This window comes from Meles meles, chromosome 13, assembly GCF_922984935.1.
Source record: "Meles meles chromosome 13, mMelMel3.1 paternal haplotype, whole genome shotgun sequence".
Taxonomy (NCBI): Eukaryota; Metazoa; Chordata; class Mammalia; order Carnivora; family Mustelidae; genus Meles; species Meles meles.
In genome coordinates this window covers 42,640,386-42,781,854 of record NC_060078.1, presented here as the reverse complement: position 1 = coordinate 42,781,854, position 141,469 = coordinate 42,640,386, and the positions used below count along the sequence as shown (strand labels likewise).

At 46.4% G+C, this 141,469-nt stretch overlaps 5 protein-coding genes and 1 long non-coding RNA gene across 8 annotated transcripts; 2 read left to right on the top strand and 4 right to left on the bottom strand.

Annotated features, from left to right (window-relative positions):
• Window positions 1-901: 901 nt before the first annotated feature.
• On the bottom strand, window positions 902-11,787 carry RGR (retinal G protein coupled receptor). 2 transcript variants are annotated; one of them, XM_046026238.1, is made up of 8 exons: window positions 11,679-11,787; window positions 9,905-10,061; window positions 9,647-9,751; window positions 8,581-8,702; window positions 5,730-5,883; window positions 4,144-4,261; window positions 1,975-2,088; window positions 902-1,539 (listed from the first exon to the last, which is right to left on the bottom strand). In XM_046026238.1, exons 1-8 carry the CDS (start codon window positions 11,755-11,757, stop codon window positions 1,408-1,410), a joined length of 981 nt encoding a protein of 326 aa, XP_045882194.1. In that variant the 5' UTR covers window positions 11,758-11,787; the 3' UTR covers window positions 902-1,407. The 2 variants fall into 2 exon arrangements, with proteins under 2 accessions (XP_045882194.1, XP_045882195.1); XM_046026239.1 differs by lacking the exon at window positions 9,647-9,751.
• A 6,831-nt stretch (window positions 11,788-18,618) lies between these two features.
• Window positions 18,619-25,328, top strand: LRIT1 (leucine rich repeat, Ig-like and transmembrane domains 1). The gene is made up of 3 exons (XM_046026588.1): window positions 18,619-19,108; window positions 22,719-23,024; window positions 24,060-25,328. The coding sequence occupies exons 1-3, from the start codon at window positions 18,619-18,621 to the stop codon at window positions 25,028-25,030; spliced, it is 1,767 nt and encodes a 588-aa protein (XP_045882544.1). The 3' UTR covers window positions 25,031-25,328.
• A 5,533-nt stretch (window positions 25,329-30,861) lies between these two features.
• LRIT2 (leucine rich repeat, Ig-like and transmembrane domains 2) lies at window positions 30,862-34,984 on the top strand. The gene is made up of 3 exons (XM_046026587.1): window positions 30,862-30,971; window positions 31,483-32,264; window positions 34,239-34,984. Exons 1-3 carry the CDS (start codon window positions 30,862-30,864, stop codon window positions 34,982-34,984), a joined length of 1,638 nt encoding a protein of 545 aa, XP_045882543.1.
• Window positions 34,985-40,202: 5,218 nt separating this feature from the next.
• CDHR1 (cadherin related family member 1) lies at window positions 40,203-62,565 on the bottom strand. The gene is made up of 17 exons (XM_046026267.1): window positions 62,338-62,565; window positions 61,662-61,757; window positions 60,554-60,699; window positions 59,498-59,548; window positions 58,234-58,323; window positions 56,977-57,063; window positions 55,654-55,770; window positions 54,468-54,611; window positions 52,677-52,755; window positions 50,875-50,975; window positions 48,033-48,236; window positions 47,384-47,536; window positions 45,488-45,652; window positions 44,911-44,978; window positions 44,198-44,426; window positions 43,281-43,538; window positions 40,203-42,592 (listed from the first exon to the last, which is right to left on the bottom strand). Exons 1-17 carry the CDS (start codon window positions 62,390-62,392, stop codon window positions 42,056-42,058), a joined length of 2,580 nt encoding a protein of 859 aa, XP_045882223.1. The 5' UTR covers window positions 62,393-62,565; the 3' UTR covers window positions 40,203-42,055.
• Window positions 62,566-68,625: 6,060 nt separating this feature from the next.
• Window positions 68,626-79,482, bottom strand: LOC123955359. The gene is made up of 3 exons (XR_006821252.1): window positions 79,303-79,482; window positions 77,536-77,625; window positions 68,626-71,786 (listed from the first exon to the last, which is right to left on the bottom strand). It is a non-coding gene; the product is annotated as an uncharacterized LOC123955359 (long non-coding RNA).
• Window positions 79,483-89,112: 9,630 nt separating this feature from the next.
• On the bottom strand, window positions 89,113-106,815 carry GHITM (growth hormone inducible transmembrane protein). Of its 2 annotated transcripts, none has more exons than XM_046027292.1 (9): window positions 106,684-106,815; window positions 105,138-105,301; window positions 104,009-104,108; window positions 102,605-102,716; window positions 102,096-102,237; window positions 98,826-98,934; window positions 92,424-92,612; window positions 91,816-91,987; window positions 89,113-90,558 (listed from the first exon to the last, which is right to left on the bottom strand). In XM_046027292.1, exons 2-9 carry the CDS (start codon window positions 105,264-105,266, stop codon window positions 90,474-90,476), a joined length of 1,038 nt encoding a protein of 345 aa, XP_045883248.1. In that variant the 5' UTR covers window positions 105,267-105,301; window positions 106,684-106,815; the 3' UTR covers window positions 89,113-90,473. The 2 variants fall into 2 exon arrangements, with proteins under 2 accessions (XP_045883248.1, XP_045883249.1); XM_046027293.1 differs by lacking the exon at window positions 106,684-106,815 and adding an exon at window positions 106,426-106,627.
• Window positions 106,816-141,469: the final 34,654 nt, after the last annotated feature.

Below are 141,469 nucleotides of genomic sequence, written 5' to 3'. Positions count from 1 at the left end.
GCCTGTGACTAGGAATCTGACTGATCACTGGATTGAGGCTGCATGGCTTCCTGTCTCTACAGCCTGCAGCTCAGGGCATGGTCTAGGAAACAGGGCTGTAGGACAGCGGCTTCCCTCTCCATTTCACCTGGTTTTGCAAAAAGACTGAGCCAGCCTCTGTGGAGTGCAGACTTCTTATGAGTCATGCTTATGTGACCTGATTTTCCGCATCTGCAAAGCTGAGAGGCAGGTGCTGGCACACAGGGCGCCCTGATGCTGTTCTCGTGACCACCCTATCCTGTTTCTTCCCTGCTCAGCATCTGGGGGTTGAACTTTCATTTTCCCTGCATCCTGGGTGCCTGGCGCAGCCGGCTCTCCATCATCAGACCTTCTGCAGAACCCACCACCTCCCTGCCAACCACCTCCATGTCCCTCTGGGACAGCACCCACCCCCCCGCACCATGTCTGTGCACCTGCCACACATTGCCCCTGAAACGCTGACTTTGCTGGAGGTGCAGATGTCCATCCAGGAATGGGGACCCCACCACTGTCACAAACCCAGATGCCTACAGGCTCTGCAGGGAACATACCAGCTGTCACTGATGGAAGGGGACAAGCCCCGGGCAAAGGGCAGGGCTGCCCTGAGTTCTACAGACTGTCACCATGGAGCCTCCCCCAGGCTGGTGGGACCTTATCCTTAGACATCTGGGCTTTTAAATGCATTATCTTGATTTTTTAATGCTGGCAACTAAGCAGCATGCAGCTGGCTGTCACTGGCTGGCGGGTGCTGGTGACTAACTGTCAGTGAGCACTTAATGCACCACATGATGTTCTGGTCCCTTCTGCACGGTGAAGTCACCATGCTGGTCACCACCCCTCCCAAGCGGGGAAACAGATGCACACACAGACGTGGTCGCTTGCACCAGATTTCAATTTAATAAGCGGCATTGGAACACTGACTGCCTGGGTGGCCCTCCCACAAGAAACCAGGGGCTTTCATGCCTTTCTATGTAAGACTCGGAACCCTGACAGCTGTTTTAATGAAGTTCCCTGTACATGGTAAGTAGGCATTATCTTGCTTAAACCTCACGGCAGCCCAGTGGAGACCTTATGTTACAGGTCAGGAAGCTCAGTTCAGAGCGAGTGACTTTCCCAAGGTCTCTCAGCCTCTGCTTGGAGGGCTGTGATGGAAACTCAGGTCTGTCTGGCTCCAAAGTCCCAGGTCCTCCCATCTTGTCTGGGTGCTCTCTGAATCCCCCATGTCTGACCGAGGGCCAGACCCAACAGGGCCATCCCGGGGGGTTGTGAACAAGTGTCTGGAGCTTGGCTTCTGAGACTGCTGGGCAGGACTCTGGGGCATCCTCCTAGCATGGGGCTCAGTCCAGGGTGTCGGGGTGGGCCTGGGTCTGAGCAGCCCCCCAGAGAACCTCACCGGGCTCGGTCCCGCTCACTTCTCTGGGGTGAGAGGCACTGCCAAATGCCCTTGTGGACCATCTCACTGCCCAGGGCATAGCTGATGGCATTAATCGTGGGCACTGTTTTGGCAATGAGGGCAGGCACCTGTTGGGACAGAAAAGTTCAGGGAAGAAGCCTCACAGCCTCAGCTCCTCTCCCTGGTCCCACTTGGTGACCTCAGTCCCACCCTCACCCCGCATGCCACAGGCACCAGTTATCATATCTTCTGGGCTGGATTCTGCAACTCCCAAGGCCTCCGTGACCAGTTGGCAGATGAAGCACGGAAGCACCCCCCATCCTGAGCACCAGTCTCAGCTTTGGTCCCAGAGTGTGGCCGTCCCTGTCCTCTCATGTGAGGCAATGTCAAGCAGCAGCCCCGTGTGGCCCCCAAGAGAAGCAAATTCCCACTGCAATATGGGTGTTCTAAGGAAAAAGGAAAAGACTATCGGGAGGCCAGAAAGCAGGAAAGAGAGATGGTGCAAGACAGGGAGACACAGAGATGGTGAGAGTTCTGACTCTGCATCCGGGAGGGCTTCGTACCATCTGCAGCTTGGGGGAGATGGAGCTCACATCCACGATCGTTGCAGAGAGATACAGGAGGGCGTAGGGGCCCCAGCCGAACAGCAGCGTCCTGGCCGGCAGAGTGGTGTTCACCTGCGGAGAGATGGTCGAGGGAGAGAGGCACTGACTTGCTCTAGCTGGCCACAGCCCCCCATGGGGAGGGACCAGGTGGGCACTCACAGGGCGGGGCAGTGTGACCCAGCTGTGGGAAGGCACTGAGCCTGCAGAGGAGCTCGGGGCCGGACGGACCTCTCTGGCAGGTAAACTGTGTGACCCTAAACCTGTCATTTAACCTCACTTGACCTCAGTTGTCTTGTTTGCAAAAATGGTTTGATAATGCTTCACTTACCTGGAGGCAGGGACTAGAGGGTGGATAATGAGTTCCCTTCGTGGTCCACGCTCTTTCTGAGGAACTCGGGGCTCCGTGAGTGTGGCTGGGTGAGCGAGGCTCCCCAGGCTGAGCTGCCTTCACAGCTCAGTCCCAGAACCCGCTCGCCATCAGCCTGCAGCAGCTGCACCCCCTGGTGGATCTACCTGTCTCCGGTTCAAAGTGGCTTTGCAAGGTGTGAGACAACCCAGGGAGCGAGCCCTGTGGTGCCGTCTCTGGCCACAGGGAGGCGTACGACTTGCAATCTATTCTCAGGGTGGAAGCTGCGGTTCCACCGCACATTCACATGTTAAAATGCTGAAGCTGGAAATCAGTACCTATTTTCTCCTTGCTTCTCCCTTTAACGAAGAAGGTGACTTAAATAGAAAGAGGGCACATTTCTTTCATGAAATAAAAATATGTTAGTTGGGAGACATTTATTCTCTTGAATTGCCCCTCCCTCATTCCAAAAGAGAAGAGAAGAGAAGAAAAGAAAAGAAAAAAGAAAAGAAAAAGTGCCTCTCACTGACAGAGGGGCTCCGGGCTGAGCTGAGGCCGGAGGAGCACTGAGGCCTCAGCACCCCCGGAAGCCGGCCTGCCCTTGACCGAGGCCCCTGGCCCGCGCGCCGCGACCTCTGCTGATGCTGCGGGAACTGATGGTTTCACGACAGGCCGGGGAGGGGAAAAAAGCACACCGGTGTGGCAGCCCTGTCTCCTGGCCGATTGAATTTCCAGTAAACGTGGCGACTTTGAGAACCCAGGTAGTGCTTGGGCGAGCAGCGCGGAGGACAGCCCGGAGGCGGTGAGGGGCAGGGTAGCAGGAGCCCAGAGCCACGCATGATTCCTGTCTCGGCCCAGCTCTCGTCCTCCCGCTGACTCTGAGCAACCTGGATCTCCGGCTAAAATCGATTTGTACAGTCATTTTCCAATTCACAGGGGGAAAAAAAATAATGTGGCAGATTAAGTGTCTCAACAAAGATTGAGTGTTTCTTTTATGCACTATGACCACTTGGGTCATGGAGTCCCAGACCTGGGTTTGATCCAATTCTGTTATTACTAGCTTCCCGGCTTGTAGCTGGTTACTTAACAAGCCCTTATTATAGCCTCCATTTTCTAGCCTGTGGCAAAGTGATAACAAAACCTTCTTTAGAGAGTAGTTGCAAAGATGGAATGTCATCATACACAGAAAAGTAGTATTAGTATCTGATTTTTTTTTTTTTTTTTTTTGGAAACTTAGGTGCTTGTTATGGCTCATCTGCTAGAGATTGTCGAGGGGACAAAAGAAAATTGTGGAAAGGGACTATTAATGCAGAAATTAAGGAATGGCCAGGAAGGCTTTATCTTTTTTTCTTGAAGGATTGTTTTTCTTGGACAAATGTGCTTGCAGGTGTGATTTTATGTTCTGGATAACAGTCTGTGATTAAACGAAACATCTTGGAGCAATTTAAAAGGAATATTTGAAAAGTATGTCATTTGGGGCCTACCCCCAAGTCCTTGGGAAGAATGAAATGCGACAGCATGAATGGGGTCTGGCAGGGTGCCCCGACTCTCAAGGTTCTGGGGTCCGGTAAGTCTGAGCAGTCCTGCCCCTTCCTCCCAGGTCTTGGCAATGCCCAGCAATGGGGAGGGGACATTCCTGACCCAAAAGCCCAAGTTCTGTGAATGCTGAATTTTTTCCTGATCACTGAAAACACAGAAAACCCCTAACTACCGTCTCTCCCATCAATCATGTTCCTTGAAAGGGACAGAGGGATTTCTTCCTCTCTGGCACTGATCCTCACCTGGAGGTGGCCCGTCTTCCTGAGTTTCTGCTCCATGAGCCGATATGATATGACTGTGATGAAGAGAGGCAGGAAGAAGTTGAAAAAGGCCATGGTGAAGAGGAAGCTGATGAAGTTTCTGCAGGCAGAGGGGGTAGAGGAGTCAGCGTCATCTCTGGGGATGGGGGGAGGTCAGCTGCCCTTGAAGGCATATTAGCCTTCGCTCGAGACAGCCACATATGAGGAACTGTTCTCATCAGACAAAAGCTCTGAGTGCGGTGGCCCCCAGATCCCACACAAACTCGCCTTAGAGACAGGGAGCCACTAGATCCTTCTTGAACTTGCCTTTAAGAGCCAGAGGGCTGAGATGAGAGGGAGTCCTCCTTCAACTTTCTGTTGGGCAGTTCAGGTACTCAGGTCTGCTTTCTGTATATGCCCCGAGCATGGAGAACGGGACACTTCAGTTTGGAAAACACATTTACCAAGGGGAAGATAGGTCAATGGACCAAGAGGAAGGATCATTCAAGGAATGCTCCTGGCACAGGGACTTGAAAGGGGTCTGGAGATGAAAAAGAGACTGGACAGTGTCACTGAAGAAATCACTGAAAGGACCACAGGAGAGTCTGGGGTCCCAGGAAGGGTCATGGGAAAGTGGGAGGGCTGATCAGGAACAGGTGGCAGTTCCAGGAAGGCAGACTCCCATTCTGTGAAGGGAAGACTGTGTTACCTTGGTGCTGCCCAGTAGGGAAGGTTAGGAGGAAAGGCTGCCAGAGGACTGGACACTGGCCAGGAGGACACCTGTAAGGAGTGCCCTGGAAGGACACTTTTACCAGACTTGGGGTCTCAAGCAGGTTTCACCTGGAAAGCCTGTCATCAGGGGCAGATAGGTCATGAGTAGACATGTAAAGCAGATGAGTGCAACATGGCTCTAGTAGAAGCAAGAGTGGGGCTGGAGCCTATGTGGCCCCTCCTCAGGGTGTCCCCTAAAGGGTCTCTCTAGGCCCTGGTGTCTCCAGAGCCGCAGGGATGAGGCAGTACTGGACACATGCTCCATGATGGTGGGGGCCATCATGCATCAATCTTGTCTCTCTAGGGCTTGGCCCAGGGGTTGGCTTGCAGCAGGTGCTCAGGAAACTCAAGAACTAAACTCTATGCCAGGGAGGTCCCTCCCAATGCAAAGACCTTAACATTCTTTGTATTGAACAAAGGACACAACTCCCTTAAGAAACTGGTCAAGTCTGAGCTGGAACAGCCTGGCTGCACTGAAGATGGCAAAGGGGTCGTGGGTCTCAGTGACTGCTGACTGTGACTCAGTGACTCACACAGGCCAACAGCTCACTGGGTAATATTCCTTTTGGGGCACAACTTTATATTTGTTATTATTTAATTATTTGCATCACATGCCCATCACTTGTCCGACTTGCAGAATGGGCATTCCCTCATCCCACTGTCAGCTTGCAAGTGGGTATCATGACCAAGGAGTTGAGATTATCTGGCATTTGTTGACATTTCCCCATGTGGATTTTCAGCTGTGACACTGTTGTTATAAGAACTCAAAGCAAAGATTCCCAAGGAAGGGAGCCTTGAAGCTGCTCCTCCCTCCTCACCTGTCTGCCCGGGAATAGTCCAGGGTGCAGCACGTTCCCAGAGGCTCGTAGTCATAGCGGCCCCAGCCCAGGAGGGGCAGTGCTGCCCAGAAGGCCGAAGACAGCCACACACAGATCACCAAGGAGATGGCAGTGTTCCATGCCAGCTGGCTGCCTGCATGGGAGAGTGGAGGAGGAGGAGGGTGGAGAGGAGGTACTTGCTTGGCGGTGTGCCAAAGAATGGACTTCATGGTCACACAGAATGCTCCTAAATCCTGGCTCTGATGTTCCTAGCTCAGTGCCTCGGGCAAGTTGAAAGTTTCTCTGAGCCTCCATTTTCTCCTCCACAAAATGGGAATGATCATCCAGGTCTCAGAGGATGGTTATGAAGAATAAAAGAGATCATGGGTGGCGAACGTCTCCTGGGAGACATTCTATACCACCTTCTTTAGAGCACAGAGAAGGAGGGAACAGCAAAAAACCAGGTATGCCTCCCCAAGTCAACTAGGGAAGAAGCATGGGCTGTGTAGTTCAGGTAAGGGTCACACGGAGGGAGGCAGAAGTCTGGACTTATCACAGTCCTTGGCTGTGGCTCAGACACAGGCCACTGTCCCGCTTCCAGGATACCTTCTGAGGACCTGGGGTGCCATCTCAGTGCTGATGTCAGGGGTTTGGTCCCAACATCATCTTTTCATGTGACCCATCCCACTGACCTGACCTCCTCCGTGTCCTCTCCTCCCATGCCCCTCTCTGTAGCAGCCTCCTCCAGCCCTTCCCATCTGGTGGTTCCTCCTGGTCCTGGCTTCGGAAAGCTTTTCCCTTGCACCTCATCTGTCTGTGGTTTATTTATCATGTTCTTTTGTGGACAAGACCCCAGGGCAGAGGGCAGGTCTCCAAGTAGGGTTTGATCCACAGAGAAGAGCAGATCTACACCTTCCTGCATCCGGACACTACTTCCCCAACAAAAGCCCTGGAGGCAGTTTGCTTGAATGTGCCCTCCTGCTATGGACTCAGTGTTTAAGCCTTGACCAAACTCCTGTGTGGAAGCCCTCCCACTCCTTGCCCCATGTGGTGGGGGGAAGAGAGAGCCTTTGGGAGGTAATTAGGTCACAAGGGTGGAGCTCCCATGATTTGATTAGTGCCCTTCTGTGAGAAGACACAAGAGATATGAACTCTCTTCTCCATGAGGGGACACAGCAGGAAGGCAGCTGACCACAAGCAAGGAAGATGGCTCTTGCCAGAAGCCAGCCATGCTGGAACCCTGATCTCAGACTTCCAGCACCAAGAAATTGGGAGAAATGCATCTCTGTTGTTTCAGCATCCGCATATGGCATTTTGTTATGGCAGCCCAAGCTGATGGAGACACCCCTCCCCCTGACTATGGACACATGATTAATAATTACCATGACCCATGAATTGCTCTTTTGGCTTTGAAAACAGATGACCACGGTAATATGTCCAGGGTCACCCAGTAGGGAGTGGATAAGCTCAGACTCTCTCCTTCCCCCTCCCCTGTTTTCATATTGTTCCACGGTGCCCTCCAGCTCAGGAAAGGCTTTCCTCTAGGGACCCCAGAATAGGGCTCAACTGCTCTATACTGAGGGAGAGAAGCGTGTTGCTGTCCGAGGAGGTGTGCATTGTGTATGTGCATGTCTGTGAGTGTGTATGTGTGTATATGTGTGTACACGGTGGTCTGAGGGAGGCTTGGGGGCCAGACTGGGATAGGAGTGGCAGGAGAGGAGCTCTGAGGTCAGGTGAGGCAGGTGGGACTCACCTACCTCTAGAAATGATAATCTTATCATTTCTATCAACTTTCTGGCCTGGGGAGAGGTGTGGGGGGGTGTGGGCTGTGTATGTGGGGGGGCGCGGGGTGAGAGCAGAACTGCAGATTCTAAAGGGGCCTTGCCCAGGGCTTCAGGCAATGCTGGCCACAGCCACCACAGCAGGCTCCATGCCAAGAAAGCCACAGGCTGGGATGTGGGGCCCAGGAGACAAAAGTTGTGACTGACAAGGGAGGCATCCTGGCCATGCCCAGTGCCTGCTCTGCCTCTCCTAGCTGGGTGACCTTGGGGAAGGGCTTAACTTCTCTGAGTCCCCGCTTCCCAGTCTGCAAGTTGGGGTTGGTGATAAGGGTTAGCAGAGTCACAGCTCCCCGAGGTCTGTTCACATATCCCTGGTGGGGAGCAGAATTCTAGATGGACAGTGGGTGAACATGTTTTTAAATTTTAATGTGTACTAAAATTGTAAGGACATTAAAGTTGTGATTTCAGACATTGTTTAGGATGAGACTAGAGCACGTGTTTGTGTTTTTTTAAATGAATCGCTTTTAAGGAAAAAAAATCAAGTAAATAACAGAGCGGGTCGTACAGTGACATAGCCAGTTATGAAGGTGGCATTTGACAGTGCAGCCTGGGAGATCTGGGGCTGGACTGGTCTTCATGAAGCCCTGAGATGGTGGAGGCCCCACGGAAGTGTGAGGTGCAGGGATACACGCCCACTACGCACACACACACACACACACACACACACACAGTCTCTCTGCCCCCCAACGGGGCCCGTCTGCAAGGCCATTTTCTGTATCTACGACCTTAGCTGATTTTCAGAATAAAACTGGGAGGTTGCTTATAAAAATCTGCTCTTAGAGGAGACAGAGGTTCAGAGAGGACTCCTGACTTGCTCGATGCTACATTGACGTTCCAGCATGGCCCTGGTGCACCTTTCCTGTCCGCTCTCCCCACCTCCTTCCTTTCTACATACTCACGGACACTCAGGCCCACCTAGTCTCCCCTGGACTGGCAAACACGGAGCAGACCTTTGCCCTGCTCACCCTCACCACACAGACGTCCCTCCCTCTGGGAGCACCAAGACTTACGCGTGCAGTAGTGGTGATAGCGCCCCCAGGCGACGGCCGCGGTGCCACAGATGCTGGCCAGCGCCGTCACAAAGCCCTGGAAACCGTGAGCCTGGCAGCCGTCAGAGCCATAGGGCCAGCTCCTGTGGGAGACACCAGGGCCGGCGACCCCTTCCCTCTGTCCCTGCCCTTCTCCCACACCTGCCCCTCAGGAGCTTGGAGGGCACCCTCCTGAATGTTGGCCCGGGTCCCCAGAAGAGGGCTTCATTGTCTGTTTTTCCTACAAGGAAACAGGGGCCCCAGAAGTCTTGTCCCTGGGCTGAACAAGTGAAACCCAATGCAAACTGCCTGGGCTCAGTGTCTTTCTCTGCAGCTCAGACCAAAGGGTCTTTCTGTGTGGTCAGAAGCCTCCGGCACAGGAAATGGGACATTCCTGGGAGAGAGCCCATGCCTTTATTCTACAGAGAGGGAAAATTCTACAGAGAGGAAAATTCGGCTCAGAGAAGAAGAGGCACTGAGCCTCTTCTTTTCGCCTTCAAAAACGCGAGTGTCTACTGGGAGGACAGGGTGTGGAAGAGCATTCAAGACAAGGGGAACAGCATGTGCAGGTCAGACAGCAGATGAAGGCAAGGTCAGAGGGGAGACCCCAGGGTTCCCCGCTCTCAGCCCCATGGGCCAAGCAAGTGTAAAAGCTTCTACTGCCTCCTCCCGGAACCTGGAAGGGGCAGGAGGAGATCAGGACAGGAAATCCTCACGGATCCCATCCCCACAGACTGGTCAGCCCTGAGCACACACACTCAGGTGGGTTCCAGCCTTCATTTGAGTGCCTGGAACCAGAGCAGGTTCACTTAAGAAAACAATCTGTAAACACCCGACACCATCTTGAAAGATCCTGGTTTGCACCTAAGGAGGTTTTAGACACTTGTGTTTGTAAAAGCCAACCGCATTTTGACGTCTGTTGGGCTTCCTGCGCGCCATGCATCATTTTCACTTATTTCCACCTAGTATCAAGTGAATACTTCCAGCCACCCTATGAGCTGGAGAATATTCAACTTATGGCAGAAACCAAGAGATAGCCAGCACTCACATCGAGGCAGCCTGTTTGCGGGGCCTGTGCCCTTCATCCTTATAGTCTGCCAGGTCTGCACGCGGGGTTTGAGCAGCTCCTGTGCTCCAGAAATCAGCCGTGGGTCTTCAGGGATAGTGTGGAATTCGGATTTAGCCGCGTACTGCCTGCCCACCCTGCCCGCTATGGTTTTCTATAGGAGGGGAAAATGCCTCTGGCTTGGCTGCCCAGTGCCCAGTGCCCAGCAGTCAGGCCCCAGGGGGTGGGGGGAGCTGGTACCGGCAGAGGCTGGCTGTGGCTGCAACGAGGGCATTCAGGCTGATCCCAGAGTCTGCCAGAGCCAGGCTCAGCACCAGCAGGTGGGTGGGGGTCCGCAGCTCTGGCATCTTGCAGAAAGAGAGGATGGTGAGACTATTGAGGCAGAGGCCGGTGAGAGCTGGAAAGAAGGGGGAGGTAGGTGTCAGGGCTGGAGAGGCCGACTGGGGTCAGAACCAAGGTCCTGGGGTGGACGGAGCCTCAGCCTCCTGCCTCTTCATGCTCAGCAACCTTGTTGGTGCAGCTTGTCAAACTTTATCTGAGAAGCCCTGGATCTCAGATACCATCGGTCATAAGACGCGTATCCTGCCTCCTCCTGACTCAAAAGTAAGGAAGAAAGCAATAAGGTGCAGCACGGTTCACCGCGCAGTCACCGACAGCTGCTGACACTTATCTGCGCAGGGGACCGAGAACTTTCTGTGGGTTCTCCCGCTCCATCTTCACCTGGGTGCTGTCCTCTCCATGTGCAGCTGGGAAACAGGCTTAGAGTGACTAGTTGGCTTGCCCTAAGCACACAGCTGGTGAGTGTGGCAGAGCTGGGACTAAGACTCACATCTGTTTAATTCCAAAATGCCACTCCGAGGGCCATTCAGCAACATTAGGGAGAGCTGGGAGAAGGGTCTGAGTTTTGAGCTGGGGGCCGCCTGGGACAGCAGGTGGTGACGTGGGCTGGAGGGGGCAACCTTAGGCAGCAGACAGACCAGACCTGGAGCTTTAGCTCAGTCTCTCACTTGCTGCTCTTTTAGGTCTCTGAACCCTGGCTTCCCCATCAAAGGGGAGGAATGGGGAGGGATCCTGCCTTCAAAAACGCAAGTGTTTACTGGGAGGACAGAGTGCGGAAGAGCATTCAAGACAAGGGGAACAGCATTTGCAGAGACTTAAAGTGGTAAAGTTTCAAGGTATGACTGAGGACTGAGAGGGTTGCTGGATTGTAGGATTCCTAGAAGAGAGGAAGAGGGGCAGGGCCCCCAGGCAATGGTGTCCAGGGTCTTCGGGATGAGCCTAGTGGCTGCCACTCCCTCCCCAATGTCAGTTCTTCTTGGGGGAGGAAACGGGCTGACGATCTCTCTGGTTCAGGTGTGAACAGGGCTGCATTCCTGATTAACAGTTGTGAACTGACCCAGCACCAGGTCTCCAGGGTCAACTCTGGCCTCGGGGAGCATCTGAGGGATTCTGGGCTAAGACAGGCCCCTCAGGAAGTTAGGCAGCCCCTGGAATGGAAATGCTTAGAGCTGGGGAATGGAGATGATAGGATGGGGGCAAATGAGATTCAATCCTGAGTGTCTGTCGAGGCTAGACCTTCGCACCCATGACCCCTCCTAACCTTCATGATCACCCACGGGGGGGTCCAAGAACCTGGCTGACTTGGTTATAGTCACGCGGACAGCAGGTGACAGAGCTGTCTGTCTCCAGAGCCTGACAGAGGCCTGAGCTTACATGAGATTCTTAGCAGGATTTTCAGGGAGTCGGTTAAACTTTAACCCCGCTGGAGGGACAAGAAAAGGCCTGAGCCTGGTTCTTGGTTGTGCTCTGGGCAGATTCTCCCAGCCTTGCTGGTTTCTCTCAGCTTCCAGTCTGCATCCTACAGGTGCACCCATCAGAAGCCCCATGGGTGTAGGTGTAGGGTTTGGGGACAGAGGAGTAGGGTTTGGGGACCTCTGCTCGTCAGCTCCATAGCTGTGGCCTGAATCTGAGAGCCCACTGGGTCCCCTCTCCACCCCGGCCCTTCCTTGCTCACCTTCTACGAGCAGCACTGTCCCCACGGCCAACACCTCCAGCTCCCCAAAGCCGGTGGGCAGGGACCCAGATTCTGCCATGCTGGGCCCTCGTCCCTGCCGCCCAGTTCTTCTCTGGCTCTCTAAGCCAGGCCCCACCTTTTAAAGGGCCATTCCACGTGCTGGCACATGCAGGTGATTATGCTAGGCCTTGGGCTCCTGCTTGCTGCTAAACTGTGCTTTTGGCCCAAGGAGAAGGAACACATTCATCAGTTGGACAGTACAGCCTTTGTGAAGCTGGAATGGAACACTTTTTCATTCATTTCAGCCCAATCGGGCAGGATTAAGTTCCCAGAATCCAAACGGTTGTGGCTGAGCGCCAAATTAGAAAAAAGAGTTGCATAACCAAGGGAGGGGTGGGGAGCAGAAAGAGGGATTTGAGCGGCAGCTGTGCCTGAGAATTGGTTCCAGGCCGACCCCTCCCCCCATGTGTGTTCTCACAAGCCAAAGGTAAAGGATGATAATTGGCAAGCCAGTGTTGTCATAGAAAGAATCCCAATGGGGACCAGTGACGGAGTTTGTGGTTCAGAACCTGCCATTAACCAGCTAGGTGCGCTGGGGTGGGACCCCTGGGTCTTCTCAGTTTCCTCCTTTGCAAGGTAAACAAACATGTTTGGGGTGCCTGGGTGGCTCAGTAGGTTAAGCCTCTGCCTTGGGCTCAGGTTGTGATCCCAGGGTCCTGGGATCGAGCCCTGCACTGGGATCTCTGCTCAGTGGGGAGCCTGCTCCTCTCTCTCTTGCCTGCCTCTCTGCCTACTTGTGATCTCTGTCTGTCAAATAAATAAATAAAATCTTAAAACAAACAAATAAACATGTTTTCCTGTGGCCTGCATAAGTCTTGGTTGGAAGAATAGGGCATGCATATAGCCTCTGGGCTGCAGCTCCCAACTCCCACGAGGCATTTACTCTACACAAGCATAAAAATCTCCCAAGGCACGAGCTTGGCACAAGGGGCCTGCTGTCTTAGCGACCTCTCAACCCGCTAAGAGCCTTGGCTCTTACAAATGAGAAGTTATGTGTTGGCCAATGGTGAAATTGACATGGGGGAAATACTGATCTAGAGTGATTTCACTCATTTTCAGACAAAGAAACCAAGACCTGGAGCTCTATCAACAATATAGCCAATGTTGAGGCCCTGCTAAGAGCCAGACTCTGGGCTAATTGATCTGAGGATGATTCCTACAGCAACTCCATGAATTAGAGACAATCATCCTTTGCATTTCCTGTGAGAAGCAGGTTCAAAGCAGTTCAGAATTGACCTGAGGTCAGGCAGTGATTTGTGAATGAAGCTGAAACAAAGCCCCATCTCCTGTCCCCGGACTCTGGGTCAAGCAGCTCATTCTATCCCACAGATGTTCATTTCCCATGCTTTTCCTGCTGTCAGTCCCCACTTAATCAAACCCAACCACCCCACAGGGCTGAGCAGACCACCCATATCCTCCTGGAAAACTTTCTTTGATAACCCAGTTACCCCCCCCTTCCTAATTTCTATCTTGCATTACTGGTTCATACATATGTCAGGTTTTTTTCATGCCTACAAGATCACAGAAGACTTCAAGGGACAGGGGAAAGCAGGACATGGACAGGAATCAAGGGCTGAGCTCTGTTAGGCCAGAGAGAGAAGGGAAGACATCCCCAGCTGAAGGCGGAAAAGGCAGAGATGTGGGAATAGTAAGGAGTGCTCTTCTTGGTTTTGGGAGGAGGAGAGACAGGTGGGAAGCAGTGAGAAAATCATATTGGCTAGTTGGAAAAGAGGAAGAGAGGGAAACCAACATTTCCTGGATGCCAAGATTGTCAAAAACAGACCTGGCACAGAGCTAGGCATTTCATGTGTGCGCTAGGGTCCTAGGTATCTGCTTGGTCATACCTCACTGGTCTAAGGCTGCCTAGGCCTATAGGTTGGAGGAACTGGGGGATCTTCTGGAAAACCTGAGGGAACCAGGAAGGCCATGCCAGACCAAAGAGCAGAGTTTGGGGTCACAAGTGAAGAACGAAGGAGCGAAGGGTGATGTCTGTGATGCGACAAGGTGGGAGGCAGGCACCAAGCAGCAAAAACTCAAAGTGATTTCTCTAAGAAGTCCTGAGTTCCTGCTCTGGGACTTTGCTCAGAGTATGATAACCAGAGGAGAGGGATGCTCTCTGCCTTCATGCAGAGACACCTCACACCTTTGGCATTGATGATGATGGCCCCAAGGACTTGGCTTGGACAGTGTGTTCTGAGACTGAATGTCCAGGGGACATTCAGGGAGCCAGCTGCTTGCTCAGCAGAGTGGGAAAGTTCACGAGGCCATGGGACATGCCTCTGCAGTTTCCCCCAAGATCTCTGATTTCTAATACCTCTAGGAGCAAGTGCTTGTAAGTACTAGTGAAACTGAGTACTTACAACTTAGGAAGGGGCTTCTATTCCCACAGGCCATTAAAATCTGGGAAACGTAGGGTGTTGATTATTCACAAACAGGCGGGGTAGAGTAATACTACTTCCCTTTTTCAGATGATGAAGAGATGATGTAACTTATCCTAGTAAATGGGTAGATCTGGGATTTGAACCCTCACCCTTGAGCTGTCACAGGAGACAATTTCCAGTGGCCCTTATCAGAAGCCAGGTCCGTCTTCATCTTCTCTGAGCCCAGGTACCCAGGCAGGGATTTGTAGCCCACAGCCTGGCTGGCAGGGGGTGACCTTGCAGGTGGGCAGCCAAGCTGGCCAGTCCAGGAGGCACTTGCCCCTGAGTTGCTGGCCACCCGCCCCACCTTGCCACTCCCTGGCCTCTCTGGGCCTGGGGCTGTTGCTACCGAAGAGGATCTCTGCCCCTCACCCTCGGGACTGGGTGATTCCAGGAGCTATAAGCCGCTAAGTGCTGTGGCCAGGGCTCCCCTCCCTAATCCCTGGTCTGTCCCTGTTTATCCGATGGACTCAGGAGGGGTGTGGAGGGGGCTGATGAGCCAGTGGGCAGCTGCTGGGCTTCCTGGGCCAAGACGACAGAGCAGTGCAGGGACAGGCCCCTGCCCCGGCTACAGAGGAGCCGGGAGCCATGAGGGTGGCAGTGGGCATGCTCTGGCTCCTGGCCCTCTGGGGGCACCCCCAAGCCCAGGGCTCCTGCCCCTCTCAATGCAGCTGCAGCCTCCACATCCTGGGTGATGGCAGCAAGGCCAGGTATGGCATCAGGTGTGGGAGATGGGTAGCCTCCCCCCTCCCCGGGTCCCTGTAGCATCTCAGCTGGGTTGGGAGGCCTGGATGCAGGGTCCCCAGAGCATGGCTGGGTGAGATCTCCATCTTTGGGCCCTTGAGACCCAGGTGTCCAAGGGGGCTGGTCTGTTCTGCATTGTCCTCCAGCCAGCAAGGCATGGGAAGTACCAAGTCTCTTTACGCATGGGAGTGGGGGTGGGGCACCAGTGTACCCACTCCAGGAAATCCTTCCTGAGTCCTCTTCCAGGATCTTCATGGTGAGGAACCCTCTGAAGGGCGGGATGTCTCCCCCTTACCTCTTTCTTTTCCTCTCCTTCCTTTCTTCTTCCCATTCCACCATCCTCCCTATATCTCCCAGCTCTGTTTCTCCCAGGCCTCTTCCATTCTCTTGCCTCGGCTCCTGGGGGTACACAATCACATCCCAGCTATTTCATACCACCCCGCCCATAATGTGACCACCTGCCTTCTCCTGCTTTCTTCACTTTGGGCTCCTCTGGCCTAGCCCCCAGGAGCCTTGGCCTCAACCCATTTCTTTGGGCTCTCTGAAAGGCCAGGAATCCTCATTCCATACAGACAAGCACCCCTCCATTCTCAGCCTTTTCTTTCACTTCCCTAAGCCCCACCTGAGCCCTGAGAGTACCTCCATCCTCTCCTCCTCCGCTTCCATGGGATGTTCGAAAGCCCCTGTGATCTGTGAACCCTTGCTCTTCCACCATGGGCCACTCTCCTTTTTTTCTCTGGCAGTCTTTACACCATCTTTTCTCTGATATCTTCAATTTACCCACTAATGACCATTGCATTTCCCAACTTGCTCAGGGATTTTAGCTCCTGGCACAGGGTCTTTCCTAACATCTTTTCAATATCTTGGAATTGTATTCTCCTTTTATCCCTTGTTTTAGGTGGCTGCTGGGAGCCACTGAGGTTTCTGATCAGAGCAGCAAGCTATCAGTGTGACCCTTACAATGATCCTGGCAATGCATGTTGGGTTGATTGGGTGTGAGGGGATGGAGTGAATGGAGAGGCATTCCCATGAAAGGATATCCATGTGGTCTGAAGAACAAGAAAAGCTCCATTCTTGACCCAATTCTCTGATGTTCCAACCCACATGGATCATTAGATGTAAGGATCCTCTCCCCAAGGAAAAGCAGAGCAGAGCCCTGAGCAGGCCAAGAGATAGCCCACAGTGCAGGACAGTGTGACCAGGGTGATGAAGAGCCTCCCCTGCCCACCGAACCCCAAAGAAAGCACAGGGCTCAAAGTCACAGGGCATCGGTGACAGACCTGGTCTTAGAACTCAGGGCTTTAGTTTCATCTCCAGATCTCTTCTCATCTGATGATGCTGTCATGGGCAGGGATGAGGGGAGAGCACCCCCAGATTAACCTAGGATTGAAAATAAAATTCCAAGGTCACTTTCCAGGGCCCTCAATGTCAGCCAGTGGCCATCCCTCCTCTGAAGCTGGAGCTCTTACCATCTGTTGTACCTGCCTGACAGTTCCATGACTGATACGTGTGAAACCACCTGCCTATTTTGTCCTAGGAGGGCAATGATACTGTGAAAGGCTCTAGGGGCCCTGAGGTCCTCAGTGGCCATAGGCACGGATAGCGCAGTCAGAAGGAGGCTCCTCTTGTGTCCCAGATGTCTTCTTCAGCTTTCCTCCAACCAGTGCCTGTCAGAAGCGTCAGTCTTTATACCTGAGCTGCCCATACTCCCTGCCCATCCTCCATGCTCCCACTTTATGAACATGGTGTGTGCACTCTTGGTACTCTTGGCTACTGCAGTTTCCTAGGGGAGCCCGGTCTGGGCATCTGGACAGAGGGTGTCACCATGTTCTTTAGGCCCAGTTTGCCCCATTAGATGTGCTACTGGCCTGTGCTGGCTTCATAGGGATTTCTTTGATTCTTCCCTTGATGACATGTTTTCATGTTTTCCCACCTTTCAAGACAGGTTTTCTCACCACACCTTCCTCCCACCTACAACAAGACCTTCTTCCTTGCAGCAACCAAATCTCCATTATCATTGAAAATACCACGGCCTCCACTGTTCTTTCTTCCTTAGCTGGATTATAGGCTATATGGGGACAGGGACAGAGCATCAGTGAGTTGGCTATTCTCATGAATCTCTACAGCACCCATCACTCAGGAGGGGGTCCATGTATAGCTCAGGAATGTGAGTGGGTGGGAGTCACTGTGCCTTTTGTGGACACCACTGTGACCAAAAAAAGCCAACCAAGTCTAGCCAGTGGACTTTGAGCGTTCAAGCTGAGCTGATGGATGCTGGCAGAGGGTGCTACCCCAGGAAGGCCACAACGAACAATGTGTTGTGACATTATTACAATAAGAGAACCAACTCACCTAGCAAAGCAAACCGTGACTCCTGTCCCGGCCTCCTCCCCTGTGAGCCGAGAGGCCCTCCAGATGGAACAGGCTGGAGAAGGGCAGAGTCCCTCAAGGAGTTTTATCTCCTTGAGAAGCTTCCCTCTTTACCTTATGTGACTGTGCTGCTCTCCAGGATAGCATGCAACACAGCCTTGAATGGCAGGCTCTCGGAGGGCAAGCCCTGCTTCCTTCTCTCTCTCTAGCCTCTGCTTTAGTGTTAAATTTAAAAGAACAAGGTTTAGGACGTCACTCTCTGGGCAGAGGGATGGTTGCAAGGAGCTTGCTGTGCTGGGATGCCGAACTTCATGATAGCGTCAATAGATAGCATGGCACTCTGGCAGGTGACAGATACGCAGAGTGGGTACACAATGTGACCTCATTTGATCCCTGAAACCACCCTGAGAGGTGGAGTCTGTTACTGAAAACTGAGGAAATAGAAGTTATACGATGGACTCAAGGACACATAGCCCCAAGCAGATAGCCCAGATATGAATCCAATTGCAGGGCCTCAAAGTCCTAGCCCTTAGAGGCCTTCATCATCTTGTGGTCCCTGAGTCAGGGCAGTCCTGAGGGACCCAGTGTATAGCTTCCATTTCTGACGCCCACTGAGATAAATTTTATTATATATATATTATATAAAATATATAAATATATCTTATATTCATGTATTTAATATAATATATATAATTTATATTTATGTATTTTTAATGAAGATAAGCCAAAGCGGTCACCAAAACTGAGATATAATTTAACAAAGGAACACTTTTTTTTTTTTAAGATTTTATTTATTTATTTGATAGACAGAGATTACAAGTAGTCAGAGAGGCAGGCAGGGAGAGAGGAAGCAGGCTCCCCGCTGAGCAGAGAACCCAATGTGGGGCTCGGTCCCAGGACCCCGAGACCATGACCTGAGCCGAAGGCAGAGGCTTTAACCCACTGAGCCACCCAGGCGCCCCAACAAAGGAACACTTTTAATACCTACGTGCCATGCTGCAGTGCACAAAATGATCTAAGGTTTATGGATACTACTCATTCTTAGTGCCGGCAGGCGGTTTGAGCTGCAGTGAGAGAGGACAGTTTAAGCTTGAGGTCCTTCAGGCCAGTGACGAGACCAAGGGGGCCTTGTGCGAGGGACTGAAAGCAAGAACCACCCCTCCCATCCCCGCCCCGCGAAGGGAAATCAGGAGGCTGCTTGTTTCCTGGCCCATGCCCAGGGCCCACTGCAGCTCAGAGCCTGGGTTCGGGGGTCCGGTGTTCGGTGCAGACCAGAAGACACCTCGTGAAAGGAGGTCCGGGAGGGAGTGGGAGAGGGTATCGGATCCGACAGGACCGTCGCTCAAATGTCCCCCATTTCTGTGACCAGGACGGTGGTGTGCAGCGACCCCGACATGACCCTGCCCCCCGCGTCGCTCCCTCCGGACACCTCCAGACTGCGCCTGGAGCGGACGGCCATTCGCAGGGTGCCCGGGGAGGTCTTCAAGCCGCTGGGCCGCCTTGAGCAGCTGTGGCTGCCCTACAACGCCCTCAGCGAGCTCAGCGCCCTGATGCTGCGGGGCCTGCGCCGCCTGCGCGAGCTGCGCCTGCCGGGAAACCGCCTGGCCGCCTTCCCCTGGGCAGCGCTCAAGGACGCCCCCCAGCTGCGGCTTCTGGACCTGCAAGCCAACCGGCTCGCCGCCGTGCCGCCTGAGGCTGCGCGCTTCCTGGGGAACCTCACCTTCCTCGACCTCTCCAACAACCAGCTGTTGAGGCTCCCGCAGGAGTTGCTGGCCACCTGGGCTCACCCGCAGACCGGGCCTGTCCTTCCCGGGCACCGTACCAGGCTGGTTCTAGGTAAGAGGCGGCATTCTTCTTTTGGAGCCACCTTGGTGTGGGGCTAGGGGGTGGGGGGTGGGAGGAGGTGTCTTAACCAAATTATTAAGCCTCTTTGAGTCTGTGTTCCTTACCTGAAAAACAGAAATCACGCCTGCCTTGTGGGTTCGAGGGAAGATTGGGTAAGAGGCACACACTGGCCTTTCCACTGGACGCTTTGGAACTCAAGCTGCTGCCAGTGGAAAGCCCAGCGCTGCCTCTTACTAGCTGTGTGTCCCTGGGGAAATTGCTTAGCTTCTCTGTGCATTGGTTCCCCTCCGTAAAGAGAGAATGATAATAATTTCTCTCTCAAAAGGTTGTGTTGCAGGTGAAAAGACTGTCCTTAGCACATGGTAGGTACATGTGGCAGGCACAGTGATGTCCCACCCAGCTCTCTGACCAAGTAGGACTGGCTGCCCCACGTTTCCAGGGGCTGTCAGCAGCAGCCTTCAGCTGTCAGCTCTGTCAGGGACAGCTTTCACAGCAGAATAGCCTTGACCAAGGCCATGCACCCTTTCTGGAAACAGCCTCCATCGCAAGACCTGTCAGGTGGGAGTCTAAGGGCCCAGCCACTTGGCATAACTAAGATGGACTATTTCAGCTCCAGAACCCCCCAGGGGTTCACCAGACCCCCATTCATCTCAGCTCCATGTCTCCCTCCTGCTCCCTTCCTTCCTCTCCTCCTTAATGAACATGCTGCGTGCTAATCTTCATCTCGAAGTCCGCTTCCCGGAAACCCAACCTCTGACAATCTTCAAGGCTTGTGAACACCCCATCCCCTTGAGAGTCTCCTTGGAGCACTAAGTATGCATACATGGCAGGAAGGTGGTCCTAGCTCTTTGCTAACTGGTCAGTTCTTACAGGCCATGTAGCATTAGTGTGGCCCTGAAGCTTTCCTAATTTCTCGCCCTCTCACAGAACTTGACCCTTGCCACATCCCAGGGTAGATAGCACAAGTACAAGGCCCTTTGTTTTATAAAACAAACACAACCTAGGGATTAGTAAGCAGTGGTTTGAGCCTAAGGCTCATGTCAGATAGACTGGTTCTCTTTCCTCTGTCCTGTGAGGGGATGGGAACCTTGATGGCATCGTGGCAAAGGGTGGGTGGTAGGGAGTGGATGGGTAGTAGCAGGAGAGAGACCTCCTAGCAGGATGTGCCTGGAGCAGGCTCCTATGGGGTTCAGCACGAGGGGCTGGGGCCATCTTAGAATGGCTTGGGGCAGCTCCTGCCCTAAGGCCCAGAAGAGTCTCAGGAGGAGGGAATATTTATAAGCCCTACTGACTAGAAGCAGGGCAGGGAACAGCAAGCCCCATTCCAGCTCCATCCACCGGGCAGACTTTCTCACCCGATAAAGGATAGTGTATAGGATAGTACTTACATGGAAAAAATTATTTATTTGAAAATAAAATTAAGGGACACCTGGGTGGCTCTGTTGGTTAAGCAGCTGCTTTCAGCTCAGGTCATGATCCCAGAGTCCCAGAATCGCGTCCCGAATCGGTCTCCTTGCTCAGTGGGAAGCCTGCTTCTCCCTCTGCCTGCTCTGCCTGCCACTCACTCTGCTTGTGCTCTCTCTCTCTGACAAATAAATAAAGAAAAATAATTTAAAAAAAAAAGAAAATAAAATTTAACTAAGTGCCCTTTAAATTATATATTCATATATATGTGTGTGTGTGTATATATATATATATATATATATATGCTTTACAGAAAAAGCTAAAGACTTTTGTTCCTTCTTCTGATTCTAATTCCTACTCCCCCTTCTGACAGGTAGCCACTGTTACATTTGCATGCTCCCTATCTTTTAGAATGCATTTACTTGCATATATATGTATATATATGCACATAGAAATTCTTTGTGTGTTTTACATAAAATTTTATACTGTACAGACCATATTGTATATATCAACCAGCACTAACTTTTTCACTCAACAGTATGTCTAGGAGATCTAGTTACTACAAATGGATCCATTTCGTTTTTTATAAACTGCACAATTTTCCATAGTAGACTTACACACAGTTAATTTAGCCATTCTCCCTTTAATGGACCTTTAGATTCTTTCCATTATTTTACTAAAACCTAAGATGACACAGAGAACATTCTTGACATTGCCTCCTTGTGCATGCAAATGTTTCTCCAGGATAGGAACTGAAAAGGGGAATCCTAGGTCATGGAGTGTGCACATTAGGCATTTTGATACTAGTCTGATAGTCTCCAAGTGGCTGGGCCATTTCTCCCCCACGCCCACCAGTAATGCATGAGACCACCCATGCAGATGTTCACAGTCTGAAAGTTTATTGCCCATCAATGTGGGGTCTTAGTTCTCGGTGCTGGGGATATAGCAGAAAAGAAGATAGACGAAAATCTCTTCCCTGATGAGGCTAATAATGAAAATGGTTGGAACATTTAACTTTTGCCGATCTGAGGGGTATTCCCTGTCATTTAACTTTCCTGTTTGGATTAATTCTTTGGGGACTCTCTTACAACAGGTGAAAGCCAGCTAGCTCACCACCACAGTGGGGCAGGGACAACTCTCGGGGTGCATTTAACCAGTGACACAGGGTAGCAGCTGCCAGAGGGATGGGGTGAGGAGGTGTGGGGGAAGGAACTGGTATCCTCCCAGCAAGTGTTCAGAAGGACCTCAGAGTCATGGATGTACAAGCGGATGCAGTCAAATGCTCTGCCCCTGAGCTATACCCCCCTGTACAAGAGATGAATGTAATCCCCCACCTCCTGTTGTTTCCGCTTCCAACCATATCGAATATATGTATGTAAATAAATCATGTGCCATTGACTCTCCCACACACTATCAAATTTAGTAACAATCTTTGGAAAATAAAAAGATACCACATTAAGTGCATTCATTTCATATTTTAGAAATGCAAACATATAAAAAGGAACGGTGACTTAGAAGTGAGGACACATGATACCCCTCTATCTGTAGAAGGTTCTGGGGCAGGCTGGGTACAGATGTGTACTTTCATCTCTATAAAGAAGTTCAATTTTAAAGTAAAGAAGTCTGTGGATATGACATAGGATTTGATTTCCTGGACTCCTCACTCCTCCCCCTTTTGAGCTTGTGCTAAAGGGGTCATGGCTCAGAACAGTCACCTTCATTGCTAGCATGTTGCTGAAAGTGCCACGTAAGCCGGGAGGACAGAGGTCAAGGGTCAAGGGTCATGAAAAAACCTTGGGGAAATTTTGAATTTGAGAATTTTGGAAAAATGGATTTTGGCATTTGGCAGGTGTTGCTGAAATACTCACTGCCTGACCAGTAGCCTGAAAGGCTCAGTCCAAGGATGGCAGCAGGAATTGCCAATTTTGTCACCATGCTGCATGACTTACCCAAAAGCTTACTATGATGTATATTTGTTTATGCTTGTAGCAGCTCTGAAAGGGAAGTACTGCTATCATAAAATTAAGAACCAGCCTTAAGTTTCCACAGCTAGCGAGGCAAGGAGCTGGACCTGGAGGCCAGTTCTGCTGACTCTGAGCTCAGGACTTGCCTTGTCCTCCCTGAGGGGGAAGAGGAGCAGGGTGTGGGGATCTAAATATAGAGGGCTCACCACTTGCCTCCCTTCTCACCCCTGCAGGGCTGCAGGACAACCCCTGGGCCTGCGACTGCCGCCTCTATGACCTGGCCCTTTTCCTGGAAGGCTGGGCCCCACATCTGGCCTTCATAGAGGCCAGGCTGAAGTGTGCCAGCCCACGCAGCCTGGCCGGAGTGGCCTTCAGCCAGCTGGAACTGAGGAAGTGCCAGAGTCCGGGGCTCCGTCCAGGGGCGGCCAGCGTCAAGTCTCCGCTGGGCAGTGCAGTATTGCTACGTTGTGGGGCGACCGGCGTCCCTGGGCCAGAGATGAGCTGGAGGAGAGCCAACGGGCACCCACTCAAAGGCACAGGTGTGTGGGCTACAGAGACTGTGCAGACTCTGTCGGGGGAGGTCGGGGGACAGTGGCTCTCAACCTGTCCTACGTGTTCCAGGAGCCACTCGATCTGGGCCCACCTGGGAGGAACAACACTCTGCCATTTTGGTGGAAGATACTCTTAGTATATTTAATATTTGGAGTAAGTGTCCAGCTGTAATTATCACGAGGAGTAATTAACCACGTGAGTTACCATCTCTTGAACGCCTCACATTTAAGCGTGTTATGCACACAATGTCACTGAACTTTAAAGAATAACCTGATTATCCTTCTTGTTTTGTATGTAAACAGACTCTGAGAGGCTGAGCACTTGGCTTACAGCACACAGCCTGTGTTCTTTCTGCTGTGTAGACAGAGATGGTTCATCTCTGGTCTGGGGTGGTGGAGTTTGCAGGAGTCATGGCCCACCTATGTGCAGAAAGGGGGTCGAGGAGCGATCATTTTTTAGCACCTGACCAGAAAACCTTATGTCTCTGCCACTTTCTTTGGTGTCTCCTTCAATTAGGTTGGCAAGTGTTTCTCTAAGACTGTGAGTTTGAAATCAGTTTACAAGCAAAACTGATCAGGATCTCCGTTATGTAAAACAGAGTTGGAAATGCTGGTGTTGGGGTGGTAGTGGGTCTGGACAGGGTGGCCAAGCACTTCCAGCTGGGCCTCTGTCTCATGTTCACCTGACCCACCTATCCCCCGGAGCGCTGCCTGCTGCCCCAAGGAGTCTGTTCTATAGGACTCTGGAGCCCTGGAGAACATTGCTTGAATACCGCAGATTTTGGAAGGCAGATCATCTTTAGACTTGGCCTGAGCTAGGTCTCCCCACTCTGAACCCCGGTGATCTTGATCCCCTTGGCTAGTCTAAGGAAAGTTGAACGACTTCCAGTGTCTTCTCGGGATGACAAGGTCTGCTGTGTGTACAAGAGTATGCACAGCCCAGGGGGCATGAACTTGGCCCTGGCGAGAAGCTGGGGGCTGATGAGCCCATTCATTTTCCCCCTCATGCTTCTTTCCCCACAGTGCACCAGGAAGTCTCCAGCGATGGCACGAGCTGGACGCTGCTGGGCCTGCCTGCTGTGTCTCTCCTCGACTCTGGAGACTACATCTGCCAGGCCAAGAACTTTCTGGGAGTCTCTGAGACTGTCATCTCCCTGTCCATCACGGAGCCTCAGACTTCCACAGAATGGAGTGGGAGCCCAGGGGCACTGTGGACAAGGACAGGTGATGGGGTGGAAGCTGCTGCGTACAACAAGATGGTGGCCAGGCACGTCCCTGACATCCCTGGACCTGCTGTTCCGGCCACTGGGTCCCCTGTGCCCAACACGAAGGGGGAGTTGACCCTCCAGCACTCCCAGGTGGGGACTCCGGGAGAGCGATCGAATGGGCAGGCAGGACGCCAAGAGGCCCGAATGGTGAGGTCTCTCAAGGTGGTGGGAGACACTTACCAGAGCGTGACCTTGGTGTGGAAGGCCCCCCAGGCTGGGAACACAACCACCTTCAGTGTCCTGTACGCAGTCTTTGGGCAGCACAACATGTGGCGGGTGGTGGTGCCGCCTGGGAAGACCAGCGTCACCATCCGTGGGCTGACGCCCAAGACCAAGTACATAGCGTGTGTCTGTGTGCGGGACCTGATGCCCCAGAAGGAGCAGTGTGTCATCTTCTCCACGGACGGGGTGGTGGATGCCGAGGCCACTCAGCGGCTCATCAACGTGGTGGTGATCAGTGTGGCTGTTGTCATCGCCCTGCCCCTCACCCTGCTCGTGTGCTGCGGAGCTGTGCAGCGGCGCTGCCGCAGGTGCCACACGGGGGGCTCTGCCGAGGCCACGGGGGCCTACGTCAACCTGGAGAGGCTGGGCCACAGCGAGGACGGCTCCGAGCTGTCCCAGCACAGCCTCAGTGAGGCCGACAGGCTCCTCTCTGCCCGGTCCAGCCTCGACTCTCAGGTCCTGGGCTCCAGGGGGAGCAGGCGGATCAACGAGTACTTTTGCTGAGGGGGGGCACTCCCCTCCATTTGCCCACACACCTGCTCCCTTCCATTTTCCTTCTGTCCCTCCCACCTGCTTACCCTGACACCTGGGCCCACACTCACCCACTCTTTCCCGCTCAGGTACCCACTTCCTCAGACCTTTACCCACAGTGACAACCGGTAACGCTTATTAAGCGCTTCTGGTATGCCAGGAAGTGTTCTAAGTGCTTTATGTACATTAACTTAATTCATTCTCGTCACAGCCCTTTGCACCACGCGCTAGTGTTCCCCCCATTTTCCTGGAGAAGAAACCGGGGGATTAACTAACTTGCCTGTATCAGTCAATATTTTTTTCTGTGTAACAAATAAAGCAAAACCTCAGTGGCAAGCACTTATTTTCATGCAATGACAGGTCTGCGGGTTGACCCAGGTAGTTCTGCCCCGCGAGTTTTCTTTGGGGTCCCGGATGGAGAGTCAGTGGCTGCCTGGGTCAGGCAGCTTTCCTGGAGGGGTAGGATGATATCAGAAGCATGAGGAGAAATAGGCGACGTCTCTTGAGTTCTCAACTTTAGAACTGGCTCGCTGCCTTTGCCGCCCATATCCTACCTGCCAAAGCAAGTCCCAGGGCTGAAGCCAACTTTCAAAGAGCGGCCATATCCCTGCCATATTCTCGCAGGGATATGATGGTGGGGCAGGAAATGGCTTGCTGAGCAGTAATCTGATCCGCTGCCTTGCCCATGAGGTTCACAGCGAGCAAATGACAGCTCTGGAATCTGGACCAGGAATTGGTTCCACAGCTGACAGTCCTTACCACTCCCCTCACTGGCATCTTGATTACATTTATGCTAACTCACATGCCGGGGTCCAGCCTCAGCTGGGCCGGGTGTCCCCGAAGGAGGAGTGGTGTTGGCAAGATGAAAGGGAGAGCCACACAGCGAGTTCTGGTCAGTAGTCAGGCATCTCCATCTTTATTCTGATTATCAAGCTTCTTATATAGGCAGTTTAATTTGGGTAGGGACTTACAAGCGCTTATCAGATAATTTCCTCTTTGTTCATCACATATTATTTTAGTTAAACCATAATGGTACAGACTGCACCAGGGATGGGGGACAGGGTCTTGCTTCTTGAGTAATCATGTCCCTCAGAAAACCATGGGAGGTAGCACAAATATGTGCTTTTTGGTAACTTATTCTGGGGTCTGCAGGAAAACAAGATATAGGTTAATAGAAAATGAAGAGCTTTAGGGATAAACTAGATAATAAAGAACTGTAGGAAAACAAGAGATAGGTTAATGGAAAACGAGAAGCTTTCTGAAGAAACTAAGTATATAGGAGGGAAGTACAAACAAGAAGGCGTTACCTTTGCAGGAGGCAGGGTGTATTTTAATGGCTCAGTTTGGGAAAGCTTTGGACAAACATCAACTTAGGTAGGAAACCGTCTATTGTGGTACACATTTAAAGTTCTCCATTGTCCTAGGTACAGAATAATTTATCTCCTTGGAGTTGCTCTGGCCCATAAGCCTGAGAGATGTTTCTGGCAGATTAGCAAAGGGCTCTTTGAGAGAGATACAGGGATCAGAGGAAAAGGCAAGAGACTAACAGACCTTGCTTATCTGTGGGGCTATCCCGCCCTCAGCAGTCACCTGCAGTGGCAATCCCATGCCAGCAGGGTTAGGCCAGTATTAGTTCAAACCTTAACCTAGTGGGGCAATGCCCTCAACCAGGCCTCGTGGCTCCCCACACTCACGGACATGCACACACACAGTCTCTTTATGCATTAGCCACAATCGTTCAGCCCCACACACGCAGGGATGCATGCTGTGTCCTCGCTGTCTACACTTAGGGATTCTAACATTTTTGTCTCTGGGTGCCATTCTTCCTAGACCATCACTTGATTTTTAGTAAATTCTAGAGGTTTAGATGATGCTGAAGAGACTCCTGTTCATTTACTCTCAGGCTGGAGGAATGTGAGTCTGAGAGAGCATTCACGATGGGTGGCACGGTGCATTCAACACACAGCTCACCTCTGTCCCCATAGAGTGGCTTTTGTTATTTGACTAAACTTCCCTGGGTGCCTGAGGGTGTTTCAGGGCCTTCCCAGTTATTCAGGAAACCATTTCAAAGTGGGATTCCTGTTCAGTTTGCTTAAAACTGGGGAACCGCTGAGAGGTTGTCTCTGCACACAAGTGAGAGTGAGTGTTCCCAGCAAAAGGGTCAATGTTGTGTCTTGTCTGCAGGACTGAGCTCTAACAAAGGGGGCATCCAGGGTGTTTGGTGCCAAGGCCTTTAACTAACAAACTGAGGAAATTTGGGGATAGCAAGAGGTTCAAGGAAACTATTTTGCTGCTATCAACTAAGAGACTCGGTATTGTGTTGAACCATTGCCAAATATGAAACACTGTGATGTAGTGATTTCTTTTCTTTCTTGAAGATTTTATTTATTTATGAAAAATAGAGAAGAGGGAGGAGGAGAGAGAGAGTGAGCGGGGGTGGGGGGGAGGAGCAGAGGGAGAGGGACGAGCAGACTCCATCCTGAGTGCAGGGCTTAATCCCAGGACCTTGGGATCATGACCTGAGCTGAAACCAAGTGTCAGACACTCAACCAACTGAGCCACTCAGGTGTCCCAGTGCAGTGATTTCTAAAGTTTCTGTACTCCCTCTCATATTTACAAAAGACCTTACAACATATTTTCCTATTCTCTTCCATTTGATCTTTACATCAACCCGTTATGGAGGCTAAGCTACTTGATTTTACAGATGAAAACACTGAAGTCCAGTGAGTCGAATAATTCATAGAGGGTAGCAATCAGTTTTTCCTGGAGGGTCTAAGCCTTTGATAACGTTCTGCCAGGCTGAGGGTTTTTATTCAGTGTTGATCTCTGCAATGCAATCTACAGCAAGTTCAGTATGGAAATGGATTTTTTTTTCAAGTCACTGAAAACCATAAGAACCATAAGACCACCAGTATACATGTGCGTGGTATTTCCATATATGGATATTTTCTGGCCATCATCTGGAGGATACATCTGAACATACCTTAAGGGCCATAGCCATTGGTAAGAAAGTATTTGGTTGGGAGATGACAAGACCGCAGTCTACATCATGGGTCAACAAACATATTCTGTAAAGAAAATCAGATAGCAAATAGTTAGGCTCTGTCACTACTACTTAGCTCCTCTGATGGAATGTGAAAGCAGCCATAGACACTATGTAGGTTAATGGGCATGGATGTATTCCAATAAAATCTTATTCACTAAAACAGGTGGCAAGCTGGATTTGGCTTCCAGGCTGTAGTTTTCTAACCCCTGATGTAAATTTATCAAGGTATTTCTGCTGTTGAGACCCAAGACTCAATTCTGATTGTTTGATATATAAGATTGACAGGCTCTCCCCAAATTAGCACAAATATAAATGAAATAGATGAAAGCAGCCACCTATTGAAATAGTGAGGAAATTTCCTCTAAATGATTGACAGAACCAATCAAGATTGAGCAATTATTGGCCCAAAGACAAGTAACATCCAATTAGTTCTATTAAATCTTGTTTGATGAATATTCAGGAATTGAAAGCAAGAATTTGTTAGTGTTTATCCAATATTATGTGGATGTGTGTGTGAGAGAGAGACAGAGAGAGAATTCAAACTTTTCAATGATTCATTAAGACCTGCTTGGGTGGGTCTGGATGGAATGACCCCCAAGATGCTTTCAATTCCCCTTGTTGTTATATCTCTTGAGTTTAGGGACACCACTTAGTTATTTGAGGTAAATGACATAGCCCAGATTTAATTGTCCCAATCTCTTGCCTTAGTTGATAACACAGCTACACATCTGTGCCCATAGGCCAAATAAGAAAATCAGAAGATGAGGGAGGTCAAGAGAGAAGGAGCAATGCAGAAGTGGCCTGCATAATTCCAAAGATGATGTGCCAGCGGTTGTTCTTTTCAGGCTTTCAGCACACCAATGGAAGGTTAGGTTCAGCTGGATTCAATGGAAGAGGGTAGCCTGGGATGAACATAGAAGAAATTGTGGGGGATGGAGATATCTTTAGTTCCTTATATTTGGAGGTGAGAAAATGATTCACTAGTGGGTTGTGATGCAATGAATTAAATCAAATTTTTCCAAAAAGAAAGCTTGATAAAATCTTGGCCAACCTGGTGCAAACTGCTGGAGTGAGATCAGAGTGCCCCCCCGCCATTAGACCAAACTCGCTGGGCCCTTGGGATCTCTTCACCCTCGGTTGCTGTATATGGGTTGCTTTGCGAAGGGCATGATCTCATGCAAGCAATCTTTGCAGCTTTGCATGAACCCATTCCTTGAAGGGGGTCTAGGCCACACATCTCCATGTCTAGCACAAGCTTTGCACCCACTGCACTTTCTTTGTTTTGATTTTTATCTTAAGAGGACTTCAGATATCTAGCCATATTGTAGAGCTAGATAAGAAACTGGAACAAATATATCTGGCTTTGATGGAAAGCCTGGAATGTAATCAGCTTAGTTGGTGACCCATTTCCCTCGTCACTGGTTAACTACTAAGAGGATTTTCTTCCTTGAGGCCTTTTGTACAGTATAATGTATATCCTGAGTCTTAGGGGAACTCATGGAATGTCAATATTTACCAGGAAGTACCTTGTAATCTCTTGTAGACAGCATATGGATGGGTCATCCTTTAAAATTTTTTTTTCTTTATTTAAGAGAGAGAAAGAGAAAGAACAAGGAGGGGGAGCAGCAGTTAGAGGAAGAGGGAGAAGCAGTCTCGCTGCTGAGAAGAGAGACCGATGTGGAGCTTGATCCTAGGACTGTGGGATCAGCTGCTCTTCAAGGGTCTGTTGGTGTAGGAAGGGAAATAACATAATTACTGTATGCTAGATACCTTATTTTACATAACCTCAAAGTTTCCTAGAAACACAGTAAAATATTTATTAATTTCCTCACTTTGTAGAGGAGAAACTGAGACTCCTGGAGGTTAAGTGATCTTCCAAAGATCTCAAGACAAGGAAGCATCAACTAGAGAGAAGACTGCATGGTGTAGGGTCTAAAAAGCTTTGCCCATCTGTGGATTCCTTGCACCTAGAAAGTGTGTGAAGATGGCCAATAAATAGTTGTTGAATTATTAAGGAGTGGAAGAGCAAGTACCCCAAATCACATACATCTCACCTTAAAACATAAGTCTCATGTTTATCATGTGAAATACCCAGCATTCAGGGCAAGTTGTGAGATCCAGGATAAAAAACACACATTTCCTTAATCAGAAAATGCAGTCTTGTGGTTTAACCTCTGCACTGTGATGCTTCTCTGATTCTGCTCATCCATGTGGCAGAGACAGCTGTCTTCATGCAGTATAAGAATGAATCCATCACATGAGATGTGGGGAGAAAACCAGGGAAGGCAGTGGTCCCATCTTTGTTACCCACCATCTGCATTCACTTCTAGAGAGTGGTTGAAAATTTGAGCTTTCAGGAGCCAATTGTGATAGATGAAGTATTAGATGGATTCTGGCCCAATAACCAGAACCACAGTGCTCAGGATAGGATTACCTGCTTGTTTCTCAGATCATTTTGTAAGAAACTGAGGGAAGGCAGTATCTGTGCTGAATAGGACAATTGGTTTAGAGTTTGCTTTGCAGACTGAAGAACCAGACAAAGGGTGAATTCTGTGATCTTAGTTAAGGGGCATAGCTTCCTCTTCATGGGTTCTTATTGATCTTGGGATCTGGGCCATAACAGACCTATGAGCATCCAGGGGCTTTGCCACTGCTGTGCTGACCTACATCACCATGGATTACCAATAATAGGATCTGCCACTCGGAAGCTTGGGCTATACTTATTCAAAACCTGCAAGGTGGTTTCTTACAGAAGAATATGGCTTCAGTTTCCCATTATTTCCTGCTAGTTCTGGTCTTTCTGGATTCACATGCAGCTCAACCACCCTGTCTGCCAGGATGTACCTGCTCAGAGGACAGTTTCGGCAGGTGGGCTATGCTGGCAAGATGCCAGGAGGTTGTAGGGGGTGGGCTTTCTTTAGAGATGAAGTGGAGTGGGAACAGACCTATATTTGTCAGGAAATCAGCCAAATCTCTAGTTGGTGCTGAACTTTGGAGAACTGTGCACTTTTACCAAAATGGTTCTCTTTTATTTCAAGTGAATAACACCTATTTTTTCTTTAAATTCATATGCCTAATGCCAGAATAAACCTGATCTCACTTGCCTGATGTTCTTCTTTCTTAAAGATATATGTACTTATTTTAGAGAGAGACAGAGAGTAAGAGAATGTGCATGAGTTGGGGGAGGGGCAGAAGGAGAGAGAGAGGGAGGTAAATTAGACTTCCCGCTGAGCTGGGAGCTCAATTCAGGGCTTGATCTCAGGACACTGAGATCATGATCTGCATGTAACCAAGAGTTAGTCGCTTAACTGACTGAGCCACCCAGGAGACCCCCCACCCCCCAATATTCACCTTAAAGCTTTTGTGGTTTCTTGTACAGGGCTCTGCAGTGCATATCTATCTCTTTAGGAAAGATCCCAAGGAACCATCCTGAACAGTTAAAGTTGTTGAGAATTGAAAATTCACCCTTATTTGAACTGCTTCGAGGGTCCTTCATCAACATGAGCACGTTGGAATACCTTTGGCTTAATTTTAACAACATCTCTGTGATACACCCGGGAGCCCTAGAGCACCTGTCAGAACTGAAAGAGCTGAGACTGGAGGGGAACAAACTCCGTTCAGTACCATGGACAGCATTCCAAGCCACGCCTCTCCTGAGGGTCTTGGATCTCAAACACAACAGGATTGATGTGCTCCCTGAGCTAGCCCTTCAGTTCTTGATTAACCTGACCTACCTTGACTTATCCTCCAATAGGCTTACAGTTGTATCTAAGAGTGTCTTCTTGAACTGGCTAGTCTACCAGAAACACCTGCAGCCTGGCTGTGGAGTCAAGGTTCTCTCCAGCATGGTGCTAGCACTGCACAACAACCCCTGGGTATGTGACTGTCGCTTGAGGGGACTTGTCCAGTTTGTAAAGTCCATCAGCATCCCGGTCATCTTGGTGAATTCCTACCTGATGTGCCAACGCCCTCTCTCTAAGGCAGGGCAACTTTTTCATGAAACTGAGCTCAGTGCTTGCATGAAGCCACAGGTCTCAACCCCCAGTGCCAATGTCACCATCCAGATGGGACAGAATGTGACCCTGAGATGCCAGGCACAGGCCAGCCCTTCACCAACCATTGCATGGACTTACCCCCTGAGCATGTGGAGGGAATTCGATGGTAAGCCACAGACATCCCCTCAATATATCTGGGGGAATAGTGAAGTCTTACAGCAACCCAGTCCTCAGTAGGGATGTTTTATACTGGATCAATCGCAAAGTAAGGGTGCCGGTAAGATTGGGGTGGGCCTGAATTATACCCACCACAACAGAAAGTTTCCAAGACAGTGTTCCACTACTGGCATGATTTCAAATGGTTGCATGCAGATCTCTATGGGATATATATGTGTGTGTGTGTGTGTATATATATATATATATATATATATATATATATATACACTTGACATATTGTATAAATAATATAAAATTATATATGAACAAATATGTTCTTTGAGAGTCTTCTAGATGCAAAATATTATGCTGTGCATTTTTAAATCACAGAATTTCTGACTAGGACTGATTCTAGAGATTATCTATTAATTATTTCCTAAAATTTCTGGAGCAGACTCATCTGGGGTACTTGTTAGAAATAAGATTTCCAGGCCCTGCCCTGGAGATTCAGATTCCTTGTGTCTAGGGAAGGGTCTGAGGTTAATGTATATTGACTAGGGTTCCTCTTCTCCACTCCTCCTTTCCCAAGTAATTCTTACCCTTGGGCAAGGTTGGGAATTCCTAGATACTGGCTGAATTTTATACTTCTCACCACTGTGTTATTCAGATCTTGTTGGTTTGAAGTTGTAATACTGGGACCCTGGGTGAGGAAATGACCCCCATGGGCCCCAACATTGGGATTCAAGCCTACCTCTCATGTCCTGAAACTCTATGCTCTCTTTTCATACCTCAGCTGCAATCACCTTTATTGCTACCCTACAGGGTTGGGACACAGCACAAGGCCAAGGATGGCATCCCTGGTGTCATCTTAATGCTGTCTAGACAACAACTAGAAATATATGAGTAAAACTTGAGAAATACGTCAGTTACCCATATATTTGTTGTGCGTAGGGACAAACTGCTGGAAGATTAAAAAATACCCAACAAAATGAGCTGTTGACTTTTCCCTATCATTTTAATCACATCTTATTGGGTTGAGATTAAATACCAGTGAAGAAGAAATGTAGGATTTATTTTTGTAGCATCTTGAAGAACAGTGAGATGCATGCACATGTCTTTTTTAGTGTTCTGTAGTCAGTTTCTTTGGTACCATGTTATATGTATCCTCTCAGTAATAACACAGCTCACACTGAGCACTTACTATCAAACTTAGGGATTGAGTACTATTATCATCCCCTTTTACCGATGAGGAAATTGAGGCCAAAAGTATCTAAGCAACAGGTCCAAAACCATATACTTAGTAAGGGATGGAATCTAGGCATTTGGATCCAGACTCTGAGCCTCTCCAAATCTGGGAAGTAAAAAGGCAATTCTTTAAAATGTTTTTTAAGATTTATTTATTTATTTTAGAAAGAGAGAGAGCACTAAGTGGGGGGAGGGACAGAGGGAGGTGGAGAGAGAGGGAGAAAAGCGACTCCCCAATGAGCATGGAGCCTAACACAGGACTCGATCTCATGACCCTGAGATCATGGCTTGAGCTGAAACCAAGAGTTGGATGCTTAGCTGACAGAGCCACCCAGGTGCCCCAAAAAGGCAATTTTTGAAGCTCACAATATCACATCGTTGCAAGAGATCTCCCCAAAACCATGCTGTTAGCTCAGCAACACTTCCGGTGGTTTGCTACAAACAGCTAGTGAAGTTGGAAGTGTGGTTTTTATAGGCAGTAGAACGAGGTTCCTGATTAGTCACTACCTCTGAACATCTCTCCCTGCGGGCAAGTTGCTTATTCACGCCTATCCTCAGTTTCTTATGTGTAAAACTGCAGTACTTACCTTACAGGGGGGCTAAGAGGCAAATACACAGCACCAAACATTGCTTAATAAATGATCACCTCCAGCTTAAAAAGAAATAACTGGCATTGCTGAACTGTCCAGCTTTCTGTCAGAGATGTGTCTGTCGAGCTGCTTTGCTCTCTCTCCCCCAGTGTTGACTTCGTCTACTGCAGAAGACACTGTTCTGTCGGAACTGGTCATACCTGCTGCCCATCTGGTAGACAGAGGCAATTACACCTGTGTGGCCTCCAACTTCCTGGGCAGGAGCACCCTTGTCATCTTCCTCCGCGTCCAGCCCCAGGCCCTGCCTCCCTCTTTCCCTTCACAGGACAATGCCTATGTTGACCTGCGGGTCGTCAAGCAGACGGTGCACGGGATTTTGCTGGAGTGGTTGGCAGTGGCAGATGCCCCCGAGGAGAAATGGTTCACCCTCTACCTTACATCAGATGAAACGCTCAAGAAGGAAGTGGTGCACCTTGGCCCCGGAATCAACACGTACGCTGTGGAGGACCTCCTTCCTGGCACGAAATATGAGGCGTGCCTCAGCCTGGAGGGCCAGCCCGCACACCGGGGCCGGTGTGTGGTCTTCGTGACAGGCAGAGACCACCGTGAGCTAGAGGGCCGGGAGCGCCGGCTGCACATCGCAGTGGTCCTCTGTGCTGTGCTGCTTGTGGTGCCCGTGGGTGCCTACGTCTGGGCAGCCCAGGCTCCCTGCAGCTGCGGGGAAGGGACGCTGCACTGCTGTCCTCAGCGCAGCAAGGCCCCCAGGTGCCCACGTGCGGTGCCACAGCAGTGGGACTCCTCCTACAGAGAACCTATAGCAATCTGTGAGGATGGCCTCGGCCCCAGAGATGCTGAAGGGCATGAGGAGAAAGACAGAGAGGAAGACTGGGGCTGAACAGCTCAGGCTGGGCATGGCAGTCATGGGGGGAAGGCGTTGTGGCAGGGAACATGGGGCATTAGTCCCCAAACCCACCCTCTGTGGCAACTCAGCTTGCCTTGACCCATTTATTCAACACTATTTATTGAGCACTTACTCTGTTCCAGGCACTGAACTTGACACAATGATCAGGAAGACACAATTGTTCATGGAAGGGATGCTGGTGGAGCTTTGACCTGTCCAATTAATTATCTTACTATACATGATGGCTAGAAGTCAACACATGTTACTCTTTCCATAGATATAGCCCTGTAACAATTACATAGTACATGCTGCATGTGCTATCCTGTTGGAGAAAGGTAGAATTCCACCCCTTTCTAGAGGTGAATGAGCAGAAGCCCAGCAAGTTATGGTGGCTTGTGCAACATCACCCATCTAACCAGCTGGCAGGGGCACAGCTCGAGGGGCTCTCATTCCATTGTTTCCCCTAAATGTCTGCTCTGCCACATTCTTATGTCTCCTTCAGAAAGCATTCTTCTTCCTCTTACTGCAAACTCCCAATGAAATCACATAAATTTGAGGCTCCAAAAAGCTCCCCTACGGGGCAATGAGAATATGATGGGTGGTGTGACTCTCTGTTTGTGGGTGTCTGTGTCCCCATGAGCAGTCTTTGGGGCCATGGAGAGCCTGGAGCCATTAGGACGGAGGAACAGGAGACTGGTTGCAACCAAGGGCTCGTGCTCCAGGGATTGTTAGAAAGTAGAGTTGAGGGGAGCCTGGGTGGCTCAGTGAATTAGGGCCTCTGCCTTCGGCTTGGGTCATGATCCCGGGGTCCGGGGATCGAGCCCCACATTGGGCTCTCTGCTTAGGGGGGAGCCTGCTTCCTCCTCTCTCTCTCTCTGCCTGCCTCTCTGTGTACTTCTGATTTCTGTCTGTTAAATAAACAAACAAAATCTTTAAAAAAAATAAATAAAGAAAAGAAACTAGAGTTGAAAGGGTCATACCCAGAAGGAACAGAATCTATATAGAATCAAATGACCCTATAATCATTATTATTGTCACCTACAAATGGGAGGGGGACTACAGAACCCTGATTGCCATCCAGTCTCATGAGATTCTGAGCTTCAGGCTTCTTTTTCCAGCCCCATGTCCCTAGTGTCTCAGCTCTGAGGACAAGTGTTTATTACACGAATGAGGGTATAATCTCCCCTCCCTCCCCCTATTAAATGTTTCAAGTTCTCCTATTAAACCCCTGAGAGGTAATTGTCTCCTCCTATCTGGGTGCACATGGAGTGTACCCATGAACCCCAGAGAACCTCATTGTCCCTCTAGGCAGCCCTGATGGTTGGTGATCTTTCTCAGGATTTAAACCCACATCTGCCTTTCTGCAGCTTCTCATGGGCCACAGGAAAATCCCCTGAAGACTGTTGATTATAAACTGGTCTCCCTGTGACATTCCAAGAAATATTTTCTCCCTCCTTCCCACTTTCTTCACCAGTTCCTAGTCTCCTTCCAGGCTCATTTCATGTATCATGGTCTCCTAGGCTTAAAAAAAACATAGCTACAGAGACATGATCACACCTAAGAACATATATTTTAAAGTCATATATACATATGTATAGTTATAGGTATATAAACAAACACATACATGCATGCAATGTGGTAGAGAATTTGCTCATGAGTAATTTCCCATGATACATTTTGAAGACGTGTGGTCAGAGCAAAGCAAGAACTTGCACTTCTAGTAGCCTCTGTGTCTTTCCCGCCATAGAATCGGAGTCCGTCTACGGGTCATGCAGGTACAGCAATTCTGAAGTGACCTGGGGCTACCAGGAAGGGAAGAGTGGATGTTCTGGCCTCCACTTCCAGCAAAGAAAGCTTCATGGTGGGTGTGGGGCAGAAGGGACGGGATGAGGGAAGGGCCCTGGAGGACACGTGTAATATAGCATTGGGAGTCAGGAGTCTGTCAGTGAGTGGGGGCAGCATTCAGGTGCTTCTACGGACACGGAACCTCAGGGAGAGGATTCAAGGTCTGGAGAGGATTCCTAATTATTTCGAGACCCTTAGATTGTCCTTAAAAAAAAAAAAATTCTAGGGTAGAGATGCACATTCTCCAGCTCGATTAGGCAATGTGATGACAGCAGGGTTAAGAGCATAAGCTCTGGGTGCCTGGGTGGCTCAGTGGGTTAAGCCTCTGTCTTTGGCTCAGGTCATGATCTCAGGGTCCTGGGATCCAGCCCCGCATCAGGCTCTCTGCTCAGCGGGGAGCCTGCTTCCCCCTCTCTCTCTGCCTGCCTCTCTGCCTACTTGTGATCTCTCTCTCTGTCAAACAAATAAACAAAATCTTAAAAAAAGAAAGAAAGGAAGAAAGGAAGGAAGAAAGAAAGAAAAGAAAGAAAGAGAGCATAGGCTCTGAGACCCAGGAACCCAGGAACTCCATTTCCTGGGCTTAAGTTCTCGCTTTGCTTCCTACCTGACGATTAATGAGTTTTCACATGTAAAGCTCTCAGAACAATGCCTGGCACATAGTAAGCCCTCAATAAATGTCATCACAGTAAACGTTAACACCATTAAGAGTATCTCAATCTGTGTTTTTCTTGACTGTGAGTCAATATATAGATTAGGCCATTTGGAACACCAGATCTTACTAGGACTACATGTTTGTGTATGTATAGATGTATGTGTGATAATGTGGTAACTATGCCAATACCCTTCACATTCTGTTTAATTAATGTTTAAAAGCTACTGTAATTTCAGGGGCCCCTGGGTGGCTCAGTCACTTGATTTTGGCTCAGATGGTGATCTCAGAGTCATGAGACCCAAACCTGCATCGGGCTCTGGGCTCAACAAGGAGTCTGCTTGTCTCCTTCCTCTGCTCTGCCCTTTCCCCCACCCCAAATAAATAAATAACTCTTATTTTTAAGACAAGTTGCTATAGTTTCAGGTTCAGTTGTCATACTTTTGGGAATCTTATCTCTTAGAGTTTAGACCAAATGATTTTAAGGTGAGTGCCTTTGGTTCAGGAGACATTTGTAAGCAGAGTTACTTGCTTTTGGAATGAAGCCTTTGCTGGCCCCATGCATCTGCTATTGTCAACCTGAGGGAAGGATTTTGTCCTTTTTCTTTTTTCTTCCTTTCTTCTGGCTTGTTGGAGCCTGTAGATTTAACACCTGGAAGAGGGTCTGGCAGAGTACGCTCAGCATATGTGTTATTAAAAGAATGATTGACTATGTTATTGATTAATAAATAAATGACAGAACCTCATTCAGTTAAAAGCATGCATTTGCACAATTTCCTAATGTCCTATCCCAACATCACCAGCCTGTTGCTGCAAAATAAAGTCGCTTACTTTATGGATCAATTTACGGTGGGTTTACACCACCACCGCTTCATCCTGGAAACTACATCAAACCTCACGACACCACCCCCCACCCCACCCACGTTATTTCTGTGACTCTTCTAAGGGACCCTCCTTGTGTCCACATGGACTGTGGCAGCCTCACATGACATTCTCTCCATTCTCCCTGTCCTTCCCCCCTGTGGCCAGGGCTCTTGGGGACCATCAGAGGGCATTACTGTTGCCAACAGATGACAACACCCATGCTAGACGGGCTGAGCCTGGCTTCTCTGGAAGCCACCAGTCCTCAGAGTAGCAGTGTTGCAGAAGACCTCAGAGAAGCAGGAGGCTCCAGCTGTACCCAGGTTTTGCCACGTTTTGCTTGTTGGCCTCTGAAGGCAGCTGCTCCATACCGAGTCCCACAGGTTTTCTTAGGGACAGTCTCCTCAGTTCTTAACTCCTGCAGGATGCAGGCTTCAGGGCTGCACAGGGCCAGAGCTGTGGCCTCTGCCCTGCTCTCGTCCACCTCCCTCCGAGGCCCCTCTCCTCTCCTCTCCTCACCTCTCCTCTCCTCATACAGAGGAGAGGCTCCCAGGCTTCTCAGTGGATGGCAAAATCCAGGAGGTCAGCACGAGCAGGAGTCCTCGCCTCCAGGATATGGTGCTCCAGCCTGCGGACATCCTCAAATGTCCTCTCGTCCACCTGAGAATAGCAACTGTCACCTGAGCTTGTATCAGCAGATACAGAGCTGCTGCTAGGATCTTTACATAGAATAGCTCTCGGCACCTTCATAGCAATGATTTTGTGTTGTTGTTGTTTTTTACACCACGTATTGATGTGGGAAGTGAGGGCCAGGGAGACTTAGTCTCTTGCACAAAGTCACACGTAAACAGCAGAACCAGGATTCAGACCCAGGGCTGTCAGACTGGAAAGTACCATGTTATTTCACACAGTCAGAAAGTCTGACCTCAACCGTAGGGAGAAACACACAATGCCCAGCAGGTTTTCTGGAGACACATCTGGAAACACATCTGTTAATTACTCATCCATTTTTTAGGGCCCAGAAATGGGAGAGCCCTCCCTAAGCTGAAACCCTGTCTCCCAGCTCTGTAGCTAGAGGCTTAAAATTATGCCAGCTTAGAGGCCGGGCCCATCCCAGCGTGATTGGGCAGACAGCCCCTGGGCCCTCACCATTCCTTCATGCAGTAGAACTTGGCCCAGCCTCACTTCCACTGGATGGGGGTCACTTGCAGTATCTCCACATTTGCTGGAACCCTAGGTTTGGCTGTACCTCTTATTCTTTCTCAGTATGGCTCTTGCCAGCAAGTGGGTACTTTCCCCATATTTCTCAGTGCAGGAGGCTGCCCCACAGGCCCAGTTTCTCACATCACCTCTACCCTGGTTCAAGTTCTGGATTTGTCCCAGAGCTCACGCCCCTCCCAGGGCCTGGATGCTGGCCTGAGCCTCTATCCCAGAGGCTCTCATGACCACTGTCCCAGAGACTGCACGGCTGCCCAGGCTTTTGTGTCCATGTCGGGTGTCCCAATCCCTGCCTTCAACGGGCTGGGCTGGGGGTTAATTAGTTCTAGCTCCAGAGTCCATTCCCTCCCAAGCAACCCTGTTGGGGCTTGTCCTGCTCAGGAGAAAAGCCCAGTCCAGGCCCCTGAGGGGCACGACCAGATAGACAAGCCCTGCAAATATTATCACTAGAGGTATATGCATAGCCCTTCGCACAAAGGTTTGCAGCCTCCCACGGAGTCAGATCTGGGGGCTGGGGGATAAATCCACCTGCTGAAGGAGCCAGGAGGCAGGCAGAGCCTGGATGTCTGGGAGACTGATCCCTGTGAGTCAGCTAACACACACGTAAGGAGGGAACAGGAGGTCATCTTGGCCCTTGCTTAACAGATTTTATTGACCATTTACAAAAGAGGTTGATCGCATGCAAATTGGAAGGATGTTGCATTTCCCATGCAGAACTAACATAGTCCAGCGCAGTCCCCTCCTGAAATATATGCTGCAAAATGCCTCTTTGTTCAGTCCGGGATCCCAGCTTGTTAGTTTCACTTCTTAATACACTCTGGGGTGGGGACTGCAGAAACGCCAGCCAGGAGCTTACACATCGGCATATCTGAGTAACACCTTGAAACACAGACTCAGAGATCAAGAAAAGTGCATGTGCATATAATCGGTTTAAATAAAATCACCGACAATACTCCAGAGCAGTTATTAATGAGGGGAGCAAGATGCAAAGAACCGTTCTACTTCCCCCTCCCTACACATGGCCAGACTCCTCATAAAGCAGGGTTCCTTGAAGTTGGGCAGAACTTCCTTGTGCTAAGCATAGAGGCCTGTGCGTCTTCTCTCCTGCAGCAGGTTGTCACAAGCTGACGATGTGTGCCCAGCCAGGGGAAAACATAGAGAACCCAGGATCCTCTGACCAGGTCTATGCTACCAACCTGCTGTGTGGCCTCTAGCAATCACTCCTCCCTTGGAAACCCATTTGTCTTCTTGGCAAAACGGAGGCTTGGGCTTCATGTGCTGCCCAGCTTTGGTCCTTTCTGACGGTGGCTGGCCAGGGCTGCATGGGGGATGTGGTGGGGGAGAATGGAACTGGGGGATCCTCAGTCAAGGCCAGTGACATAGTCCAGCTCTGGCCACCATCGATCAGGGGCTGCACTCAAACCCAGCACAGGCCCTCCTGGGGGTGCTTGGCAGAACAGCTTGAAAGGCTCCTAATACTTTCTGGAAGAGTTTACCCCAGAGAATTGGCCTGCAGAAAAATACTCTGCATTTGTGGTGCTTTGCACTTGGCTAAAGCCCTTGTTATCACATTTACTTCAGTCTTCACCTTGGCCCTGCGAGTGAGGCAGTGAGGACTGATTGACTTCATTTTACAAATGAGGAAGTGAATGTTCAGGGAATTTTAACAGAATTCCCAAGGTTATATCATGTGAGAAGGATAAAAACAGATCTCTCTAAAATTCAGCCCTGCCCTGTCTCTTCCAGGACTCCTGGTGGGGCAGCGCCTTAGGGAGGGGCTCGCGGCTCTTTCAGGTGTCTCTAGGACCACTGCAGGGCTCCAGCTTGGACATTTCTGGGCCCACCTGGGACAGCCCTGGCTGGGGTCATCTCATACCTCTGTCCTCTGGTCCCGTATCGGTACAGCAGGGGCCCACAAACTCTGCCCAGCACCACCTCCCATCTTTCCAATAGCTCTGAGGATCAGCCCCACAGTCAGTGTTAGTTTTCAGTGCATTATGGCCCTGCCCTGATGCACTCACTCTCCTCCAGCCTGCAGGGGTCACTGACCACAACCTTAGCCAGGGCTGACTCCTTTTCCTGCTCCTGCTCTTAGCTGGAGGCTTCAGGATCCAGGTCCCCCTTGGCCTGGCCACATGTAGCCAGGGCCCTGGTCCTCAACTGAGGATGCTGAGGGTCCAAGAGGACTTGAGGGACTCTGTGAGGTCTGAGGTTGGTGAGCACAAGACACCCAGAGCTGGCTCTTTGTGGATTCCCAGCCTCTGTGGAATGAGGAGCGTCAGAGCTGTGCCAACGACTGGGTGATGAGGAAGTATTTTCCAGTTGCATCCCATAAACAGAGAAATCCCTCATCCAAGGCGTATCCAGAGCCATGGATATGGGGCTTACATCATGGTTCAAAACAGAGATGACCCTAAGAAGTGGGTGGCGGGGAGCATGGTCCAAGTGGTAGGACAACTGGGCTGGGGAAATGAGGATCCACAGGACACATGCTAGAAGTAAGCCTTATTACCTACATTCTTCTTCTCAAACTTCTGCCTGAGCTCAGAGACCAGAGCTGATTGGACAGGGCTTCCCACCTTGGGTTTTGGTGACCGTTGGGATTGATGAGGGGTGAGTGAGCCAGAGACTGTAGGCACAGTCCAGGGGGCCACGCCCATCTTGGGCGCCATTGTGGGTGGTGGAGGGGGAGCTGGGGCTTTGGGGGGCAGTGTGCTTCCTAGGCTGTTGTTGTTGCAGTTCTCATTGGAAGGATCCTCTTTGAGCACAAACTTGGCAGCAGCCTTGGTCCTTCTGAACTTGAGCCATTCGACGCGCACGGCTCGAGGCGCCGGGGTGGGCCGCTTACGGAGCACGCGCCGCACAGGAAGGACCTTGTTGGACTTCTTATTGCGCCAGAAGGTGGCGGTGGAGATGAGGACGGTTATGGCCACTATGATGGCCATGATGCCAGCCAGGACACCCACAGCCTTCATGGGGTTGTCTTTGGTCTGCATCAGGAAGGCGGCCATGGGGCTTCGGGACAGCATCTGGAAGAGAGAGCCCTCCCCTTGCCTTCCGTGGCTCCTGCCCGGTCCCTGGAGGACGGAGCAGGGCTCATGAGCTCCCTGAAGCCTGATGGTTTAAAAAACAATCTTTCTGGGGTCAAGCATCCCTGGAGAATCTGATGAGCACTATGGGCTTCGGTCCAGAAAAAATGCACACAGAGAAAATGTGACGCATACAGCTCTCCAGAAAAATGCACAGCAAGAGAGCATAATGCAAACAACATTTTTCAGATTAAGAACTCCCACATTAGCTGGACTCTTTCCTTGAGAGATTAGGGGATTGCTTACCTTGGTTATGGAGGGCCTCTTCTGTCCAAGTGAATCAGGACCCCCCTAAGTGATAATTTTCTGCCAGATACTGAGCTGATAACTATGTACCATGATTTTACTTCTGCCTTTTAACACCCATGCGAAAGAGCCATCACTATTCCCAGTTTACAGGAAAGGAAGAAGAGGCCGGGCAAAGCCCCAAATCACACTGTTAAAAGGTGTTGAAACTAGGATTTCTACTTGATTCCAAAGCCTATGTGTCTGATGGCAGAAGCAACCTTTGCTAGCATTGAGTGTCTTTTGGAGGAAGGCTGGGGATGGTCTTTGTTCCTCTGACGACACTGCAGCAAGGCCTCAGCTGGCCCTCTGACCCTCTCCCCGACGCAGACTTGGTACCCACCTCAGTGTCTGTGATGTCAATCTTGAGTAAGGCTGTGGTGCTGAAGGATGGGGAGCCACGGTCCTTGGCCTGCACCTCTAGGGACCATGTGAAGTCCCCGCCAGGGGTAATGTTGTGCAGGGCATCAAGGGAGCGGATGGAGTTCTTGAGCCGGATTTCCCCTGTGTGTGCATCGATGTCAAACACGTTGGCTGGCTTGACGTGGGTGATGGAATAGTCCACCAGATTGTTGGGCTCTTCTGCATCCTGGTCCGTGGCCTGTGTGTGGGGAGGGTCGGACAGAGCTGGGCTTCAAGGATGACACTTGTGAACCCTGGCTAAACCAAGAAATCATATGTGGCTTGCTGGGTTGAAGGGAAATGATCCTAACCCTACCTGGAGTGGACTGGAGTTGGGAGAAGTATTAAATGAGCCAGGGTCTGTGCCAGCCCCCCTATGTGTATTATACCATTCCATCCTCAGAACAAGTCTGGGTGGTAGGTATTGTTTAAAACAAAACAAAACAAAACAAAAACTTGGATAAGTGACTTGTCTAAGGATGGATATAGAGAAGGAGGGGAGATGGGATTCAAAGTCAAGTCTCTTGGGTTTCAGAGTTCATGCTTCATCCACATTAGGAAGACAGTTTTGCTTAGCACTGCTCTGAAAACAGGCAGACCACTGTGTGAACAAAAGCAACCCAAATACTTAAGCTACCCAAGCCTCAACTGCTTCTTTTGTAAAGTGACAATAATAGTTTCTCTCTTAGAGTTTATTTCTGGGTTGAGTTGGGGATGGGATGTATAATGAACCTTAAAATCCTCTGCTCATATTGGGAAGCCACTAGTTTTATTTTAAAATAAATTCTTCTGCTATGGTGCCTCTTGGAGCAGCTAGAACGAGGCTTTTAGGGAAGATTTGTTGCCTTCAAAGCTCACCTCAATTTTCACCGGGGTCCCCAGCACCATTGTCTTCTCCTGGATACTCTTTCCAAACTGCGGGTAGTGGTCATTGACATCCAGGAGAGTGACAAAGACCTCGGCCAGGCTGTATTTGCCCTCCATATCCTCTGCCTTCACGTAGAAGTTGTACCTGGCTGTGGCCTCAGCATCCAGGCTGGCCCAGGGCTGGGTGTAGATGATCCCAGTGGACGGGTGGATCAGGAAGCTGCCAGGCACAGGGAGCTCAGGCTTGGGTGTGCACAAGCACAGGTGCGTGCATACAGGCACGAGCGTGTGCGCACACACACACACACACACCTGCAGGAGTGACCTACCTCTAATGCATTATGCAGCTTCTCCAAAGTAGCTCACCTGATCCTTTCCCCAATCCTGCAGTCTGATGGAGGTAGGCCCACCCATCTACTCACCCACCTCTTAACCCTGAACTTACCCAGACTCAGACTCACAGCCCTTCCCTTTCCACCCAAAGCCTACCCCTCCCTAACTCCAGGCCATGACAGTGACCCTTCTTCTCTTAGATCCCTGAACCTCTGCTTCAGGCTCTCTACTGTTTTCCTTTCCCCCACTGGGCTTGTATTCATTTCTCCAACCCGGTCTAGGTCCCTCCTGCTTTCCGCCCAGATCCCCTCTGCCCCCTGCCTCCCAAATCCCTTGCCCAAGGCTCTTTCCAGAATTCTGGATCTACTTACGGGTCTGCCCCGGACCCATAGATGGAGTATTTGACTTCGCCCCACGGACCTGTGTCTGGATCTACAGCCTGGAAGAGAGAAAGCTCTTAGCAGTCCCTGTCCTTTGCTGGGGCATGTTGGCAGCCCAACATGTGTGTCGTGTGTCTGAGAGCTGCTTTCCCTGGCAACACAAGGGGATTTGGGGTTTACCCAACTGGGCAGAAACTTATCTGAAGGCCTGCTCCAGAGCCCTAGCTTTCTACCCAGGAGGTCTCAACTGTTGGAAGAACCAAAAGGTTTAGATCTAGAAGGTATATATCCCTCCTTTGTAAAAGAGAAAGGAAAAGGAGATGAGTCCTGTGCCCTGACTTCGGGGTTTTTGCCTACGTCCTCCTTAGAGTCCTGAGAGGTATTGTTATCCCCATTGTACAGAAGAAGAAACTGAGCCTCAGAGAGGTCAGGTAGCTTGTCCAAGGACACAGTTAATGCATTTGGGCTTTGTGGTTCAAACTGGAACCCAGGTCTCTCTGATTTACCAAGCCTCCTTCGTGGGGGTTCCTAACCACAACCCTAGTCCCTGGGCTAGTCCTCAACCCACTGTGACAGCCACCACGTTGGAGCCTCCTGGAGAATTCTCAGGGATTCTGGCAATGTAGTAGTGGGAGGTGAACTTGGGGACATTGTCATTGGTGTCCAGGAGCTGGATCAAAACATCTGCTGTGGAGCTGAACTTCTCTGGAGTGTTCACTTCAATGGCCAGTAGCTGAGGAAGGAAAGAAAATAAGGACTTATCTGGGTGGTGGTCACCAGGCAGAAAGCCTTCCCACTGTCCCAGCATGGTCGGGCGGACACCTGCCCTGTCCTGCTTCAGTCTCCAACATCAGCCTGTGATGCCTGCCGCCACCTGCAGGGGGCACCTCTAAGGCCCACTGTCTCGAAAGGCCTGCTTATGGTTGTATTTGGCCCAATTTCTTTTGTCCCATTGATTTGCTTACTCCTTTTTAGTTTCACTTTGAAAAATTATTTTGCTATATAATATAATTTAATATTTGTTAGGGAAGTTCTTGCCTCATATTCTTTCTGTTTTCCTATTCTTACAGGTTTATTCCTCCAGATAAAAATCAGTGTAATGTTAACCCTCCTCCCCATCCCCAAAGGAAATTCTACATCAGACTTAATCGAAATGATACTGGATTCTTTATTCATCTGATGAGACTTTGCATTTTTTAAACAAAGTACGCCTTTACATTTCTTGCTTTCTTTATATCCCTTTGTTAAATTCTTGTGTTTTTTTTTTTTTGTTATTTAGATGTTGTATATTCCTTATTATCCTAATGACTAGGAATTTTATCTTTTAGTTGTTATTATAAAAGAGGATCTTTTATTCCATTATTCTCTTTGCTATTTTTCTTATTCAGGAACACTCAAATTTTGTGTATTAAGTTTATAATCAATCATGTTAGCAGCTTTGCTGTGTTTGTTTTTCCAACGTTTCTTAGATTTGTCTAAGCAAACAATAACACCACCTACAAATAATGATAATTTTGTCCCTTCCTTTCTAAGGTTCATACTTCTTATTTCCTTTCTTTATGCAGGAATAACATTACTCCAGGAATAGTGCTAACTAACAGTGGTGATAGCAGGCACCAACAATTTTTTTCTGACTTCATACGAAGCTTTTTTTAATTTATTTTTATTAAAGATTTTATTTATTTATCAGAGAGAGAGAGAGAGAGAGTGAGCACAGGCAGACAGAGTGGCAGGCAGAGACAGAGAGAGAAGCAGGCTCCCTGCCGAGCACGGAGCCCGATGTGGGACTTGATCCCAGGATGCTGGGATCATGACCTGAGCTGAAGGCAGCCGTTTAACCAACTGAGCCACCCAGGCATCCCTCATACAAAGCTTTTAGATTCTCACTTCTAAGCATGATGTTTGTTGTGGTGGTATATGTAGGTATAATTATAAATAATTATAACAGTTTAAATAATATTAGTGAAGTATGTTTTTCCTTTTTATTAATATATAGTATTTATGTATATATCTAATATTCGTTATTTACATTGTTCATAATTTTAAAAAATCACAGATACAAAGGAGTATTTTTTCTTAACTTCTGCTAAAGTTTTTATCAGAATCGATGATAGATGTCAAATGCCTATGAGAAATACATTTATCTTGATAATCAAATAGTTTTTCTGTCTTAGTCTATTAACATGGCACCTTGAATGCCAGTGCTTTCCTGGGACAATGGTAATTTAGGAACAGAGGCTTAGTGAGGCTGTGTGAGCAGCGGGAGCAGGCCCTTGTACCCTCCCCTTCTTCCCTCCCCGCCCCCATTCCTGTTCCCCCAGTCAGCAGGAGGGGCAGAGGAACCGAGAGGGAAAAAGGAGGGCCAGAAGGGGCAGGAGGCGACAGAGACCCCTCAGGAATGAATCCAGGAGCTGCTATGAGCTCCTAGGACCCCCCATTCAAGGCGGTGCAAAGCATCACCTACCTTAAAGGTTAGCACTTTGAACTTTTCAAAGTCAATGGCGGCTGAGTTTTCCACAATGATGGTGACTTGGGCTTCATTCAGGACTGTCAGTGGGACCACTCGGAAGATGCCCCCAGGTCCCACCAGCCGCAGGTTGAATTTAGCATTGGCTCCCTGGACCACAGAGTTTGGAGGGAGGCAATGGGAAGATGAGTGAGAATAGAAACTCATTAGATGGTCATGCTAAGTGAGGAGCCTTCCTTATGCCCTTAACCCTGGCAGGTGAGTATTATTATTTCCTTCTGTCAGCCAGGCCATGGAGGATCAGAAAGACTTAGCAGGCTATGGAGACTAAGCCAGGTAACAAACAAACACAGCCTAGCCCTCTGCCGGGCGGAGGAGGTGATGGGAAGTGGTCACAAAAACTCCCCGGGGGATCTAATACAGGGAGGCTTCTGTTTGGCTGGCTTTACTTTTTAACTGATTGTGAATGTCCTTAGGCTAAGCAGAGAGTCTGTGGTTAGCTACTGTCCCCCATCTCTCTCTTGGTTACACCTTCTTGTTTCATTCATTTTGTGACCTGCCAGGCCCTTGGGACATAGGCAGTGAAGGTTGGTGAGCTCTCAGCTCAAGTCCCTTGGAAGACAAGGTGGAGGGCAGGACCACACACCTGGTCTGAGTCGTTGACGGTGATCTTGAGGCCCCGCAGGATCTCTCCCTGAGGTGGGTGCTCATACATGGACAGCTCAAATCTGTTCTGGGGTCCACTCTCACCATAGAACGTAGGCGGATGGTTGTTGAGGTCCACGATCCTGATGGTGACTGGGACCATGGCCTGGGCAGCTGGGATCCCGGCAGAGCTGACCTCAGTCACCTGGGGTGGGGGCAGGTGGCTATTGCTGTGTGGTAGGAGACTCCAAGATGGCCCCATGGATCCCCGCCTCCACATGTTCATCCTCATGTATAATCCCCTCTCTTTAAGTGTGGCCTGCCCTAGCAACTGACTTCGGATAGCACGTGGCAAAGGTGATGGCATATACTTAGTGATTTAGACGACAAGGATTATAACGTCTGTATTCCAGCAGACTGTCTCTCTTGCTGGCGCTGATGAGATGAGTAGCTATGTTGGAGAGGCTCATGTCTCAAGGAGCTAATGGGGATCTCTAGCCAACAGGACACTAGGAACTAAATTCTGCCCATAATCATGCGAGCCTGGAAGCCGATCCTTCCACAGTCAAGTCTTCAGATGAGAACCCAGTCCCGGCCAACAATGCGATGGCAGCTACATGAGAGACCTCAAATCTGTGGACCTGGCTTACCAGGAATCCTGGCCCACAGAAACTGCGAGATACAAATGTGAGCTGTTTTAAGACCCTAAGCTTGTGGAAATGTTACAACAGCCACAGGCAACAATATGGTGCTAGTACTGATCCCGTTTCTCAGATGAGGCACAGAGGGGTGAAGTAGTCACCTGGGGGTCACACAGCTAGTGAGTGGCAGAGCCGGAACAGGAAGAACACACAATTAGGTGTGTCTGATTCCTTCGCCAGTGCTTTCTCCATCTCCCCACACTGGCCCCTCTTTGCATCCAGAGACATACGGGATTGAATCCCAGCTCTGCCACATTCTGTCCTGGTGTCCATTTGGCCACGGGGAGGCTGTAGGGAGTGGAGGTGCGCCGACACAGCAACAGATAACTAACACGGGCAGCAAAGCCAGGGCTGAGAATCCACAGGCTCCATGTGAACCACTCCCTGTGACAGATACTATCAAGGACCTCCCTGCCCTTGTTCTTTAAGCATGCTCTGTCTTACCTATCCTAAAACTCTGCTCCCGGGACACCACTCCGTCACACCCTAGCTGCTATCCTGGATCCCTTCTCAGAAGCCTACACCTCCATTTCCTAATTCCTCCTCCGCTCTCAGCCCATCCCCAACGGAGACCTTCACACCAATTTCCATGCTGCGTGCACCACTGTCACCTCCTTTGCCTTCCTGAGTGTCCTCTGCTAATGTGACCCTGCTCTCTGCAGGCTCCTCTCTAGCTCTCTGATTGCTCCTGGGTTTCCCTCACCTGCCCACCCCCCCCCTCAATCCTCACTCAGCCTCCAGGGCCCCCACAGCTGCATTCTCAACCAGTGCTCCTCTGTCCCCACGGCCACTCTCTGGGTGATCCCATTCCCCAAAACCATCCTTCCACAGCCACCTGTAGGCTGACACTGTCTCCCCAGGTTCCAAACCTGTATATCCAAGTTGTGTGTTTCAACCTGAATGTTCCTGAGACAGAGAAGCTTTCCATGCCTGTCCTCCCTAACCGGCCTCATCTCCTGTGCTCCTGATGGTGTGACACCACCTCAAATGCCCCATCCCTGTCCCTTCCCTCACCCCTCACAGCCACATTCTGTGGAGTCGGCCTCCTTCATATTTTGCAATTTGTCTATTTATGCTATTCCACCTCCCTCCATCCCTAAGAGCCTTCTTCATTTATCGCCTTAACTAATGGCTTTGCCTCCCTGCCTCTCATCCAGTTTCCTCCAAACTCAAGGTGGGACCAGTGTTCTCAAACCTTAGGCTGGAACTGGTGCCAGAGTCACTTGGGAGATTAGAACATGCAGAGTCCTGGGTTTCTTCCAGACACACAAACTTCCTGTTGCCAGGACTAGGTCCTGGAAATCTTTGTCTGCCAAACTCTCTGAATCTGAGACCTGCCATACCCCTTCCCTGCCGCCCCTGGTCTAAAGCAGACAGATGAGCCTTTTAACAAGACTCTAATCATGCTCAAGACCCTTCAATGTCTCTTTACTCCTCTTGGAGAGAAACAGCTACATAATTTGCAGACTCAGTGAAAAATGGAAATATTTCCTAACAAAATTTTTTAAAAAAATTGTTTAAAAATCTTGTTAAAAAATTATTAAGGATTTTGAGACAGCAAGAGCAGAGCATTACGCCCAGCATGGGACCCTTCTGACGGTGATCCCTATGTAATTACATAGACCACACGCCCACAAAGCTGGCCCTGATCCAGGAAAAAAACTGTATCTCATATTCAGGACCTTCATTCCTCTGGCCCCAGCCTGGATCCAACCATTTCTCTGTCCACATGCTGCCCATGAACTCTTGGCTCTAGCTCACGACTCCTTGCTGCTTCGCTAGTCCATCATGTGCTCTCACCTCCTTGCCTCACATGGCTCTCCTAGCCCATGGTGCCTCCAGCCCACCCTCATCCCCACCAGTGATGCCCTTCACCGATCTCCAGTTGCTGGGTCCTCCCCATGTTCAAGACCTCACTGCTTCAGTCCTACCTCCTTGTGAATTCACGTCTCCCCTTGCCAGGGGCTTTGTGTGTCTGCTCCAACATTCACCCAGGCTACGTGATGTAGGTGCTCTTTGGAGCAGCAGCCAGCTCCCTCCCTGGGTGGAAGGTGGGGTGCTGGAGGTGGGCTGGGTCTCATCAACTTTGGAATCTCCCAGGGCCGGAGGGTAGGAGGAAGGGCCAAGCTAGAGGGAGGGTACCTGTACATGCAGCTCATACACCTCTCTCCTAAGCTGGGCAGGGCTCTGCATGACTGAGATGACTCCAGATGTCTCATTAATTTCGAAGGCTCCGTCACTCCCTGTCAAGGGGGAAAGACATGCCCTGCAGTTCCACACATGGCCAGGCAGCCTGCCCCATGCTCCTCCCTCATTGAGGTCCCTATAAAATGTAATTCCACACATGGCCAGGCAGGCTGCCCCATGCTCCTCCCTCACTGAGGTCTCTATAAAATGTAATTCTATCGGGGCGGCACCTGGGTGGCCCAGTGGGTTAAAGCCTCTGCCTTCGGCTCAGGTCGTGATCCCAGGTTCTGGGATTGAGCCCCACGTCAGGCTCTCTGCTCAGCGGGGAACCTGCTTCCCTCCCTCTCTCTGCCTGCCTCTCTGCCTACCATCTGGATCTTGCCAATGAGGAAACTGAGTTTCAGAAGGGCTAAGTCATCTGTCTAAGATTTCACAGCACGTGTAGAGCATAGAGCTGGGACTTAAACTCACTTCTGAGTCTGGCTTTCAGGTTTCATGGAACTGGCTTCTCTTACTGACGTATGTATGCATGTGTGTGTGCGTGCACACGCGTGTGTGTGACGGCAACAGAAAAGGAGAAACAGACACAGAGATAAGGAGACAAGGAGGGAGAGAGAGAGGAGAGAAAGGAAAAGAGGGAAGAAAGAGGCCAGAGGCTGCGAAAGGAGGACCGAGGAGGGAGAGGAAAGAAGACATGAGAATGGCAGGTGCTGGGTAATTGTGGGAAGGCTGCAGAGGTGGAGGGCAGGGACGGGGAGCAATGGGGTGGGGGGTGTCTGGGAGGGGAGTGTCTGTGTGCCTGAGGAAAGGAGCCCACAAGTGATGGGGGCACATTCACGCATACGTGAGCTGTTGGAGGGAGAGTGTGCACCAGGCATATCCCAGGGATTAGGTCGGGGAGGGGAAGGGGTCTGAGTGAGAGCACAGAGACATGTGCATATCTGTGATCAGGCACCAAGCATGACCATTCCATTGAGGGGCCTGGGCCTGTGGGGACTGGCCTGTGGGGCCACAGAACCCACCCACCCGGGGCCACCATGACCTGCTCAGTTGCTGCTCAGTTATGCAAAGAAGAGTCTTGGAAACAGGAGACTTAGGTTCAAATCAAATGGGAATGTGGGATGCTCCTTTAGCTTCTCTGAGCCTCAATTTTCTTGTCCATATTTGGGCTAATGGTAGGAAATGTCCTATCATCGTTGCATTTAATTCTCTTAATTCAACTATATGCTCTAGGCCAGAAATGTAAAAGAATGAGAGGGGTGACTGGGTGGCTCGGTCAGTTAAGCATCTGACTCTTGGTTTTGGCTCAGGTCATCTCAGGGTCATGGGATCAAGGCTCATGTCAGGCTCTGTGCTGGGAGTAGAGCCTGCTTAGGATTATCTCTCTCCTTCTGCCCCTCCCCTTTCTAAAAAAAAAAAAGGAGGAGGGAAAAAACCAGTAATTTTTAAAAGTGTAAGAAATGTGGCCACTCCCTCTTGTTAATCAGCGTGTGCCCAGGGTGAAGGGACAAGTTGGAGCCGCCCACATTGCTTTCAGTGCCCCCCCCCCCCATGCTTCTCTCGCTGTTGCTGGACATAGTGACAAACAGGAGCACATGCCCAAGAGACTTGTCACCTCCTGGAGGGACCCAGACCCCCCACCCAATATATCTTGTACTTCTGGCTTTACAAATGAGGAAACTGGGACCCAGAGAGACCTGGGCAGGTCACTCTGGTCACCCAGTGATGGGCCTGTCCTCAAAGTCGCCCAGACTTACCATTCAAGAGGCTGTAGACAATTTGGTTGGGTTTGCCTCGATCTCCATCCATGGCAACCACCATCAGTACCTCTGAGCCCTTTGGGGGAACAGAAGTAGCTGCCTGAGGACAACCGGTATGGCTGGGGCTCTCCCCTCCCCTCAAATACTTTCCCCCCTCAGAGGGAGGTGCTCCTGCCACCCAAGAAAAGGGCCAGGCCTCTGTGTGGCCCCACACCAGTTCTACAGGGAGATCGGAGCACACACTGGCTCCCAGGGCTGGAGGGACAGCCTGAGCCCTGCTTCTCCTCACCACATAGGTTAGCACATGGCCACCCAGGGACACTCAGGCCCCTCAAGTAGGCCTCCTCCTCACACCCCTCCTTTCCCACACACACACTCAGCTCTGGCCTCTACTATCCAGCCCTCAAGCCTCACCCTTGCTGCCTCATCCACCTTTTGCCTTTGGAGGTAGACGGAGGGAGAGTCAGAGACAGGTGAGAGAGGGGCTGGCCACAGTAGGGTCCGATGCAAAGTCCAGGTACTAGGATGTTTTCCTGGGCCCCGGCTGGGGCCTGTTCGAAGGGTTTGATCATGGATGGCACAACTAACAAGCATGCTCCACCTCAGCCTGCCTCCCCCTTCTAAGCCCTCTGCTCAGGCCCTTCTCCTCCGCCTGTCCACACTCATGGCTGCCTCTTGACTGTCCCCATGCTGCCTGCTCTCCCTCAGCAATGCTTTAGCTCCTGGCAGGACAGCTGGCCTCCCCCGGCCCTGCCTTTGGCCCCCACCAGAGGAGCCTGCCATTTCTCCCTCACTCTGTGCTCATCTCTATCACTCAGCTGCCAGCTTCTGGACAAGTGGTACCTTAGCTTGGGCCCAGCATGTGAGCAGTCCTCAGAAAGTGTTTTCATTATCTCCTCAAGTCTAGAATCATCAGACCAGGGAAAGGGAAAGTGACAATGCAGTTCAGTTCTACAGAGTCTTTGGGAAGTTTGGCTCCAGCCTGGTCTCTGCCTCCAGGGAGCTCTCAGTCTGTCCGAGATGAGGGGACATGTAAATACATGGCTGTATCCCAAGGTGGGATGGGCAGAGTGTGGGAGCGGAGAAGAGAGCTCCCATCTCAGCCGAAGATGTCAAGGAAAAGAGTGCCTGGGCTGACCTGAGAAGGGCAAGGAGCCTCAGGCCTGGGGGCATGTTTTAGGCAGAGGCTAAAGGCACAGCAGGGAGATTGGCTGGGTGCTTGGAGGCTGAGGACTCAGGGGTAGAGAGGAGGCCGGGCCTTAGATGCCAGGGTTGGGGGCAGGACCTTCCCTGAGAGGCTTGAAGACAAGCATAGTCACCAAAACACCAGGGGCAAAGACTGCATTGAGGGGAAGGAAGCTGAGGCTGGCCTTGAAACTGGGCCTTCAGGACAAACATTGGTCTGAGTGACCCCAGGCTATGGAGCTAGGGAGGCATAAAGGAATCTCACCTCCCTTGCCCACACATGGTGTAGAAAAGGCCCCACCCAAACCAAAGCAATGGGCCACCTGCCAGGCTCTCTTCTCAGCCCTTTTGAGGGGTTGAACATTAGCAGCTGGATTAGAGTAAGTTGGAATGAGGGAAGAAATGCCTGTCACAGTCTTGGCACCCAGCAGGCGCTCCACACACCAGCACCTGCTTCCTCTCCCTTCCACTCCCACTGGCAAAAGGACATGCACCTGGGCTGAGCCTGAGCCCATCCAGAGCCAGCCATGTGAGCCAAGCCACAGGGGATCCCGGGGCAGTGCTGTCTGGAGGGGACACTGGGCTGAGGGGCCAGCCACCCACCGGAAGGGTGTCCTCATACACATAGCCGTAGTAGGGTGTGCCCACGAAGACAGGGGGCATGTCCTGCACGTCCTCCACATTGACTGTGACTGTGGTGGTGGTGGAGAATACCACGTCGGCCCCTCGCAGCCTCCCTCCGCCATCCTGGGAGAGAACCAGAGAGTGAAGAGAGGTTGGGTCCTGGATGGCCCCCGGTGGCATCTGGCTTCTGCCACTTCCTGGCCTCAAGACCAGCTTCCCTCTCTGATTTCTGTCTGCTCCCCTGTCACCTGGAGATCAATTCCTCCTTGGCAGAGGTTACTGAAATGAGCTGATGCATGGAGGTCTTTAGTCAGCGCCTTGTAGGCCCTAGGCACTCAAGTGTTCCTTTGGGAAAAAAAGTGAGTTCATTCTCCTGGGAAATTATGTTGGACAAATGTCAGAGGAGGGGTCAGTGCCAAACTCCCCTTCCTGCCAGAAGCCAAGCCTCCAACTCCTGAGAACCTACTAAGAGCACGACAGGGGGCTGTATGATGCAGGTGTGTGCCCAGGAGGCCCAGCCCTCACAGAGTTTTGGGCAAGTGCTACGGGCTGCAGAGGGATGGCCTGCAGCCATACGTGACCAGCAAGGGCCATCCTATTCCTGGAAGAGACAATGTTGAGCCCAGAGGGGACAGAGCGCCACCTTGGGGGAGCACCAGCTGACTTGCGGCTCTGCTCCCTGCCCTTTAGAAATCTGAGGAACTGCTTTGCCTCGGGATGGGCAGATAAGAAACCCGAGGCACAGAGAGGGTCACTGATCACCCAGAGAGGGTGAGGTGAGCAAGCCCAGGTGGAGAAAGGGAAGTGCCTAGAGACCAGGCTGTGGGGGATGGGAGGGACCCGGGCCTCCAGGCCATGGTCACCTGGTTCTCAGGAGGGGAACCTGGCCTGTCACGGGACGTACACTATCGTCCAGAACCGAATATACCCTCTCCAGCCCCCACACTCCAGCCTCCCTGGAGACTACGTCCATGTCCGAGCGGGGTCCACATCAACATAGGTTCTGAGCAGCCTCACCCCCCCACCCCCGCTGCCATCATACCTTCAGCCCTCCAAAGCGCCCCCACTCCCTTACAGAACCAAACTCTGTTCCAGTCCCCAGGCTGCTTCCCTTGGCAAAGGCTGAAGAAAGACTGGAGGCTCTCAGTGCCTCCCTCTCAGTTACCTTGGCAACCACGGTGACAAAATGGGCCCGGGCCTTCTCGTAGTCCAGGGTGGCCCCAGCCCGGAGGCACAGCACGCCGCTGTGGTGGTCCAGGGTGAATTTGGTGGCGTGCACATTCTGTAAGAATGAGGGGCATGCTAGTCCTCGGAGGGGGACCCAGGCTGGCCCAGGAATGGCTGCTTTGCTTCTGATAGGGTCTTCACTGTCCTCTGTCACAGGAATGCTGGCCTTGCTGGCCCCGAAGGTCCCCCTCCCATCCCTCAACGTGCTCCCGGCAGGGCCCTAGGCTTCTCACTGCCCAGCTTCCAGGTCAGCTCTGGCCTGGACTTTCCAGCAGGTAGACGTGGCAGCAGAGTGCTCTAACCTAGAGGGCGTCGGGGCTCAGAAGCCACAGTGGTGGAGACAAGCTTCAGGATCATGAACCTCAACCAGGAAGGGCCTAGGGGCCAGTCACAGGCAGCCTGGGGGGTGGTGGAGGGTGGGTGGGGACAGAAGGTGATCCTCAAGCTGGAAAAAGGGTACTGTGTGTCACGAGCTGTTATCGGAGCTGCACGTGTATTTAATCCCCACAAGAACCTGTGAAGATGGGCTTGTGCCTTTCCGGTTCTGCACATGAGGAGGGAGAGCTGGGAGAGCTAGATGAGGGGGTGAAGGTCCCCCCAAGAGGGGGCGGCATCTTTCCGGTACAGGTGGAGCCCGGGGGATTTCTCCAGGAGCCTTGTCATCAACCACCAGGCTGTACTGCCTTGACAGTTGTGAGAGCCAGGGACTAACCCTGGGGGGAATTGAGGAGTGGCCCCAGGAACAGCAGCTGTGAGAGGTGTGGCTGATTCCTGCAGAGCCCAGGGAGGAGGACAGGGAGGAGGACGAGGTACGGGAAGGGGTCTCTGCCTTTGACAGGGTTGGGGGAATGGAACGGGGTGGGGGACAGATCCCCTTTTTGCCCTTTTGCCTCTCCTCAGTTCTAGGCCAGGCAGTTTTTTTTTTTTCCCCCACCCTGTGTGGGTGTAATGTGCCCAGACCTCTCCTGGGGAAGGGGTTGGGGTTAGAGAGCTGAGGGTCCTGGAGATCCAGGGAGAGGGTGGCGGGGAACGCAGACGGAGCCAGGGTGGGCCGGTCCGGGGAAGACGGCTTCCACCCACACTCCTCTCATCTCCCCACCAGCGCAGCCCCAGCCCCCGGAAGCTGACGTGACATCTCTGACTATCTCTGGGAAGAGTGGACATGCTGACTCAGAGCCTTGGCGATGGAGCTGGGGTGGTGGCCATCCAGGTGTCCCTTCTAACCCGGGCCTCTGGTAATGACCAGTATGCCCCTCCTTACCTGCAAGAAGTAGGTGACACTCCCTCCAGAGCCTGTGTCCTTGTCCACTGCATGCACCTTCATGATACTGCTCCCAGTAGGTAAGTCCTGAGGGGTCACAGCCATGGGGTGGGGGAGGGGTCAGTCCCAGGGCAGTGAGAGAACGCTCAGGGGACTGGGGGTAAAGGGAGCCATAGAAAGATGGAGTCAGGGAGTGAAGGGCTGAATAGAGGTGAAGAGGGGAGGATTACCCAGGGAACCCTGCTGGAGAAGAGGCAGCCAAAGTCAGAGTAGGTGAGTGGGTGCAGGGAAGAAGGAAGGGGAAAGAAAGGAGTGAACAGACATCCTCTCAAAATAAGACTCCAGTTAGACAAAGCGTTTAAACATGAAGTGCGGAAATAGTTAATAGACATATTTCACATTACCAGGGATCGCGTACATACCATTTAGAGCCCAAACGAAGTATCTTCCTCCTACTGAATTAGCAAACATTAAAAAATTCGAGAATCCCCAATGTTGGGGAAGGATGGGGAGACACACCCGAGGGGAGAGAGCCAGCTCGTCCCCCTCTGGTAACTCATGCTTTCAACCTCAGCACTTCACATCTTGGACCATTTCTTAAGGAAATGATTCTAATTAGCTATATGGAAGTTTTATGTTGATGTTTAATGTTCAGGATTTGATGTTTTTTATGACAGCAAAAATCTAAAGCATCTTAAACATCCAAATGTAAAGGACTCATCCAGTCAATGGTGGACTATGCACTAAGTGGAAACTATTAAGACGACAGTTACCTAAACTTCACAATTACTGAGGAAATGCTTATGTTGTGAAATTAAGTGAAAAATAGCATACAGAAAGCATATGTTTAGTATTGTCACAGTCATGTAAATAAAACAAACAAAATAAATCCAGTAATCCCAAAATGACTAGAAAGAATACCACCAAAATTTGACAATATTGTCTCAGGCTGGAGAAATTTGTTTTTTTCTACTTTTCTATATATTTCAAATTTCCACAATAAACATATATTATAACAGAAAACGGGAAATGGACATTCCTGTGGATAAAAACGAATGTGTGAGGGGATGGCAACAGAGGTGAGGGGAGGACATGAAGTGGGGGCTCTCCGGAGGGTAGAGGGCAGTTAGGATGAGGAGGTGTTCATCACTCAGGGGCTGGTCCCCAGGGGGACAGGTCACAGGGCAGCCCAGGGGTAAGGCTGGGCTGAGTCTGGGTCGGGAGTGCATCGGCTCTGCCTAGAGGCCTCTTGCTCACCTCAGGAACCTGGACAACGTAGGGTTCCTGGATGAAACTGGGGGCCTCATCATTGGCATCGGTCACCAGGATCGTGACTTTTTCTTTCACCTGAGAAGGAGCAAAGGGGACAGGAGTTGGGGCAGTGAGACTTTCTGGGCAATAAAGGGACAGTGGCCTCTAATAGCCCAGGTGTATGTCTCTGCCTGATGTCTCTCCTTCTTCATCCTCTCCTTCCCTCTCTCCCTTCCTTCCCTTCTTCCTTCCTTTCTTTTTTTCTTCATTCATGCAACAAATACTACGAAGCAACCACTAGATGTGAACACTGCCCTCCATCCCAGAGACAGAAGACACAGTCTGATGGTGCCTGTTTTGCAAAATGGGATGGCAGGGCAAGATCCCCGTAAAAAAGAAAGGTGGTGATCTCACGCAGGGTGCTAACAGTGGCAGGCCAGGCACTGTGGACAGCCCCCTGTGCTATCTGACTCTGGGGCATGATGGCCTAGGTAAACACACCCCTTGGGTTTGTGGGCACATGGTCTAAGAGGCTGTCTCCAGAGGCCCCGAGAGGAGGCACCTAGTCCAGCCAGTGGTGGGGACTGCAGGGAGGCTTCACAGAGGAGTGAGATTTAAGCTCCTCAGCAGGTGAGAGGGAAAGAGGTGGAAAGGTATGCCTGGAAGAAGGAACAGCACATGCAAAGGCAAGAGGAGTGGCATGTATGATGAGTTCAGAGAACATAAGCAGATTTGGGGCTAGATGTTCGGGAAGCTGAACATGAGAGGGAAGGAGGGCGAGGCAGATAGTGCTGGATGGGGAGGCTCTGAGGGCCAGACTGGGGCTTGGACCGCATCCTGAGGACAGTGGGGACCTGCCGTGAGTGTTTCTGCAGCCGGGCTATGGCCAAGCCTAACGTTTCACGGTGATGGCTCTGGCTGAACTTCAGAGATGGACTGGGGTCAGGTAGCCTGGAAGCTGGGGAGCCCCTGTGATCACCCCGGCAAGCTCTGATGAGGGCCGGGTGGGAATGGTGTCTGTGGGGGAGGAGGTTAAGGAGCAGCTAGGTCTGGGGCCCCAGGCGTTCATCTTGGGTGACTGGGCGGGAGCTGGTTGGAGGAGGCAGATGGGAACACATCCCCACTGGCCTCCTTTGGTGCAGCCCTGTCCTGTGAGCACACTGGAGGGCCTCAGCTTGGATTTACCAGAGAGCCCCTAGGAGGGAGGAGAAACTGTGGGCAAGCCTAGGGAGCAGGTGCTGCCAGGGGGCTGGCTCAGGGCCACACTTACCAGATTCACGCCATCGGAAATGCTGATGATGGCTTCGATCTCATCCTCCCTCTGTAAAGCATAAGGCTCCAGTGAGTGTCTGGGAGTCTGATGTACCTGGGGACCCTGAGGCGGGGGGAGGTTCTCCCTGCCCCCACTGAGCCCACCAGAGTAGACATGGGCATGTCAAGGGAGCCCTGGTGCAAGGCAGGGCGACCAAAATCTGCCTCTGGCCATGCTTGAGACCTTGTTTCGGGTCTTGGGACATCAGGCGTTCTCATAAACCCGCAGTAGTACTGAGGCAAAGAGAGAATGTTCCCCTGCTAGAATGAGGACAGACGCTAACCAGTATGCTGGACATCCCAGCAAGCTGGAGTCTTCCCTTTTTTCTTCTTTCCCCTCTCTTCCTCCGCATCCTCCCCATCTCTCCCACACCTCTCTGTGTTCCATGGTCCAGGTCTGCAGTGTCTCAAGCACTCCCTAGCCCATGGTGGGATCCCAGCGAGGAAGGGTATTGAGGTCAGCAGGCTCCCAGGGGTGCTGAGGAGGGGTGCATGGTGATAGGTCCCCCTCGTGGTCCCTACAGCAGCCTCTGAGACCCAACTTTCCTTTCTCAACCCTGGCCTACAGCAGGGTAAGTTGACTGTCGGACCAGAGCTGGCAGTAAGCCCACAGTGTAGGTCCAGTTATGGGGTCCACAAGGCCCAACATCCTGGTGTGAGGCTCAAAAAAGAAATGTAGCCCAGGTCCCAGCACCCATAGGTTCAGAAAGGTGCAGAGGAATAGAGGTGTGGAGGTTTACCAAACTCAGACCCACTCTTTAAACCACTCTTTCCCAGGCTGCCTCAGTCAGTAGAACATGCGACTCTTGATCCTGGGGTTATGAGTTCGGGTCCTGTGTTGGGCATAGAGGTTACATATAGAAAAAAAAAAAAAAAGTACTCTTTCCAGTCCTGATCTGCTGTCAGTTTTCTGTGGCTTACAGGACCTCTCCAGGAATGACCTCTAGGGAAACTTCCAGCCCACAGAGGTTTGTCTGCACACCTGAGAGATAGTACTTCTCACATCTCTCCATACCTCTCTGTCCAGCTCTTCAACCAAGGTGATGTTTCCAAAATTGGGATCAACAGAAAAGACACTTCTAGCACTGGGGTCAAAGCTGATGTGGTAGGAGACAGGGCCTCCCTCGGGATCTGTCCCATTTAGAGTATAAACATGAGAACCTGGAAAGAGACACAGAAGGGAGACTAGAATCTGGGACCCCAATTTCCTAAAAGTGGCATCTATTCAGACGAAGGATCCAGCTGTTTCTAAGGCAGGTATTCAATCCAGAGCTAAAGGTCCTGAGCCGAAGTGAGCACTGGCTACCGGCTCATCCCCGCGGGCTGCTTCCTCCCCTCCACCCTTATTCTTTACAACCATCAGGGAGATGTTAGTGTCAGTCACTGTGCGGACTGTAAGCCATAATACAGATGACAGAGGAGCTTCAGGGCTGCCTAACCCCAGGGCTTCTTCCAGTCCCGGGAGCCAAGACTGGGTTTCCCTGGTATGGGGGATGGGAGAAAAGGAAGGAGCCATTAAGACAGGAGGGGTGACCCAGGGTGCAGTGTTATGCCTCCGTATCTGAATTAGTTCTTCGGGGATTTCTAAGTAGATGCATCTTTTACACTGCTATCCTTCTGCTCAGTGCGCCCAACCCAGACAGAGAGAGAGGGAAGAAGGGAGAACCTCTTCTTTCCCCCTTCCCCCTTTCTCATGCATATCCCAGCAAGTTGGACTTTCTTAGGTCTGTTTAAAGCCTAAAGATCCCAAGCTCGGAAGCTCCAGGAGCTAAGTATATTTGCCCAAGGTCACAATAGTAAGGGGCGGTGCTGTGGCCAAGCTTTGGGGTTCTCATCAAGCTGCCAACTGCTGCCTGCTGTCTAGGGTGGCCCTGTCTCTGGGCCCTGCAGCCGCAGCTGGGTCTCCAGGACTGGCCTGGCTTAGGTCTCCATGACAGCCGTGACCTCCTTTCCTGCAACTGCCCAGGGGAACTCAGAGCACAAACAGGGCGCCCCAGAGGGCCCACAGCCTGGCACTGGGTGTCCCATAGGCTCAGAGGAGTCACGGGTTCAGTCCTTGTGTCCAGGGGAATGAGGGCCACCTTCTGAGAAACCAATAGAGGGTGGGTGCCAGGGGTACTCACCTACAGGGGTGTCCTCAGGAAGGCTGAACAGGGCCATGTTTCCATTGGTGCTGCCCACCCCGTTGTCGAAGAAGTGAGGGGCAAAATTGGCCTGGGCTAGGGAGAGAACAGGCAAGAGAACAGACACAAGGAGGGACAGCTTCACATCTGCGTGGTCCCAGGTCTGGACCCAGTCTGGCCAGGCTGGGAGTCCCCTCCCCAACCTCCAGCACACCATCAGAATGGGCTGGGAGCTGCGAAGGGGTCCTTCCTCCACCACCTCCTGCAGGCTCAGACTCCGCTCAGGCTTGTCAGGGACGCGCACCATCTGGGGCACTTAGAACCCAGTTAGCGGCCAATCTCAACCCACCAATGGACAGACCTGGAACCCCTCGCCCAGAGAGGGGCAGTGCCCTGGGCAGAGGAGGGTGCCCCAGCAGCCTTCAAAGCAATCACCAAACCTCCCTTCTGAAGAAGACAAGGGCAGCAGATGATCCTGGCTCCAAATCGGGGTGTCTCCAGGGTACCCGCCGAGCCCGGCAGGTGGAAGTATCGCCCCACCCCGCCGCGTCCGGTCTCCCCGCCCGAGTCCCACCGTGGAAATGAGCAGCCAGGGCTCTCCCTCGGCGCCCACTCGGGCAGTGCCAGCACCCGCGCTTAGCCCCGACCCCGCGCTCGGGGGCCCGCGGCCACTCACCTAGGCAGAGGCACAGCAGCCCAAGGGCCAGGACGGTCCCCGGGCTGCGTCTCATGTCTCCGCGGGCGGACAGAGCCGTTCGCCGCAGCCGGGCCGGGCGCAGGAGCGCGGAGCATGCCCCGGGCCGCGCGGAGTGCAGAGCGGAGAGTGGGGGCAGTGGCGGCGGGAGGGGCGCGGGGCGGGGGCGCTGGGTGGCGCGAGGGCGCTAAGCGGATGACACCGCTCGGATCCGCGCAGCTGGAGCGCTCCCGCCGGCTGTCAGAAGAGACCAATTAGTGAGCGCGGAGGTGAGGGGACAAGCTCCAGCAGCGGGCGGGGCCAGGAGGGGTGGTGGCAAACTCCTCTCCCTACCACGCCCCCTTCGCCCAGGTCTGGAGCGCAGGCGCCGAGGGGTCCTCAGCTCCGCAGCGGGGAGGAGCGGGGGAGAAGGGGGGACGAGGGCGGTGTCTTCCCCTAGATGGCCCTGAGCAGCACACTGGAAAATCGGGGCTTCTCGGGGCACCGCTGGAGGTTTCCCTTTTTATGAACTTCCTCTGTGACTTTGAGGGAGTTTGGCACTCTCTGAGCCTGATCATTCCCGGCTGTAAAAGGGCGGTAGGCAGGAAACAGACCAGCCAGAGACTGGAGGGGTCCCTCCCGGGAGGAGGAATGCACAGAAACAGATGGATTGACGGAGCGGGAGTGGCGGGTGCCCTCCAGGGCAAACAGGTTCCAGGGACAGTGTCCCGGGCTTGGGGTGGGGGCTGAGATCAAAAGACAAAGAGGAGGGTTAGGAGAGGAGCAGATGGGGAGGGGTATCAGGCCCACCTCACTGGGATCCCCACTCTTTTTTTTTTTATTTTATTTATTTCTTATTTTTTTAATAAACATATAATGTATTTTTATCCCCAGGGGTACAGGTCTGTGAATCACCAGGTTTACACACTTCACAGCACTCACCATAGCACATACCCTCCCCAATGTCCATAACTCCATTCCCCCTCTCCCAACCCCCCTCCCCCAGCAACCCTCAGTTTGTTTTGTGAGATTAAGAGTCACTTATGGTTTGTCTCCCTCCCAATCCCATCTTGTTTCATTTATTCTTCTCTTATGCCCCTAACCCCCTATGTTGCATCTCCACGTCCTCATATCAGGGAGATCATATGATAGTTGTCTTTCTCTGATTGACTTATTTCACTAAGCATGATACCCTCTAGTTCCATCCACGTCGTCGCAAACGGCAAGATTTCATTTCTTTTGATGGCTGCATAGTATTCCATTGTGTATATATACCACATCTTCTTTATCCATTCATCTGTTGATGGACATCTAGGTTCTTTCCATAGTTTGGCTATTGTAGACATTGCTGCTATAAACATTCGGGTGCACGTGCCCCTTTGGATGGGATCTCCACTCTTTCCTGTCCTAACCTCCAGGCACTGGATCGTTAATGTGGTCGCTAGTGAGGGTCCACATATGTGGTGGGCAGCAGGGAGGGTGTTCAAGTCACCGCTAAGGTGGGAGGTGAAAGTTACCAGGTAGCACACTGGCCTCACTCCCTAACCCCCGGGTCCAGTGGGTGCCGATGGAGAAGTAGCAGACCCACTCAAGCCTTGTAAGGAAGGATGAATGGCTTGAAGGCAGAATCAAGCCCCTCCCTGGGATCCACTTGCCAACAGAGCTGGCCAGCACAGGTATGGACTGCCCCAAGAGGGGTGAGCTCCCCATCCCCGAGGTCATTTAGTCAAAGCAAGGTGCTGCTATGGGGGCCCCCTGAACACAAAGCAGGTAAGCTCAGGTACCTTCCTGGTTGGTGGTAGCTTTTCCCTGGGCTGGGCACTCATTCTCTCGCTCTGACATTGGAGTTTGGTTGGAGAAGCGGCCTGGTCTCTTCTACTCAGAGGAGACACAGGGAGGCCACTTTAGGCCCAAACCTGGCCACTTCCCAGGATGGTCTTGGAAGGGTGTGTCCACAGACAGAGGAAACACCTTTGGGTGCTTCCTGGAGAGGCCTCCACCACTGGGGTCTCAGTATTCCTCCCCAGGGCCCTTCATCAGAGTAGAATATCACCCATCCCCCTGGCCAAGCCTCCTTGATCTACTGTTGGCAAGAGTTAGGGATTCAGAACAAGGAGATGAATCAGTAATCCCAGAGTGTTGGGCAATTTTCAGGCCCAGTTAACCAGAACCCTTCTTCAATCTCCATGGGTTTGGCCCTTTGGCTGGAAAATGAACTGTATTTTTTTTAATAATTTTTTAAAATGCACTGTATTTTATTTATTTGAGAGAGAGCATGCATGTGTGAGTGAGCTGGGGGAGAGGAAGAGAGAGAGGGAGAGGAGCAGACTCCCCACTGACATGGAGGTACTATGTGGGGCTCGATCTCAGGACCCTGAGATCATGACCTGAGCTTAAACCAAGAGTCAGATGCTTAACCAAGAGAGCCAACCACATGACCCTGAAAGTGCACTTTATTTTTTTTAATATTTTATTTATTTGTTTAACAGAGAGAGAGAGAGATATCACAAGTAGGCAGAGAGGCAGGCAGAGAGAGGGGAAAGCAGGCTCCCTACTGAGCAGAGAACCCGATGCGGGGCTCGATCCCAGGATCCTGAGATCATGACCTGAGCCGAAGGCAGAGGCCTAACCCACTGAGCCACCCAGGTGCCCCAAATACACTTTAAATTGCACAGACATTTCTGCATCTTTTGGTCACAAAATGCTGGGCCAAGGCCAAGGCAAGCTTCCACAAGTTCTGCATAGAGATGAGGAGATTGGGGCTTTCTGTGAATGACTCAGTGGGCCAGAGGCAGAGCAAGTGTGTCCTGGGGCCAACATCTTGCCCGTGTGCTGAGCAAAGCAGCTTTCCCTGTGGCCTGTCTGCCTCCTTCCTCATCACTGTTTCTGGTGCCTTGAATTCTCTGGCCTCAGTTCACTCAGTCAGCAGACTTGCACTGGAGAGGGATAGCGAAAGCGTATTCCCACATGTTGTGTGTGTGTGTGTGTGTGTGTGTGTGTGCACGTTCACCCATATTATCTTGTGTAACCATTATGATGTCTTCTGATGTGATTGTCCCTGCTTTGGAAGGGAAGAAGTAAGGCACAGAGAGTGTAAGTCATTTGCCAGCTTTACACCGCCAGTGAGGGACAGAGCCTAGAGTCACATCCAGTTTGGGCCGGCTCCAAAAGTAGTTGAAACTTTCCACGGTAGAGGGAGATGACAGTGAAGCTACTGAAGCTTCGGCTCTTGGGCCCCCGGTTCACACGGTAAACCTCTATTTGTGGTTTACATCTATTTTTTTTCTTTAAAGAGGCCACCCCTCCCCTTTCAACTGCATAAGCTCAGATCTGCTCGAAGGACTAGCTGTCCTGGTTTGCCTGGGACTGAGGGGGTTTCCAGGGACGTGGACATTCAGCACTCAAACTAGGAAGGTCTGGGGTAAACCAGCACAAGCTGGTCCCTGCAGATCAATCCCTGTCCACAGAGAATTTGAGAACCTGGGAGAACAGCAATAATTCATGGAGGTTCCCATCATGGACCCTGGTTTTGATCTTTAGTGAGGAGGTGTGAGAGGCTCTGTGGAGGACTCAGTGTGTCATAGCTGGGAAGGGCTCGCTTGCTGTGAGACACAGGGCTTGGCCCTCACCTGCTGATCCTGGGCAGCCTCAGACACGTTACCTTGTCCTCCACGGTCTATCACCCCGGCAGGGTGCTGGGCTCCCTCTCTACAGGGCCTTTAGCTAAGGCACCAAATCAGTTTCACCTCTTGGTCCTGTCCTGACAGCATTTCCTCAGGTAGATTTACAATAGCTGGTCCAGCTGTCAGTAAGTGGGAATTCAAGTGTTAGCTGCCAGCCTGGGCATGCGAGTGTGTGCTTCCTCTAGCTGCCAGCACACCAACCCAGGCTCTTACAGCCTCTTTATCCCCATCTGACCTACTGAATGTGCTAACTCACGGAGCCTTGCTCACTTATGCCCACACTCGGACAGCTGCCCAACTTGTCCCAGCCCGGGTGAGGTCCTGACTACTGTCCTCTGTGGTTGTGGGTCAGGGTGTACCCACCTGGCTGGAAGATGGGAATCTTTTGCCATAGCAGTGGGCTCTGGGGTTAGTAGCTGAGTGGCCTGGGAGCCCGGGACACCATCTACTCAGAAATGTGGCCTTCCCTGTCCCCTTGCTCTGTCCAGGCCAGGTGTAGGCTGGTTGTCTCTGTTTTCTCTAGCATGTAGATGGGATTCCTCCCCTATCTGTCCAAGGCGCTGCCTGCCCCCCTAACCGAGGTACTAGGCAGGAGTCTGGGGCTTCCACCTGTTCCCCAGTACCCATCTCATTGGTACTAGTACCCACTGGTTCAGACTTCTGGGTTGTAATGCTGGCTCTTGGTCACTGACACTCACACAGGTGGGCAGAAGCTCCATCCTGATGTCACCTGTCTTCACGCCACACTACTCTCCTCTGCCATCCAGCCTGCCTCCTGGCAAAGTCTAGGTAGGGGACACAGCAAAGAATGTCTTCTCCTCCAGAAGGGTTTTTCCCTCTGGCATCTTCTGCCCCCACAAGGAACTGGTCCCTACTTGGGACGTTGACAAGGTCTTTAAAAAAACTTTAGTGCTGTAATCTGTCTGCCTTGTCATCTCCCGCGGAGTGCTGTGAACCATTTAGGGCAGAGACAGTGGCACACATAGGTTTCTTCAGTGTCCGCACAGGATTTGTCACATCGTAGGTCCTCAGTGGGTAGTAGTTGACCAGCTGAAGGAGTGACTGAATAATGAATGCATGACGAGGTCCCTGATGACGTGATAACTCTTGCTTCCTGATCCTAGTCAGCCGTTAATCGTCTGCATGCCATTGACATGCTCCTTCCCGCTCCATCCATCCTTAAGTGGGTAGACTGGAGTAGGCACGAGCATCCACTGAATGCCTGCTGAGCCAGGCAGGAGGCTAGTGTGTGAAGAGGCTGAGGGACAGGCAGCAGAGAGTGCTGGAGACTGCCGCACAGGGATACATGCTCACACCCACAGTGTCTCTGAACACTGAGTCGATGGGGCCCCTGGGTGGCTCAGCTGCTTGGGTGTCTGCCCTCAGCTCAGGTCATGATCCCAGAGCCCCGTGTCTGGCTGCTTGCTCAGCAGGAACCTGCTTCTTCCTCTCCTTCTGTCACACCTCTGCTGCTCCCCCTGCTTTGTGCCCTCTCACTCTTGCTCTCTGTCAAATAAATAAACAAGTAAATAAAATCTTTAAAAATAATAATAAACACTGAATTGAACAAGCGACATGGCTGCCTTTTGATGTTTAGAAGAGCCTATTTCTCTGTTCTGCTCTCCCACCTTCTGGTTCACACTTTGCAACTCCTCAGGGGCAGTGCGGTTTGACAGATTAAACAACAGATGAGCCAAAGATCTTTTCCAGAGACAGAGCTGTTGATAACAAGTCTGCCAGTTGCCTCTGGACCTGTCCACATGGTACAAAGCTCTAGTCAACAGGCAAGGTCCAGCCACTGCTTGGGACAGCAGGCTCGAAGCCTGGACACATTCCTACCCTAGAAATTTTATGATGCTGTGGAGTCAGTCAGGGAAGTCACATGGGGGGTCCCTCGTGACCATTAGCCAGTCGGGGTGTGGCCTCTGCCGCGCTCCAGAAGGTGGTCTACCTTGCACAGTTTGCCCCCAAATCAGCTTGGAGCTGAGTCAGCAGAGCAGGTGAGCATGCAGGGCTGTGAAGGGCACGCAGCGAGCCAGGGAAGAGGTCAGTCCAGGAGGACCCTACCCTGAAAGGTGGTGGGGATGGGACCGAGAGCTGGATCCATCTAGTTTGGTGGAAGCAGGTCTGCGACCACCATTCGGCTTCTATTTCAGAGCCAGGCACTTCTTGCTTTCTTAGTCTCCCCAGCAGCCCTGTGTGGCAGGGGGTCAGCCTCATTTTACAGGTGGGGAATCTGGGGCTCCAAGAGGACACCTGACCTCCCTGATGTCACCCAGTAGGCACCTGACAGGACCCTCATTTGAACCCACATCTGTGAAGCCTGTGCTCTGTCACCTATGCCATGTGTCCGCCGCAGCCAGGGCGTTGCCATGGGGACGGCACACTTTCCCTAGTGACAGTAGAGCCAGCAGCCACCCTATCAAGGTTCTTCAGGGAGACAATTAAGGGCAAAATACGAATTTGAGTTTTATAAATTTGAGGCACTTCTGGATGTTTGGAGTACTCATGGGATCCCCAGTAGTCTTTTTTTTTTTTTTAAGATTTTATTTATTTATCTGACAGATAGATCACAAGTAGTTAAAGCAGCAGGCAGAGAGAGGGGGAAGCAGGCTCTCCGCCGAGCAGAGAACCCGATGCGGGGCTCGATCCCAGGACCCTGAGATCACGACCTGAGCCGAAGGCAGAGGCCCAACCCACTGAGCTACCCACGCGCCCCAGGATCCCTAGTAGTCTTGAATAACCTTATTCATCAGACGTTCCCCGTAGACTCGATCTACCCTTCGAGGGTGACGTTCTTCATGGCGCAACTTCTGGAGGTGACATCCCACAGGGGAGAGAGTGGGAAGGAAAGGTTTTGGCCTCTGGCCAGCCTCCAGGTCTGCATGGGAATCCCTGCTTGGGAGAGGGTCTCACACTTTCCCTCACTTCCCAGAGGAAGAAGAGATGGGGAGTTGGAGGGCGGAAAGGCCCTCAGCTCCCTTTTGTGCCTCCCACTTTTGGCCTGGGCTGCTCTGAGGGGCTGGTGTCCCTGAAGGTCCCTGCCCGTCCTACCTGGGGCTGGTCTCCCTGTAAGCCGGGGCTCAGAGCTGCAGGTGCTGCATTCCTGCCCCACAGACACCCTCCTCCTTTCCCCAGTGGCTGGCTGTGTCCTCTTCTTATTTGTGTACACTAAGAAACTGGTCTTTCCTGCCGACAAGGACGCTGAGGATCCTGGGGCTTGTGCTTTCTTGAGCATAAGGTTAGACTTCGCTCAGGGGTGGACACACAGCCTCTGAATTGTTCTTCCTGGCTGACTCTCAAGCACGCATGTCTAGTTCGGTGTGAGTGTTTTCCTTTTCTCTCTGTGTCTTGCACGGTGGGGGTGGGCGTGGTGGTGATGGAGGGAGAGGGGAAGGACTGGGGACGAGGACGTGGAATAGTCAGCTGTCCCCCTGCTGGTAGCTGGTAGGAACTCAAGGGAGTTCCTGGTGAGGGTCTGTCCCAGCAAGGCAATGCTCACCGTGGGCCTGTGTCCACAGCCCACCCAGCTACCAAGTCTGTAAGGCCACTCCGCTGGTACTCAGAACCCTTTAATTCCTCTCCTCTGTGCCCTGCCGATGGCCCTGCCTTGGTTCCAGCTCATTCCATCTCCTCCTAATGGTCCTTCCTCTCTGCATTCCCTCCTGCTTGCAAATACATGGGGCTCTGCATCATCCTTAGGATAAACTTTCAGCATATAATGACAGTCTGGATGCCCCAGATTCAATCCTCTGCTTTCCCTTTGTCCCCTGATCCTGCTGTCCAGTTGCTGGGAATTCTCCTCACTCAAGTCTTCTGCCTGGCCTTGACTGCTCCCTTCTTCACCCACCACCCCACACAGGCATACGTGCACACACACACGTGCGCATATCTACACATGCTTGTACTTACACACACACATCCCTTCTCCAGCTGGAACTCTCCCCTAATTCAACTCAAGCGTCAAGTCATCTTTTCCCTCCCTCTCTGGGCATGTCCCTCCGTTTCTGCCCCAGTGCTCACACCCCAGTGCCTCTCAGCCCGCAAAGACCACATTTGTTCATGTCTGAGCCTCAGAACCTAGCGCTGTCTGACCATTGCCTACTGCGGGGATGGGTGAGTGAGTGAATGAGCCAGCCCATGAATGCAGCCTCCGAAATGGAAGTGAAAGGTTTGGCCGATGGCAAGGTATGGGGTCTGGCTGGCCCTGGGACCACTGTCCCCAGAGCCCCGTGCCAGAGAACCTCTGGCCACCAGCCTTGCTCCTGGTGGGCCTGGCACTCACAGACATGGCTATGGGGGAGGCGTGGGAAGGGGTTTTTCACCTTGCTGGGAGAATCAGATAAGAAGGAAGCTTTACAGAGAGATAAGCCTCTTAGACCTGGGCCATCTGTTCCGTCTGAGTCACAGCTCCAGAGCCCTGGCTCCTTGTGGGCAGAAGCTCAGCCCTGGGGGAGGGCAGGGAAGGCAGGGACTTCCTGAAGCTAGTGCATCTGTGTGCCAGGCTCTTTGTGGGCCCTTTACATTCATTTGTATGCGGGAGCCTCGTGTCAGCCCTCCGAATGGGTCCTGGGCTCTGCATTTTACAGAAAAGGGAACTGACTTGCCCAGGTCACACAGAAAATCCTGGACAGGACTGGGATTTGAGTCCTGGTGTGTCAGACCAAGACCTTTGCCATTGTTAGTCGTGCCCATGCCCCCTTCTCAGAGTTAGATTTTGCTCTGATGAAGGGGTGGCCTGCGGGAGAGGCTTCGGGGCACAGGTCTTCTCTAGCAGGAAGCTGGGGCTCAGGCCCCATCACTGACTTTCTCAAGCTGGGATGTGCCATGGGTTTTATGTATTTATTTATTATTTATGAGCTTTGGTGTTCTTTCCAGCAGACTCACATCAGGAAGTTAGGAAGGGGTTCCTCCAGGTGCGATCGGGTGTGGGACAGTTAGAGGCTATGTGTATCTCAGGACGACTGAGCCTCTGCAGACTTGGCCTCTGCTCGTGGGGGCCTGTTACCCTGCACCTTAGCAGGTTCTGAAGTGTCTGGATCTGCAGCTGCCCCACGTCACAGTGGAATCTTGACCATCCGCACTGGAGGGGCCAGGTGGGGACTCAGACCAGGTGGGCTGAACCTGAATAGCTCTTAAAATTGGTGGCACAACTGGGACTGGCCTCTGGGAATTCCAGAACTTTCTCAGGGCCCTTCCTGCCCCAGGTGAATCCCTCCAACCTCCCAGCTTACTGTCATGAAGGTTGAAAAGGGTAGTGAAACCCACTGATGCCGGTGACTGAAGGGTCTTCCCTGGAGGGTTTTTTTTCTCTCTGAACTTTACATCCCTGAAGCCAGCATGAACCCAGAGAAGCTAACTTACTTGTTCAAGGTCCCACAGCAAGACAGGCATTCCAGAGTTTTGACCTTAGTATTCATGTTGTGGTTTTCAGAAAATTCTGGTTCAGGTTTTTCTAAAAGGCATTACGAGTACAGTCCAACACGGCAGGCAAAAAATTTTGTGTCTTTAAGAGAAGAGGTTTGTGGTTCATGGGCAGAAGCTTCCATGGGCCAAAGCTCTTGACATCTTTGCCATCAGTCCGAGCTTCAAGAGGAGCATCCTGGGAGAACCTGAGACTTCTGGATGTCTTGGGCACTTGGGCATGAGGGTCTCAGCTGCATGCAGCCTTGTCTGCGGAGCATTACACTTGCGGGAGAGCCCCAGGTACCACCCAAAGCCGGGACTCTGGCTTGAAGTTACACAGTTTGCAGATCCTCACACGGCGCCCTGGGAAGGTGATGGTGCAGACAAGACAAGAACCAGAGAGGCAGGCAGAGTGGGGGTGGAGAAAGGAGACAACACAAGTAAGGTTCATTTCTAGGCACAAAGAGTTTTTAAAAATCAAGGCAAGAAGCTTATCTCCTTCCTGGAGGCCCAGAAGCGATCTTTCATGGCAAACATGACTGGTTCATTTTATTTTAGTAGCATCAGCAGGAAATCTGATTTACCGGCAGAAGATGGAGAGAAGGCGGCTTATGAGCTAAACTGGCTCCGTCAAGAGCACAGTCCACTGAAGTTGAGGGGTCTGGGAGGCATGTTTCTGATGGCTGTGGTAGGAGGGTGCGCCTACATGTCCTCACAGGCCCTCGGACCCCTCAGGCTCTCTCCTCCCAGAGAGCATGTTGCAGGCAACGTGTGTCTCAAAGCTATGTTTCCATTTTGACAGACCAGTTCCCACTTATGGGAGGAATAATGCACGAGAAAAAACCCCGCAGGCATCAAACTGTTCTTTATAGTTTGGTTTTGAATACCAGAAAAAGGGGCACCTAGGTGGCTCAGTGGGTTAAAGCCTCTGCCTTTGGCTCAGGTCATGATCTCAGGGTCCTGGGATAGAGCCCCGCATCAGGCTCTCTGCTCAGCGGGGAGTCTGCTTCCCCCCTCTCTCTCTCTGCCTGCCTCTCTGCCTACTTTTGCTCTTTATCTGTCAAATAAATAAAAAATCTTTAAAAAAAAATGAATACTGGAAAAAAAATTTCTGAAAACAAGCTGAATATTGTGGTGGAGAAACAGTAAGTTAGTAGTGGTATCTTACGATGGCACATGGCTAGTGGTGATAAAATCCTGTGATTATGAAGACGAGGTAGCAACAGGAAGAAAAATGCTCATGGTGTAATGTTCATTTTAACATGAAAAAAATGAGATACAATAAAATAAAACATGGTTACATTAAGATAAAAACAAAAGAAACGAATGAGAAGAGTTACTAAGTTGCTGTGATGGGATTATTCTTTTTTTTCTCCTTCAGTTTCCAGATTGTTACTATGTGCAAAGTGGTGTGAGAGTTGAAAACAGAATCTGGAACCAGAGGGTTTGGTTTCAAAGCCCTAGCTTTACCACCTACTTACTAGCTGGGTGACCGTCAAACAAGGACTCAACCTCTCTATGCTTTGGCCCCTCATCTGTAAAAGTGGGGACAGTAATAGCATCTAACTCTTAAAATTATTGTGAGTTAGCAGATGTAAATGCTATACCATAATTGCTGTATAGCTACTAACTATAAAAAATAAATTTAATTATCATAATTTATTCATGGCCTCATATCTTAACCATAAATCTGTGCTAGTACTGGTATGGCTTTCTTTGTATTTTTTCTTCCTTATTTGAAAGTGCTTTCATCTTCCAAATGTGATTGTCACAGTATTATACAGTGTGAAATTATCTTTTCTATTAATATCATGTTGCAAGGATTTTTCACCAGCATTTCTGAAGGAGGACCATGATTCCTGAATGCTGTTTCCACCCCCTGTCCACCTCCTTCAGACCCCCAAGACTCTCTTCTCTGGCTCCTACAATAAATACAGTGGTTGACTTATTGCAAATATAGTTGCAATTCTCCACCCTCTTTTGACAATGTGATTTTGTATCTTCTCCACCAAGATATGGAGTCTATTTCTCTGCTAGGCTATTTCTCTGCAGCTGGGCTGCCCTGGTGACTTGCTTTGACCAAATGAATGCAGCAGAGATAAAGGTGGGCCAGTTTTGAGGCCTCAAGAAGCCTGGGGTGGGGGTGCCTGGATGGCTCAGGTCATGATCCCGGTGTCCTGGGATCGAGCCCTGCATCAGGCTCTCTGCACGGCGAGGAGCCTGCTTCCCCCTCTCTCTCTCTGCCTGCCTCTCTGCCTACTTGTGATCTCTGTCAAATAAATAAATAAATAAATAAATAAATAAATAAATAAATGCCTGGGGTGCCCTCATTCACATAGGCGGAACCCTGCAGCTTCTGTGAACAAGTTGGAGCTAGCCTGTTGGAGGACAAGAGACCATGTGGAACAGGGTCCGGGTGCCCGACTGAGACCATCCCACATTTGCAGATCACTAACCCCCAAACATGTAAGAGGGCCCAGCCAACATCACCATAGCCGAAGAACTGCTCAGCTGACCTGTAGATTCGTGGAAAATACGAAATACATGTTGCTTTGGGACACTGAAGTTGGGAATTTTTTTTTAAAGATTTTATTTATTTAAGAGAGAGATAGGGAGAGAGAGCATAAGCAGGGGGTGGGGGCAGAGGGAAAGGGAGAAGGGCTTCGCACTGAGCAGGGAGCCCGATGCAGTACTCGATCCCAAGACCCTGAGATCATGACCTTAGCTTGCCCCGGGAGTGTTTTGTTATGTAGCTGTGGCTCCTAAGTATAATCCTAAGGAGGCAGGCTACTGCTATGAGAGCTTCTGATCGACTGCCCCACTGGACAGGATAGACAGGGCATCTTCTTCACCTCCTCCCTTCCAGGGTCCATGGTACTGGCCCTGCGTCCACCCAGGTGTCACCCAAACTCGCCAAAACTCTCAAGTCATCACACTCGTGGTCCTCAGTGTGTAATCTTTGTCTCTGCAGTTTGGGTCCCTTCCCAAAGACAAGGACAACCCCATAGTAGGGGAGAATCTCTCTGGGCCCATCCCACCCCGTCTCCCTGCTGTGGGTCAAGTAATTTTGCTTGTCTTCAAAACAGGGAAGGTGGCATGGAACTCTTGGGTCCCAGGCAGTCTGTGGGAGGGGCAGGTACATACTCATGCTCCAGGGGTCTTCCAGAAAGACTTTCTAGCCTTCCCCCCAGAGCTTTCTCATCAACAGCCTCAGGACACCTGGATGCCAAGTGACCTGACAGAGGCCCCAGGTGGGGCCTAAACAGTTGTCATTCTGCCCCTGCCTCACCCTGATGTCCCTCAGACTCTAACAGAGTTCACAAATTGAACACTCCATCAAAAAAAAAAAAAAAAAAAAGGACGCTGCCATGATATGCTGCCATACAGATTTATACACAACTTTTCAAATACTTTGAAAGAGATTTTTTTTTCTTTTCTTTCTTCTTTTTTAGCAAACTGGTAAATGCAGTAAATTTAGCAAATTGGCCATTCATTCAGCCCATCGATTTTGGGTTTGGTTTTGTGGAACTGACCCAGAGTCCTGTGCCTGCCACTTTCAGTCATGCCCACAGGCCTAGCACTGCACTTGCATATGAGGCAAGGCCCTGGAAAGACATTTGAAGAGTCGTGTGTGTCATAGCTGGTGATGTCAGCTCAGGGACATCCTCTAGGCACACTCAGTATTTTCTCCATGGACAGACAGGTGTACAGACACTTGTATGTCAGGGAGCAGGAGTAGAGAGGCCAAATTCCCTGAGCTTGGCTCCCCCAGTCCCTCTGCTGTTGACTGGGTGGCATTGTGTTAGCCCCAGGGTCGGGCGGGGAAAATGGCGGGTGGAACCACGTTAGGCTTTGGTTTTCAGTGTGGAAATCACTGGCCTCCTTCTTCAGGTGCCCTGGCAGGGCTCCGACTTCCTCCACAGCAACAGTAGGATGTGTTGATGGGGTACTCGGTGACAGGCTAACACCTGCCTTTATAGTCAAGACCTCACTGACTCCTTACCCGAGCCTGGCATGGTAGATTCTAGTATCATACCCTTTCACAGGTGAGGAGACTGAGCCTTAGCAGAGCTGGGTGACACGCTCAAGAGCACGAAGCTAGCAGGTGGTGGAACTGGGATTCCAGCCCAGAAGGTGCTCTGCTTTGGGGCAATCTGAGGTCTTGGACATGAGCATGTCTTCTGGAGCTCACTGCAGGAAAGGTGCTCTCTATGGAGGAGGCAATTTGTTGCAGTGGAAAGAGGAGGATAGATATGGGCTCCTGGCTCTACCTCAGGTTCTTTCTGAGTCTCAGTTTCCCAATCTGTAAAAGAGGGACAATGCTTCCCTGGGGGTGGTTCTGAGGATTTAAATGAGATTATATAATAAGGACCTTTATGCTCTTTATGTTCGAAGTTGTTTGCAAGTTTCTGCAATTGAATTAAAAAATATATTTTTAATTAAAAATTAAATTAAAAATATATAATTATATATATATATAGAGAGAGAGAGAGAGAGAAATCCAGAGTCAACATGAAAATTATGCACCTAGATTATTCTAAAGTGTTGAGTGACTCACAAAACAGCTGCCCTTGTACTGCGCACAAGGAGTTAACCTGGCTGTGTTTCCTAGGAACTGTGTGTTTGTGTGTGTGCACATGTGCGTGCACGTGTGTGTGTGCATGTGCATGCGTGCACATTCTTAACTTCTTTTTACTGCCTGTAAGTCCATCCTGGGGAGGGGTTTGGGGTTGAGCTCACTCAGCAGGGAAGGACTCTACCTCTCTCTTCCCTAGAGTTTTGCCTTATTTATTTCATGGAAACACTCCTCCTCCTCCTCCTCCGCCTCCTCCACCACCACCACCACCACCACCACTGGCTGGGGCCTCAGCGGGGAGCAGAGCTGCAGTCTGTCAGTCAGTGACTTACTCTCACCTCTCCTGGGCGGGTGCTTCACACTTGGGTCCAGTGTGTGAGTACTGGTTATTTTTATCCCGCCCCAAATTCATGTGATGCCAGTCTGGAAGGAGGGGCTGTCAGCTTCTCCAGAGAAGTGGCCTGATGCTAAGCTATCCTGTCTCCCTCCCTCCTTCTCCTTCACACCCAAGCTCCCCTGGCACAGGACTCTCAGTGGTTGGCTGGGGGTGGGTTGGAGGCTCTGACTCTGGTCATGGGCTCCCTGGGCCATGGCCCCGGGGGGAGCCAGCAGGAATGGGACCTTCTCAGACCCCTGGGAGGGACTTAAGGCTGCAGAGAGTAGGGGACAGGAGCCATGGATTAGTGTCAGCTCTGTGGCTCAAGACTCTGTTGCTTTCCACTGTGTGTTCTGCCTGCCCCGGGCCGTGGGGCCCTTCTACTGAAGGCCAGTGGAAGTCTAGTGGTGCTAACTTCACGCTGGGGCCAGGCAACCACCATGCACCAGCGGGCACCCAGCCTAGGCCAGTGCTGGAAACTGGGGTCTGCAGCCCCCGTTGGGCTTGTCTCCTTTGGCATCCGCTGACCCCCTGCCGGGCCTTGTGGGAGAGGGCTGTCTTGTTCCTCTAGGCCTCAGCCTGGCATGGAGCCCAGCTCTGGACTTCCAGCCTGTACCCTGGGACTCTCTGAACCTGTGAATCCCATTCCCTTACTGATCACCTTTTCTCACGTGCCAAATCACGAGGTCAGCCTTGCCTTGGGTGGTAACTTCTGTGGACACCCCCTGACTCACCAGCCTCTCTTCTGTCTTCCATGGCCCCCTCTTGCCCATCTCAGGCCCCCACGCCTCCTGCTTCCCCTGCCTGAATACTGCCCTCCACATTCCTCCTTCTGACTCCTTGCCTTTCTTCAGGTCTTAAAAGTGGCCTCTCCTGATGTCACCCACCCAGGATAGGGGTTGTTCCTGGTACCATTTCAAATTGCATTCTGTTCTTTCTCTTGACAGAAGGCATTTGGTTCAAAATGATTACTTCTTTGACTTTTATTGGTGGGGAGGGTATGGTTCTCCGCATTAGACTGGAAGTTCCATGAGGTCAAGGTCACATCTGCTGTGGCCCCTCCGTGTCAGGCACAGCTGGGGGCTGACCCACATGTACCACCTGTCCCATGGCCTCCCCAGAAGCTCTTCTTAACCATCTGGACAGGGCGCGGTGCTTACCTGTCCGGGTCGTCAGGGCTGGGTTAGGAACTCGGGAACAGCACAGTCTGCGTTTCCAGGGCCTGCTGAGATGACTAGAATTTTTTCTCCCTGAGGGTGGACACAGAGGGCAGAGACCCTTTCTTAGAGGACACCATGGGGTTGGAATCTGTGAAGGAAGGACTTGAATATGCCTCCGCTCCCAAGGTGCAGGAGTCAGGAGTATTTATTCAAGGAAAATCAGGATGGGCCAGGCTATGGGAGGGCCGAGGGGGGAAGGGTAGGCCGGGGAGGGGTGATTTTTTTTTTTTTTCCAGAAAGAACAAAATCAGTGTGGGCAGTGACCATCTTCCTCACATTCCTGTCCAAAAAACAGCACCATTGCTCAAAGTGTCTATGCCCGTTAACTCAGCATTCTCTCTTTGGCCATCTAGCCTAAGAAAATAATCTTCAATACAAAACATGTTTGATATTACAGATATGCTTTTTACCACAATATGCTTTTTACCACATGTGTCAAACAGTGCGATGTTGTGAACCATCTAAATGTCTAAGCCTGAAATTCATCATAACACATTCACTGGATGGCACGTTGTACCTCCAAATATTACCTAAATAACACACATTGGAGCCTATGCCGGCCATGCTCCTAAATGGACTAGAGACTCTGTGGGGAAAGGTATTTATCTTCAACGGGCTGTCATTAAGGTAACAGTGGCAGCCTCTCACATGGCCCCAAATCAGAGGTCTGGTAGACTGCATTGCTTTGGACTATGCTGATGAGCAATTCTAATCACTGTTTTCCGTATTACATATGCAGCAACATTCATGGAAAAACTTTAGAAAACAAATACTTCTTATGATCCTACAGCTCAGAGACGATGGCTGCTGATATTCTGGTATAAATGCTTCCAGAATAATTTCAATCATAAGTATCTTTGGTGATTATAATAATACAGTGATAACAAAAGAGATACAGCATTCAACATATAGAGATATATCAATTTCGAGAGAAAATGCTTGCAATATTAAAAAGAAATAAAATGTTGAACATGGTATTCTTGAGTCATGAAGGTATGAGTGTTTTTTGCCCCATCTCTATACATGTCTGTATCGCCAACTCCAATAAATGTTAAAATAACCATAATTGCTGATAATAATAATGATAATCGTAGCAATAGGCACGGTCTGGTGGAGTAGGCAAGAGAAAAAGCTCAAAATAGCTACTTGAAACAAGACAGGCAGGAGAGCTAAAATATGCATATCCACAGAGGTGCAAGGAATATCTTCCCTACTTGCAAACACACAAAACATGTCCCCCCACCCCACCCCACGCGTCCGGTCTGCTGCGTCTGCTGCACGTGGTTGCTGTGCATGAGATCTGGCGATGTTTGGACTCGGACAGTCCACTCTTCACCCTTCCTGTCCTGAAAGCATGATATGCGTACAGCAGAGTGGTTCGAGCATTTCTAGCTAGGTAGGATTCAGGTGCAAGAATCAGTCTTGCGAGGAAGTTGTGTGCTTGCAGTAATCACATCACTTTCTACATACTTGTGTGTGTGTGTGTGTGTGTGTGTGTGTGTGTTTTAGGGGAGCTGGGGTTATGGATGTAGATCGGGGGGGGGTGCTGCCACTGTGGACAGAGGTGCCACAGATTTCGGAGGGTGAGCCTGTCTTTCCGGGCCCAGGCCTGCCTCCTGGGGGGCCTGCCCTCAGATGTTACCTGATTCCAACCTCCCCAGGCCCTGCCTTCTGCTCAGGAGCCGGCACCCCGGGAGAGGGCCCTACCTTCCGCGGAGAAGATGGAGAAGCAGAGGAGCAAGATGCAGAGCAGCCTGAAGACGACTAGAAGCCTCATGGCGGGGTGGCTGGAACCCTGCGTCCCGGGGAGAGAGCTGTGCTGCAGAGGTCCTCCTGGGGCTACCTCAGACTTTTATAGGGTGTTTCCCAATGGGCAGGGCACCACAGGCAGCCCTGGAATTCTCATAAAGGGTAGAGTCAGCCGCTCCCAAGAGGAAAAAACCAGCTTTTCAAGAAGGTGAGAGTATTTAGTGAACTGTAACACGCAGAGCTATAAATGCCCAGCCCTGGGAGCTCCCAGCACTGGCCTCAGTGGTCAGAGTGGGAAACTCCCACCAGGGAAGGGCCACTTCCCAGTGTTGAACGTTAACTTTTACTGTCAGCAATTATTCCATCAAACACAGATCTTCCTGATCATTCCTGAGATGGGGCTGGGAGGACCATAAAACCCTTCGCGAAGCCTCAGGGAAAAGTGTCAAGATATCCGTGAAATGTAGGGAGCAGAGAGCCTGGAATCAGATGACCCGGGTTTGAGTTCTTTTTTTTTTTTTTAATTAAGTTTTTAAATTTTTTAATAAACATATAATGTATTTTTATCCCCAGGGGTACAGGTCTGTGAATCACCAGGTTTACACACTTCACAGCACTCACCATAGCACATACCCTCCCCAATGTCCATAACCCCAACCCCCTATCCTGATCCACCTCCCCCCAGCTACCCTTAGTTTGTTTTGTGAGATTAAGAATCACTTATGGTTTGTCTCCCTCCTGATCCCATCTTGTTTCATTTATTCTTTTCATACCCCCAAACCCCCCACATTGCATCTCCACTTCCTCATATCAGGGAGATCATATGATAGTCGTCTTTCTCTGATTGATTTATTTCGCTAAGAATAATACCCTCTACTCTAGTTCCATCCACATCATCGCAAATGGCAAGATTTCATTTCTTTTGATGGCTGCATAGTATTCCATTGTGTATATATACCACATCTTCTTTATCCATTCATCTGTTGATGGACATCTAGGTTCTTTCCATAGTTTGGCTATTGTGGACATTGCTGCTATAAACATTCAGGTGCATATGCCCCTTCGGATCACTACATTTGTATCTTTAGGGTAAATATTGGGTTTGAGTTCTTGCTTTGCCATCTAACAGCACTGTGACCTTGAACTTGCCATGAAATGCGTGAGTCTGCTTCCCATAGGTGGATGGACACAAGCCTGAATGAGCACACGTGTGTAAGGGGCCATGTGTGACACGGTGACATTGACAGAGCCATGAAGGAGGTGGGGCTGCAGCTGGACATTGACAAATGTTTAGGATGAAATGAAAAGGCGCTTCAGGTATAGGGTCAGCCTGAGCAAATGTATGGGGGAAGGAAACATCTTACAAGGGCAGGTGTGAGGAAGAGTCCGCCATCACCACCTACTAACTGGACATATTCTGTGGGCTAGGCTGTGCACAGGGGTTACTTAAGGCTCTGCGCCTGGCCTCGGGGAGCCTCTGTTGGTGGAGACAGCCGTGCAGATACACAGAATTGTGTTTGCCTTTGTGGTATTGTGTCCATCTAACCTTTGTCCTAATGAGTGTCCCCTTCTAACCATCTATCTGGTTTCCAGCTTCCAAGGGCACATGGGAAGATGCCAGGATCCGATTCCATTGCTAGGAATCTTGCTGGCTCCTGGCAGCCAATGCAGACATTCCCTGCTGTCCGAGACTGGCCAGTGGGGAGCTTCACTGGCCCTCCTCTCTGGCTAGAGATTAGAGATACGATGTAAACCACATGCTCAGATAGCTCGGTGAGCAAACCGGTAGCTGGGGATGTGTTTTGAAAGTCATCTTACGCATTTGCAGAAACTGTAAAAGCAGTCCACACAAAGAAACTGGCTGGGCCACTGGGCTTAAGGACCATATATCTTATCATGTGAGTCACCTGTCCAGCCCCTGCCTGATTCCCTGTCCAGGCTGTGTTCTGAGCAGGCAGTGGCCATGGCAGAGGGCGTGGTTGGGAAGATGCCCCAGAACAGACCAGGGACAACTCCGGAGCTGGAGCCTAGGAGAGACTTCCAAGCAGCCAGTGTTGGAAAGAGGGCTGGGAGCAGTGTGGGACGGGTCCTGAGGCTGCACTTGCCAGCTAGCACCCTGTTCTTACTTATATTGAACATTACAGGCCCAAAAGCTCCACACAGTTTCCTAAAGACGTTGTTTCCCGACATTAGAATTGCATCCGTGGTCCACATCAAGGACTAGCATGACTATTTTATTTATTTTGATGTGAGGTCATTTAGGGGGCCCCACTGAGTCTGCACAGCCACACACCTTTGGGCTGCCATTTTCCCATTATTTGTTGTTGTAACAGGTACTTTTTGCTTTTGGCAGACTATCATCAGAGGAGAAAAGAGCAACTTCCTGCCGAAGGGGGCAGGGATTAGGCCAGACCTTAAAACGAACTCTAGTTGCTGAGCAGTGGTGCAGAAACTAGACTCTCAGGCTAGTAAAGGGGAGATGTGTCTGGACCTAGTGGACTTGGGTAATTTTCCCAGGACCCTCAGCCCCGCAGCTGTGGAGCCAGAAACAGATGTTAGGTTCTCAACACGGTTTTTTTTTCTCACCACAGATCACAGATCAGGGCCAGAACTGGCTATCTCCAGGGTTCTCCTGTTCCTTATCCATTCACACGTACAATTCACAGATTTGCAGGTGTTCCTGGGACCGATATGTTCAAACAGAATAGATTCAGATGTCAGAATTCCACCGTGCTTCGTAAATGCTTATGAAAGCTTACTAAAGCAAGCTAGGCCTGCATGAATTTAAATAACACAGGGTATAAAGTTTCGGGTCCACACAGTTCCCCCCAGTTCCCCCCACCCCCTTACCCAGAGACACTGTTCACAAATTCTCACCTGCTTTTTTAACATTTCAAAGATAGCTATCAACTTATTACTTTAAAAAAGGAAGAAACACCTTGGGCTCTTCAGAATATTTGAAATCTCATGTTGAGTTGAGGGAGGTGAAAATGAGAAGCATTTTAACAGGAACACCTACCTGTTAGTTTTTAAGCTTATGCCGTTTGGGTACAAAAATAATATTTGCTGCTTTGAATTATTTCTAAAGATGATTTTGAACACTTGGAAGCCTTCCTGAGAAAACTCAGAAACACACCTAACCCGAAGGGAAATTTACAAGGAAGGAAGTATTTTCAAGTCAAACTTGTGATTTCTATAGTCAATTAGGAAAATGCCTGAAGCGTCCCCACCCTTTACAGGTGGAGCATTTTTGGCGGAGTCCCCGCACTTTACTCTTCACCTGTGTGACGCTTTCTTCCAAAGATGTTTTATGAACCCTGCAGTTGATCAGAAAGGACTCTCCTTCCTTTATTTGCTAAGCAAACTGCAGACCAGTTTTTATAGTAGGAGGGGCCGGACACTGGAGTGATTCTTCAATTGTCTTATTTAACAACCCCCCCGCACCCCCTACCAAGCTCAAGGATACAGGTCTTGTATTTCCGGCTTGCAACAGGGGAACATGAGGTTTTCTTTCATCTCACAAAAAGACTTGTGGTAACTTCTTATCTGGAACCAGGTCTGCCTGACTCCAAAGCTGAGTTTTTTTTTTCCTAACATTGATTCCATGAGACCTCACAAGTAGCTGAAAATGTTCATCTTACATGCCACCCCCGAACTGTACAATAAACCAATAGCTTACTCCATGTTTTACAGTTGATCCGAACTTCCTCATAAGCCTCCAGCTCCCTGGGTCTTGCCTGCCTCCTTGCTCCTGGAATAAGATGGTAAATCCAGGACCTGTCCCTTCTACCCCTGCCGTCACTGGTTTCCTGGGTTCTCACAGATGCCATGCACCCTCCCACTGTCCCCTCCCCTGTGGCGTGGACTGTCTACCCGTAGCCATGGCTGTGGGCTACCCTGCCTCACCGCGGTGTGTGCCAGTAGGCCCGGGGCTCCTCCATGGAAATCATGCTGGAAGGTCACCTTTTCCACACCACCAAGGCACCTGGGGACACTAGCAGGCACTGTCTTTTTTTTTTTTTTTTATCCTGCGGCCACTTATGTTGTTAGTGGAATACTTCTGAAGCCACTGCCTGATAGGAATACTCCCTTGGCTGCTTTCCTGTCTCTGTCTGTCCCTATGTCTCTGCAGCTCCTGACCTTTTGCCCCCATCACCTCATCCTCACCCCGTGGTTTCAGCCCGTAGCGGGGGGACCAAGGGCCCCTGTCTGCAGTTTCTGTCTTCCTCCCTCCCCTACCCACTAGAGTCACAGGGTCCAGACTCTAACCAGAGCTCTGCCATGTTTCAGCTTGTGTGACCCTGGCCAAATGGCTCAGCCTCTGTTTTTCAGTAAGAGAGTAGCTGAAGCTCGAGAGAAACATCCTTCTGAGAGGGTAATGCTGAATCGTGCTATATGAAAACAACTGTTAGACTAGGTGGTCCACTTCCAGGAGAGGGGGACGTAGTTTCCTTCCCTTTGTCAACAGCATCCTATCTCCAAAACACACCTTCCACTTGTGTTCAAGGATGCATGATGCTTCTTTAATGCAGAACAATGGTTGTCTTTTGTTGCATTTCACAGCAGATTTTTAAAAAGCACACTGAAATTCAGGTCTAAAGGACTTAAGAGCAGGCCCATTTGTAAACGTGAAGCTGGACTAAGAGGGTAAAGGCCAGGAGAGCAATTGCCAGAGACTTCGGCAGTGGGGGCACGAGGAACGCCAAAGTCAGTCACTTTTGCCAGCACTTGCAGCTGGGAAGCTGCAGGTAGAGTTGGACGGGTCCTGTTTGCCAGCATCTGCTCTGTGCTTTGCAGGGTTGGCAGCAGGCTTCCCAGAAGAGAGGTGTCTCCTTCTCACCCCGACACCCAGCACCACCACGTCAGGGTGGATGAGCAAGGATGAGCAAGGTGCCGCCGGAGCACTGTGTCCTGGGGTAAACTTCAGTCCTGTTGTTGTAGACACAGCATGGGCAGAGCTAAGGGGACCTTGAAGGCTCTGGGTCTGGTTCGTCTGAGCAGAGATGTGCCAAAGGCCACAGAGTAAAGAGATGTTCTGCTTTCTGGGTCTTTCCACTAAGCTCCTAAAACCTGAAAAACTTCTTTAAAGTGTTCAAAATGTTCTTTCCATTAAAAAAATAATTGCTTAGGAGCAGCTGTAATACATTGACAAAGATACAGAACACCCCAGTTTCCTACCAAATGCCCATTTTTTTCTGCTGCTCAGAATTAACAGTGAAAATCTTGGCACAGTTTCCAACTTCTTTGTAAATGACTCCTCTATTGAAATGCAGTAGTGAGCGGATCTCCTTCTTTTCTGAGGCACCCAGTATGGTCAGGGAGACCATTTGTGAGCACACACAGTCACAAACACATTTGGTTTGCAAGCAGAGAAGGCTGCGGTCTCAGCAAAGCCACGCAGGATTCCTCCCGATGCTGCACAGAGGGGCTGCCCAAGCACTCCCCCTTCTTACAGAGGCGAGCAGCCCCCTCCAACCCTCAGCCCTGTGCTGGGGTGTGTGGACACCTACATTCCTGTGGGCACTCACAAAACTGCCCCCTTTCTCCGAACTCCCGGAGCAATTAGCCTGGATATGTTTTCGTAGTTTCTAGAAAATGACTTCGCAATTACCTTGGGTCATTATATGCTATTTCTCGTATTTTTTTATTTTATTTTATTTATTTATTTGACAGGGAGAGATCATAAGTAGATAGAGAGGCAGGCAGAGAGAGAGAGAGGGAAGCAGGCTCCCTGCTGAGCAGAGAGCCCGATGCGGGACTCGATCCCAGGACCCTGAGATCATGACCTGAGCCGAAGGCAGCGGCTTAACCCACTGAGCCACCCAGGCGCCCCGCTATTTCTCATATTTTAACTACATGGTACCTAATAGAGGGCTCAATAAGCATTTGTTGCTGTGATCGCTTAAGAACAGTGACTTGTCGGCTGCCTGGGTGGCTCAGTGGGTTAATCCTCTGCCTTTGGCTCAGGTCATGATCTCGGGGTCCTGGGATCAAGCCCAGGGGCTTGTTGGGCTGTCTGCTCAGCGGGGAGCCTGCTTCCCTCTCTCTCTGCCTGCTTGTGATCTCTGTCAAATGAAGAAATAAAATCTTAAAAAAAAAAAAAAAAGTGACTTGTATTTGGGCCCTAAGTTCCCCTATCTGCAGGTAAGGGCTTCTGCCTTCAGCATTCACTGCTCAAAGGCCAGCAGGGCTCGAAGCCTTTGCTCACTATCAATCCCTCCTGGCTGCCACACACTGCCTCTGTCCATCATACGCTGTTTTATAGACTTTCAAGCCAGGCTGTGATGTCGGGGAAGAAAGTTTCTCACTCATCCTTGTTTCTCCCCACAATTGGTGCTGAGTTAATTCCTTCAGAGTAGCAAACTGAACAAACCTGTCAAATCCCTTACTCTCTTTATGAACAGTCAGATCACATCAAACCACTAATGCTTTCCCTCTCAACTTCTACTGGTTCTCCTGTTTGGAATCATTCTCCATTGCTGGGAAATCAGTCCCTTTAACCTCCATGGCGCACATAACTGGGTGGGGCTAGGTTTGTACTGTCTCGCAGAGGATTCCCCTATGAATCATTAGTAAAAGTTCCTACAATAGGGAGCCTGGGTGGCTCAGTCCATTGGGCGTCTGCCTTTGGATCAGGCCATGATCCCAGGGACCTGGATTGAGTCCCACATACAGTTCCCTGCTCTGTGGGGAATCTGCGTTTCCCTCTGCCCCTCTTTCCACTCGGTTCTCTCAATCTCTCTCTCTCAAATAAATAAAATCTTATAAAAAAAAAGTTGCTACAATATGGAAAGATAATCCTTCAGATATCTGTTCTTACAGGACAATGAACTATTAGAAAGGAATAAGCCAACCACTGAAAAATATCGTATTTTTTAAATCCTAAAACTTTACTGATTTTAAGGTAATTTAGTTTTGCAAAAAAACAAACAAAAAACCACCTAGTTTTAGTATCTGAAGAATGGTAATCATGAAGTTAAACACACATTAAAATTAAACACCCATGAAATTGAACACACATTTCAGAAATGAAGTGTGAAAAATACAGCATCTTGGAATTGAGGTAACATGACTAATGAACAAATAAATTAAGAAATATAACACCCTTCCTGTGAAATCATCATATGAACCTTGTTTCACCAAGCTGTGATGCTATGTAAAACCACTCTGGGGCATATGTGTGAATAGTCCAGGTGGACAGGTGATCAGGCAACTTTTACAAAGTGCTCATGGAAAGCAGGTCTTATTTTCAAAAGTTGTTCCTCAAATTGTGTGCTCATCTGTGTGAATGTCAATGTGGTCTTGCTAGAAAGTATCAATTCTCTATTTTAGATCCAGGGAGGTTGCCATACCCCCACCCCCCCAACCTATGAGACTCAGCCCGGTATGAGCGAGGCAGAATGAAATGCTAAGGCAGACAGGAAGAGATTGTGCAACATCCGCCCTCATGTTAACTGGCCAGAAGAGCCCATATAATCCCTCCTCCCCCATCAGACCTCTAATTAATTTCACCTTTGCTTCTGGCACAATATGCTCCTTTTGCAGTTTTCAAGTGTCAGTACTGGGGGAATTTTCTCCAGCTTCCTGAACAGCTTCTTTACAAAAGGCCAAGTCTTCAAGGTCATAGCTTCATCTTTTCCTGAAAAATGGCTTCCATTCTGACTGCTAGCTAAATTGAGTACATTTAGGGAGCACTCCATCTTACTCATTACACGACCTTAAAAAACCCTTTGATTTGTAGCAAGAGGTGACCTCAGCAATTGAGAAAAGGAGTTTCTGGTACTATATATAAGTAGTAGGATCTGGGGAAGTGAAACATGATTACCACTTATTCTTAAGATACTAAGGTCAATCCCCCCTCCCCCACAAAGATTTTATTTTGAGAGAGAGAGTACAGAAGTGGGGTGAGGGGCAGAGGGAGAAGCAGGCTTTTCACTGAGCAGGGAGCCAGATTCGGGGCTCGATCCTGGAACTCTAGGATCATGACACTTAAGCCAAAGGCAGACACGTCACCAACTAAGCCACCCAGGTGCCCCTTTTGATAAACATTAAAATTCTACTGCTCTAGGTATTTTTAGCAAAGTCTCAATCTATTTAATTTGTACAGTGCTTTTGATCCTCAAATAGGATTTCAGCTCTGTGGTATCCGTCAAACTTTCCAAGCATAACTGGCTAAGACAGTCAACTCTACCACTTCTTCCCAGCCCTATGACCTTGTGCAAATACTGAACTTGAGGGCTTCAGCTTAGTCCTTGGCAAGATGGGATTAAGAACCTAGTTCAAAGTAATGTTATGATTTATACAAGACTTAGCACACATTATGCAAATAACTTTATCATTAGCAATTAACAGGGTATCTGGACCCTCCTACCATACTGGAAGGACAAAAATCTCAGGTGTCAGTTTCAAGAACTTGAACGTGGATATACACACCCTCTATGCAGATGAACAATTTTAAGGGAAATGTGCCTGCCTTTCCCTCCCACATTCTAACACTTTAAAGTGCACAGAACACATGTGTCGTGAGCAGACATCAGGCTTCAAGGGACTGGTATTTCTTGCCATCCTTCCCTGTTTTCTGATCCTTCCTCCATCACACTCTGGCCATGAGAAAACACCCTCACTGCCTTTAGTATATGTGCTGCCGAAGCGAGCACCCCTCACTGCCTTTATTATGTGCTGTAACTCTTGCTTAATTTTGGAAGACTTCCTCCTGGCATACTTTGGAAACTCACTGCTGTGCTCTTAGGACACTTGCCCTAATGGACCCTGGCTGTCTCCCCTGGGTTTCGGTGGCATGGTGCCTGCCACATTCATTTTCTGACTGCATGTTCACGAGAGCATTCTAGGCAAACCAAAAGGGCCTTTATTTTTTGTGTGATTATTTTTAAACACATATCTGTTATTCTCTAAAGCTTCAGGTGATGCTTCAGAAAATGAGAAGTAGGTTTTTTTTTGTTTTTTGTTTTTTTTTTTTTGCCTAAAGCCTATCAGTGTGTAGGTCTTCACTCTTCCCTGTGAGTGATGTGAAGAAAAACCCTCAGTGGCATGTTAACAGATTCTAAGAACCAGGGATTTTTTTCATTACCACTTTATATGTTATAATATTTTATTTTATAGTATTCACATTTTATATAATTTACTTTATATACCGAAGTCTTGTCTTAGCAAAGTCAGAAAAAGTGATGTAAAAATATACCAGTCCTTAAATTAACCACCTTGTTTTTCTAAATAAGCTTTTGCCTGTTACCTATTATTGAAATTCTATCATTCTGTTTTGTGTGATACCATCCAAACATAGGGATATAAATTGTGGGTTCTAAAATGACTGAAGACAAAAGGACCTTCAATATCACATTGACATTGTAGTGACTAGAGAAGGGAAAAAATAGAAGTATGGCACTTGGATTTTTCTTAGGACAACTCTCCCCACCGCCCAGCCCCCCCACAAACCAGCAATAGCAGGTAAAACTTACATAGTGCTAAATGTCCACACATTTCACCCTAATCCTATGATGCTGGTTCTGTTACTATCTTCCATTTTACAGATAAGAAAATGGGCAGAGAGAGGTGAAGTAATTTGCCCAAGGTCACCTAAGAAATAGGTGGAAAAGGTGGGGTTCAAATAAAGATAGTCTGGCGGTAGTACCATGGTCATAATCACACTATATTCTACGTACTAGGTCAGGAAGAGAAAACAAATGAAACAAATCCTCTATTCAAACAGAATGCATACGGTTCAGCTGGAAAAATTACAGACCAATCACCAACAGGCTGAAACCTTTATTATTTCAGAAAGAAGCATCCTATGTAATTTGAGGTGGTAAGAATTATTACTTCTGGCTGGATACTGTAATAAATATTTGTCAAAAATACCAGTCATTTCAATAATCATACATACTTAGTTCATTCAATAAGAACTTCCAAAAATAACTCTTCTGTATCAAAACACAAATGTCACAAGAGAGTCAAGTAATGGTATATGCAGGTGAAGGAAAAGTTTGCTGCGGGAAACTCTAACAAAGCATTTTGCCTATTACAGTTTTGACTGACATAGTTCATGAAGAAAGACTAGCTATGTCCTCTTTCTTTTTTTTTTTTAAGTGCTTAGTCTGAGAGGAACAGAAGAAACCAAGTCCTGGGAGCTGGGAGAAAAACTGCTTTCATAATCTTATGTGTGAGCCACAAACAGGCTTTTCTGATAAAAGCTTCAAAGCCTGAAGTGAGATGGGAAAGGCAAGCATGTGTTCTATTAAACATCTCAATAAATATGGACAAAAATTCAGCAATTAGGAACACAGTGTTTGTATATTTGAAAATGCAGGAGTTTTCATGCTTTGAATGCTTTATCCTGAGAAGAATTTAAAGGATATTTTGTTCTATAAGGTTCAAAAATAAAACTTACACATACATAACATGTATCAGGAATCCTCCAAACGATTAACATTCTGGACTGTCCTAGCAATGTCAAACAATGAGAAGCCAAACAAAATTATATGTATGTTGTAAAGACAGCACTGAGAAAGAAAGGAACATCAGGAGAACGAATCACCTGTATTTTTGTTTAATGCTCAATGCTGTTGAAAAGTTCAACAGATCAATGTAAAAACAGCTATGATTTGTTTTTAAATAGCCAAACCCCTCTCAGTAGCTCGGCACCAATTACACAAGTGCTACGTATTCAGAGGACGACTGCAGGTGACTCTTTGCTTCTCTCTGGTCCCTTTACCAAACCTCTACATCACCTCTGCGATGACTTGTAATATTTCTGCATTTCAAAAGATACGCAGCAAAACAGAGTTGTCTAGTTTTCAATCAAATTAATTTTAAAATAAAACAGTTAAATTCTCACAACACAAACTTTAGTTTTCACATTCATTGAAACATTTAAGAATTACTCAACCATGAGCACTAGAAATGTGTGTGCTTATTTGGAAGAGAAATGAATTTATTTTGCAGAAGAAAAACGAGACCAGAAGTATCACATCACCGGAACAACTGAAACATGTTGACAAGTCTTATCTTCTAAACTTCAGTGAAAGCTGCTTGTACGAACTATTTAATGAATACCTGTCCCTATTAAACAAGCAAGATATCTGATGTATAAAGAAGTCAGAAGCTGAGGCATGTCATTTCTTTCTGTTGCTTCCAGTTGCTAGAATACTGGCAACTCGCATAAATATATTTAATGTATCCATGTAGATTCCCAGCATCCTGGAAAAGCAAATTATGGCCAGTTACAGAGGATGTAATTCTATTAACAATGATAAAAACTATTTCTTAATCTAGACAAGCTATTTCTTAATACTGATTACTTGTCATAGGTATATGAAATGGAAATTAAAAAAGAAAAGATGTCAACTAAGGAAGCCATGGACAGAAGTCAAGGTTTTCTGGCAGATTAATCTTTGAAATGTTAAAAGGCAATTTAAAAAATCATTATTCTATCCTCTGACATGTTCTTATGAGTGTAGTATCTTGCAAAAAAAAAAAAAAAAAAAAAATCCCCTGGGTGATAGACAATGAAATAACCGAGCCAAAACCAAAGAAACACCTTCACAAAAATGTGTTAGACAGAAGTCTGGCATTTTTAAATATAATATATCTCCTCAAGGCAACCCCTCTTCCCACCGCCAACCAAAGAAAAGTGTTACAATCCGTGTTAAAGCAGCATTTTAAAAAAACCATTACACTGAATTTCAGTTTCAAGGAAAAAAAAATTACTTCAAAAAATGTGATAGACAACATGAAACTCAAGAAAGCTAAAACAACCTATTTTGGAGAAGAGTCCAAGAAAAGGGAAAAGCATTATTATGTAACAGTTGCACCATAAAGCTAATCCACAAAAACAGGTAAATACTGCCTTAACTGAATACCTAAATATTACTTAGTCGTGATCTAATCAAAAGTTCTGTGGATACTTAGCTACTAAGGAGAGATAAAAAACAGACCAAACAGCAACAGAAATTAAAATGATACAATTTGATAAACCCACTACTGTGGGTAGAATTCAAAAGATACACTGACATCCTAATCACTCCACCTGTAAAGGTGACCTTATTTGGAAACAGGATGTTGCAAATGTAATCAAGATGTCAGTTAAGGTGAGGTTAATACTGCAGTAGGGTGGGCCTCAATCCCAGATGACTGGAGACAGAAGCACAGGAAGAGTGCTGTGAAGACAGAGGCAGAGACTGGGGTAATGTGTCTCCAGGCCAAGGAATACCAAGGCCTGCTGGCCAAAACAAGCAGCTAGAAGAGAGACATGGAACAGAGTCTCTCAGAGACCTCAGAAGGTATCAATCCTGGTGACACCTTGATTTCAGACTTCTTGACTCCAGAACTGCCAGAGTGTCAATCTCCCTTGTTTAACCACTCAGTTTGTAGTCTGTTACAGTAACCCCAGGAAACTAAAATAGCCAGAAAACAAACGTACTATGTAACAAAGGAAAGACATTAAAGACTACTTACGAATTGATGGGATCATATTTTTGAATTCCATATGCTGGTATTATTTCTGCACGCTTGATTACTTTCTGTGTATCATAGAGAAGAAACATACTGAAAAGAACTAATCCACCATAAATTGCCACTGAGTACAAAGTGGCACCAGCCACAGTGGTAGGCGGAAGAAACATAGATCCTGGAAGGGGAAAAAAAAAACTAGCCTCATTTCTATAAGTAATCTATGATGAATGTTACTTAAGACAAAAACAAGCAAACTTCTTTTGATGTACTGCACAGATAAGAAAAGAACTGACTATATGCACTATATAATTTCATGCATTTTCAATTCCAAATCCATTATACTCATTCCTGCAGGTCACTTGCTCACATTACAGAAAGGCTCTTAATCAAGAGTAATTTTCATGTTCTTCAGACTAACTTTTCCATTTTAGATGTATTCGGTAAAACAAAAAATAATAGTTTACCATGATGCCAAATAAGAAAATACACTCTAATCAGTGTCTCCCTTTTAAACTTTTAAAAGTGACTCTTAATAAATTCCCTCCATTAGGATAACTGAGCACCCAACAATGATTTTAGGATATCAAGAGTCTCAAAACACAGCCACTTACCCAGTGAGGATACGAAGACGAGACCCAGGCCCACTCCCAGGGGTGCTCCCATGTTCAGAAACTTCTCACTGGGTGCGCACATGGCCACAGTGGAGAGGCCTCCCACAATGCCTGCTGTATACCACGCAGCTCTGATGAGAAGAGGCCCCCCTAATATCGTCAGTGGAGCCACCACTGCACCCATTATACCTGGAGAAACAGCAAGCAGTTTTTACTAAATGACAACCAAAAAGAAATGCCACTTCTAAGTGAGTATCGTACACCTCACTGTTAAACAACAGGACTACGAAGTCTCTCCCTTATTTAGGTCATACTACCCCTGAATCCTACAATCCAAACTTGCGGCTATCCAAATTCGAAATCACAACAATAACACTATTCTTCCCACCCCCTTAAGGATTTTATTTATTTGAGAGAGAGAGAAAAGAAAGAGAGAATGAGAGAGAGAGAGCACAAGAGGAGAGAGGTCAGTGGGAGAAACAGACACCCTATTGAGCAGGGAGACCGATATGGGACTCAATCCCAGGACTCCAGGATCAGGACCTGAGCTGAAGGCAGTCGCCCAACCAACTGAGGCACCCAGGTGCCCCAATAACACTATTCTTAAACTGTCTCATCTCAGAGTACAAACACTAATCTAGATTTTTAAGTAACTTTATCAAATTCTTCGTATGTCATTACCTGGACGTGAGCCTACAGGTATTCTATGCAACAACATTCATATGTACGAGAATTGAGATGAAAAGCCTTGATATGAATAACTGAAGGTCTTGGCTCCTGCCAAGAGGGAACAAGGTAAAGCGAGGAGAATGCTGTAGGATGCTAATCCTAAAATGCAGCAACTTCAAGGACAGGCACTGAGATGAGAATATCATCTCAGCTTCTGAATAGTAATTTTAGTTGTCAGATCTTTACAAACAAGTTCAGAAAAATTACAGCAAAAGGTATCAATAATTAGCAAACAGAACTCCTTAATTAAAAAAAATTAATTTTAGATAAGGCATTATTTCAGTGGTAAGTAGAGCAAGTTATCGTCCTCTTAAACATTAAATGCCCATAGTTTAACTCATGGAATAGGCACAGCTATTGCCATATATCTCAACACCAGTATCTCTTGTGAGAGTAACATTTCTAGATCAAGTAGGAAGATATAACTAATGATAATGAATGATTAAAAATATATTTTGCTGTAAGAAAGGCACTGGATAAAAATTCCTCTAGACATCTTTACATTTCTGTTAGGAATCCCAACAGTTTTACAACAGACAACAAAATTTTTAGCAAAAAAAAATACTTTTATTTATTTATTTATTTGACAGAGAGAGGGAGAGAGATCACAAGTAGGCAGAGAGGCAGGCAGAGGGGTGGGGGAAAGCAGGCTCCCTGCTGAGCAGAGCCTGATGTGGAGCTCGATCCCAGGACCCTGAGATCATGACCTGAGCTGAAGGCAGAGGCTTCACCCACTGAACCAACCAGGTGCCCCCCAAAATGTATTTTTTTGCATAAGCCAAGAAAACCTTTATTCTCCATCAGGCTCCCAACTTTACTTACCCCAGGTAACTTCCTGTCCTGAAATTTGGATTAAGCCACAGGAAGAGGATGAAAGAGTGTCCTTCTTCCTCCTTTCTCTGTACTGATGTGCCAATTAATTTCTCCAGCTTCTCTTGACCCCGTTAGCTACCAATGGCCAGGGGTAGGACACAGAGCTGGTACCATGGAGCAAGGATGAGTGAGGCCCTGTCCTCCTCATGGCCCTTTCATAGCATCCCCTCCCACCCCATGACACCTGGTCCTCCCCTGGCTCTCCAGGGTCTAGCTTGGTGGTCCTGTTTTCCATGGTCTGTCCCTCCAGTGGCCCTCTCCTGTGTAGGCTGACCCTGTCGAACAGTTTCCCAGTTGGCCTTGACAACGATGGTACAATCCTCTTTCTGTTCTTCATGGCTAGGTTCACTGGAGATTCTATCTCTGGAGCTTTTATCCCTGGGGGATCTGGCCCTTGGGTGGCTTAATCTTCCAAAGATCCTGGCCACCATGCTCTGCCAAGCTCTCATCCTAGACGCCACAGTCCTCTGAGAGGTCCAACTCTCGTGGCCTCACTTTTCGGCAATCAGACTCTATGTGTTCTGGCCCTCTGGGAGACCTGTCCTCACAGAATGTGGGCACCTGAGTCCTGGCCTTTTCACAACAGTAGCCCCTGAGTTAGAGGCCTTTGCGGGGGGGTGATCTGGTCCTCCAGGATTTTCTTGTCAGCTGCAGGAAGGTCCCTCCAAAGGTCTGTTCCACACCATCTGGCTCTTTGGTGAGCCTGTTCTCTAAGGCCTAGTTTTCTGATGGTGTAAGCAGCTGTAGTCCAGCCATCCTGCACCTTTAGCAAAACTTGTAAGGAGGCTGTCAGAGATTTTTCAATGATATTTTCTCATAAAAATCTTAAATGGTAATAGATGTTTGCTACTTAAGGACATATCAATTACAAAACAAGGATAGCTCAACATTATTGTGAATCAAACTGGCATTCATCCAAATGGTACAGCCAGTATGGAAAAGTATGGAGGTTCCTTAAAAAATTAAAACTATAACTACCATATCATTCAACAATCCCACTTCTGGGAATTTAACCAAAAGAACTGAAATCAGGACGTCACAGAGGTGACTGTGCCCCCATGTTCACTGCAGCACTGGTCACAATCTCCAAGATACAAAGATCAAATTGTCCTTTAATGGGTGAATGGATAAAGATGATGTGGTGTATATATAAAACGGAGTAATATTCAGCTATAAAAAAAAATAAACTCTTGCCATTTTTGACAACATGAATGGACCCTGAAGGCATTACACTAAGTGAAATATGAGAAAGAGGGGCGCCTGGGTGGCTCAGAGGGTTAAAGACTCTGCCTTCGGCTCAGGTCATGATCTCAGGGTCTGAGATCGAGCTGGGCTCTCTGCTTAGCAGCAAGCCTGCTCCCCTCCCTCTCTCTCTGCCTGCCTCTCTGCCTACTTCTGATCTCGCTGTCAAATAAATAAATAAATAATCTAAAAAAAATGAGAAAGACAAACATCACATGATCTCAATTGTATTAGGAAACCTAAAAGAAGTAAAATTCAGAGAAACAGAGAAGAGTGGTGGTTACCAGGGGTAGAGGTGTGGGGGAAATGAGGAGATACTGGTCAAAGGGTATAAATTTCCAATTATAAGATGAACAAATATGAAGCCCTAACATACATCATGGTGATTACAGCTAATCCTGCTTCATATACTTGAATGTTGCTAACAGAATACATTTTAAACGTTCTCACCATAAAAAAGTAATAGTAAATGTGGAATGGAGTGTTAGCTAAAGCTTTGGTGGTAATCATTTTGCAATATATAAATGTATTAAATCAACCAGTTACACATCTTAAAACTTATATGGTGCTATGTGTCAATTATATCCTAATAAAGCCGGGAGGAAAAACACAATTAGAATAGTTTTTCCAACGATCATTTCAGTAATTCCTACATAGTATCACTTAATCCTAAGACCGCAGCTGTGTTAACATGATGCTAAACATCTGGGTGAAAAATGAAAATGGAATGTACTGGGAAATTAATACTTGTCAAAAGCCAACTCTGATGTCCCTTTAATACTGTGAGGGACTGCCCTTGGGTCATCCAAACTCTCTGCAAGTCTCATCTCAATCATACCAGTGAAAGAAAGAATAGAGAGAGGGCTGGACTTGAAGAAGTGAGTGTGTCAGTTTTGACTGTGGCACCTGCCAGTGTGACCTCACATAGCCTCTATTTCCTCATCCATGAAATGGAAATGCGAATGCCTGTCTGCATGGCTTAAGATACAGATGAAATGTAAAGCAAAAACTGGGATTCATGCTGTACAGGGAAAGGTCACCATAGCAGGCCTAAGGTCATCTTTAAAAAGACTTGCTTGCAGGGCTGGTCCTTGGCTACTTAAGAACTTGGCACATGAAGCATTCTGTAACTGGCAGGGTTAGACTACTTGTGAAAACAACGTGAGTTATGCTGAAAGCCTGCTTTCCTTCTGAAAATCTGTATCTTGGTAGTTACTAGGAAGGTACTTCTATGATTTGCCCTTAATAAAAACCATCAGCCCTCAGGCATCAAGTCTCTAATGGGCTTCCATCTCACTGTACTTTTCACTTCCTTGATAAGTCCCCTCAAATAGAGCAGGGAGCACTGAAAGCCTGTGGATGAATTTCTCTAGACTCTACCTGTATGTTTTCCCCTTGCAGATGCTATCATGTGTCCTTTTATTGTAATAAACTTTAGCTCTGAGTACAAGTATATGCTTCTTCTGGAAAAGACCTAAATGAATGAATGGGTGGTCTTGAGGGCCCCCTCCAACACATAAAATACTTTGAGTCCAGTAATTTATAGCACATTAAAGGCGTTTTCTAAGCAACCTAGATAGCCCTTATTCTAAACTCAAACTACATAGCTATTTTAATTTAATTCAATAAGCCACTAAGTATTTAATACTTATCAGAGATAAAAACACTGAACCTGTTCTCTCAAGGAAAACAGTGTCCAAAATGGGAAATAGGTGCAGAACTCCATTCTCTGGGTAAGATACTAATGCCAAACTCAGATGGTGAGGATTTTGGTGTTTTAATGCAAGAATACATATACCTTAGAGAAAAAAGTTTTGTACGCTACTATGGTATGTAGTTGTTCTAAAGCAAAATAATCCTTAAATATTTACAGATAGCACTCAGGTATTACATTTCATAGAAGTATATTTATCTTGAGTAATTTTTTTTTTTTCTTAAAAGCAGGTTATTGGTACTAGAAGACAATGGACCACCTCCCTCAATCACAAGGATTTGATCTGGTAAAGCTCCCTGGAGAGTATCTACAGTTGAATAACCTCAGACCTAACAGAAGAGACTTGCCAAACTGAGGTTGTCAAGTCATGCTGTCTCATATTTACCAAAACAAAGACAGCACAGGAAGAATGTAAATGACACAGTTCACGCCAGAAATTTTTCATATTGGAAGCCAAATATCTAATTTCCATTTACTGACCCAGGTTAGAAACATTTCACAGTCTGTTTCCCTGGAAGTTTCAGGAAACTGCTTATAAAATTTGTCTTGTTTTATTTAAGTGAATAAATGAATAAAAAGCAGAAACAGATCCATAAAGACAGAGAGCAAACTGATGTGTGCCGAGGTGGCAGGGTATGCAAATGGGTGAAGGGGAGTGGGAGATACAAGCTTCCAGTTATGCAATGAAGTCACAGGAGCAAAAGGCACAGCGCAGGGAACACAATCAGTGATACTGCAGTAGTGCTGTGTGGTGACAGATGGAAGCTACTTGTGGGGAGTAGCAAAACTTATAGAGAAACTGAATCACTATGTTGTACACCTGCAGCCACTGTAACAGTGTCAGCTATACTCAAATTAAAAAAAAAAAAAAATGGAGGGGCGCCTGGGTGGCTCAGTGGGTTAAAGCCTCTGCCTTCGGCTCGGGTCGTGATCCCGGAGTCCTGGGATCGAGCCCCGCATCAGGCTCTCTGCTCTGCAGGGAGCCTGCTTCCTCCTCTCTCTCTGCCTGCCTCTCTGCCTAGTTGTGATTTCTGTCAAATAAATAAAAAATATTAAAAAAAAATGGAAAAAAACCCACAAAATATGTCTTGTTTTGTGGTACAGAACATGTATCTAAGTACTTTTGTTTCTGGGTCTAGCTGCCTCTCTGTTCAACCCACAGACAGACTATCCTGGGATACCTGAGAAGGAAAACACTTTATCTGAAGTATTTGTGTCTCCACAATCAAGGGAAGAATCACAACATACACCTACTAAAGGATATTAAAACTGTCCTACAATACCAAAGGTGTGTAGCCTTTGCCCTGTTCACAGTAACTCTGTGCTAAACCTATCTAAATAATGACTGAGTTAACCATATCAGACACAAACGTGCATTTCCAAAGATCTTTTTTACTGGGTTCTTTCTTCCAATGCTCCACTGCGAAATCCTCTACTCCTATTCTTTCATGTGTCTTACCTCCTCCTTTTCTTCTCCACCCTCATTTTAAAAATTTTCTAAAAATACATAAGAACAATTCTCAGGTAATGTGTACCAGGTTTGAAACCCTCCCAGAAGCAGACAAAATACATAAAGGAAATCTCTGCATATATACTAGACTGCCACAGGAGGCCAAATGTAATACTGGGGATGCCCATGGTCTAAGCAGCAGAATCATTAACTTTTCAGAGAAGATGTCTGACAATAAACAACTACTAGTAAGTATAAAAGAACTATTAAGTGTTTTCTAAACACAAGGTTTTATTAAATTATACACAAGTCATTTACAATTGTGAAGAGCTACCAAAAAAAAAAAAAAGAAGTAATGAAGGTTGTTAAGTAAAAATTTAAAATTAGAACATACCAGAATGCAGTAACCAAGCAAGATGCTTTGGGCCTGGGCTCTGGTCATATGATATTGATTGCACCATCATTCCAGCTCCAATCATGGCTGCAAAGGTTGCACCAATCGTCTAAAAGACACATTATTACTGAGAAAAATCAATCTGTATACAACAACCAAGTAGAAACCTACAAGTTCCCAGTTCAGCTAGTCCCTCCAAAACACCCCACTTAAAGATTAAGGATAGTGAACGGATCCTAGCAGGAGGCAAGAGTGCCCCCTACTGTCACACGAAGTTTTGCAGACACCTTCAAGTGAGTTGAACTTTGACTGACACCATCTTTTTAAAATTTTATTTTTGCTAGACAGAGAGGTCTAACAAACCTCTTTAAGGATCCCAAAATAGAGGTGCCTGGGTGGTTCAGTTGGTTAAGCATCTGACTCTAGGTTTTGGCTCAGGTCATGATCTCAGCGTCATTGAGATGGAGCCCCATGTCTGGCTCTGAGCTCAGCATGGAGTCAGCTTTGGATTCTCTCTCTGCCCCAGCTACCCCAGTACTCCCAGCCACCGCCCACCCCCCCCCCACCTCCTCAGGCACACATGCTCCATCACACTTATTCTCTCAATAAATAAATCTTGAGAGTGCATGAGTAGTTCAGCTGGTTAAGCATCTGGCTTCAGCTCAGATCATGATTTCACATCCTGGGATTGAGTCCCACATCTCGTTCTCTGCTGAGCAGTGAGTCTGCTTGTCCCTTTGCCCCCCACCCCCAACACTCATTCTCTCTCAAATAAAATCTTTAAATAAATAAATCTTAAAAAATAAGAATTCCAAAATAATTTTTATTTTTGTATAGCACAGACAGCATTTTAAAAAATTAATCATGATACACCAATTAGAACATATACATAATAGTACATTGTCTTGAATTCCATCATATGCTAAATAAAAACCTAAAAAACTGAAGCACATGGAAAATAGAGGAGAGAGTTAAGATTCTACTTATCTATCCTCTTAGTTTTCTGGTTGACTTGGTCTTCCATCCCTTTTCTTTGCCTTAGATTGTCATATTAGTTTTAACACTTAAATATTCCTTGTGCATATAAAAAAGAAATGCACACAATAGAAAAAGATGATACTGAACCTTTAAGAAACATGAAGCAGGAACTGCACACCTGCAGCTGTTGGATAAAATGGCAGATATTCTGTAGCCCCATTATTCAAAGATCAATTTATTTCCTCTGTATTACCTGTCTGACCCACGGCATGAGAATGTTCAACCACTGATGTAAAGTACAGCTGTTTTTTCTCCCATTAATATAAATAAGCACACTGGGTTCTACTTAATCATTTTTTAATGAAAAAATAATTACTAAAAACAACTTCATACATTACTTCATACTTCATTGAAATGTAAGGCATTTTCAGGATATTTACCACAATTATATTTTTTTCTTTAAGGTCCTTCTATGACCCAACTGCATTTTTTGCTTTTTACCTTTCCATACTCTGCACACTCCAGCTACACTGAAATGGTGGAGATGCAAACACGCCCCCATCTCATTCCTCTTTAATTCTATTCATTTTGCCTAAGAAATCCTCTTTTCTATCTGGCTGACTTATCCAAGGGTTACCTTCTCTCATGGGAAGTTTTTCTGGGAGGGACACTGACTGCCACAAGCCTCTTCTCTGTTCCAAAATCACTTGGTACTAACTTTGACCTTATTTGTATGTCTGTCACCCTTCAAAAGCTTCATCTTCATCTCTGTAGCAGCTGCCTCGCTTTCCAAACTATTTTATTTAAGGAGCCCTAACAGCAGGTGAGAGTCATCTTCTGCCCACAGGAAGCTGAGAATATGGCACAAAACTTCTTTGAAGTCTTACTTCAGGGATCGAACTCTTCTGTATATTTTAATTTTTCTCTTGCAGCCATGGTGTTTTGTTAAAAAGCCCTGTTTTATATTATCTACCTGATAAAAACTTACATTCCTGGTGAGAATACATCGTGCTTATTCTGTGCCCTCATGAACTTCTGGGTTAGGAGATTCCTAACACCCATCTGAATTACACTGAGTGTCCAAATGGCCAAGCTATCCTAAATGGTTCTCCTTTGGAAAGTGCAGTGGAAATATTATGGTTTTGGAAGATGGACGGAAGTTAGTTACATCTGGTTAGCGATGGGAAATCTGTATGATACAAACTCTCCCATCCCCCATTCCCTTCTAGTCTCAAATTCATAGCCACATTCTTACAATTCTTCATTTCACAGATTTTACAAAACCGTGGTTGGTATACTCGCTTCTCGTGTCTTCCATCTGAGTTCTTAAAAAAATTTTTTTGCTGTTTCAATATTTGCCATGGCCTCTGACTACGTGGGTACTCTCCTCAGTGTGGCAATTGAACATTCTCTTCCTATTTGTGTCTTCTTCACACTCTAGACCTCAAATACTCCAACTTCATTCTTGACACTACTGTGAAGCCAGTTTTACCTCAAAGTCTTTTTTTTTTTTTTTTTTAAGGTTTTTATTTATTTGAGAGAGAGTGAGCAAGAAGCAGACTTCCCACTGAGCAGGGAGGCCAATGTGGAGCTAGATCCCAGGACCCTCAGATTATGTGTGAAGCCAGTTTTAATGACTACCCCTCCTCCTCTACTCAAGCTGTTCTGCATAAAAAATGCCGGCCTCCAACCGTTCTGATGCAGTAATGTCTCTTGCATAGAACATCACTACTAGTCTAAGACAAAAACAGTCTTTCAACTTGTTTTACATTTTCTAATTCCTATTGCACATCCTTTACCACTTACTCAAGCTCATTTCTTCAACCAGACAGTAGAAAAATAGCTATCACTTTTGAATTTTTTTTTAATCTAGCAAAATAACAAAAGCTCAAGAAACACAGAATCTAAAACCTTACACAGGGTCAAGAGAGCTCAGTGTGTTAGCAACAAATATTTTCCACTGATGATTTTGCATTTATTGCTGGCCTCCCATTAACTAAACTCTGTAAAACACAGGCTATTTGATCTCTACTCCCAGGTGAGCTGGATATTCCTTGTAAAGTTTGATTTTCAACCCCTTTGCCACTATTTAAATACAATACTCAACAAAGAATAATCTGTGATTTACCTCAGAATATAATTTCTATGTTATCTCAGTTGCCCTATTAATTCACACATCTGAACAACTGTTCAATATAGTAAGGGATTCCCTTCCATTTAATACCTCCCCCCTCAATATTTTTGGTCTAATCATTTGATATTTAGTGAAAAAGGAAAACAAATCTGACTTACCACCCAAGAGCCTCTCATCATGAAGTTCATGAGAACAGGAGTTCTGCTCACTGCCAGGGCGGACAAAGCTGTTAAACCAATACTTCCTGCTAAATACATATAGGTAGAATGAATTCTATCCTTCACATACTGAGGCCAAATTCTGTAAGAAACACAGCATGGTTAATTTACAGAAATGTGGATATAAATTTTGGTTAAATCACTCATAGTTGGGAAATACCAATTTATTTCGCTAGTCTTATTTATCATGGAAATGACAGATATATTGGAGTTATAAAATTAAATGATACAAAACATAGGTACTTGGCACATATACAAAGCAACACATTTTCTCCTTCCTTAAACACATATAACCTTAGCAAAAGACTTAAGTTTGAACAGATGCTAAGAGATTTTCTATGCAAGTGTATTTCTATAGTTAGAAGTTTATTCCAAAAGTGGCAAAAGAGAAGGATGAAAACAAAACTGGAGCCTTGAAGGTCAGAAATGTTTGGAAATGATTTACTTACACAGCCTTTTCAATAGCTCCAATCTCATTAGACATTCCTAAGCCATAGTAGCACAATGCTCCAAGACCAACAGCAGCCCCTCCAGCAATAAACCATCTTCCCATCTGATCAACTGGAGAACACAGGGGGAAATGCACATTAATAAAGTCATGTCTTGACTAAATTAAAAATGCTAATGGTAAGCCCTTTCTAATATTTGTATGGGGAAAATCTATATACCATAGTCCTTTATAACAGCCATAATTAGAACATACGGGGATATAAGTGGCTTCAAAATTAGGGGACCAGTAAACAAGGGCACTGCTGAAACATAGGTGTAATAATACAAAAAGGATCAGAATTGATTAGCCTCTAATTTCACTCTGAAGAAATTTAAGGAGGCAGTGTATCTGTAGACATGGGGATACTTCTCTAAAACATACTATTTCATTCGTAAGAATCTGGGCTATGTTCTCATGCTCTTAGAAAGAAAATGATGAGAAAGAAATGTTAATAGTCATACCAGTGTATAAAATGCCATTAACTGTCAAATAAATAAAATCTTAGAAAAAATAAAATAAGGTGCCATTAACAAAGATGATGCTTGATGTAGACAAAGAAAAAAAGGAACCAAGGATGTAATCAGTGTTTATGAAGCACAATCAAGGGAGAGGGTGCCCTGAAGAAGAGCAGGTGAAACAAATAACTGGCCAACTCTTATCTGGCTGCACCTCACTCCTTTTAGTTCGAATCTGTTCACTCAGAGTATTACTAAGCTATAGCTTTATGATTCATGTAATTTATTTTTTAGAGCAAACTTATTAATCAGGAAGAACTGTCCAGATGGATACGGATTACAGCTCTTTTCCATTACAATATATTAACACTTTGTAAGGTCGTTAGCCAGCAAGTGTTCTATGAATAGATTTGGGTAGATTAACAATCTAAACTTGCAAAGCTGAAATTCAAACAAACTTCATTAAGGTATTGTTTCCAGGGAGGCCATATATGAACAACCAATTATGAGGACTCTTACTGAAGAGCTAGGCTTTCATTAATATCCGTTTTAGTGATTTTTTCTCTTGACCTAAAACATAACATAACTATATGCTTGAATTAAGAGTTCATGCAACTTCAACTGAACTTCCTTAACAGATTGTACCTTTTATATTTTATATTAACTATTAATCCTTTTTTTTTTAAATGGTAAAAGTAAATTTTCTCTAGAAGAAATATGATTGGGAACCAATGAAACCAGTGTGAAGTATCAACCTTTTCTGGGTCATGAGTTCCTGAAGAATGACTGCCTTTCTTCCCAGAAAACAGTCACATATATAAGCTTGCACACATTTTTAAAAGGCTGTTCATGGACTCCTTAAAACATTTTCACATACTCTAGTTCAAAAACTGAAGATTACTGCCTACTTTTAAGTATTTTTTCCACTGATGGTTCCATTGCTGCCTCCTTAAGTTCTTGACCAGTTTTCCCGCGCCGGATCCCAACTCTTGTCTTGGTAGCATATTGCTGATATACATGAAAACAAAGACAATTGATACATAAAGCAAAACAGAATGTTATTAATAAAAGACAATTATATCTCATTACACTAGAAAACTCTATATAACTTGGTACTTTCTATGTATGTAGTTTCATTATAAAGATCTGTTAGCCAATCTAAAAAATTAAATGCAGACCCTACCTGGGGTCTATCTTTGAAGTGATTCACTTAAATTTTTAGTTTACAACTTAACTTCTTAAAGTTTCAAGAATAATTATTTCATAAACTACAGATTTATATTTCCAGAATCATATTTTAAACACTAGCTTTTAAAAACACGCATGCATTAAGTATTAGCTACCTTTTTTTTTCATCTGGGAAATGGGCTCAAGAAAGTTACCTTTCCTTAACATAAAGTCAAAGGGAGGGATGATTATTACTTTTTTTTTTAAGCTCTTTTTCAACAGCAGAACAGTTAATTCAAGAGGAAAACAGTTGTCTCTTTTAGCTTATATATATTTCCTTATCTACCTCACATTTCGAAATTTATACTTCTAATTTGCATTCTGGAGAAACCTATTAGAAAAGAAAAAAAAGGAAAGAAAAAGAAAATCTCTAACCTGATGGATTTTACCACTCTTTACTCAAGAGTTGAAATGACATTATTAATAAGCTACTGACGAAATGTTAATATTCCTGCGTTCTTAAGCTTTTGACTACAGGCTCCACGATCTCCTTGTTGTACCATGCAGCCCTCAATCTCACACAATCACTGTAAATTCTCTGAATGAAACTCTAAAAGCTGTAGGTAAAGAGAAAGTTATAGCAGCTCTTTCTGTCTTTCATATGTGATAAGGAGGAACACAATGACACAAAACTAATGGGGAGTAAGAGCTGATATGGGACATTATCAGGGCTAAGTGTTTCAGTAAATCACTAATGGTAGAACAGGGAGCTTCATACAGTTTAAAGAAAAAAAAAAAAAAAAAAAAAAAGGAAAGAGTCCCGGTGCACAAAGAGATGGACATACTATTAAGATATCAGATTATCTTTACCCGGTTGGGTGTTAAGAGCCATTGATTCTTCGTGATGGAATTCTTCGCAATAGGGGAGGCCTTGGTGAAAGCTGGTTGGAAGACCCTGGAAGGGAGTGTCCGGAGACACACAAATCTTGCGGCCAGCATGGTGGTGCACCAGGTTACCAAGCAGATCTGAAATGCTAGTTCGAGACACAAACAAAAAATAACCCATCAACCAACTAAGGGAATGGCACAGAAAAGATGCAGAGACACAGAAGGGCCGGCCAATCACGTTTTAGTAGAGAAATGGAGTAGGGACCTTTTAAAATTTAATGATGAATTGTCAGCTTATTCCTTGTTATTTCAAGAAATCCACCCCCACAGAACCCAATTTGGGATGATCACCAAAACAGAATTAAATCCCAGCTTGAACAATACGGTGTATGACTTGTCTGTGCAGATGTTAATATCTTAATACAACTGCAGTGTGTGTGATGGCTTTTATAAATGTGGTTTTAAGCATTCAATGGGAAAATTTAAAACAAGACTGTATAACTTTTGAGCAGAAGAAAAATGTCATCCAAGGAAGAGATTAATAACTCTTCAAGGTCATGCTGCACTGTAAGGTTTCACAACATCAACAGTAATCAAACATTCAAGTTTCTGCTAAACATGCCAAATATTACTTCCCTCAAAATGTGACAAAAATACTCAAGGTACTGAAACCACCTGGGATGCATCTTAAAATGTAGATGCTGGGTCTTAACTCTGGTCCTAATGATTTACTAGGAACGGGACCCACGAATGTTTTACCTAGCATTCCCCAAAGCTAAGAATCTTTGCTAAAAAAAACCTAACCCAGCGTACTTTCAGCTCTGCCACTGAATCTATACTGGGTGTACAACACTGAGAAAGTACCGAGACCTTCTACAACTTTCACGCCATTACATCATCTCAGTCTGTGACGGTTTACCTCCTACAGTAGTCAACACACTGACCCGGAACGAGGCCTCATTGAGTGGCCTGCATGTCGCTCAACAGAACTAAATGCAAATCTGCCCACAGTGGCCTCGTGAGTGTCTGCCCTCCGAGATTCAGGTGCGTTAGCTATAAAATGGATGAAGTATGACCGAGCCCAGACGCCTGGTCCCCCGAGAAAGTTCACCCAGTTCTCCGAACTCGGTTGAAAACTCGGCAGCAAGCCTCCAGTCTCCCAAAGTCAACGCATAGCCCTACAACACCCTCGCCTATAACACCCCACTCCCGCACCCCCTTCTCTGAAAGGGCGGCGGCTGTGCGGCTCAGCCGCTGGGTGATTCAGCACCTCTGCCCGAGGGAAAAGAGGACAGCAGGGACGAGCCCCTGCCCGCCAGCCCAGGCCCCGCCGCCGCCGCCGCCTCCTTTCACCAGGTCACCCGCAGAACGATCACCCTAACGAGCCGCCAAGCTGTGGCACCGCCAGGCTGTGACGCAGCCAGCAGCGACGCGGCCTTCTGGCCATCTCAGATGCACCCAACGGCCCCACGAAACCGGTCGTCAGGGCAGCGGATCTCCGGTACTAGCAGACCCGGAGCAGCCATACCTCGGTCCCCGGTCACCTCAACCGCACAATTCCCCTTCCGGACCGGCGAAACGCAAAAGCGTACACCTCTCTGGACCTCCGCCCGCTCCTTACTGCCTCTGCGCGCGCAGTTTCCTCTACTCACTGAGTGACGCAACATCCGGAGAATCGCCAAACACTAGGGTCACCCAATCATGAGCAGATCTCTGACGGAAGGGCTGTTACGGTAGGCAGGTGGGGTTCCGGGCTAGAGGGGCGGGGCCAGTAATGAATTGTCAGAAGCGTCATAGTCGGAGTCCATTTTGGGTGTGTGCAGCGAAGGCATTTCAACCATGTTAGGTATGGGTAGCGGAGCTAGTCTTCTTTTTTGTCCCAGCAGTTTCACTACTGGCAATTAACAAAAACGTAAAACTTGAAAAAGAATATTAAATGTGTGAGAACTAAAAATTTTTCCGTTGCTTCTTTATTTTCCTCATGTTGCTTTTTTCTCCTTCTCAAGAATGTTTTGCGAGATGGATAGTGTGCCAAACGTGGTAGTTTCAGAGTGGAGCCAGTCCGTTTCTTGGGTCTGACGCCTAAGGCAGGCTCATGAAATCTAGGAAAGGGTCTAAATCACACAAGGTCACCGACCGGATTTTAGCAGGGTTTCCCCCATTGCTCTGATCTTCCACGAAACATTTTCAGGCTTTGGTGTGTACTTGTATTACAAGCATGATACAACAGCCTCTGCTTCTTTCTTTGTCCTGAGGACTGTGAAGATGTTTTCATTACACATAATTTATAAAGTGAAAAGCCATGTCTCGGCTACACGACGTTTTGTTTTGTTTTTCTTTCACTATCTTTTTATCCATTACACAAATATTTGCTGAGTCTCACTTTGTACCAAACACTGAACTAGGGATGTATACAAATGAATAAAACTCAACCAATTCTGTTGTTTGGACAAAACAAAGTCCTTGCCCTTACTGTGTTGACTTTCTGGTGGAGACAAAAAATAGACAAAACGTTTGGTGGTGATAAGTTCTATGGAGAAAAATAAGCTGCATAAAGCCTTAGAGGGATGCTATTTTAGATAAGATGATTAACAACATGTAAAATTCATGAGCCTTATCTCCTCAGTTATTGTTAATTGTGATTTATGATAATCCTCTAACCATGTAAATCTTGACAAACATAAAGGTTTACATTTTATGTAGATAATAAAACAGTTTGGCAGCTCACAATTTTTATTTCTTTACTTTGAAAATGGCAGGAAAACACTGTAGAGAAGCTGTCACTTAAGATAGTGAACAGGTCAAGCAAGATCAATTTAATCTTTAGATCTTCACCCAATTTCATTAGCTAGCAAATGGATTCTTTGTTTAGCTACCTTAGTGGTTTTTTTTTTTTCTTCTCCCTACAGCTTCTGTTATCAGCAAAGAGAAGGGATTCACAACACAGTACCTGAATAAACAATATGCCTTTTTAAGTGATTTGTAGGAGTCTTTATTTTATTTTATTTATTTGAGAGAGAGAAAGGAAAGAGAGTCAGCACAAACAGGGGTAGGGGCAGAGGGAGAGGGAGAAGCAGGCTCCCTGCTGAACAGGGACCCTGACCTGCTCCTTTCCAGCATGCGGGATCATGACCTGAGCAGAAGGCAGATGCTTAACCAACTGAGCCACCCAGGCGATTTATAAGATTCTTTTTTTTTTTTTTAAAGATTTTATTTATTTATCTGACAGACAGAGATCACAAGTAGGCAGAGAGACAGAGAGAGGAGGAAGTAGGCTCCCCGCTGAGCAGAGAGCCCAATGTGGGGCTTGATCCCAGGACCCTGGGGTCATGACCTGAGCTGAAGGCAGAGGCTTTAACCCACTGAGACACCCAGGTGCCCCAATTTATAAGATTCTTATTAATTAAAGCTTATTCTCCTTATAAAGGAAAATACATTTCTGATTGCATTATTTTCTTTTCTCGAGTATGGGGTTTGTATTGTTTCCACAGATGTCAGATATTTTGAAAAAGGAGTGTTACCTGGTCACATCATTGGGAAGATATACTCAGTGTGGGGTGGGGAGAGATTTCATTGCCTGGAAACTAATTAGAAATTTATTGCAATTTTTCAAGCAAAAGGTGTTGAGGGCTGGAATTAAGAGAGTAGAGGGACAGAGAGGGGGTTTATGACAGAGATATATGACTAAGGAGGAATTTACAGGATTTAATGACTGATTGAATATAGCTGATAAGGATGAGGGAGGCACCCAGGGTAATCCATGTATTCTGAATTGAGTGAAATTGGGTGGATAATTATACCATTACTTTAGAGATCGGATAGAGAAAGAGATACAGATGTGGGAGAAGTAGGTAAGTAAAATTTGGTATTGAGAGAGGGAAATTGAAGGACTCCACGAAAATCTACGTTTTTGCTTCTTTTCCTGCTTCTATTCTTGCAAGGACCTGCACTCCCACCCCACTTTACATATGCCTCGTAATATCCTCCTCGTAAGGGACAAGGAGTTAATGATTTCTTTAGAATAGATAACATCTAAGGAAGGACAAGGTGACAATAGCTGGACAGAGCAATTACATGGATATTCCAGACCACAGTGCTAGACATCTAGAAGCCAAGGCCCCCTGACTCCAAGGAACAACACCTGGGCCCTCATTTTGTTCTAACCAGTTCCTGGATGCCTAAGGGGACATGTATACCAGACCACCCTCCTCAGTTAAAACCCCCAGACCCTGAACAAAGAAAGACAAGACTCATAGTCCTTTCCTTCCCAGACATTCCTTCCCAGTCTCTCAGACGTTCCCTCTCTATCTGCTTGCTCTGTATCTTTCATAAACTCTACTCTCACTTCCTGCTGGCTCGCAATTAATTTCCATCCTATGGGAAGCCAGGGACCCTCTTGGCTGGTCCTGCAGGACCCCCTCTAGATCCCTGGACCCTGCCTGCAAGCATCAATATGAAGTGTTAAACTCCAAGTTCTCAGCTTCTAAGGCCTTGGAACATAGGACAGAAACCAGAAAAAGACGTGAGTCATGAATCTTAATGCTGTATATCCACCACTATTTTTACTGAAGCCTGCTGACTGGTTCCTTATTCTCCACCTGCTGGCTAAATGAAAACTGCTGGGTTGTAGAGGAGAAAAATCAGATTCAAGGAATGAAGAAAAAAGAATTTCTTTTTTTTTTTTTTTTTTTTTTTTGGTTACAAAGATTTGAGAGGACTGTGGAGATGTTTTCCCCCTGCCCCACTAAACTTTTCGATCAGGAGACGTGGGGTAGGTGAAAGAAAGTTGGAAGGGGAGTTTGTGAAGGTTTTACCATTGCCCTCCCCAATGTGCTCACTGTGTCTCCATACAAAGGAAAGGTGCTTCTCCCTGAAAGTTTGGTAATGCTTGTGAACATGGAGGGGCTAACTGGTAGCTGCTTTTCATATGGTGTTTGTTATGTAGCAGAAAACAAAGCAGGTGGGAAGGAGTCAAGATCTTCCCCTCCTTGTTTTTTCTTGGATTTCAAATTTGCCATGTCAGATTCCTAGAATTCTTGAGACCTGGATAAACCCAAGAATGTAGCTGTGAGTGTGGCTAGCTTGTTTGCACCCTTTAAGACACTGTTCATTAGTGAGGCAGTCCCTTTCCAGAAATGTGGTCAGATGGGCACCAACAGATCATGGTGGGTGCTACACAACAGAGCCAGCATCTCTCTGTCTGAGTAAGAGATCCAACTGTGCCAACCTCAACTGAAGAAAAATGAAGCCATAGCTAAGAAGGAACTGCTCCCTCTGGGCTCTGCTGGAAGGATTACCTGGAAGCAGGTACATTGACCAGAAAATAGAGTGGAGGAATAGAAAGCAGGCCACACCTGTTTCTTCTTCTTGTTTAATGTAATGTTTCTCAGCCATAAGGGGCCCAGGAGAGGTGAAGTCTTTGAACTGGAACGTGACTGATAGTGAGATGTCCTAAATCTAACTAATAAATTGTCAGACTGTCCTGAGCCTACCAGAATGGAATAGATAAGCTATGTGCTTTAGGCTGACTGGTGGCTCGAAAGCAACACTGATTCCAGATTAGGGAAGAATGTAGTTCATTTTCATACTCATTTTACTGGCAGAGTAATTTCGCTCACATGTGAAATTTAAGAAACAAAACAAATGAGCAAAGAAAAAGTGAGAGAGAGAGAGAGAGAGAGAAACTAGGAAAAGACTTAACTATAGAGGAAAAACTAATGGTTACCAGAGGGGAGATCGGTGGGGGGACTGGTGAAATAGAAGGTGGAGATTGAGGAGTGCACTAGTAATGAGCACACGTGGTGTATGGAATTCTTGAATCACTACATCATACACTTGAAACTAATATAGCACTGTATGTTAGCTATACTGGGATTTAAAAAAGATACTATATTTGGAACTTCAGGCATACTTGACATCACCACCTGATTAAATTTATGATAATTAAGAGTCATTTCGAAGATGTAGAAGACTTTCACACCAGCTATTTTGGCAGGTTAAATGGAGATATGAAGAAATTACCACCCTTGGATCTTACAGATCTTTGGGAATGACATTATTCCTGCATTTCTTTGGGAATGCATATTGCTTTTTGTTTACTATTTTGGTGAGGAGTATTCCAGGGGCTTCCGCTTGACCCTTCCTTCCATAATTTGTGTGAGGAGGAAAGCAAGTGTAGATTCTTCCAGTTATAAGTAATCTCTTCACTGTATGGTTCAGTTCTCGGGAAATAACTGCAGGATATATCTATAGACCTGTTGGACTTACTGTAAGACAGACTCGCTAAGATTCTACATAGCACCTGACCTCCGTAAGTCCTCATGCTTAACAGTGGATCACAATAATGTTGTGATTCATCAGGGATTAGCGACACTTCAGAGGCGGTATCTAATAAGCTGCAGAATGGCTGGGTAATTTTGTTTCTCTTGTAAATGGTCGTAGATCTCTCCAAAGAAGACGTGGAAGGAGAGTCGTAGTCCATGCTTATGGCTGTATTTCAAGATGCTTCTTCAGAGGGACTTAGTCTCCCATTCAAACAAAGATTTCTGAGTCGGTTTACTGGTTTTGGTCCAGGAACTAGGCAAGAAGCACTGAATCTCCACTAAGGCAACTTCAATCTGTTGTCCACTTATCAGACCAAGACATTTTCTGTTTATATATTATGAAACAACACTTCATTAGGCTACTTATTTATTTCATTTCCAGGGACTGAATGGTCCATTTTATTAGTCACATTTGTCCACATGGCGCTACTCTGAGTACTACTCTGTCTTTGTTTTTTTTTTTTAATAGCAATTATTACCATTGTTACCTAATTGCTAAGGATAAAAATCTGGCCTCTAGTGCACTGGGATTTCATCATTCCCATTGAGATCAGGGAGCACAATTCCATGTTGACATCACAAAATTGTCATCTCTAACCTGCAGAGGACAGCCGCCGTGGGAGTTCTGAGGATGTTGGGTATCCTCTTACCAAAGCACTTTCTGTGAGTAGGGCTAAGTGGTGGTTCAGCAGTTGCACATAATGGATATACTCCAATGTTCTTCTTTCCCCTAGTCTTCAGATTCCTTTATAGCAGTGCTTCTCAAAGTGTAGTCCCAGGTCCCAGTGCTGGCAGCAGTGGCATACTCCCTGGGGTTGTTAGAAATGCAAATTCAAGGACACCCTCAACCTACTGGATCAGAATTTTTGGGTATGAGGTCCAGGAAACTATTTAAGCACATCTCCATGGGATATTGATGCATGTAAAAATGTAAGAAAATCACTGTTCTACAGCATGCCACAGAAATTTTGGCATCTCAAACTCATAGACTATAGGCTGTTGTTGTGTCTAAGCCTCAGTCTTAGTCCACCACTAAACTTTATAGTTTAGAAAACTATAAAGGCACTTTCATAAGCTTACATTAACACATTTAAATCCCCAATTCTGGGGGCGCCTGGTTGGCTCAGTCAGTGAGCATACAATTCTTGATCTCAGGGTTGTAAATTCAAGCCCCATATTGGGTGTAGAGATTACTTAATAAAAGCTTTTAAAAAATCCCAAATTCCAGCAAGTGCATCTATATTGAAACTCAAAACATATATTTAATTTTCCTTAATATAATACCCTTGGGGTCCACATCCGTATATGCTAACTGGACTCCTGATGATACTAGTTGGTGATATCTCATTACTCCTTTTGGTATATGATATGTCTCTCCAGGAGCAGAAGTTATACTGCTCTGTCAGGACTATGCTGAAATCTAACTTTTATTTTAGGTCCAGAGCCAATGAGGGGCAGCATGGGTGATGAGATCCTGCAACTCTAGTGAGTCAAGCGCTTCAGGAGTAGTTGTTGAATAGTACTGTTAAAAAAATTATTCTTATTAACATGTAATGTATTATTTGCTTACACATTTCACAGCACTCACCATAGCACATACTCTCCCCAATGTCCATAATCCCATCACCCTATCCCTACCCCCCACTCCCCAGCAAGCCTCAGTTTGTTTTGTGAGATTGAGTCTCTTATAGTTTATCTCCCTCCCAATCCCATCTTGTTTCATTTTTTCCTTCCCTGCCCCACATAATACCCCACCTTGTCTCTCTAATTCCTCATATCAGAGAGATATGATAATTGTCTTTCTCTGATTGACTTATTTCACTCAGCATAATACCTGCTAGTTCCATCCATGTCATTGCAAATGGCAAGATTTCATTTCTTTTGATGGCTGCATAGTATTCCATTGTATGTATATACCACATCTTTATCTCTTCATCTGTTGATGGACATTTAGGTTCTTTCCATAGTTTGGCTATTGTGGACATTGCTGCTATAAACATTCAGGTGCATGTGCCCCTTTGGATCACTACATTTTTATGGTAAGTACCCAGTAGTGCAATTGCTGAATTGTAGTGTAGCTCTATTTTCAACTTTTTGAGGAACCTCTATGCTGTTTTCCAGAGTGGCTGAACCAGCTTGCATTCCCATCAACAGTGTAGGAGGGTTTCCCTTTCTCCACATCCTCACCAATATCTGTCATTTCCTGCTTGTTAATTTTAGCCATTCTGACTGGTGTGAGGCAGTATCTCTTGGAGGTTTCGATTTGTATATCCCTGATGCTAAGTGATGTTGAGCACTTTTTCATGTGTCTGTTGGCCATCTGGATGTCTTCTTTGCAGAAATGTCTGTTCATGTCTCCTGCCCATTTCTTGATTGGATTATTTGTTCTTTGAGTGTTGAGTTTGATAAGTTCTTTATAGATTTTTGACACTAGCCCATTAACTGATATGTCATTTGTAGATATCTTCTCCCATTCTGTCAGTTGTCTTTTGGTTTTGTTGACTGTTTCCTTTGCTGTGCAAGAGCTTTTGATCTTGATGAAGTCCTAATGTTCATTTTTGCCCTTGCTTCCCTTGCCTTTGGTAATTTTTTAGGAAGAAGTTGTTATGGCTGAGGTTGAAGAGGTTGCTGCCTGTGTTCTCGAAGATTTTGATGGAATTCTGTCTCACATTGAGATCTTTCATCCATTTTCAGTCTATTTTTGTCTGTAGGGTAAGGAAATGGTCCAGTTTCATTTTTCTGCATGTGACTGTCCAATTTTCCCAATACCACTTGTTGAAGAGACTGCCTTTTTTCCAGTGGACATTCTTACCTGCTTTGTCAAAGATTAGTTGACCATAGAGTTGAGGGTCTATTTCTGGGCTCTCTATTCTGTTCCATTGATCTACGTGTCTGTTTTTGTGCCAGTACCATACTGTTTTGATGAGTATAGCTTTGTAATAGAGCTTGAAGTCTGGAATTGTGATGCCACCAACTTTGGCTTTCTTTTTCAACATTCTTCTGGCTATTCAGGGTCTTTTCTGGTTCCATATAAATTTTAGGATTATTTGTTCCATTTCTTTGAAAAAATGGATGGTATTTTGATAGGGATTGCATAAAATGTGTAGATTGCTTTAGGTAGCATAGACATTTTCACAGTATTTGTTCTTCCAATCCATGAGCATGGAACATTTTTTTATTTCTTTGTGTCTTCCTCCATTTCTTTCATGAGTACTTTATAGTTTTCTGAGTACAGATTCTTTGCCTCTTTGGTTAGGTTTATTCCTAGGCATCTTATGTTTTGGGTATAATTGTAAGTGGGATCAACTCCTTAATTTCTCTTTCTTTTGTCTTGCTGTTGGTGTATAGATATGCAACTGATTTCTGTACATTGATTTTGTATACCGACACTTTACTGAATTCCTCTATGAGTTCTAGCAGTTTTGAAGTGAAGTCTTATGGGTTTTCCACATAAAGTATCATATCATCTGCAAAGAGTGAGAGTTTGACTTCTTCTTTGCCTATTCCAATGCATTTTATTTCTTTCTGTTGTCTGATTGCTGAGGCTAGGACTTCTAGTACTAGGTTGATAGCAGTGGTGATAGTGGACATCCCTGCTGTGTTCCTGATGTTAGGGGAAAAGCTCTCCATTTTTCCCCATTGAGAATGATATTCACCCTGGGTTTTTCATAGATGGCTTTAATGATATTGAGGTATGTACTGTACCCTCTATCCCTACACTGTGAAGAGTTTTGATCAAGAAAGGATGCAGTACTTTGTCAAATGCTTTTTCAGCATCTATTGAGAGTATCATATGGTTTTTGTTCTTTCTTTTATTAATGTATTTTATCACATTGATTGATTTGCGGATGTTGAATCAACCTTGCAGTGCAGGAATAAATCCCACTTGGTCGTGGTAAATAATCCTTTTAATGTACTGTTGGATCCTATTGGCTAATATTTTCATGAGATTTTTTTTTAAAAAAAGATTTTATTTATTTATTTGACAGAGAGAGAGAGAGAGAGATCACAAGTAGGCAGAGAGGCAGGCAGAGAGACGGGGGAGGCAGGCTCCCTGTTGAGTAGAGAGCCCAATGTGGGGCTCAATCCCAGGACCCTGAGATCATGAGCTGAGCTGAAGGCAGAGGATTAACCCACTGAGCCTCCCAAGTGCCCTTTGGTGAGAATTTTTGCAACCGTGTTCATCAAGGATATTGGTCTGAAATTTTCTTTTTTGATGGGGTCTTTATCTGGTTTGGGGATCAAGGTAATGTTGGCCTCATAAAATGAGTTTGGAAGTTTTCCTTCCATTTCTCTTTTCTGGAACAGTTTCAGGAGAATAGGTATTAATTCTTCTTTAAAGGTTTGGTAGAATTCCCCTGGGAAGCTGTCTGGCCCTCGGCTCTTGTTTGTTGAGAGATTTTTGATGACTGCTTCAATCTCCTTACTGGTTATGGGTCTGTTCAGGTTTTCTATTTCTTCCTAGTTCAGTTTCTCTAGAAATGCATCCATTTCTTCCAGATTGTCAAATTTGCTGGTGTATTTTTGCCCATAATATGTTCTTATAATTGTTTGTATTTCTTTGGTGTTGGTTGTGATCTCTCCTCTTTCATTCATGATTTTACTAATTTGGGTCCTTTCTCTTTTCTTTTTGATAAGTCTGGCCAGGGGTTTATCAATTTATTAATTCTCTCAAAGAACCAGCTCCAAGTTTAGTTGATTTTTTTCTACTTTTTTTTTTTTTAGTTTCTATTTCATTGATTTCTGCTCTGATCTTTATTATTTTCTTTCCTCGCTGGGTTTAGGCTTTCTTTCCTGTTCTTTCTCCAGCCCCTTTAGGTGTAGGGTTAGGTTGTGTACTTGAGAACTTCCTTGTTTCTTTCTTTTTTTTTATTTTTTTTTTTTTTATTTTTTTTTTTTTAAAGATTTTTTATTTACTTATTTTGACAGAGAGAGATCACAAGTAGGCAGAGAGGCAGGCAGAGAAGCAGGCAGAGAGAGAGGGAAGCAGGCTTGCCGCTGAGCAGAGAGCCCGATGCGGGACTTGATCCCAGGACCCTGAGATCATGACCTGAGCCGAAGGCAGCGGCTTTAACCACTGAGCCACCCAGGCACTCCAGCTTTCTTGTTTCTTGAGAAAGGCCCTATACTTTCTTCTCAAGACTGCCTTTGCTGTGTCCCAAAGATTTTGAACAGTTGTGTTTTCATTTTCATTTTTTTCCATGATTTTTTTCAATTCTTCTTTAATGTCCTGGTTGACCCATTCATTCTTTAGCAGGATGTTCTTTAACCTCCATGTATTTGAGTTCTTTCCAAATTTCCTCTTGTGATTGAGTTCTAGCTTCAGAGCATTGTGGTCTGAAAATATGGAGGGAATGATCCCAATCTTTTGGTACTAGTTGAATCCTGATTTGTAACTCAGGTTGTGATCTATTCTGGAGAATGTTCCATGTGCACTAGAGAAGAATGTGTATTCTGTTGCTTTAGAATAGAATGTTCTGAATGTATCTGTGGTGTCCATCTGATCCAGTATGTCATTTAAAGCCTTTATTTCCTTGTTGATCTTTTGCTTAGATGATCTGTCCATTTCAGTGAGGGGGTTGTTAAAGTCCCGAAGTATTGTTGTATTATTATCAATGTGTTTCTTTGATTTTGTTATTAATGGCTTATATAATTGGCTGCTCCCATGTTAGGTGCATAGATATTTAAAATTGTTAGATATTCTTGTTGGACAGGCCCTTTAAACATGATATACTGTCCTTCCTCACCTTTAATTATAGTCTTTCACTTAAAATCTAATTTATCTGATATAAGGATTTCCACCCCAGCTTTCTTTTGATGTCCATTATCATGGTAAATTGTTTTCCACCCTCTCACTTTAAGTCTGGAGGTGTCTTTGGGTCTAAAATGAGTTTCTTGTAGACAGCATATTGATGGGTCTTGTTTTTTTAATCCATTATGATACCCTGTGTCTGTTGACTGGGGCATTTAGCCCACTTACACTCAGGGTAATTATTGAAAGATATGAATTTAGTGCCATTGTATTGCCTGTAAGGTGACTGTTACTGTATATTGCCTCTGTTCCTTTCTGATCTATTACTCTTAGGTTCTCTCTTTGCTTAGAGGACCCCTTTCCATATTTCCTGTAGGGCTGGATTGGTGTTCGCAAATTCTTTTAATTTTTGTTTGTCCCATAAGCTTTTTATCTCTCCTATTTTCAGTGACAGCCTAGCTGGATATAGTATTCTTGGCTACATATTTTTCTCGCTTAGTGCTCTGAATATATCATGCAAGTCTTTTCTGGCCTGCGAGGCTCTGCGGATAAGTCTGTTGCCAATCTAATATTTCTACCATTTATGTTACAGACCTCTTGTCCCGAGTTGCTTTCAGGATTTTCTCTTTGTCACTAAGACTTGTAAGTTTTACTATTAGATGACAGGGTGTGGACCTATTTTTATTGACTTTGAGGGGTGTTCTCTGTGTCTCCTGGATTTTGATGCTTGTTCCCTTTGCCATATTAGGGAAATTTTCTACTATAATTTGCCCCAATATACCTTCAACCCAATGCCCCCCCCCCATTCCTTCTTCTTCTGGGATCCCAATTATTCTAATATTGTTTTGTTTTATGGTATCACTTGTCTCTTGTATTCTTCCCTCATGGTCCAGTAGTTTTTTTTTTTTTTTTGTCTCTCTTGCTCAGCTTGTTTTTTTCTCCATCATTTAGTCCTCTGTATCACTAATTCTCTCTTCTGCCTCATTTATCCTAACAGTAAGAGCCTCCATTTTTTATCACACCTCATTAATAGCTTTTTTTGATATTAGTTCTTTTATTTCTCCAGAAAGGGATTCTCTAATATCTTTCATGCCCTTTTCAAGCCCAGATAGCACCTTGATAATCATCATTCTGAACTCTAGTTCTGACATATTACCAATTCCATATTGATTAGGTCCCTAGGCATCAGTGCTGCCCCTTGTTCTTTTTCTTTTTTTTTGTGGTGAGTTTTTCAGCCTTGTCATTTTATCCAGACAAGAATATACGAATGAGAGAATAAAATACTAAAAAGGCAACAAAGACCCCAGAAAAATATACACTAAATATATCAGAAGAGACCCAAAACCAGGGGGAGAAGAAAGGTAGGGGGAGGGGGAATATATATATATATATATGTATATATATATGACTGGTGAGAGCAGAGCCACCCACTTGATTTTAAGTGTATTCTGGTCTTTTGGAAGAAACTACCTACCAAAATTTTAAAGAAAGAGAAACATATATATATACACACACACAGAAATAAGGGTAAATAAGGTGAAGGGATGGAATATGACTGTAAAGGTGAACATTTTAAAAGATTCTAAAAAAGGAATGATAAGTTGTTTGGAGAAAGAAAGAAAAAAGAATGTAATCAGGCTGGAGACTCGAACAAAGCCATGTGCTAGATTTAGGGCATATTCTGATCTTTTAGAATAAATTGTATCCCAAAATTAAAAAAAAAAACAACAAACCTATATGTGTACAAAGAATAAGGTTAAATACAATGAAGGGATAAAATATGACTATGACAATGAAAATTTAAAAAGATTTTTTTAAAAAAGTATTTATAAGATAAAATAGTTTAAAGACATTAAAATAAAAAGAGGAAAAGTTAAAATAGAATAAGAAAAAAATAAAATTTAAAAAATTTACCTTTGAAAGACTAAAGGATCATAGGGGAAAAAACCATAAATTCTATGTGTTGCTTTCCCCTAACTCTGTTGCTCTTTCCCGCAATTCTCATTGATCAGTGAACCCAGTCTTGGCTGGATGTTCTTGCTGATCTTCTGTGGGAGGGGCCAGTTGCAGGGATTCTCAAATGTCTTTGCCCGAGGTAGAATTGCATGGCCCTTGCCAGGGCCAGGCTAAGTAATCTGCTCGGTTTTGCTCTCTGGAGATTTCCGAGAGCTTTGGAGGACAGGAATGAAAATGGCAGCCTCCAAATCCCTTGCCCAGAGGAGCTAAGAGCTTGGACCCCACTCCTCCATGTGCCCTCAGAGAAAAGCAATCAACCCCTCCCATCTCCCTGGTCTCCAGCCACACTCCATGCTCACCTAGCCTGTGACTGAGCATTTCTATCTCTGGCACACGGCCTCATTTGGAGTCTCCAAGCCCAGCCCATTCCTGCTGCATGGTCCCATGCCACTCCTCCCGGAAGAGTTAAGAGGGGGGTCTCTCTGGATCTGCCACTTGTGGGGTCCCTACCTGTACAGCAGTGGCCCAACTGTGCCTTGGATCATGGTTTAAGGTAATCCCAAGCTGAGAGCTCACTACTTGGCTCTGTCTCTGAAGCCGGCTTCCCTGCTCCAATACCTGAGAACTCTGCCACACTCAGGCACGCCTGGTCTTTCTGTGGCCCGGCAGGTCCTGAGACCACACTGTCCCCATGAGGGCTCCACTCCCTGCTCAGCCACTGGAGTAACGTCCCTCAGTGCAACAGACTTCTAAAAGTTCTGATTTTGTGCTCCATTGCTCCACCGCTTGCCAGGAGCTGGCCCCTCCCCTCATCTATCTTCCTATCACTTCAGATTCACTTCTCCCATGTCCTACCTTCCAGAAAGTGTCGATTTTCTGTTTCTAGAATTGCTGCTTTTCTTCTCTTTTGTCTCCTGTTGAATTTGTAGGTGTTTGGAACGGTTTGATAACTATCTAGCTAAACTCCTGGGACCTAATAACATTCCAGTCTCCTATTCCTCCACCATCTTGCCCCCCCCTTTTTTTCAAATGGTGCAAAGTTTGCTTTCCTTAGATGAGAGCCAGGTGTGTGTGTGTGTGTGTGTGTGTGTGTGTGTGTGTGTGTGTGTGTATGTGTGTGGCTACTGTTGCCAGTAAAATAGACTAAGGGGTATGCCAGTAAAAAAATTAAAGGCTAACTAGAGGTTCAAAATTCTCAGGCTTGTTATTATCTGCCCCAATGTTGCCACATCATTCTCTCTACACCAATGTCTTTACCTTAGTGTGAGGGACTTGGAAGATTTTCCCAGGTAACTCATGCTGCAATTTCATAATCCTTCCAATCAGGCCCTGAGTTTGATCCTCAACTATATTTGTTCTGTGGTCATAGGAGAGAAGAGATTCCTTTCATAGTCGTATTTTGGTTTTACACCCATACTTGAGTTTAGATTTCAAAGTTTCAGTGTCCTTTTCTCTGCGTAAGATGGTCAGAAATAGCCAGCTGGCCCCATGATCTTTATCATGACCTCACTTACCTTAACAAACAAGTGCCACATTTTTTTCTTAGCAACTAAATGCCATCACTATCTCTCAACTCCTGTCCCTGGACTCATACATGATCCCTTGCTACTATGAGTAATGATTTCAGTGACTGTGAGGCCACCTTATGTCTGGAAAAAAGGTTATGTGTGTTTTCATCAAATATGTGAGCCATTTCAGAATTATGTTTTGAGAGTCTGTCTCCTGGGTACTACTTACTGTATTAGAATCCAGTAGGAAACAGATGGCACATTAAAGAGACAATTGAAGAGAGTCTAATGAAGTCACTTTCTGCAAATGCATATACTGGGATAACACACACAGGGGGATAGTAAAGCACCATGGAATTAGCAGTAGTGGGAAGCTGTTATCACCCTGGGCCTGGAAGGATAAGGGAGAGGAGATGGTCATAGTGGACCATGGCAAAAATTGCAGGTATAATAATACACTGTATGTTAATAAAAAAATAAAATAAAATGGACTATTTGGGGGAAAAAAGAATTGCAGGTATAGGAGAAGGATCATCAAACAGGAGTTGTGACTACCATTAAACCCATTGCATGGCAGGGTGGGAGCCAGGGGGATAAACACTCCAATTTCCCACCCTCTGATCAGTGGCTGGTGCCTCCCAATGATGGAGGCTCTAAGCCAGAAGGACCTGGGACAATACAATCCTCGGAAGTTAGTTTTTCAGGGCCCACGGTGGTGCTGAGAAATGTGAAGAATGGGTCTTGACCTTCTCATTCATTATAGGCCGACTTTTGTCTCCCCCGAATCATAGTTTGAAGCTCCAACCCCTGAATGGGACTGTATTTGGAGATGGAATCTTTTAGGAGGTAAGTTAAGTGAGGTTATAAGTGTGTGGCATTAATCTGATAGGACTGATGTCCTCATAAGAAGAGGAGCATAGGGGCACCTGGTGGCTCAGTGGGTTAAGCCTCTGCCTTCAGCTCAGGTCATGATCTCAGGGTCTTGGGATCAAGCCCCACATCGGGCTCTCTGCTCGGCAGGGAGCCTTCTTCCTCCTCTCTCTCTGCCTGCCTCTCTGCCTGATTGTGATCTCTCTCTGTCTCTGTCAAATAAGTAAATAAAATCTTAAAAAAAAAAAAAAAGGAGAGGCATATACACTCTAACTCTCATCTGAGAGTGCAGTGGGAAGGCAGCTCTGAGCCAGGAAGAGAGGTCTCACCTGACACCAACCCTGCTGGTCCCTTGTCCTGGACTTCTAGCTTCCAGAACTCTGGGAATGTAAATTGCTATTGTTCACACTACCCAGTCTGTGGTAGTTTATGATGACAGCCCAAACAGACTAACACATCACCTACAAGACAAAAATTGTAACATGTGTCTCATAGGGTTCCCATTAGGATTAAGTGAGGTAACACGTGTAAAGTTTCTGAGCTGAGTGGATGCACAATAATTATTATTTTCATTATTGGTATTAAGAGTTAAATACTGAGAGTCTCACGTTATGATTTTTAGATACCACTCTGTATTTTTTCTTTATTTTTTTTTTTAGCTTCAATTATCCTTTTTGAGGGGAACCAAATAGGTCTTCATACATTATATATAAAATGTGGTTTACAATACCTTTTTACATTCTATTTATAATCTGCTTTTTAAAATGTCTTAGTCCCCTCCCCCTACCACTGTAGCACATTGGATTAGTGTCTCATTTTAGCAGTTTCTAATGTCTTCTTTACTAGTTGATAACAGATGGTTCTGAGCTCATTACTCTATAAATATAAATTATATGTATATATTTTTTCTGAGTGAATTACTTTGTATTAGTCCCTGATGAAGCTCACCTGCCACGTTTCAAAATGTTCTTGTCAAACAGCAGAGCCAACATTATTTTCATTTTTATCTTCTGTGTTTTACATTTTGCCTTGCTTGTCTTTTTAGTACATAAATGCTTAAGGGCAGAAAGCACTCATTTTATGTCATTTTATATGTCAGTTTCAAGCATCAAACACACTGATAGTTTTGAAAAAAGTAATGAAAATCCTTTCAGGTAAAAAAAAATCACATTTTAGGCTTTATTTAGATTTACTGAAACAGTGGTGTGCTTGTAATAAAACACTGCCATCCAAATATTTCAGTGCTGGATTCCATGATCAGAAACCCACAAGTGTGGTATCCACACCGGTCTTTTAAAAAAGGATAATGGCGGAAAAATGGTTTGTTAGTTATTACAATTATACTGTTTTATCAATAATACAGAAAGTAGGTCAAAGAGTAGTTTAATAATAGCCACAGTTCATTGAATTCACTATGAGCAGACATTACTAGTTGCTGGCTCTTTTGTACTTATCATGTTGTGTTCTCTTATAAGATGGTCTCAGAGGTTTGACCCTGCCTTTACCTTGTTATCCCACCCCTAGCAGCATTAAATCACTTGACTGGATTTAACCAGGGGTCGGGGCTTTTCCAGGTGAGTGTGTAGGAGGTAAAAATAGCCAATGAAATGTTTTCAAGGGAGGGATTATAATGATGGGCCATAGGTTTGGTCAGGGTAGATGTGAGAAAGATGAAAGAAACTAAGAAACTGGTATGGTTAATGGTTTGGGTGTTTCTGAATTTGAATACTTGCTAGAGCTGGTGATTTCAATGAAATGGGGTTGTGGTAAAAATGTCTGGATATTCTGAAATTCAGATTTTGGAGGAAGTGTGGTTGTGGGTAACATCAAGGTCATGAATATGAGCATGGAAGAGGTGACAGAGGTAAGGCAAAAGTTGATTAAAGTGACAGAGAGCTGAGAGGTCAAAGTGTTGGATGAATCTTCCAATGGATGCGGATGCCCCAAGAATGGTGCTAGGACAAGAGGTGGAAGGGGTGGTGGTGTGGTAGGAACGGCAATGGCTCCCTAAAATGCTCCTGTTCTATTCTCTGGAACTGTGAACACACTACCATACATGGCAAAAGGGACTTTGCATATATGAGGAAGTTAAAGATCTTCAGATGTGGAGTTTATCCTGGATTAGAGGGGGAGGGCCAATTTAATCACAAATGTTCTTACAAGTGTGAGGCAATAGAGTCAGAGTCCAAGAAGGAGATGTGATGATGTAGGCAGGGGTTGCAGGGATGTGGGGTGATGGGCAAGGATTGTGGGAAGCTTCTAGAAGCTAGAAAAAGGCATGGAAATAGATTTTCCTCTCCAGAAAGTAGTGCCTCTAGAAGGAACCTAGCCCTGATGAAATTATTTTAGGTTCCAGAACTGTAAGGTAAGACAATAAGACACTTCTGGTGTTTTAAGCCAATGAGTTTGTGGTCATTTGTCATTTAGCAATAGGAAGCTAAAACAGCAGGTATTAGAGTCCTCAGTGAATTAGGCAGAGTGATGGTAGTGGCTAGGACATAGGACAGTTAATGAGAACTAACGAGTTAAATTTCTGATGCAGACACTTAAATATTGCTGGGCTTTCAGAAGGAGGAAGGAATTTTATAGGCGATGCAGCATGAATTCCAGGGTCATGATGGAAGGTTTGGGTACAGTAGGAAATAGGATCAGATTTAGGAGCACCCTTATCATTGTAGCGATAGATTGATGGAGAACCTGGGGAGTTTGCGGTTCTGATGGCACCTGGATAAACAAGGAAGAGAAGCGACAGTCTTTAGCGCCTCTTACCTCCAGATACTTTCATTTATTCATTCAACACCTATGAGGTGGCTCTAACATGGTCATGTGTGGTTGGATGGACTATGGGCAAGTGAGTATACCCTCCTGGGGAATCCTGGGGGCTGTCCTCTCAAATGCCAGGGATTTGAATTGCTCCAAAAACTTTCTTTCTTTGTCCTGAGGTAAAGTAGTATGATAGGTTTGGAAGGTTGAAGGGAGAATGAAAACAAAAAGATGTGGATGGGAGTGTCTTCGAATAAGAAGCTTGCGAATTCCACTTTCTCTGGTGGCTCGATGGGCAGGAGAAAAGACAAGCCACGTAGAATGGAAGAAGAACCAGACAGGCATCAGACTTCTTATCCACAACACGGGATGTTGGGAGCCCGTGGAGAGTGCCTTCAGAACTCTGAAGGAATAGGACTGAGGACTTAGAATTTCATATCAAGGAAGAAAACAAATCAAGTGTGAGTCAAGGCAGGAGTTTGCTGTGGGAGGGATTTCTTGCTTTTCTTATGCTTTGAATTGTAGGGGACTGGCTCTGTAGGCTGGATTTCTCAGGCTTTTTTATTGGTTTCTGATTGGGTTCAAGCAGTGAGAGTGCAGACAGAATGCAGAAACTGGGATAGAATTCCTCCTGCCCCTATGCCTGTAGTGGAATCTGACCTTTGCTGTGTCTTCTCTGTGGCTCTGGTTACTCTTGGGATCTGCTAATACCAGCTCTTGCTTTGTCCCTCCAGTTTAAGGATGATTGTGAATGTCTACTGTCTGTAATATGTGGGTTGCGTTTTCCCTTGTTTGGTTTCTCAGTTTTTCCAGTATGTGGCCAATTTTCTCCATTGAATTCCTTCTGTTTAAATGCTTATAGTGGTTTCACGTTTCCTATTGGGAACCTGAGTGATATATAATAAGACATTTTTGGAGTTCATGGAGTCAGAAAGCTTATGAACAGCATAATCCTGATATAGACAGGTATAGACCCAGAAGGGGTTCCTGCAGGACAAGCCAAGAGGGTTCTTGACTTTGCACAGGAGAGAAATCAAATATGAATAAGAAGGAAGTGAGAACAGAGTTTACTGATGGGACAGAGAGAGTGCAGATACAGACAGAACATCCAGGAGAGGAAAGAAGAGAGAGTCTTGTCTTTGCTTGGGGTCTTAGGTTTTTGTTAAGGATTGTCTGATGTATGTGTTTTCTCAGGCATCTAGGAACTGGTCAGTTCCATTTTTCAGATTTTATTTGTTTATTTGAGAGAGAGAGAGAGAGAGACAGAGACAGAGAGAGAGATAACGAGAGCATGAGCAGGGAGGAGAGGGAGAAGCAGGCTCCCTGCTAAGCAGAGAGCCTGACACTGGCCTCAATCGCAGGACACTGAGATCGTGACCTGAGCTGAAGGCAGATGGTTAACCAACTGAAATACCCAGGCATCCCTAACTAATTTATTTCTTAAAGTAAGGGGGCCTTAGCATCAAGATGTCTAGCACTGGTGGTCTGGAATACACAGAAGATGGCTTCCCCTGGTCACCTTTGCCTGGTCATTTCCTAGATATTATCTATTGTGCTGGATAAGAGCTATGCCACAGGCCTGGAGACAAATATTTCAGCTTGAAACAGAAGTATGGAAGGCTCCAAAAAAGGCAGTTTAAAACTCATTCACTCAAACAAAATCACAATAAGATCACAGGCTGCTGTGTTCCAAATTTGAAGAAAAATATGATATTCAATGATTTTAAACACAATTAATGGAATATAAGAGAACCCATTTCACCTTGATGCAAAGATCATTCTCCTCTCCATGGCCCAAGTGTTGTGACATTAGGCTTGTAAAAAAGAAAATATAATCCTAGCATTATACTTGGCCTTGCAGTAAAAAATTATTTAGACTCATGTTAATGTAAATGCTGTTTATTGGTTTTTTAGCTCTTGAAGTCAACCTAAATACAAAGAATAAAAGACTTGATTGTGGTTGCAGCAGAGAATATAAATGTTAACAGCTTTGTACTGTAAAAGGAAAAGTGCAGTTGCAGAAGGTCAAGGGATGCCAGTTGAAGGGATGAATAAGGCATTAATAAGGCATTACTATTCTCATTTTGCGAAGGAAAGAATGAACTATCTCAAGCTGATAGAATAAGCAGAGGACTACTGTATTATTTAAAATGATGAAGGTAACTAATAGTAGATGTAAAAGCAATACTGTAATTTTCAAACATTAAGTGAAAAGGAATAGCATACCAAATTCCATAGATTTTGCCTCCTATGTCAAATCTAGAAAAAGGCTGCCTGAGGGGCTGAGAGCTAGGGAGCAGGGATGGTGAGGTAGGCTGTTTCTTTCCAGCCTAAGCCCTTTTATTTTATTTTTTTAATGAACAAAATTTTTTAAAAAAAGATTTTATTTATTTATTTATTTGAGAGAGAGATTATGAGCAGGGAGGAGGGGCAGAGGAAGAGGAAGCAGCAGACTGCCCAGGGAGCAGGGAGACTGACTTGGGGCTGGATCCCAGGACCCTGGGAATATGACCTAGCCGAAGGCAGAGGCTTAACCAACTGAGCCCCCCAGGTGTCCCTCTTTTATTTTTTAATTTGTTATCATGAGGTTTTACAGCACATTGGAATGAAACAGAATAACATGTGAATAGTCTTTGTCTCTGGGAAGTAAAACTATATTCCCCGCTCCCTCTTCTTTTTGCTCCATCTTTTGAGTTCTCTGTAATGACCATTTACTTCCTTTTTCATGAAAGCACTTATATCCTTAAAACGAAACAAAACAAAACACAGGAACTTTTCCATTTTTCTTCATCTCGGGGAGAATTGAGTCCAAACTCCTTCTAAGCAAGATTAATAGTAATTAGAACTCCTTAGTGGTAATGATGGGGCGGTGATGAACATGGTTCCAACCTTCTCAGCTGTGCGATCTCTATCAGGTTAGGCAGCCTCATTGTATTTCAGTTTCTTACCTGTAAAACCAAGATATTAAATATGGTACTGACCTCGTCATAATATGGTACTGACCGGTCCATGACCGTTCCGAGGATGTCGTGAGTTCATCTATAGGAAGCTTGTGAACTGGTACGTTGCACAGGGCAGACACCATGAAAGACTTTGCTATTCAGGCTCCTGGGTAGCCTTCCAAATGCGTCTCTCTCTGCTTTTTTTCTGACACAAAGTGTATCTTCTCACTTTTCCCTTCTGTCCCGCTTAAACTTTTCTTCAAAGTCCAGCTCACATACACTTCCCAGGCAGCTTTCTCTGATCATGCGGCTGGAAGTACTTCCTCTAGGTACTCAGTTTGTATCTGAGCCGTAAGAGTCTTACGATACTTAATACTTTCTATGCTGTATTCCATTGTTTATATACATATGTGTGTATTATTCCAATTGGTTGAAAACACCTTGAGGACAACATGAGTATTTTATTTTCAAGTACTTGGCAGAAAGCAGAGGTCCCCAAAATATTTTTAAATAAGTCAGAAAAGGACAAGCAGTGTGGTATACTAATTATAATAAAAGGCTCAGTACTCTCTCCCTCTCAGGAGAATTGTTACCCTTTTCTCACTTGTGTTTTAAAACACTGTGTGTTTTAATAGGCTGGGATAAGGCTTAGAAGCAGCCTTGATAATACACCACGTTTTACATTTCCAATAAATCTTTAGTAGCTCAGTGCCGAGGCTCATTAGAGAAGTGCTCTTTGTTTACCGAACAAAGACCACAGTTTTTCACTAAAATGCTGACTCATTCCTTTGTGACGTTTGATCCAGTTCAATTGTTGCAGAAACAGCCTAGGGGCTGTCGGGACAGTTCTTCATTGTTGTTCCTATAGGTGGCGCTAGCTGCGTGTGTTAAAGCCACACATTGGGCTACAAATTAACCTTGCTTAGACATTGAATATCCATTTGCTTTTCATCCTTTCTCTCAGGCATTTTGCTACTTTGTATTTATTTGCTCCTGGAGAATTTCCCTTAGCAATGTTCTGGAGATACTCCTCATTAAAACCAGGTCCAGTACCCTGGGATCATTGGTAACATCTTTGGATAATTTAGGTTTTAAAGAAAATATCAATAATTAAAAAAAAACACAACAACTTAACGTTATTTATAGATATTGAATCTATCGTGCTGTAGCATTAATTTAAACAATTCAATTACTAATCATACCTGGTTAAATGCAGAATGGTAATTATTAATATTAATGAAAGTAGCCCTAGCATTTCATATTTTATAATATTTCATGCCTCACTATATTTTTTATTATACCTCTAAGTAGAAATGCTGACATTTTCCCTTTCAGTGTTCTTTTTGTATTATGAATGTGAGCATTGGATATTATTATGCTTAAGGCAATATTTTATGTTTGAAAAATAATCTACAGCAAGTATTTAAAGGTGAGCATCTCATGCTTTGGCTCAGGAGTCCAAGGCTTCAAGAAATCCAGCAGTGAGCTTAATAAGATTGAGTAAATCCGAGTCAGTGTTCTCTGCTTTTTTAAAAATGCATTTCCTGGGTTCTTGACACAGACACACCCACACAGGCTCAAACATACACTGTCTCTATGTAAGAAGTTGAGAGGGGGGTAAAATAGAGAAATCACAATGGATTCTTGGGGAGAAGTATAGCTATGACATGGCACTGAGTGTAAGAGAAAGCAGAGATGTCTTCATGAGTATGTGACTTGTGCGGTCACTTAAGGATTGGATACTTCTAAGTATCCAGTGCTTGGTTTAAGGTTCTGCTTTTGCTTTAGTAAAAAATGTTCAAAAGTTATTAAGAATTTCCTTTTGCATTGGACCTGGCAAATCATGGATGCTGTCCTCTCTCTAAAAGCCATTGCGGGGCTAGAATACAGAAATTTGTAATAGATGCCATACCCTATGTGACTATCTTGAAGGCTTTGCGATTTCATGAAATGGAGGCTCAGTAAGACATTCCTTGACAATGGTCCCAGCACAGGGTCATTGTCAATGGACCACGGAGGACACTTCTTTGTAGAGCCTCAGCAGATGCCACACAAAAACTCTGCTGCCAGCGTTCACTCACCCAGATTTCAAAACACACACTCAGCATCCTCATGTTGAGAACTTTTTGGTTAAGGATTTTTGGCACGTCTCCAGACATTCTTGTATCACCTCGCATTGCATTCATTTCCCCGATGGATGTATCAAAGATTTTTTTTTTTTTCCTGGTAGGTGGAGCACGTTTCCTTGCCATTCCTGCTAAGACAAAAAAAGATAGAACTAAGTCATTTATATATTTAGCTGAGTGAAATGGCAACAAATCTACAATTCATTAGCAAATAGGGTGGTTTTGAAACTTGGGGCTGAAGCTCATAACTACATTGCTGGCGCCCTTTCACAGGGAGAGAGCTGTTCACATGGCTGTGCTCATCAGCAGAAAATAAATGAGTCTGTGTTTAATACAATTTCTCCTTGGAGTGAAGTTTTAAAAGTTTGATCTGGGGTATAAACCAGAGCATGCCATGGTTTTGGTTCCTGCACTGCATTCTAGATACCTCTCTTGGGCACGGGTTATAGGGTTTGGGGGCTTACCTAGTAGAGCTAAGTATATTTACATAATCATATTTATTTAAAAAGGGAAACTTCTTTGTTCCAACCTTTATAATAAATATCTAAACAGGCACATATGGAGACAGCACCCATATCACCATGGACTTGGGAGCACAGTTGCTGAGAACATGATCTAATATTTAGCATGTTGGGGTTCCTGAGCCTTGTTCTTAAGTGAAACCAGAATAATATTTAGATCCAAATCCTTCTTATGTAGAAGCATTGATGTTCATTATTAATTCATACATTTATCTCTATTTACTATTTTATTTTTAGTCCTTGCTTTAGAAATGAATAGACATTTGTAGCTTGAGGTTTACACTGAACAAAGACTCTAATGTTGAGGCCACGACAGTTGGAGCTAAAGGGATCCTAACATTCTGCAGTTTGACCTTTCCAGGAAAAAGAAGGAATTTGTTCAAAGCTATCAGTTTGTTAGTATCCAGTTGAAATATGTAACATCCTTTGAGGCTAATTTCAAGGAAAGAAGTCATTATATATTTCAGAATTGTCAAGTTCCGTATAGCAGATGGGAGCCAAACACTTTGCACATTTGCCACAAAATCTGAATTATTAAGATAGTGGGAATGTAACATTTGCTTCCTATTGCCTAGTTGTGGGTACTCATGAGCCTGTGCCTCTGAGTGGTAGGGGTGGGCTTTTTGTTCAGAAGTCCTAATGACACTGTTTGTGAGGAATCAGACTTCTGAATAAATTTAACATAAAGCAATTCTTTATCTTACCATTTCTGCAAGAAATCATGGTACTCAATTATATATATATTTTTAGACGTTGAGGTTAGTAAAGGCAACTTGGAACAACCATTTGTTTCACCGAATTTCAGATGTAAGTTAACAAATATCTCTAAAATAAAACTAGGGTTAATATTTTCTTCCTTATTTAGAATTCCCTTAATGTAAAGCATAATGCTGTTCTTACAGTAAAGCAATTCATTTGTAATTTTTACAGTCTCATTTAAAAGATGATTAAAATAATAAAGGAAGGTCGTGTATAAATATTCGGAAGGTAATTGTCAAATAAAATCAGTATTTCTATAGAAATACATGCTAAAATCTAAATCTTCTGTTCAACAAAGGCACTTTGTGTGGTACCCAGATCCCTGTTTGATCTCCTTTGTTTCCTCTTTAGTGCTCTGTAACAATATCCTAGATACAGGAGGAACATTTTATCATTTGGTTTAATCTTTTTCCTAGCGAGGATGCTACGTAGAGCTGGAGCTTCCAATCGCTGACCAACTTTACCTGAAAGACCTAAGAAAGTAAATGCTTGACAATTAAAACTAAGTGACCATAATCCCAGTGGTCAGAGATAAGCACTGTTAATACAATGGTTCTATAAGTCTAGAACCTTTTCTATAAATGTAGATTAGTCACAGTTGGTCTATCCATCTACCTCTTTCATTGATTTATCTTTATGTTCCGCTAATATATATGTTCCCATAATCTCATTTTTCTACTTTTAGGACAGTTGCTGTTCTCATGTACTGTACTGACCTCTCTCTCCATCAAAGAAGGGATTTGTTGATGGGTGGAGTGGGGGAGTCCCCAAATCTCCCCCTCACACCGTCTCCATTATCTTTGGTGTTTTTGCCCATGAACGTAAGCCTGTTTGGGAACTGTCAGCCCTTTGCGTCCAGATATACAAATCTACGTCAGGGCTTTGGGAGTCAGAAAAGTAGCTCTTACTTCAAAAGGTTGGAATCCTCATACATGGGACTCTCAAGGAAAAGGTTGTTTATTTGATTGTGAGCAAATTCTGGAAGAGTCCATCATGAGCTTTGTGTGTATTTGCTGTGATTCTTTCCAGCCAGGCAGTGTGGCGCCTGGTCCTGCCTGTGAATTGCAGAGTGCTCTGTGGTGCTCTCCAGCACCCTACGAAGACAAGCTTTTGACAGGATTATGGTCTTTTCTGTCCTGCTATGATTGCTTGCCTACTTCTGTGGCTTTAGTTGCTCTTTTCCTCACTTGAGTAAGAAATTTCCCCTTCTGCAACATCGACTTGCTAGTCTTAAAAAAATTCAAAATAGAGGTTGGCGGTTACTCTTTACCTCCTCAACAAAGGAGAGATTGGAAACCCAGAATTAATTAATTTCTTTCTTTCTTTCTCTCAAGATTTATTTATTTAGGGGTGCCTGGGTAGCTCAGTCAGTTAAATGACTGACTGACTCTTGGTTTCGGCTCAGGTCATCATCTCAGGGTCATGTGATTGAGCCAGAGGTGGGCTCTGTGCTCAACAGGGAGTCTGCTTATACTCTCTCTGTCCCTCTCCCTCTGTCCCTCCTGGCTGCTCTCTCTCTCTCTCTCAAATAAATAAAGATTAAATAAGTGGTACACTTTATTATTAATAAAAGTTAGTTCATTTATTAGAGAGAGAGGGAGAACACGCGCACATGGGTGGGGGGATGGGCAGAGGGAGAGAATCTCAAGCAGACTCCCTGCTAAGTGTGGAGCCTGCCTGTGATCAATCACAAGACCCTGCGATTATGACCTGAGTCAAAACCAAGAAAGTCAGCTGCTTAATGGACTGAGCTACCCAGGTGCCCCAAAGGTGTTTTTATTTATTTATTTTTTCCTTCCTTCATTTATTTGTATTATTAATTTTTAAAAATATGCTCCATGCCCAGTGTGGAGCCCAATGTGGGATTTGAACTCATGACCCTGAGATCATGACTTGTGCTGAAATCAAGAATTGAATGCATAACCCATTGAGGCACCCAGGTGCCCTTTGAAACCCAGAATTTCATTTAGTGTCTTCATTTCTTTTATTTAAGAGCACTTCAGTTTCCTCAAGCTCATATGCCTGTACTCTTTGCTGTTTCTACTAAGGAGTCAACTTTGATAGATTTCTAGAAAGGATTTCAGGACCCTAAATTGGATAGGACCCCAAAAGTTAATACACACTTATATACAGAAGCTAGCCAATCTTGATCAACCTCAAATGAGCAGGGATAACACTTGTCTATAAAGGAAGAGCTATTTCAACTGTTTGCCAAAGCCTAGATCTACGAGTCATTTTATTTGCCATCTTTACAGACACTGTGCTATTAAAGTCATTCACCTACTGGGAATATTTTCCAAAAAATTTATTTCCCCCTGGGAAATTATGAAAAATTTAGAATGGCACATTATAACTACTGAATATTAATGCAACCTTTCCTAACTACTAATAAAAGAATGAAATCCCTGTTTGTGAATATATTAAAAAGTTAGGCCAGGCTGTTTTATATGCACCAGTAATTTTTTCCCGGTGACATTCATTTTCACTTTAGGATTTAGACAGGATTGTAATGGGACTGATAAAAGCAGAACTATGCACTTTGTAAATGTGCACAAGTGTGCCCATTTCTGGCTTCTGAGAATTGATTGCAGTGTTTGCATTTGAAATGAATGAGTTCAAAGTTCTTAGTTCCATACATGACATACACCATTATAGGGTATTAGTCCCCACCAAAGGGTTCAATTAAGCTGATGGAAAAATTAAGTTGACTATCTTGACTTAGCTGTGACATGTCATATGTCATAACTTGGGTGTCCCAGTGAGCAGACTGGAATTATATTGATTCAATAAAGACAGTGGTTTAGGAATCAGGGAACCCAAAATTAAACCCTATGTCCATTAATGACAAAATTAGACATTTATCTGTGGGCCTTGTGTGTGTCGAGTGAGTACATGAGTGTGTGTGTGTAGGCTTATAAAAAGTGGTACAAGGTAACAAGTGTAGTATAGTTGAAGCCTTGAGTGTATTATGAGCAGTAATGGGAGACAGACATGACAAGTAGGTCAGACCATGAGGGACGTTAAATGTCATGCTAAAGAAATGGAGTTTATTTTATAAGTACTTGCAAAACAATCTGGTTTTTTTTTTTTGTTTTGTTTTTTTTTTTTTTTTTACTTTATAATTAGGAAGAATTTTAGACTTACATAAGAGTTGCAAAAATAGTATAAAGTCCAAATGTTATTCACCAAGCTTCCTTTAATGTCAACAGTTTACACATTTATCACAACTAAGAAATTTACATTGGTATAATACAAATGATTATAGACTTTGTTCAGGTGTTTATCACCTTTCCCACGACATTTAAAAAAAAAAATCTCTTCCAAGATCCCATCCAAGATACTACATTGCATACATTTTGTTGTCATATCTCTAGTATTTTCTAATCTGTGACAGTTTTTCAGCCTTTCTTTGTCTTCCCTGACCTTATGTGTTTCAAAATCACAGGTCAGCTATTTTGTAGAATGTCTCTCGATTTTGGTTTTTCTGAAATTTCCTCACGATTAGATTGAAGTGATGGTTTCGTTGGCAAGAATACTACAGAAGTTATTTGCCCTTCTCAGTGCATGATTTCAGGTGGTATTTGATGTTGATGTTCTTATTATTGGTGATGCTAACCTCTTTCACATGGCTAAGGTTATGCACCTGGGAGTTATTATTTTCTCTTTTTGATTATTAAATATTTCAGAGGAATGCTCTTTGTCACCATACAAATGTCTAACTTCTTAATTGTTTGCCCATTAATTTCAGCATTTACCCATGGACCTTGCCTGGATCTATTACAACTGTGGTGTTCAAATTGTGATTTTCTATTCCCATCGTTTCTTCTACATATAGTAATTGGAATTCATCTGTAAGGAAGAGTTGCTGAATTATTTTGAGTAATGACAAGATTACCACGCTTTTAATATATGGATGAGAGAACGAAAGTAGCAAGACTGGAGGCAGAGAGACTAGTTAGGGGACTTGAAATAATTTAGGAGAGATGACAAGGCACCGAACTTAAGCAAGGACAATGCAGGTAAGCAATTAATATGAGGCATATCTAAGAGGTCGAATCAAGAGAACATGGTGAATTTTTAGATGTGAACCAGCAAGGAAGGCATCAAGCATTGTGTCAGGTTTCTGTCTTGGAGATGAGGAATATTGTAGGAATAAATGTTTTTGGAAGAAGAGAGCCGAGACAAAATCAGCAATGGACATGAAGAGTTGAGATGCTCCCCCAGGGAACATCCATGGACAATTGTTTTAGAAGTTAGTCATTTGAAAGGTTGGAGCTTAGAAGAGAGGGCTGTAATAGAAGCACAGATCTTGAAGTCCTCAGTAGGTAGGTGCATGTTGCAATCATGAAAATGCATGAAGTTTGTCCAGGAAAAGTATGTGACACAGAGAAGTCATAACAAGCTAAAGAACACCAACATCAAGGCAGGAAGAAGAAAAGGAACTCATACCAAAAGAATGAAAATATGCGCCTGGAACAGTAGGAGGAAAACCAACAAGGTGGAGAATGCAGGTAGAGGAAGGTCTCATGGAGCAGGGAATGTTCACTGGCATGCAAGTTACAGAAGAGTCAAGACAAAGGCTGAAACAGTATGGCGACTAGGAGTTAATGTGTAACCTTAATCAGAATCATTTCAGCATAGTGGTGAGGGCAGACCCTACAGATTCCTGTGGGAAGTGAAGAAGGAGGGACTCTGTATAGATCACCCTTTCACTGGGTTTGAAGGAGCCTGGAAAGAGTTAGGATGGTAACAGGGGAGGGGGCACCAATTTAGATTATTATTAGACATGCTCCCCTTTTCACACTCATGGACTATGGTTTCAAGTATAAGATTTTTTTTTTTTTTTTTTGTACATTAGCACGAGCAAACCCCCTTATTTCTCCAGGTGATTTATATTAAAACACACACACACACACACACACACACACACACACACACATGCAATGTTATCTGGTGGTATACAAGATAATTCATCATTCCATTGTCAAAGAATGTGCTTTACATGGCTGGCACGGAATCACCTAAAAACATTTCATTATTATATCTCAGTTCAGCTCGTTTGAATTGAGTATTTGGCCAAGGTCTCAGTGTGCTCAGTGGACAGGTCAATTTGCCTTGCTTGGCCAGGTTCCTAAGTGCCCCCAATCCCCAGCCTTACAAATGCTTCATCGTCAGCTGAATGGAGAGCAAGGTGAAAGGAGATAGAATAGTTCAGCTCAAATTTATCCCCACAAGGGAAAAACAATTCAAAACACATGCCCTGCTCACAGAGGAGCAGGAGCATTATCTTTGTGTAACATTAATTCAACATAGAGGTCAAATTTTCCTCAGTAGACTAAATTACTTTCTATATTCTATCTGGAAAGAAAAATATTTGCTTCTAGAACATCCTTTGAACATTTGAAATTAAGCTTGGAATGAGCCATTTGAACTAAAAGTACAAGATATTCAGGAAGCTGAGCTTGGCCTTGTAACTATTTATTTACATTTTATAAAGAACTCCTTTTTTTAAATAGAAAGATTCACTTTTTTAAAAAAGATTTTATTTATATATTTGAGCAGAGAGAGAGAGAGCACAGGTGGGAAGGAAAGGAAGAAGCATTGCAGGGAGCTGGATGTGGGAGTCCATCCCAGGATCCTGGGGTTATAACCTGAACTGAAGGCAGACACTTAATGGACTGAGCCACTCAGCCACCCCATTTTATAAAGAACTTCTTTTCATTTAAAAAATGATGTAATAATACTCTAGAATGTTAAAAAACAGAAAAGAGAACCATTACTAATCTCATTAACACAGTTACTATCCTTTTTGAGTATTTCCTTATTTCTTTCTACATGCATCCATATTTTTTATATAATTGCAATCACACAGAATATATAGTTTTATCCCTGGATTTTTCACTTAACTCATAAGCATTACTCTGAGTTGTTATGTACTCTTTCTCATTATTCTTTTTAATGACTGCATAATATTCCGTGAAGTGCTTGTGCTGTAAGTTGATTAAGTATTCCTCTACTGTTGGACTTTTAGTTCTAATTTATCACTTTAAAAAATAAGGCTGTATTAAAAAATGTTGTGTGCCACGGTTTTATCTTTATATTTTATGTTATATTCTTAGGATATATTTTCAAAAGTGAGATTACTAAGCCAGAGGGATGAATATTTAAGCTCTCCATATTTACTTTTGTACTGTTTTTTGAAAGCGCTTACAGATTATGATGCCACCAACTGAGGTTTGCCGTGTGGGTGGGAGATCCACAGGCCAGAGCAGGGTCAGGTAGGATAGGTCTCCTCATGGGAAACAAAGTGGAAAGACAACACAAATTCTGTTTAGGAATTTGCTGGTAGTAAACGTTAGTGAAGCTGAAATTCTTCTATAAAGCTCGGACTAGAGGTGGAATTCTAAATAAGAGAAACAAAAGGAAATAGGAAGTAACAAAAAGGGTCAAAAGTCTGATAGATAACTTGAAGGATCAAAAAAACAGTGGGGTGGGAAAAGCCAAAAGGGGCATAAAGTACAAGACAATTTGAGACCTGAGGTTTGAAGTCTGTGTTGATTATAGGCTATATTTGTGCAGAAGTAATGCATTTCGAGTGCTTCAGACATGTACAATGACACTGAGTTTGGCAATAAGGAAAACTTATTTAGTTTTCACTGTCTGTCGGAGACTGCCTCCAGTTTTTCATGGGTTCCCTCATTCAGTCTTCATTACAACAGGTAAATCTTCATTAACAGGTGCTATCATTCCTCCCATTTTCAGGCAAGGATGCCAAAACTTGGAGAGGAGCCAAGGAGGGGCTTTTCTAGGATGACACATGACAGCCATGTCAGGGGATCAGATGCCTGTGCTTTGCACCTCCATGCTCTCTAGTCCACTGGCTTCTAAACTTGTGAACATAGTGTGAGTACAAATACACCTCATTCTTCATTTAATTTATATTTCTAGTTTCTTTTTTTTAAAAGATTTTATTTATTTATTTGACAGAGAGACAGCGAGAGAGGGAACACAAGCTGGAGGAGTAGGAGAGGCAGGCTTCCCGCTGAGAAGGGAGCCCAATGCAAGACTCGAACCCAGGACCCCCGGATCGTGACCTGAGCTGAAGGCAGGCGCTTAATGACTGAGCCACCCAGGCGCCCTATATTTCTAGTTTCTAATCATGTTTAGTATCTGAATCAGATGCTTAATATAAGAACAGGAAGTTGAACAACAGGATCATTTACACATTTAAAAAATGTGTCCATAGTCAAGGAGATGAACATATTCCAAATGAGTACTGAGTCAGCACAAAACTAACTGAAGCCATTCCGTTTTTAAATTCAAGAATGTTTGCCTAACACTAAAGCTCTTTAGATGTGGCTACTATTTATTGTAAATATTCCCTCTTTAGAAATAAAAGTGATGGCTTATTATTCTGTGCGCTGGCCACATTGTGCATGGAATCAGATTGCTTCAAACTTAACTGTTATAGGTAAGAACAAAATTACCTGCGGAGTTGAATGAACTAGGGATCAAATCAGGCCCCTCTACAAGAGGGCTATGGATGTCTTGGGTTAAAAACATCATACTTAAGCACCTGAATTTTTATGTTCTTAATCTTATTTCCTAACAAAAGTTCCGAGGAAGGTGCTTCAGTGACATAGATAGTCTTGGGGTTGGAAATGCCGAAGAATTTGTTTTCTTTCTATCCCAAACTTTCCTTTATGATAGACTTCCTTTCCCACTGTGTTTAGATTTACATTGGAAGGACTTCCGGTTCACCTTCTACATGAGAAGAGCTTGGAAGCTGTCACTCCTATCTTTACAAACAAGAGCCTAACAAAGTGACAGCCAATGACTTTTCTTGGACTTATTATGGAAAGGAGGATGCAGGGAAGACTACCACCCTGAATCCTGGAGAGACAGGCTCATCCAGAAAGACACAGTTAAGACCCATCTACCTGGACAGGGAGTTTCTGGAAATGCAAACTGGAAAGAACAGTTCAGTGGTATTTGGTAAATTGCTGGAGGTTGAGTGTGGACTAGCAATTGCAGCCTCGGGGGGGGGGGGGGTCCTTCATAATTTCATGAGTTCTTTTTTAAAAGTTTGTTCATTTGTTTATTTACTTATTTTAGTAATCTCTACATCCAATGTGGGGCTTGAACTCATGACCCTGAGATCAAGAATTGCAAGCTTTTCTGACAGAGTCAGCTGTGCTTCCCCTTTACCAAGTTCTTGTGGTGGATATCTGAGGAAGATCCTCTGTAGCTCTGGCAGGGGAAATGTAGCCATTGTGAAACATGCCCATAGTCTTGTTCAACATGCCTTCTCTCTAGAGGTAAAGATTTTGTCAGGGCCTTCCCACACCTGGAGCAAACATATTCCTTCCACTCCATTCTCCTCTAGCCTTTCTGTCTTACATAAGAGGGTAAAACACAGTCAGCAGAGGTCGGGCATCAAGGAAGTAGACTAGAAATGCTACAGCCAGAGAAGAAAAGGGGAGAAAGCTATGCTTCAGAGAAACACTTGTGAAGTTCAGAGCCCTGGGTCCTAGGCCTGCTAAAGTGCAGAGATTTGATCATAAGACTATAGGACATTTTCCTCCCCCATACTTTGCCAAGACTCCAATGAAATAACAAAGATTACAGCTGAGAGACCAGGAAGATACAGACTTTCTCTGAGGAGGAAGAATACTTCGGGAAGTCTATAGTCAAGAGGGGCGACCACACTAAGGATGTGAGAGGAATTTGAAGCCTCTGGCCCCTACAGCTAAACAAACATTAAACATAACCTGACTCCTACCCCGTGACCATAAATCTTCACATTAAGGACCTATTTACCTCAGTTCCTATGACCTGATATAGCACATCTAGCTTTCAACATAAAATTACAAGCATACTGAAAGGCAAAACAAAAACTAAATACACATATTGAAGAGAAAATGCCATCCTTGGATCCAGGCTTAAATATGACACAAATTTTGGAATTATCAGACATGGAACTTAAAATAGCTATGACTACTATGCTAAGGGCTCTCAATAAAAAGTGGACAACATGCAAGAACAGAGGACTAATATTAGCAGAGAGAATGAATCAAAAGGAGATGCTAGAAAACAAAAAGCACCATCACAGAGAGGAGGAATGATTTTGGTAGGCTCATCAGTAGACTCGAAACAGACAAAGGAAGAATCACTGGGCTTAAACACAGGTCAGTAGAAACTTCCCAAACTGAAATGCACAGAGAAAAAAGTATGAAAACAAACAAACAAAAAAAACCCCAAGACAGAACTGAACATTGAAGAACTAAGGAACAATTTCAAAATGTCTAACACATGCATTATCGGACTATCAGGAGAAGAAAGGGAGTGGGACAGAAGAAATTCCCAATGCAATAACAGCTGGTAACATTCCATTTACTGTTCTGGAATAAATGACAGACTCCAAACCACAGATCCAGGAACAGAGAACATCTTGTGGGTTAAAGGAGCCCCTACTCTTGACTCCAAACAAAACAAATCTCCCCTAAACAAAAAAGCAACTCTCATCTAGGCATATCATATTTATACTGCAGGCAAAAAAAAAAAAGACAAAGAGAAAATCTTGAAAGGAGCTACTGGGTGGGCAGCGGTTGTGGGAAATCACATATCTACAGAAAAACAAGGATAAGATTTATGCTGGATTCCTAATCAGAAACCATGTAAGTAAGAAGAGAATGGAATGATATATATTTTTAAAAAGATTTATTTACTTATTTTGGAGAGAGAGGGATCAAGCATAAGTGGGAGGGGCAGAGGGAGAGACAGACAATCTCAAGCAGACTCTGCACTGAGTGAGGAGCCCAACATGGGGCTTGATCTCATGACCCTGAGATCATAAGCTGAGTTGAAACCATGAGCCAGTTGCTCAATTGACTTGCCACCCAGGTGCCCCTGAAATATTTAAGGTGTTAATCAAAACATCCTCCAACCTAGAATTCTAAATCCAGTAAAATGTGAACTTCATAAGTGAAGATGTAAAGACTTTCAGAATAGCAAAAATTGAAGAAATTTATCACCACCAGGCCTGTCCTGTGAGAAAAGTTAAAAGAAGTTCTTTAGGCAGAAGAAAAATGGTATGTCAGAGACTTGGATCTACATAAAGAAGGGAAGAGCATTGGCAAAGGAATGAAGATAAAGTCATTTATTTTCTTACTCTTTTCTTTTAAAGATTTATTATTTATTTGAGAGAAAGAGTGTGCATGTATGTGAGTGGGGCATGGGGCAGAGGGAAGGAACCTCAGCATACTCCCCACTGAGCGCCGTGCCTGACCTGGGGCTTGATCCCTCAACCTGAGATCATGACCTGAGGGGAAATCAAGAGATGGGACACTTAACTGACTGAGCCACTCAGGTGTCCCTTGTTTTCTTATTCTTACTTGATCTAAAAGATAACTTTTTGAGGCAACAATAATAACAATTGGGTGATAATTAGCATATGGATAATTGAAAATAAGGACAACAATGTCACAAGGGACAGAGGAGCGGAACCAGGAATGCTTTGCAATCAGGAGTTACACTACATACACATGAAGAGGTGTGGTGTCATTTCAGAGTAGATTTAGATTAGGTGAATATGTATATGGTATGCTCTAGGGCGAGCACTAGCATTTTTTTAAAAGAGGTATAAAAAAAGAAATATAATTGATACACTGATAAGATAAAATTGAATCACATGAAATGCCAATTCGAACCTGAGAAGGAAGGAAAAGGGGACAAAAAAAGAAACAAAGAACACATGCAACAATGGATACCAGTTACAAACATGGTGGAAATTAA

Excerpts from the sequence above, each read along its gene's own strand:
- RGR (XM_046026238.1), bottom strand. The coding sequence starts at position 11,757 with ATGGCAGAATCTGGGTCCCTGCCCACCGGCTTTGGGGAGCTGGAGGTG. Across the intron at positions 10,062-11,678 it reads GACAGTGCTGCTCGTAGAAG|CTCTCACCGGCCTCTGCCTC; the intron begins GTGAGCAAGGAA and ends CCTTCTTTCCAG. Across the intron at positions 1,540-1,974 it reads TCTCCCCCAAGCTGCAGATG|GTGCCTGCCCTCATTGCCAA; the intron begins GTACGAAGCCCT and ends CTGTCCCAACAG.
- LRIT1 (XM_046026588.1), top strand. The coding sequence starts at position 18,619 with ATGTCCCCCATTTCTGTGACCAGGACGGTGGTGTGCAGCGACCCCGAC. Across the intron at positions 19,109-22,718 it reads CCGTACCAGGCTGGTTCTAG|GGCTGCAGGACAACCCCTGG; the intron begins GTAAGAGGCGGC and ends TCACCCCTGCAG. Across the intron at positions 23,025-24,059 it reads GCACCCACTCAAAGGCACAG|TGCACCAGGAAGTCTCCAGC; the intron begins GTGTGTGGGCTA and ends CTTTCCCCACAG.
- LRIT2 (XM_046026587.1), top strand. The coding sequence starts at position 30,862 with ATGGCTTCAGTTTCCCATTATTTCCTGCTAGTTCTGGTCTTTCTGGAT. Across the intron at positions 30,972-31,482 it reads TCAGAGGACAGTTTCGGCAG|GGCTCTGCAGTGCATATCTA; the intron begins GTGGGCTATGCT and ends TTTCTTGTACAG. Across the intron at positions 32,265-34,238 it reads CATGTGGAGGGAATTCGATG|TGTTGACTTCGTCTACTGCA; the intron begins GTAAGCCACAGA and ends TCTCTCCCCCAG.
- CDHR1 (XM_046026267.1), bottom strand. The coding sequence starts at position 62,392 with ATGAGACGCAGCCCGGGGACCGTCCTGGCCCTTGGGCTGCTGTGCCTC. Across the intron at positions 59,549-60,553 it reads TTGAAGAGCTGGACAGAGAG|AGGGAGGATGAGATCGAAGC; the intron begins GTATGGAGAGAT and ends TATGCTTTACAG. Across the intron at positions 48,237-50,874 it reads TGTATGAGCTGCATGTACAG|GTGACTGAGGTCAGCTCTGC; the intron begins GTACCCTCCCTC and ends CCCCCACCCCAG.
- GHITM (XM_046027292.1), bottom strand. The coding sequence starts at position 105,266 with ATGCTGGCCGCAAGATTTGTGTGTCTCCGGACACTCCCTTCCAGGGTC. Across the intron at positions 91,988-92,423 it reads CGTCTTCGTATCCTCACTGG|GATCTATGTTTCTTCCGCCT; the intron begins GTAAGTGGCTGT and ends TTCCCCTTCCAG. Across the intron at positions 90,559-91,815 it reads AAATATGATCCCATCAATTC|GATGCTGGGAATCTACATGG; the intron begins GTAAGTAGTCTT and ends TTGCTTTTCCAG.